General features: G+C 42.3%; 2 protein-coding genes across 2 annotated transcripts in view; both read left to right on the plus strand.

Annotated features, from left to right (window-relative positions):
• TAF2 (TATA-box binding protein associated factor 2) overlaps positions 1–4,468 on the plus strand; it is a gene marked incomplete at both ends in the record, with an annotated part of 62,120 nt that extends 57,652 nt beyond the window's left edge. Inside the window, one exon of the mRNA XM_082015065.1 lies at positions 4,203–4,468. Coding sequence (XP_081871191.1) covers positions 4,203–4,468 — 266 coding nt within the window. The remainder of the gene's footprint in view (positions 1–4,202) is intronic.
• Positions 4,469–44,839: 40,371 nt separating this feature from the next.
• On the plus strand, positions 44,840–101,944 carry ENPP2 (ectonucleotide pyrophosphatase/phosphodiesterase 2; the record flags this gene model as incomplete). The annotated part of the gene is made up of 25 exons (XM_082015083.1): positions 44,840–44,890; positions 45,339–45,441; positions 51,365–51,520; positions 53,670–53,795; positions 55,816–55,876; positions 56,804–56,901; positions 58,012–58,091; positions 59,272–59,391; positions 68,560–68,615; positions 70,803–70,868; positions 71,579–71,651; positions 80,149–80,260; positions 81,608–81,733; positions 85,117–85,148; positions 85,964–86,091; positions 88,064–88,151; positions 88,319–88,406; positions 88,834–89,006; positions 89,293–89,341; positions 91,858–91,994; positions 92,490–92,625; positions 93,852–93,929; positions 96,476–96,608; positions 97,224–97,380; positions 101,688–101,944. 25 exons carry the CDS (start codon positions 44,840–44,842, stop codon positions 101,856–101,858), a joined length of 2,598 nt encoding a protein of 865 aa, XP_081871209.1. The 3' UTR covers positions 101,859–101,944.
• Between the last annotated feature and the right edge of the window lie 42,235 nt (positions 101,945–144,179).

The raw sequence follows: 144,179 nt of genomic DNA on the forward strand, positions 1-144,179 counted from the left end.
GGTGTCAGGTTCTGGATCACCAGCCTGTCCTCAGCCCAAACACTGGACCCTAACAAAGGGCCTTACCCTTTGCTGTGATTTGTGAAGTTGGTTTCTCCCTCTCTGACATTTGAATAAATTGGGGTGCAAATGGGGTCATTTTTAACAAGTATCAATTTGGAAAAGTCCCACATAAGCCATGCAAAGAAACAGCGACAGTAAGTCTGTGGTGTCCCACCCTCTTCTCACAAAATCAGAAATACAAGAGAGACCATAGGGAAGATGTTATGAAAGCTTGCTGGCATGTTAAAGTCTCAAGTTACATGTTCCCAATTGTTCAACCTGTCCCAAGGTTCAGTACTAAATAAAAGCAAAATAGGTAAAACACTGTACTCATCAACATTGTTCACTGTTCATGCACCAATGATCTGTAAAAATAAAAAAACCCTTACCCTAGATAAATGATGAACAGAGTGCTACGTGATTTTATTATGACAGAAAATGTTACTTTAAAGTTTAGCAAGTTCTAAACCTCTTTCATTCTAAAACTAATCTATGAGATCTGTGTGTTCATATTTTATTCTCTCTCACAATATCTACAGCATTTTTATTGGTCCCTGTGACAAGGTGTGCACAAAGTTTCCAATCTTTCTCCCATGGGATAGCGGTCCTGCCTAATTTTAAACACCCACCTAGCTGGAACACCACAAAGCCAATAATTACATTGGAATCTCCACATCCCAAACAGAAGAAGATCCAAGTGGATAGACACATGTGTGTGCATTTTCTTCCAAGGAATGCTACTGACCACTTCAGAAGCGAGCTCTTGGGCTCACCCTCCACATATTGTGTGCTTCTGTGATTTGAGAAGCCCAGGTTCCAGCCCTGCTCCCTCTGCCAGCAGGAAGTGGGTTCCCTGCAGGGAGAAGGAGTGCTCCGCTCCTCCTTGCAGCAGTCCTGCAATCCCCCTTGATACGAGGACTATATTAATGCCCTGTAAAGCAGTTCCTATTTAGCCTTGCTTTCCTACTTTGGCAGGTTCCTGGCATGGGCTTTAAGTAGATATTAATTAAAAAGAAATTAATGAAGAAAAAGTCTTCTGCAAGTTTAGTGGTCCATTTTACAGATATAAATCTGTAAAATTTTTTATAGAGCTTTTACAGGTCTGTCCATTTTACAGACAACTGAGTTCAGTAGTCTGCGTACATCCTTTCTGAGCCATCGTCCAGAATCAATATATTTGATTTCTGATTTCAAAGCATTCTTTAACAGTAGGAGGAAATTTTCTGGATAGTTCTTATTTTTGCATTTAGAAGAACAACAGATTATAGCTATCATTGACCTCTGTGAAGAAAGTGTATGTGTACTCTTAGTACTGGCTCAATAAAAGTCGATTTTTTTGTAACGACATTTTCATTGACATTTGTGCCATATTTTTAATAACCCACCTGAACTAAGTGAAGAAATGATGATGCAGACTGTTGCCTTAGCAGAGCTGGTAGTTCAGTAAACAGCAGGAAGTTTGCACAAGTGGCAGGCAGGTAGCGCAACAGCGTCGAGAGGTTCTGTGTGATTGCATCCTTGGTCTTCACTGGCATCTGGCACTATGGCTACATCATCCCTGTGGACTTAAGCCCATGTCCTTATACCAGTTATACTGGGTTAAAATTTTTAAATCTCAGAGGCTTAGCTTTGGTTTGAGGTTGTTAAAAATGTAGCGTCTAGACTTACAGGTTCAGTTTCCATCTAAAAATTAACTTCACAGTTTGGAACTAATGGAGCTGTGAAGTTTTAAGGGTTTGTGCTGTGTGTGGGTTTTTGTTTTCTTTGAAGTTGACTTTAGTTTGCCTTGTATATTTTAATGCATCACGTGCCTGTAGCTTGAGAACATGTGAGAATATGTTCTGTACCTTTGATAATCTTTTATACATCTTTTATGGATGAACACTGATCAGTCTTCTTCAGGCTTTTTGCCATGACCTTTATTTCTGTGTTACTAGAAGCTGTGTTTGTGCCGCTGCTACAGTTCACCTTTACTGTAGCCTATTTTAATGGTGTCAAATACTGTGTGCTTCAGTTTTCTGAAGTACAGCCTTCAATTATTCCTTTTCTAATGGCCCAAGTCAGATATGCTCCTTTTTCCACCATTCTGTCTTCTGTTTAATGGATGGTTTTGCATCCTTGCAGCTGCTAAAGAAATTTTTTTTGCTTGTCTAAAAGCATAGAGGAATGAGCTCAGGTTACAGGGATAGGTTTAGTTACAGGTTGGAGTTTCTTAAGAGAAATATAATTAGAAATAGTTAAACTGTGAAGCAATCTTGTACCTTTTTGCATAAAATACAGTATACTTGCATGCTGTCTGCATTGTCGAGAACTGCTCCAGGTAACAATGTAAAAAAGTTGTAGTAACTGTGCATTGAAGTCAGCAAGTGGAACTTTGAGTTTGTGTGCATATCTTCAATCTGTTATAATGTACATAAAAAAGTAAAGTCATTGTGAGTCCTAACAATAAATCTTTGTGTTGATAACATGAGCTTACTAGTGCATAGTTCTGATGAAATAAAAATTACAGGTTTTTAAAATACTTGCATATTAGAGATTTTAAGTCTATAGGAAACTACTGTACTCTAGCCTCCTTCGTAACATCAGCAGAATTTTATATTGCATCACGTTCACATCTTGCGGTTGAGCCCAAACATATTTCTAGAAAGACGTCACTTCTTTGCTGTTTAAGACTAAGTAATAGAGGTTCCACCATGTCACATAGTAAGTCATTGATTATCCTCACTGTAAAAACGTTTTGTATTTCCATTCTGACTTCTAAACACTGCGTACAGATGTAGATTTTGGTTTTTCCTTTCGTATTTAAAAACAAACGAAAACCATAACAGCTGTACTGTCTAGAAACTTTCCTATGTATGTGCTTGATTGAATCAGGTCTTAATCTTTCGGCTAAGACTAGAAAGGTTGCATGGAAATCTTTCTCAGTGCTTCTTTGTCGTACTACAGGGAGCTGGCTCTTCAGACTTCTAGGAATCATTACCATAGACAAATCATTCTTGCCCTTAAAGATACAAAACCAAACAACCAAAAAGATGTACTGGAAAAAAAATCCATTTTCAAATATACAGAAAAAGATAATTACAAAGTATATAATACCTTGTTATTTAACAGGGATATTTTCACCAGAAACTGATAGGGGAAGTAAAAATCCCAAACATTGAAAGCACCTGTGAAGAAAATACATTTTAAACAAAACTTAAGGGAATAGTTGCCTACAAAAATCTGATGGTGCTTTTCTGTATTTCTCCAGTAGTTAAAGAGCGTTCTTGCAACTGGAGTGATTTAATTCAACTCTGCCTTGAGGAATTCGAGACTTCCTAGCTTCCAAGTGTTTCCCCCCATTAACAATGTTATTCTTAGATTACTGCCCTTTAATCGCTATGACTGAAGCTATTGCAGTTTGTGTGAAACAATTAAACACTAAAGGAGCCAAAGAGAGAATGAGAGGGTCCTTCGGGAATTGAGAGGTCATGGATCAAATTTTCCTGCTTCGAATTCAGATACCAGGCTTACTCAATATAGAAGTACTTCTAGTGTCTTTGTGAAATATAAACTAATAAAGATGGTGTAATTGTCTTTGCTGGAATTTTCTTTTTGTTTAAGAACAAAACTTATCTTTTAAATAGGCTGAATTGGTTGTAAAATGCAATTTTTTGGAAAAAGAAATGTAATTCTTCTGTATCAAAAGGTTTGTATGTTCTTGTGGGGAGCTTTAGCTCCTGACTAAAAGTTCACATCCGAAAATTGCACCTTAATGTATGCCAGTCCTGCACTTTATATCACAGTTTTCATAAGCAGTTATATTTTCATTGTTCATGGTATAGTGGCCTTCCTACTCTGTTTAAAAATTAATTTCTGGAAGCTAGTATAACTTGCAGTTTCTTAGTTCTTCACAATTCCTACTTGTCTGGGATATATTTATACTTTTGAGGGAGGAAGGAATACCGCTGTAAAGATAGTCGGTGGTATGGGAACATTAATGGCGTGTTCAGAGACTTTTCTGGAAAAAAGCAAAAAGCTAATGGTACAAGTATCATATCAGATTCTGTGTTTGCGTACTTAAATGATAATGTAGGTTCTATCCAATATTTCAGAATTTCTTATATTCAAAAACAATGCAAGTTAAACATTTACTAAGCCCACTATATCCATTCTTTCAGGTAAAGAACAATCTTCAGGAGAGATGAACATGCACCCTGTCTCAGCAGCTCCCCTCTCTGTGTTTAGTAAAGAATCAAACTCCTCAAAGCATAGTGATCACCATCACCATCACCACCATGAGCACAAGAAAAAGAAGAAGAAACACAAGCATAAGCATAAGCATAAACATAAACATGATAATAAAGAAAAGGAAAAGGATCCCTTTGCTTTCTCTAACAGTCCAGCCAGTGCACGATCAATCCGTTCCCCGTCACTTTCAGACTGATATCGACGGCTGATATCCAGAATTCAACTTGCAATATTCTCTGAATACGTAGAAGGATGTATATAACTATAGCTTCTATCTTTTTTTATGGAAATTTGTGAATTGCCGTAGCAATTCGGAAGCTCTGCCACCGTCCTCATTTGAAGCCTTCTATTTGCATATGCAGTTGTTGAAATAATCTGATTCAAAAAATATGTTTCATGATTCTGAGTCATTTTGTATTTCGCTGTTCTCTGCACCTCCCACTCTTTTTTCCATTTTAAACAAAGAAAACAGCCCTTTATGTAAGGGCCCCATGTCCACTGGCAACCCCCTGCACATCATGCTGACCATGTGTACTGCCAGAATCAATTATGTTTTAATCCTTTGAAGACTGTTATGAGGCAGAGTATGTTTTAAGCTGAAGCCAATTGCCAGACCTTTGGTGAAGTGCTGTTTCCAGAGCAGTATTGTATAACCAAGTGTAGACCTCCTGAGAAGACCGGGATTTTCTGTAGTGTCAGTTGAGCTGTTTCTTGCTTTAACCATTGCAATGTAATGTCAGAGTTTTAAGAACAGTATATAGAACATATGCCTTTTTCAGATACTAAAACTCTTAAAAAATTCCATGCTGCTTTTAAGCTGCAGGTATTTATGATGGACATGACCTTTGAATATAATGACATTCTGCAATTATGTTTTTGGAATTTTAGCAAAATGCTTAATGCATGTTTTGTCCTGTAATCAGGCTTTTAAAAATCCAATAAAGTTTGCAAATTATTTTGGCAGAGGCAGAATTTTTTCTTCAAGCTTGACATTGGAATATGCTTTTGAAATATGGCTTTGCTAAAATTAAATATTTTTGAAAACCCTAAAAATTAAAAGATGGAAAAATGTATGTTTCCTCCTGCTGAGGGGTGGTTTTTTTGCAAGTGTTCTATATGGTCAGCTCATGAATGCACAGGAGAAATACATTAGTAGATTAAGCTAGGTCTGGGACTTTAAATGATGGATACATTTAAATTTCTTTAGCTGTGTTTTATGCAGTGTACTATTTACACCCAGAAAATGTTTTATTTAAAACTTAAGTTTTTAGAAGTTTTGATAATAGAGATAAATCATCTCTGCCACTTTTTATGTGTTTTCTTTATTTGTGTGTAGAGGCAGGGGTTTTATTTCCACGCACTTGTTGACTTCTGTTGCCCAGAGTTCACTTCACATTTAGCTTTCTAGAAGATGGTTGTCTTGGGGTTAAATATTTTTTAAATTTTTTTTCCCAAATTCCTGTGAGAGACTGATTCTCCTTCTTAGGGCAAAGAGAGAAAGTTCAACAGGGACCCTAGAAGATTCTTTTTTAAGCCATATTCTGTTTCATGAAAGTTAATAAATACTTTTATATTATATACCTGCCATTGAATCCTGTAGTTTTTGTAAAAAAATTATCTGTAGTACGGAAAGGTACTTTATAATACACGTATTCTTACTTGGTTATTCAAATACCGTATCCCTTTAATACTGCGTGGACAGCGGTGGTAATCGTCGCGCTCGGAATGCGTGTTAAGGTCAGTCTGGGCTGGATTTGGATGTGATGGACCCGGGCAGCATCGCGGCCTCTCTCCGTGTGGGACGTGGCGCCCGTCTGCTGCCACACCAGCAGCTCTTCACATTGGGTGAAGCCCACCTTGGTGCAGTTTGTGTCCCCTCTAGCAACGACTGCAAGCTCTTACAGCTTAGGTGAGGTAAAGATGCAAGAGGAAAACACCGAAGCACGGGCAGAATGAGGTGCTGAGCATGACTAGCCCTGTGTGCAGCTCAGCTCACCGCTTCCCGAGCCAGCGAGCTGTTACGTTAGCATCACCGCCTGCGAATAGCAGGGAGAGCCTGAGGGGCTGTAGCAACAGCTCGATGGGAATATTTTTAGGTGTTTTTCCCTTGGCTAAGGAGTGAGGTAACAGTGCCAAAGGTGTTTGTGGGAGACCCATGCTAATGAGCAATGAAAGCTGGCATTGTTTGGGAGAGCGAAGGCAGATGCGTTTATGTTTTAAAAATGAGGTCATGGATAATTTATGCTGGTGCAGTTTCTACTTTTGGAGACGTGGATTTACATTCTTAGACACTGAGGGGAAACATATTGTTCAGTGATACGGGCGCAGAACTGAGGCAGAGCTGTAACGCGGTAATTCTACTGTTGTACGTTTGTTGGTATGACTTTACATGAACTATAGAATATACGCTAAGCAAACACGGCGAAGGCACTGTTAATAGAAAATTGGGGGGGGGGGGCAGGGAGAGACTTGTCCAGTACAGTTTCTGAAGTTACGTCATGGTCCTGGTTCAGAATATCCATTAATGTGTTTGCTGGAGTACGGAGTGAGTCTGAGGTCTGCGGGGGTGCTGCGTGGACGGGCGGCACTCACAAAGGGGGGATGTGCTCAGAAGTCAGGATAACGAGGCAGATTGTAGGTATCCGGTAGAAATAAATGTGAAATACCAAACCTGAGGGCAAATGAAGTGCAGGAGAAGTAAGCCCCATCTTGCAAGGTGCAGAGAGGGGAGAAAAAAAAAACATATGGTTGCACAGAGATGAGCAACTTGATACTATTGCAAAAAGTAAAACTCACTTAAGGCTTAGCAGGAATTTGTTATATTAGACATGAAAGTAATTATTCTATAAAATGCCAGTGAATTTGGACAACACATTTTAAAGAAATAGGTAAATTCCCCTAAATGGGAACAATAGGTAACATTGTATATTAAAAAAAAAAAAAAGGGAGGAACTGAGTGTTCCTGGTCTAAAATAAAAGAAATCTGAGGAAGGAACTCTCCCTTCTAATACCTAAACAATTGCTACAACAAAAAATGTCTATCAGTTTTTCTGGATATTTCCTGTGGGAAGGAAAGGATTAGCTTTATTTGTGAGAAGAAATATTTTTGTTGAATGTTAAGATGAAAAAGACTGTGCAGATATGAAAGCTCTTTCCTTGTAGGTATTTAAGCAGCGGATTGGCAAACGTCTGCAGGGGATGCTTCGCCCGGCCGCAGCGCGGGGCCTCGCCGCTACGGTTCGTTTTCATGGTTCCTTAGATTTTCCATTTTGTTGGTGAAATCGCTGCGGCGGCTCCCTGGATGTGACGGGCGCTTGCGGAGGCTCAGGAGCCAGAGCGCTCTGCCTGCCGAGGATCTTCTCGGCTGCGGGTCAGCTTGGGCTTTTCTGCTACTGGCAAATCGATGGCAGTTTCAAAGTTATAACCTGACATCAATTCAAGTTAAAACTTTGTATTTGGACGGTGGATTAAGATCTTTACCCTCACCCCCTTCAAACCTCGGAGGTTGGCTGTAACCTGTGCAGTTGAATTTGGTTTGGGTTGTGATTTTTGGTTAAAATGTCGGGTTTATGGTGCGCTCTCCTTGAAAGAAAAGAAGAAATACTTCATTTAGATGGGGTAGTATCCAAATACTGGAAGAATACGTGTTACGCATATAAAGTATAAATGCATATGTTGTTGAAAATACAGTTTAGCTTTTTAGGATATAAAAGCTGTTTAGTTTTCGTTGATTTCATATTCACAGAAATTGTATAATTTCTGTAAATTTTGATACAAGGAATTTTTAGTCGTGTTAATATTTTTGGTTTCTTGAGACAGTTAAGTCACAGAAAATTAGGAACCTGATTTTTAATGCAGCATGAGTATTGCATAGAGGCCCTTAAAATACGGTAAATATAAAAATATATAAGTTTAAAGTTTAGTATTAGTTTAGTTAAGTTTTATAAAAAGATTAAAAGTTTTATGTGAGATTTAATTAATTTTATATATTTATATTTTATATATGTATAAAATATGTATTATTCATATTTGTTTCCCGCTTTTATAATTTAAATGGCAATAATAACGTAGGAGTGTTTGCATAGTCATTAAGCCGTGGCAGCTAATGTAGAACATCCGTGTTATTCCATAGTCGCTTGATACCCTAAATGCAGTTTTGCTAAACACATTTCCAAGGTTCTCTTTTTATATTATTTTTCTCCGGATAAATCTACAATGTGAGTAACCTTTGTTGATGCAGATGAGTCAGGATTTCATTTGAAAGACTTTGTATTTTATTGAAAAATACTTCTCCTAGTACGGTGCTTAGGATGTGGTAAACGTCGTAAAGTGACTGCAGAAATTTAAAGCATATTTAGCTAGATTTTTTTTTTTCATTTCTGAGGAGAAGTGGGACCGCGTGGGTATGCGTTGGGCCACCGCTGCGGCAAGGAGCCATTTCTGCCCCCAGCTCCTGAACCCGCAGTCCCAGGTGGGACTTCCTGGGTGCTAACCGGGCTCTCCCGGGGCCCGATGAGGCCACTCTCTAACCGGCGACTGAGATCGGGCCAATTGTTGCCGCGTTCGTTAGCGAGATGAAGCTGCTGGGCCGAGGCTGAGTAGGCAGCGCGGCCAACGCGCGGCGTGCGGAGGCCGGGTGGAGCAGGGAGAGGCGCGAGCCGGCGCCGACCCTCTTCGCTTGGCTCCGCGGCGCCTTGCGACCTCACTCGCAGAAAACAATCCGATGGGGTGAATTCAAGTTTTTTACATCTGCGCCTCTGTGGGAGGCTTAACTTTGTTGTGAATTTGTTGAGTCGGACTCATTTTGGAAATTTTGGAAGGCTGGAGTGAGATGAGCTTACGTGACTGGCAGTTATGTTTTTTCTTTGCTGTGTTAAAAATAAAAAAGAAATGGTGTTGACAATAAAGGGCAAAAGAAACGCTTTTCAAAAGTTACCCCAAAGGTCATTTCAGGTCAAATAGTGTTTTTTAAATTATTTTTATTCCTTTTTTATTTTTTATTATTCTGCTTCATTCTATTTTACTTTTATTCACAAAATGGAATTTCAGAAGAGTGTTAATATAAAGCATTTCATCCTGAAAATGCACTTTTCATGTTCTAAATGTTCCTATATTTTAAAAATAAATCATACTGTAAAGTATAAGTAACTGATAAAACTTCTAAATGAAAATATGCCCTAAAAAGAAAGAAAAAGTTTGAAAGCACTTTAGGAACGAAAGCACATTTCAAGACCTGATTCCCCTTGGCAAAAACTTATTTCAGGAAGAAAAGCCTCTTCTGGAAGTTCTCTGGTCCTCAGCTTTCCAGGAAGAGGAAGGATGACTCAAACTCGCTCACGACTTAAATGCTGTTCGAACTTGCGTGAGTAACCCTCTGTTTCTCGTGGGTGCTGGAGCGGCTCGTGGAGCCTCGCTGTGTCTCCCTGGGGGTGGGTTTCAGCACGGGACCCAAGGGGACACCATGAGAGCAACGGGAAGGTGGCCACGGCTGTCCCACAGCGTACATAGCAGCAGTCCCTGACCTGTTCTACCTTACGCTACTGGCTCTCCTGAGCTTCTAGTCACTTATTTTGCTAAATCTTTTGGGTTTTAATGCTTTAAATTTTGTCACTATAGAAAAAACTTTGGTCTTTTCATAGCTCATCTCCCACCCAGGAGTCAAATTGAAGCATATGGGGGAAGAAGTCTTTTTAGCAGTTTTGGAAATATTTGAGTTCAGCTTTTCAAGTTGATATGGTGGTCACGAAAGTTATTGAGAATGTGTTACTGTTTTGCTGGTTTTAGTCGCTTAATTCCTAGTTTTACTGTACAGTGAAAAACTGGAGGTAGGGAGGAAGGAAGAGGAGGGACTGAGATGGTCTGTCACCACCATGAAGAGAGACTTGGAGAGATTAAAGGTCTCGCATCAGTTCTATCACTCACCTTCCTAAGGCAGTCTCCACTGCTTTTAGGTATTAAGGACTCACCCACGGAGCTGCTGCCGTTTTCACTTGTTTTCCCCTACTATTTCTTTACCTTCAAGTCTTCTTCCAGTTTATTGATGTAATAGTCATCTGAGAGATGTCCAAGCTTCAAGAAAGGTAGATCACTCAAAGACATCCACCACAGCAGAGGGTTTAACCCCCCCTGCACTTGGGGGTTTGAGTCTTTTCTTGTGGTTTTTCACGGTCTGTTCCCAACTCCGTGGCCAGCAGGCTGCTACAGCTTATTTCTCCTCTCTGAGGACTAGGCATAGGTGTTCCTTGTCCCTTATGGACATCTTACAGTTCCAGAGTCCGTGCAAGCGTCTTCCTTGTGTTTGGAGCAGTATGTGTAAAAAAAAATGTTTTTCTATCTCAAATGCTTTTATCAAAGGCTACAGTCTTTTTCAAATGTTTGAATTCATATGTTTGTTATTGAGTACTTCGCTAATTTCAAAATACTGAACACTTTCGGTCGCTTTAGGACTCAGATTTTTAAAAAATAAAAGTTTGTTTTTACAGGAGTGAAAATCTTCCAAGTGTGTAATAAAACACTCAGCACTTACAAGCTAGGATAAGATAAAGAAGGAGGAGAGAGAAGAAAGCTCTTTTGTACATTTCTTCATGGAAGAGAGAAATGCAATTTCTCTGTAGGAGAATTGATAAAGGACTGCAAAGGAATCGGTTGTTGACTACTGCTATGATAGAGGAGATATGAAAACCTCTAAATAAAATAGTGTGGAGAGGGCAATTGAAAACAGTACTCTTTTTGTTCAGCAATTTAATTGTAGACAAATGCATTTATAAAGTGAATACAAGACACTGGTAATGTGTATCACATATAACAGCTGCTTAATTTTTAACAGTTTTCCTTGAGTGTTGTATTCCTTAGTGTTAACTGAGAATGTAGCAAGAGCTCTATTTCTTTTCCAGAGTCAGCTATGTATCGTGACTTAACTGAAACTAATAGCTTGCATTTTCTCTCTTAATTTTCCTTTAATGATTTATGCTGCCAAGAATAGAGAAATCTTCTAAATAAGTGTTTTCCAGTTATTTTAGAAAAATCAGGTATACTTTGAACCTGATTTGCCTGTTCTATAATTACGTATATAATGTCTACTTGGGCTGCACAGAAATGCAATGGGGAATTGGCCTTTGTGCACAGAAGACCTATATTTTTTTCAATATGTGTTTCTGGTTGAGGTTCTGAGCTGAGCCAATGACTTGTACCTGACCCTAGAGTCTGAGCACTGATTTTAGGCAATCAGTGTCACCGTTTGGAGCCGATATTACAAGGCCATTGAGAACAACTTCCACCTTCCCCAGCTTCAGTGCCAGTTTTTCTCATTCATCTACATTTCTTGTACTTAAATGTGATGGAGGCTTCACCCGAGGATGGGAAGATTCAGTCTGGGAAGACTTTCAGGCTGGGATGATCCTGCTCCACATGCTGGGCTCCTGAAGCAACTCCTGACAATTACCTGTCTGCTACAGAAAAACTGGGAAGCTGTAAATCTTAGGGCATTTTTTTGAAACTTATTTATAAAAGTAAAGATAAATTAGTATAAGGCATATACATACTGTACAGATGTACGTATTCATAATGCTATTACTGTTAAAAGAAACTCCAGGTGCTGATTTGTTGCATGTCTAATACTTAATATTCTTGGGGCTTTGACATTCATTGCAGGGATATGACTATCCCAGCTTTTTGGATCCTATTATCATTTAGGCTTTTCTGTGGGTTTTTATGGCACCTGCAGAGTGAAGGCAACATGTCTTCCTTCAAATTACTGCTCAAGTCCTCTATCTGCATGAAAATTACTTCTCTGCTCTTTCAGGGGAGCAGGGTAAAATAGAATCATAGAAACATCTAGGTTGGAAAAGACCTTTAGGGTCATCGAGTCCAACCGTAAACCTAACACTGCCAAGTCCATCACAAAGCCATGTCCCTAAGCACCACGTCTGCACAATACCTCCAGGGACGGTGACTCAACCACGTCCCCGGGCAGCCTGTTCCAGTGCTTGACAACCCTTTCGGTGAAGAAATTTTTCCTGATATCCAATCTAAACCTCTCCTGGTGCAACTTGAGGCCGTTTCCTCTTGTCCTACCACTCACCTGAGCTGCAGTCATAACTGCCAGGACTTTTTCTCCAACCCTCCTTTCTGCATTGTGATTGATATGTTCATCGGCCACATCTGCTGTTTAAGTGAGCGAGCTGTTCCAGACATTTCATGCGCCTGCTGATGCTGTACCAGCACCTTGCCAGGCTGGGGAAGGGGGAGAGACTGGAAGGTGAACCGTTGTGTAGCTCTCACACAAGCTGAATACACTGCATGGAGAAGGGTCACCTCACACCTCATCAGCGCTCAGACTCCTTCTCTTCTCCCCGGCCTCCCCCCCTTGCCCTTGTGTCTCCCATCTTCCTTCTCTCCATTTTCTTTTCCTCTACTATTTTTTTTTTCCTTTTCAACATCCTCAGACATGAACTGTTCAGGGTGTCGAGGTTTCAAAGCCCATTGGGATGAGGAGCAGAACCAGGAGATGGAACATTTTTATGCAGAAGGCATCAGTACACGCCACCAAATAGTCTTTCAATGCCCTCGAGACAATTATAGAGATGGTTGAAACTGTGCGTCCGTGAGGGTGGTTTGCTAATTAGCCGCTGTCTACTCCCATAGCTGCTTGTTTTACTTTTTCAGAGGTTTTGACTCTCTCCAGTGTGTTCTCTACTGCCCGGGTGGACGGCGTTCTGCCCTTGGCTGCCCGGCACGGCTCCGGCGCGGCCGATCGGGAAGAGGGAGCGCTGCCTGGCACGGCCCTGCTTGCGGGGCTGAGGTCACGCTGGCGCTGCAGCGGCAATAACCGACTTGAGCGAAACGTAAGCGGTGATGCACCTCCACACGCAGCTCGTGGCCAGCGCCGTGCCCGTAAACAGGCAGCTGAGCAGCATTTCAGCCTAGATGAAAATAGGTAGTTTTGTTTAGGATTAGCCTTCTGTTAAAGATATTAAGCATGTGAAGGTGAGCTAATGATGTACTATGTCCTTTCCATTCAGAGACTGTAGATTGTTTAATATAAAATTTCTTCTGAATTATTGCAGGATTTCTATATACGTTTAGTTTATATGGCACCAATCATGTCCTTCTGAGTTAATAATGCTCATACTAAGGTTTGATTCTAAAATATAGCAAAACCTCAGTAAGGCATATGGAAATGAGAGGCCCCGTTGTGAGCTAATGACCTCTCTGAATGAACAAGCATGTCAGCACCGTAAAATGAGATACACTTAATAGCTTTTTACAATGGATGCTTGTATATGTTACACATCAGCATACTGTGAAGTGGCTTGTTATGATAAGACCATAATATAGAACTTTTCTGTTGAAATGGTTCTCTCTCCCTACTTCTTGGGAAATATTTGTTCAAATAAATATGTGGGTTAGTGAGGCAACAGATAGTTATTTGTCTCTCAAGTGTGAGTAATGTAATATGAACAAGCATTAATGACCTAACTCCTTAATTCAACAGGAGATCCTTATTTTTCTTACACGCTAGCTTATTTCTTAATATTTTGGAATCCATTGCTCAGTGTGTGTTTTTTGTTCCCAGGGGTGCTGAGCGCAAGCTACAAGCTTTGGATAAGTCTCAGCTCTGCTCAACTTTATCATCTCTTGGACTTCTTCAGCTCAGTGGCTGGCAACTATGTGTATCTGCTCCCTGAATCATCCACTAACATCTGCCCAAAATAATTAAAAGACTCGCAGTTTTCAGTGGACATGAGAGGTAGAATTGGCCAAACGTGATTCAGAAGTCTTTGCCTGGTTTCTAGAAGAGACTCCAGCGTGGCAAAATCGAAGCCCTGTGGCTTTCTCTGAGACTTACCGCTTTGCTACATGGCTGACGCAGTTCACACAATCGCTGCTCCCAGGGCAGGGGCAGCAGAAGGGAACAGGCACTTCGGGCTCAGCCGTTCCAGAGTGAAGTCCAGTGGTTAGACTGACCCCTGATGAAGGTGAGTCAAACGTGAAATAGAAAGTTAAGCTAGCCCAGGGAGTGAGGGAACTAAGTGAATGGATCAAGAACTAGAACAAGGAACTGGTGACAGAGAATAAAGTCTGAGAGGGAACAGCAGCAAGGAGGAGAAGCTGGGCATCAAGGGACAATGAGAAAAGACTAGACAAAATCATTTAAAGCCTCAATCCACTCCAGAAGTTGCATTGTAACCAGAGGTTCAGTAGTCTCAGTGCTCCTGGGCAACTGGTTTCCTAGCCATTTGCTTACAATACATGCTTTATTCCTCTGTAGGTATCTGTTACTAAGAGGATGGCAATCTACAACAGCTGTTAGTTGCCCATCTTTTATCTCGTGCAAGCCTTATGTATTTCAGTGCTGCTGTTGAACCATGAGAGAGTCAGCATGTGTCACATCATCAACACGCTAGAAATTGCTCTTCTTCAGATTCAATCTTTTAAAAAAACACAAAGTACTCTCTTTGGAGAATATGATTAAGGTTGCAATTCAAGTGGACATAAGACCATCTGCGTAACTTTACTGAGGCCCTTGGCATCAAAGTATGATGAGACGATCTCAAAGTAGTGTCTTGAGTGGGGAATGAGGCTGCAGGAGAAACCAGGTCATGCTCAGATCAGTTCAATCTTGTTCTGGAGGGCTGAATCCTGTTTCTGTGTCTCTAGAGACAGAATTCTTATGGGATGCTGCCAGGTCATTTCAACTATAATTTTCAGAAAAGGTCACTTTTAATTTCTCTGTTCAGCGCTCAGCTTGATGCACACAGCTCTGATTAGGAGAACTGCTGAGTCTTGATGTCTTCATCTGGAGATAACAGGGGTCTGTGCTGCACACATCCAGTACAGCAAGTCTCTGGAAGTGCCTATTACAGATGGTAGTTGTGGTGCTATACAATGCTACGAATTCTAGAAACTGGGATTCTTGAAGTCTCTTCAAATTAGTGGAAATAATTTGTTAATGTCTCCGTGTGTCATCTGAAAATGGTGATAATGCTGCCTTTACCTCAATGTTGTGTTGTCACAATATTTTGGAAACTGTTTGGATGCTACTGCAAGGGCACCTCTTGATCATCTTGTTCAGAGAACAGTTTTGAATGGTGCTCCATAAATAAAGAAATCAGGAATCTGTATGCAGTGACCGTGCTGGGCTGCTCTGTTGGTATAATTGGCAACACCTGGATGATTCAGTTGGTCCTGCAGCCCCAGTGCGCAGCTACGCAGCGTACCAACAACAAGGGTGTGGTACTGTGCCTCTTTCTTCTTGGCAGCATCTAGCATTGCAAAATGGATCTGACTGAGAGCAAGCTGGCTCAAAGTTTCTGATCTGGAACAGCTCCTCGACTTGGTTTGTGGTGTAGTGTTGGTGTTGGGAAGCAGATGGAGCAAGGGTGCTATAAGATCATCTGCTTGTTGCTGTGGATGATGTAGGGTCTACAACACCAGGACCTGTGCAGAAAGCACCCGAATAAACAGGACACACTGGAGTCAGAGCAGTAGAGCCATGAATCAGTGTCTTGCCAGAGGACATGCTCCAGTGCAAGTGGGAATCTACCCTAGTTTGAGTGACTTGGAGTATATTTTGGGTGATGCATTTTGCGTTTAGGTGACCATGATGATACCTCTAAGAGCATGCTAAAGCTGTTTGTTGCAGAGCTATGAATATGCTAAAATACGTGCAGGAGAAACGTTGGCCTACCTTGCTGTCTTCTGCAGCACGGAGTTGGTCACTGTCTTGATCAGGTCCTCAGTAGCAGAGAAACATACAACCAGCTGGGAGCTCCTTCTGTAGAAGGCAGGAGGCTGTCCCGCAGCCGTACTGCAAGCTCTCTTCAGCATTGTGCTGCATGTTGAACACCACGTGTCTTCTCAGTATTTGATCACATTTGTATTTGACAAGCAGCCTTGGAGTTGGGATGAAATACAATTCTTGTCAGTGGCTACTTGCCATCCCTTGTTATATCTGCCTGCTTTAAGGTCATTGCAAAATATTAGATGGACTTCTGGTGAAAATAATTGGTTTTCTCTTTGGACAACATTCCAAATTTAGCACATCCTCTCTGAAGCTGAGCAAAGCACTTCCCTGGAGCTGCATCAAACCCCAGTGTTCAGTATTTAAAGCTTAGTGTTAATGCCGGTTGGAGATGATGTTGTAATAGTTAGAAGCCCCGGTCACACTTTGAGTGATGGTCTTGTTTTCTGGAAAGCTCTCTAGCATCTTGGAGATGTCAAATTTTGGAATCAAATGCTGACTTGAATACAGGAATGTTCCCCATGGGCCCTGATGTTTTATCCAGAGATCCAAACCTTTGTATACAATTGTTGCTGTTGATTTCCACTCCAGGGGATTGTCTCAAATTCCCTCCAAGTTTGGTATCACCAAAAAGGCTCACATCTCTTTGCAGCTAATAAGAATTGGGCATTAGGAGATCATCTGAGTCTGAAGATATGGAGGGAACCCTGAATTAGTAGCTCTGGAGCTGAAGATTTATAAAGTGATTTTATGTATTATATTCCTTTTCCTGGAGGGACCGAATCCCTCTCGTGACAAAATGAGACATGCCTTTTCTGCTTCTCTCCATTCTGCACAGTTCACACTCCCCAGGGGTGGGAGGAGTTCCTTCAATGAAATATAAACAAAAAAAAAAAGATTCAGTTGCTACATGGAGAATAGCAATTAGCTTTTTCACTGTGAATGTTTAAAATCCTTTACATGTTTTAACACTCCTATTCTTGTTTTCCAGGTGAGGAAATCGATTTGGCTTAAAACTTCCAAGAAAGGCCTGGGTAATCCTGTCACTGAAACACAGAATTTCTTTGTGAAATGGATCGAGCGTGAGATTAGGAGCCAGAAAGTGCCAGCTCCCGGGTCGTTTCCTCAGACATTCATAATGGGTAGGGATTTGTTCAGGGAACCTGTCGGTTTTGTCATGAAGTATGAACTTAGCCATCGCATTGTTGCACCTCCAGCTCAAAAGTATTTTGACGGAAGTGAATTTTTGATATGAAGTTCATATCCAAGTTGCTTTGTGGCACCAGGCGGAGGGTAAGATTTAGTATCAGGTAAAGGAAGGAATCCCTTTTCTGAATGAACGGCCCAGCTGTGCGTTACTGCTGTGCCTGTTGCTAATGTTATTTCTGATGAAGCGTGTTTACTTACTTTCACCATGACTGTCCGGAAATCCCATGGCAAGGAGCGTCAGAACATTTGCCAAATCACTACTTCACCCATCAAGCTGATTGTTTCATCTTATTCGGTCTGGTTCGCATTAAGGGTTTGCTCCATCGCTGCCTTTGCTCTTTTGGGGTATATTGGTTACTCGTGGTGGGTTTTATAACAAACAGCCCTTTTTGAGGGATTGCTCCCCCCTTCTCTCACTGAGCCTGTGGCATGTTAGTAAGTATAGTACTAATCTCGTCTACTTCAGACACAGTCTCTCTAAGGCAATTCATCCAAAGGAATCAAAAGCAAACTCTTTGCACTGGTTAATTATTATTATAATGTCTTTTGCAAAGCAAACGAGAAAGAAACAGCCTACCTATAAAATGGAAGGAATGTAATAAAGGGCCTTAATTTGTTCTCCTGACAGGTATCTTATTTTTCCATACATTCAAACTGGTGTAAGAAAGAGAAGTCCTGCAAGCAGAGGGAGGCAGGTGTTGTTGAAAGCCAACTGGCTGCACGAAGGGAAAGTCTGGCAGCCTGGAGGTCCGGCTGGCCTGGGGCGCACACCAGCGAGCCTCCTCGTGCCAGCACAACCGGGGGGCTGACGCCTCTCCTCCAGAGCGCAAGAGGAGATTTGACTGATAAAGACAGGCCTGAAAGGCTGTCTCAGATCTGCTGTCTGCAGTGCCCGTAAAACCCTGCAATGGCAATGGACAGAGGGGCCCTTTCACAGCCTGGGCTTGGAAGCCTGGCGTACTCCCCCGCCTCCGATTTAACAATTTCGTCTTACTTCCAACCTTACATGAATGGCAAAAGCATAAGGGATCAGAGAGAGGACTGTTGCTTTGCAAGATAGAGGCAACACCTTCTTGGAACCCTTTGCAAGTTATATTATTGCTCTTATTTATTTGCACAGTTCCACATTGACCCTGCTGTTTTTACCGATTGGTAAAGAATGAGCTGAATTAAGAGGGATGGAACTCTGCTGGGGAGTACGTGCTCTAATAACTAGTTTTAAAAATGGATTACTTGTTTCATTTCTGCTGTGCATGTGTTGTGTTTATATCTAAGTTGCCTTCGCGTTATGCTTCAAGAATTTCTGAGTGTCTTGCAGGTCACTTGAGAAGGAAACAAGATTGTGCTCTGTAAATCCTTTAAAATGCAGGAAGGCACCTTGAAATGTTGTCTGTTAAAGTCTATTTTGTGCTTAATTTTACTTTGAAATTCGTATTGGTCCCGTGGAAGATGTGTGAGGACTGATAGTTCAAACAGCAAGATTCTATTCCAGTAGTAATTACATGTTTTCTGAAGGTGCTATGAGCACTTTGTAAAAGGTAGAATGTTGGTTTTGCACCAAGGTGTTTATATGATAAACATTATATGGGAATGACTGTCAGTGAGGCAAGAAGAGAAAACAGAAGAATGATGGGTGCTGTTACCTGTTGATTTGGGTCAGGCTTCCCTAGGCTTGTTCTGTGAAATGTTTCTCTCTCTCCAAAGTAAAGAATTTGTGGTTGGGATGATAATAAGAGGCATAGCAGGCCAAGCCTGGAGATGTTTTCACCTTTTGAGCCAAAAAGGGTGGTAAGAATATCAACACTGGTACTAAGAATAATGGACCTCGAGGAATGGAGTTACTGAACCTTAGAGATGAACCAAAGAAATATAACCTGAAATTTGGCTGTGATATGAGCTTTTTGGAGTTTTCTGATTCAGATCAACAGCTCTTAATTAATGAAGTCTGACGTATGCTTATTTCAATAGTGTGATCCATAACAGTAAACTCCAAATGGAAGCAAGAAACTCAGCTGAACACAACTTGGCAAGCTGCTGTGGTGTCTGAGTTTTATATGTTCTTTTGGCTACATGGATATATTGCAGAAGAGGTTACAACAACTTAAACTGGGAATGCTCAAAGCCCTAATGAAAGGTTTGATATTTGAAACATGGAGGAAGATTATGCTCTGGGCACATGCCAGAAAATGGGAGGGAGGAGCTGACACCACCTTAGCTGGATTTGAGCTTTCGTTGGCTGAGAAGTAATAAGCTGGGAGAAGACCTGAAAAAAAAGTGCATCTCTGCCAACAGGAAATTGTATTGCTTAGACCTTCTACACAGACTCCTTGCCGTGCTGTCCCGTTCCCTGGCATGCATGTCACAAAAGAGGCTGAGAGCTGTCAAGAAACACAGGGCCAAGAGACAAGAGATGGCACGTAAAGAAAATGCTGCGTTCAGCTCTCGCCTGCCCCAGGCCTCTTCCTTGGCATCCCCTCACAAGCCCATTGCCTCTCGCTGTTCCAGCCTCACAGAGACCTGTCCCTGTGCATGTGGACTGGAAAAAAAAAACACCCAAACAAAAAATGCCTGGAGAAATGACTTTCAAATCCTTTGTTAGTAAAAGGTGGCTAAACAAGTCAACGTGATCACCAGCTTAAAGTCACTGTATAGGTCCTTGTCTCTGCTGGGAAGTTTGGGAGTCTGGTTGAAAACGAATTGACAGAAGGTAGTATTGATGGTAAGAGATCGTGGAGGAACTAAAGCAAAACCTCAGGACATGCAAATAAACATGCATTTCTTGGTATTCCTATACACTTACTTGCTGCTGCGTGTGAGCGGCATGGTGCAGCTAAGCTATCTGATCTTTTTCCTCAGGTCCTGCTTTCTCTTCACCCTCCTAGGAAGGGATGCAGTGCCATGGACCTGCCTCCTTCATTTAGGCCACCGTTCTGTAGTATTTCATCTCATCATACAGCTAATTAAATATGCAAGCACTTATTACAAATTATGGCCTATCCGTGGGAAAATTCTGTTGCAGATAAGTCTCTAAATTTGCTGCTGTAAATCTCGAATGGCTCATTGACGCGTGGTTAAAACACAGCCGTAAATCTCTTTATGAGACGTGCAGCGAGGAAGGAAACACACGGGAGTTTTTCATGACAGCAGTTACAAGGAAAAGGCTCAGAGCTCCTCGTTGCTGCCAGTCTGACCACATCGCTGTCCGAAGTAATTAACAGATTCCTGGTTTTGTGCCAGGGCTGGAAAGTGATAAAAAGAAACAATCAAGATGCTTTTACCTTGATTCCTGTCACTGAGAAATACAAACACCCATAAAAATCCTTCAGGTGTTTTCACTTGAGTTCAAGTCAAACATTGCAAAGTTTATGGTTCCCACCCCCCACTTTTTGACCTGGAGTATGATGTAATCAAACTTCGCATCTTTAACTTAAAAGTAGATGTATAGCTAACACATAACATCTTTGAAATATGTTTAGATGCTGCTAAAAATCTGTCCAGGTGCAAAAATTGACATCATTTTTGGGAAATCTACACTAAAATATTTTCTTATATTTTTGTATTGTAAAATGCAGACAAAAAGGAGAAGGTGCATGCAGATAGACTGCAGGAAGGATACACGGAGCTGCCGCTGTCTCTTTCCTCATTAGGGTATGACTCCACAATTAGTTAATCCAGTGCTGCTGAACATGGTGGTCTTGTCCTCTTCCCACTGGGGATTCCTGTGCATCAGCCTGGAGGCTCACCTTGATGGGGTGAGTCAGCTTGCTAAATATCCAGAAACCAAATCCAGCCAAAATCAAGAGGAAAAAAGTGTCTTGTGCTTTCTGGGGACTAAAGTTAAATCCCCTGGGGGCCAAGTGAAGGCCAGAGGCGGTACAAGGAGGGTGCAGTGGTGCCCACTGGGCTTTGGGTGAGACCCTGCTCTGGCCACCAGTTGGGACCGAGCCTCGTGGGAGTCTAAGCACTTGGTGGTGTCGAGCACTCAATGGTGCTTAGCAAAAAGCTCCTCCATCATGTGAGGGACAACGGTGCAAAGCTGCGAGCTGGAGGCAGCTGGGACGCAGTGGATTTTGCGAGCGGGTTTGAAAGAGAAAGCCAGCGTGTTTGGGAACTACAAGTGGGAGGCTGTTCCCTGCGTGTAGCACGGGGACGCAACTATATGAAAGGAGGCATTAATCTTGAGCGTGGCTTGCAGCACCGGTTTAGGAAAGCTGCTCGGTGCTCGCTTACATCCCTTCCATTCCATCAAAGCTTGAGCGCTTCGCTGAACAAAGGCATATGGGACCAATAAAGCAGATTTAAGGAGATGGAGTCCAGGTTGCAAAAGGGCATAATGGGAAGTGACTTACAGGAAAATGTTGCATTCAAAACTCTTCTGTTGGTTTAGGTGACCCTGTAAATCCAGGCTCTGCTTTTAGTCAATGGGACTACTCATGAGAGCTAAATTGCTTACGTTGCAGGATTGAGCCTACTGAAAGGAAGACTTTCCGAGGAGGTCCAAATAAATGTTGTAACTCATGCTTATAGTCCTCTTGTTTTTTAGCACTAACTCAGTTATGAACACAGACAACCAACTTGCCATAATTTGTATATTTTGTTGGCATATGTTTACAGTGGGGAGATCTGGATTTATTTTAAAGAGCTACTTTGCTCCTGGTTTCCGTATCCTTACCTTAATCCATCTCCACAAAAGAAGCTCAAACAAAACCCCGAAAACCTCCCTCCCCCCACTTAACTGAAAACTTGAAAGCAAACCCCGCACAGTGCACCTTTCATATGCACGTAGCTACCTTGCAGTGAAATGAGAAACAGCAGAAGAACTTCGCAATAACCGTGACAGAGTGGGCAAGGAAAAAAACAAAAAGCCTTCAGTAAAATACTGCTTTGTTAGATCTTAATAACAGAAAAAGTCCCCCTAGAAATAAATCCTCAACATGATTCTCATATGAAAGAGAATCCTTCCACGTTGAAACCAAATGTTCAAAAGCTCTGTGCTTTGTTTTATTAGTGCCCATAATTTATTCTTCTTAGAAAACACCCCTCACAGCCTGCCAGAGCACTCAGTGTGGAGTACATCATAATAAAAACAACTTAGAAGGCAAAAACATTAGAACAAAAACAAAATTCTGAAAGCTTTAGTGAATAAAACCATGCAGGGGGGTCTGGAAAAAGGACACAGATGTTGTGAGGAATCAAAAACAGAAGATAAATTATAAGCAGGAGTATAAACTGAGCTTCACGAACAAACTGGAGTCATTTTAGAAGTCTCAAATAGTTATATGTAAAATTCAATTCAGAGATCATTTGTGTAGCCCCAAAACCTTTTCTGTTCAACGGCTCCTCTCTGCAGTGCCCAAAAACCAAACAGGCCAGTTTGCTCTCGGTTTTTTCCCCAGAACTGAGTGCATTTCGATGCAGTAACAGCTGTCACCGTGATTGATACCTGCTCAGCTGAGCACTGAAAAGGCCCTAATCCACGCTGCAGTTGGACTCGTAGCTTCCTTTCGCAGTGGATTTTCTATTTTCTATATTTCTTCAGTCAAAATGCTTGGAAATGCAAGGTTGAGTTGTTCATTCACTTGAATTACCCCAACTGTAGATGATGAGAATTAAGAAAAAAAATGTTTTTTCTTCAAAAAAAACCAGCCAATTTCCACAGCCCCCAAAAAATGGAAAAGTTTATGTTCTCTCCAGGTTATAACTTTCTTTTCAGGAAGATAAAAATTCAGAGCTTTATGAAAGTCAGATGCTATAGTAATGGTGGCCAACCTGCTGGTCTTGAATTAAAAATGCTGCATGAACAACCCAAGTAATGCCACAGCTGTTGGACCAACAGCTGCCTGCTGGTGGGTGGTCGCCAAGCTTCAAAGGCTGGTATTGTCGTGTGACCTGCAAGTCCAGCTGTGCACCCCAACCCTGTCCTGCAGCAGGACCCCTTGGAACTCATCATCACCCTGTCCCCTGTGAGTCTTTTCTGGAGTTTTATGACTTCTCTGTTCTCCAGGGTATTTGGTGGCTGTGTTTGTTGGCTACTCTCACCTATGGATTGGCGCTATCTGGTGCATTGCTCTTTAGTGAAAAGGCTACGGTCTGTGGTGAGTTTTGTAGCTATCATATTGGTTCATCAGGTTTAATAAATTTTATCTACATATTCCTTATTCCTGGTAATACATCTCTTCAAACCTTTAGAGGTAGCTTTCAACACTGGATTTTCCGTAGCAGGTATGAGCAGGCTTGAAATTTGTGGTGTTCCCTTTTGGGGCTTATGTATGTCAAATTTCTTGAGGGATTTTATTAACTTGCTCCCTAGTTACAATTTGTGATTTACTGTTTCAGTTAAGAAATTTGTACATTTTGTTTAGAACGTGGAATCTGACACACTGCACAAGACCAGGAGCTTCAAAACGAGGTAGAGCTGTATCTGTGCTAAATTACAGAGGTGTTGTTTGGGACAGGGCATAGGGATTGGCTTAGGGCAAGAAAACCAGTAGAAGGTGTAGAAAGCGATGTTTTAGTGATATGGAAAGTAGATAAAGGAGTCATGGTCTCAGCCCTCAAGTCAAAGGAGCAGGATCTTGTCTGATGCTGGCAGCAGGCTGCTCTCCCCTATGGCCCTTTTCTGGCCTTATCCAGGATCTGGAGTGCCCTACGTGATGGCAGGGGTGATAAAGCTTTAAGCTATCTCATCAAGTTCATGCTCTCAGAGGAAACCTTCAGCCCATGAAGAGACTTTTCATGCTGATCAGGGAGAATTGAACTTTACAATCTTTGCAATTCTTCACGTATCCATGCTTTGTCTCCCCGCACACGTTTACCCACAACTCCAGTTTATGGACATTTCTGTTCCACCCCAAGCTCCCTGTGGCAATACCCTCAAGGATTGGATCCTGTTGGAGCAGCTTTCTAAAGCTGTGCTAGCTGCTCATAGCCCAGCATACTGCAGTTAATAGAGATCAAGAACTGAGAATTAATCTTTTCACAGAGGATCTTTAGAAGCTCTGGGTCTGATGGCTTTTCAAAGTGAAGATACATTTTTGCATAAACTGAGGATAAAGAATATCATAACATCCCGGCAGGTGGGCAAAGTCTAGTGGAAATAAAACAATATTTCATGGCAGGAGAAATGTTGTTGAACAGAACTGGTAAACCTTTGGAGTTTGAGCAAAACTGTTATCCAGCCCAAGTACTGTAAACTAAGGGTTAAGAAAAGAAAAACATGTCAAAGCAAAACCAGAGATACAAGACCACATCATCTCTTCAGATTGCAGAAGGGGTAACTCCATGCCTAGAAGGTAGCCGGACAAAGTATGTTTTTTCCATTAGCTCAGCTCGTGCAATTATGCTTCTACAGAATTACGTATTTCTGCACAGTTCTGGCCACAGAAGCCATTTCTTCTTGCTCAGACCTGTTTGCAGGAGGTGAAACTGAGCCGGGACATTGGAGCTGTGGAGAAACTCCTAATGAAGCAAAACCGCATGAGGTTGTACTTTGCAGGGGGTGGATGGTTGGATTAGGCGGTATATTAAGTAATCCCCCGGGATATTTTTCAACTGTAATTCACACTCAATCATCAAATATGGAACAGATTAACAGGAGTAGGGGTTGTATAATTCTTGTAAGTCACAATCTCCTTTTATTCGTGACTATCTACAGCACGATTTTTTTTAAAGCGCTGTTTTTTATGGTTGATTTTAGTGCTGTGGTACCTGTGGCATCTTTAACTGCCAGTACAATATTCTGATGCATGTATTTGCAACAATACTGTTTAAAATGAATGCAGGAAATACAGGGATTTATTTCTAGCAGGCTGGGGCATCTGTAAACACAGCTTTTAAAATAGGATCCTAATGTTAGCTCTGGAAATGCATATATAGGTGCTCAATGTGTGGCCTGATTTAAGTATACAGCTACTCCCTCTGATTGCACAAGATCAAGAGATGTTCAGATTTCTGATTCTGATGAGGACAATAGCTGCTTTAAAGCTGAGCCTGTATAATCTCTACTCCTATGTGGCTGCAGAGGTTCAGTCTCACCCACTATCATCTCCTTACATTCTGAATATTGAAAAAGAAAAAAGATTTTTTTATTGTTTTCATTAACCTTCCAGGACAGCCTAGCCTGGACTACATATGAAAGCATGAAACTATGCCCCACAGTAAGTTTTCTCCTCGGTGCATTTGTTATAATATCAAATTCCTGAATATTAATTTCAGAACCTAGTGTATCTGGAAACTTGTTGTTTTGGTTTTCATTAGGCTGATGTTTTGCATGATCAAAATAGGACTTTGGTGGATTTTTAATTCCTTATCCAAGACTTGCAGTCCACTGTCTGTCCAGCTGAGTTGCTCCTTCAAATGGGAAGTAGCTGCCTGCCACACCTGGAAATTTCCTAAGTGCAGGAGCTATATTCCTGTGCCTGTCCACCCCTGCCCTGATCTGAGCAGCTTGTGCCGCGCCGCTGCCTAAAATCAAGTCCAGAAAGCAGATCCAACAGCTCTGGTCATAACTCACTGGAGATACGCCGCAGGGAGAGGATGTTTGATAAAATGCAGTGATGGCCACAGTCTGGAAAAAAGTGGTGGTGGCACTGCACAAAGACCCTCTTAGGGGTCTACTGCTTCAGATGTGTATGTAGAAAAAGGTAGAAATCCTTTCCTAAATCCCTTCCTGTGCCTTTTCACAGAATCACAGAATGGTAGGGGTTGGAAGGGACCTCTGAAGATCATCTGGTCCAACCCCCCTGCCAAGGCAGGATCACCTAGGGCAGGTTGCACAGGTTATGAAGGACTCCAGAGAAGGAGACTCCACAACCTCTCTGGGCAGCCTGTTCCAGTGCTCCGTCACCCTCACAGTAAAGAAGTTTTTCCTCATGTTGAGGTGGAACTTCCTGTGCTGGAGTTTGTGCCCGTTGCTCCTCGTCCTATCACTGGGCACTACTGAAAAGAGACTGGCTCCATCCTCCTGACAGCCATCCTTCAGATATTTATAGACATTGATAAGGTCCCTTCTCAGCCTTCTCTTCTCCAGACTAAACAGCCCCAGGTCTCTCAGTCTTTCCTCATACGAGAGATGTTCCAGTCCCTTAACCATCCTCATAGCCCTCCATTGGACTCTCTCCAAAAGTTCCCTGTCTCTCTTGAATTGGGGAGCCCAGAACTGGACACAATACTCCAGATGAGGCCTCACCAGCGCAGAGTAGAGGGAGAGGATAGCCTCTCTCAACCTGCTGGTCACACTCTTCTTAATGCACCCCAGGATACCGTTGGCCCTCTTGGCCAACAGGGCACATTGCTGTCCCATGGAGAACTTCTTGTCTACCAGGACTCCAAGGTCCTTCTCCGTGGAGCTGCTTTCCAGCAGGTCAATGCCTAACGTGTACTGGTGCATGGGGTTGTTCCTCCCCAGGTGCAGAACTTTACACTTATCCTTGTTGAATTTCATGAGGTTCCCCTCTGCCCAACTCTCCAGTCTGTCTAGATCTTTCGGGCCCTTAAGGATGGGCACTGGTTTCCCCCCGCAGTGTTGTGTGCTCCCCTGACCGTGCCCTGCCCTGGGCCACTGCCCTGGCCTGAACTGTGCTAGCTGGTGTGCGTTAATTCGGACAAAGCATTGTCTAAAGCAAGACCCACCGTTCCACGTGACATCTAGAGACAGCAGCATCTGTTTTGCTAAATAGCCTGAGTTTGTCTATAGAGAATGAGACTTGACTAAGATGTATTTTAACTGAGTATGGCTCAAAGTGTTAAACAGGGGTAAAGAGCTACCAAAATGTTTTTAGATTGCAATGGATAGCTTGGGAAATACTAAATCATGCTAGTTCCTGCTAACCGTGCTGAAAGGAGACTAAATGGGGAAGCTTGTGCCTGTCTCCAAATTACAGGTAATATGTAAACTCTGTAAATGTAGAGAAATCATTTAGTTTGTTATGTAAACATGTCTTTATTCAGAAGAGCACTTGTAACAACGAGTTTAGGCCCCTCTGCTGTTTTTTCCTGGGGCAACAAATAATTAGAAGTGATAAGCTGAATTTAAAAAAAAGTGAAAAATTATATTGAAGTCAGATGGGGATCAAAGGATAAAGAGTTGTCAACAGCACGGCAGGCTGCACATTAGCTTCTAAGGGAAGTGAGAAGCATCTTCTTTTAAATGGAATTCAAACAAGTATCAGGGAGCACAATGTTGGGAACAGCCTGCTGTCAGGTGGGGAGATCTTCTATGAGTTTGCTAATTTGTTTCTCCTTTTTTTGCTCCCTTGTGTTAAGATGCTCAGATATTTTGCTTCTAGATGTTGCAGAATATTTATGTTTTAAAAATCTTACTTGCACTTAGTACTAATAGAACTCTAACTGGATTTTTATCTAAAATTATTTGATCTGACATGCAAAAATACTGACATTGTGTTTTAAGATTTCTAAATCAAACACTTGAAATCCATCTGCTTCTGTGGTCGCTGTGCATTATCACATAGTCCGTGCTATCTTTCCAACAGCAGCCCTGTTTCATTCACAACATGGGACCCACCACCTATTCAGCAGCTCCTCAAAGTTTTGATTTTAACCTCCATTTCAGTGTTCCTTCTCCCGAAGGACTGATGGTGAGGGAAGGGGCTGTAGGGAGCGGGGAGGATGGATGGGCAGTCTGTGGGGAGATTTCACAGTGGGGTTTGATTTTTGTCTGGGGGATGGGGCAGGATTTATTTCAGGACAAGGAATCCCCTTCCCCAGCATGCATGAGCACACACTTTTTACGGGAGAGCTGTGGGCTCTGCGTGCAGCTGTGCTGGTTGAGAGGGGCGTGTGTATGATGGACGGACAGACACAACCCCACTCCTGGATACCATTGTGACTGTGAACACCTTTTAAAACTCCTTCCCCTTGGAATAGCCCACAGTGTGACCCATGGTCTGTAAGGGGCTCAAAGACATCCAGAGATGATCTTCAGAGAGCTCAGCCATTAAGTGTGAGCAAGTTGCACGCAGTGCTGAGCATGCACAAAGATCTCTTAAAGATTTATAACTTGACCAAATCTGGCTAGAATTTGATAGGGATGGATGAACATATTCACTTAACAAAGGCCATTCTTCCCTGGTCCCCAAAATCCACTCCGTTGTTCTAGGGTACATAAGCCCGAGATCTGTTTATGAAGACAGAGAAAATTGTTTAACATCCATAGTACAGCAAAATATTTATCTTTTATTTTGTTCTCAAAAATGGCTGGCATATTTTGCCTTGCATTTAAAATAAATTAACCCCCCACTCTCTCCAGCACAAAAATGGTCAGTGCAAATATTCGTTTGTTAGAGTAATAAACAGCAAAAATCAAGAACTTATGAAGGAAAATGTTTAATCTTAAAGAAGCACATTGATATTAACCTTCCCTGTAACCTCACAGAGGATCACTCTGAAGGACCTTCCTTTGACCTGCCACAGCTGCAGCGTTTGCTACGGTATCCCAATGTAAGAGCAATAAACTCCATCTTCACCGCCCCCCCCTCCAGCCTAGCTATAGCGATATTTGGATTTCATATATGCTACATATTGGCAGCTCCTATTTTATACCCTGTCAAATAGGAAGCATTCAAAATACTTAAAAATCATAGTTGCAATAAAAGAATTGATAACAGATAGTCCTACAAATCCATTAAAAATTGGGACGCTCTGTTGTTCTTATTAGGATGCATAAATTGAAACCTATATGCACTCTAGCAAAGGTGGCCTGAGCTTGGAAGCACCTTGTAGCTCAGGACATGGGACTGAAAGTTAGGGTACTCTGGTGTTGTAGTTAAATTCCTAAAAGCAGATAAAAGCACTCCAGTTAGTAGATTCTGGTGAAGAACTTTGAAAGCGAAGAAAATAATCCTATCCGTTACAGAATAGCTCTATTAAATGATGAGAAAGAGCTCGCCACCACCTTGTTATCTGCACATGACCTCTCCTGAGGCATCTGTGGCCAAAAAAAAAAAAAAAAAAAAAGAAAAAAACCCCACAGAATAAGCAAGTGTCTCAGACCGCTGCATTTGAAAGCAGATCTTCAGGACAGGGACGCTTTCCATAGAGTCATTTCAGGCAAAGGTCACATGTGTGCATATAAAATCATTCCTGAAAGCAGCGCCTTTGTCCCCCAGCTATCTCCCAATGGAGCCATTGTCCTGCCGGGGCAGCTGGCACCCTGACTTCAGCCGCGCGGCATCGGGATCCCAGGCCCAGGGCGGCCAGGCAGCCCCCCGGGAGCCGGCCCGGGGCCAAGGGAGCCTGAGACCTCCCCGGGCAAACGCATCTGCTGGGAGCCGCTGCCGTGGCCAGGGCGAAGCGGAGTTTCCACGTCAAACTTCAGTCATGGAGAAAAAAGACCCGCTGGTACGGTAGGAGTATCTTCCCTCCCCTTCCACCCCGTGTGTTTTTCTGGCTTGTTAAAGTAGTCTTAAATAAATATAATTACAAGCAAAGTCAGGTGGTGAAGTAGCGTGAATGTGTTTTTGCCAAGTGCAATTTGGATTGGGATTTGGCAAGTTGGAAGCCCTTTCAATGTACGTTTAGGGGTGGTGATGGAAGTGCTCTGATTCATAAGTAGAAAGTATTATTTAATGCACAGAGAAAAAAAAGTATATTTTAAAACTTGTAGTAGATCTTTTATAGCTTATTTTGCCTTCTGAAGATGCCTTCTCTCTTAACCTTTTTAATATAAACTGCCTTTCATATATATTGTTACCTTATAGCAATGTTAAAATTGGCATCCAGCACAGACACAAGCAAAGTATCTTGTGTTTTGTTTGTTTTTACCTCCTACAATATTAATATTATGCAAAAACTTAATTATGAGTTTAAAACTCCCACATCACTTGGCTTTTGATTTATATTAAAATTGCCAATGTCTGGAGCTTCACTGGCCAAGTCCTGGGCTTAAAGGCAATCTGTTTAAGTAAGGTTCCTACTACAGGCACCTCTACCTAAGCCTTTTTCTCCAGAGGAAATACATGGATTTCTTTAATCAGGACAGTATTACCTCAAGCAAAAAAAGTAATTTTTTTTCATAACTCCTTATGCCACAAATGTAAAGTGCTGATTAGAGAGGCAAGTTGATAAGGAGTTAAATAAAACAGCGCAGGCCTTGTAGTTCCCCTCCGTATGGTTGGACTCATAATGGTTTTGATTAGTCTGGTTTTGAAGTAGTAATCATTGGGTCCCTCTTCTGAGTCTCTTTTGCTTCTGATTTGTTTAGATTTTAATTGTGATTTGCTTCTAATTACTACTGATCTGTGCAAGCTTCCTGTCAGCATGTGTCAGTGCTGTGCAGGCTGCTCCTTGTTGCCACCCCATCTGTGAGGGTAACGCTGAGCTCTGCAAGTCAAAGCCAGGCAGTGACTTCTCGGAACCAAAATTTCTCTTGCAAAGCAAGTATTGCTCCCTTTGTTGGCAAGGCTGCATTACCGGAGCGGTGTCGAGGCTCTGTCTGCAGCTTACACGAGTGCCCCAGCCCTCCCCGCTGGACGTGCTGTGGGGAGGTGGGCTGGGGGCTGGCAAGTAGGACCTGGTGGGTAGGGAGAGGTACCTGGGAGGTGCCTGTACCTGGGAGGAAGAAGTGGCTGACCCTGCCCCTAACATTAGCTGCTCACAGGTGACCTGCTGAACTGTTCAGGGCTGGCCACGGACATTTTTAGATTAAGAAAGAGCTTCTCATGAAGTCTAAGGCTGTAGAAATGTTTCCTCCTAGCAGGCTGGCCTGTATAGGATGTTAAGAAAACAAAACGGTGCTCCTTTCGTGTAGCAATACTTGTTCTACAAAATCTTGCCTTATTTCAGAAGATGTAATACGATGGTTGAACTATGAGTTTGAAGTCACTGCAGCAGGGAGGTTTCCAATTATTCATCAAGGATGCCAGCTGAGTTTGAATGCCAGATAGCTAAAGATATGTTAACATCATTCTTGAAAGCTGTAGCTTTTAATTACAGTGCTTGCACAGCAGCCTTTACCCAAGGACAACAAACGTACTCCTTTGACAATTGTTGAACTGGAAGTGGAGGTAATGAATATTTCTGAAGAGATGAATGAGAGGTGGTTCCTGGCAGCGCTGGGGCTAGCACCACCTTGTCCGAATTCCCATGCGCTATTGTAAGTGCTCATTTGTGGCGCTTCACCAAATTAATGGGTCACTTATGGAAACCGAGAAAAACCTGTTATTGCTGACACACCAGTAACACAAACTGGTTTTCATGTGCTTGCAGAGCTGGAGGCATCTTTAACCTTTGCCGCACCTTTGATGGACGGGGTCTTTTGAACCTCCCAGCGCTGCTCTACCCATCCCAGCTGGGCTCATCACAGGGTGAAATGATGGCTGTGTTAGACCAAATGATCTCACAGGCTTTCTTTGTCTCACACCTCATGAAACTGTGTGCGGTCCACACATTTAGAGTAAGGGAGAACAGGGTCACTGTCACTTTGGTACACAAAGAAATGTAAATATAGAAATACATACATATGGGCCCTATTGGCATTAAAGAAATATTTTGCTGTTGTGTACTGTTTAAATTCCATGAGAAAGATTCATGGTAAACAGTCTTTTGTCCTAGCAAGCTTCATATTTCAAAGTATTGAAGTGAGGAATTGCTTAGAAGTTCCAGTTGCTAGTGCTGTACATGAAAAATTGGATTAAAAGAGATTAAAAATACAAAATAGTAGCAGGTATGCTGAGCTCCTGTCTCCTCACCTTGTTTGGGCCAAAGAGAGCTTTTCTCCTATTGCAGATGGATCTTCCTTATGTCCATGACTGGGAGAGAAATTGTGGCCCCAGATGCCTCCACTTCTAATTCCTGTCCAGCCACTCTCTTTTGATTTCTGTGGGACATTTCATGCCCTCCTTCCACTCTTTTTATTGGGAAGTACCTCAAAAGTTTCATCTATAAGCCTTCTCCTTTGTTTACCTAATTTCATAATATCTTGTAGAGATTTTTAATAGGAATCTGTGGTGGGTTGACCTTGGCTGGCTGCCAGATGCCCACCCAGCCCCTCCTCAACAGGACGGGGGGAGAACATAAGATAGGAAGTCTCATGGGTTGAGATAAAGACAGGGAGATCACTTACCAGTTACTGTCATGGGCAAAATAGACTTGACTTTGGGAAAATTAATTTAATTTATTGCCAGTTAAAATAGATTTAGACAGTGAGAAGCAAAAACAAAAATTAAACCAGCAGCTTTCCCCTCCCCTTTTCCCAGGATCAACTTCACTCCTCAATTCTTGACGACTCCACCTCCTCCCCAAACACCCCAGGCAGAGTGGAGGCTGTTGATCAGTCCATAACAGCCCCTCTCCGCTGCTCCTTCCTCCTCACGCGTCTCCCTGCCCCACTGTTGGCCCTTTCCATGAGCCGCAGTCCTTCAGGACAAACCGACTCCACTGAGGTTTCTTCCACAGACTGCTGGGGAACCTCTGCTCCGGCACCTGGAACACCTCCTCCCCTCCTTCTTCATGACCATGCTGTTTGCAGGGCTGTTCTCACAATTTTTCCCTCACTCCTCACTACCTGCACAGCGGTTTTTACTCGTTCTTCATTATGTTTTACCAGAGGCGCCACCATCTTGGCTGAGGGGCTCAGCTCGACCCTGCGGTGGGTCCGTTGGAGCTGGATGGAACCGGCTGTGTCCGGTGCGGGGCAGCCCCGCCCTCCCCTCACAGCGGCTGCCCCTGCGGCCCCGCTGCCAGCGCCTGGGCACAGACACCCAAGACAGAAGCCTTAAATCCTGACCCATATCTCCAGAAATAATGCACAATTTTACATGTTTCTGGACTCTCACCCTCTGACCTTCTGTTTCTGTGTGTTTTTTGGCTATTAAAAATGTTAACCTGAAAGCCTTCTCATTTGGAAGTGATCTCTGGCTTTGCTATCACTTGCCCCTTCATTGGCTTTTTTTTTTTTTTTGAGGAATTCTTGGGAACTCATCCTTAAACATAAAAATTTTTAAATATACCATTAAACATAACCATGTTTTTAAACATAAACATTTTTTCTCCCATGTCATCTGCTGTAGAAACCTGCACATCATTTGTGGAACGTTGCCAAAGTTGTTCCTGCCGTTCTTCGCCTGAAACCCTCCCTCCACGGCAGCAACCTTCCATCCCCATTACTGCAATTTCCCCTTTTATTATCTTCACAGCTCTTTATTTCTTGCTGCTTGTTGTTGAATAGCACGTTCAGCGGAGATCCTTCCTCTCATCCCTGTGGTGCTCAAAGAACTTGGGATATATGAACTGTCCCAGCTATTAACTTTGTTCATACAGGCTTTTTGATCCAATGCCAAATTTCAAGCTTCTGGCTTTGTATTGGCATGTGTCGAAAACGCGGGTAGCTGTAGGGCCGAGGCAGGGCGTGCTTCCCAGGCTGCGCGCCACACGTGCGCTTAGCCAGGACTAACCCATGAGGAAATGTCTCCCGACAGGTCCATACGCTTGTTTTTGCACACAAACCAACCCACCAGGTCCTCTTTTCCCCAGACACGGAGAATTTGCGAGGGGGAAACGACCCGGAGAAGGGGTGATCTTACTGCTGTGTCCATGCCGCTGTCAAGAGTCAGCGCAGGCAGGACGTCTCCAACTGGGCTCCACAGGGAATCACTCCAGGTTTTACGGAGAGCCCTGTGCAAACCTGGGACAGGATTTGAACACTTCCCTCAGCACTTTGCAAACAGCATAACAAAGCGGAGGGGAGGAATACAGCCTAGGAATACAGCCTAGGGACACTCCATCCCACACCCTCTGTTTTCAATGACTTTAGTGGCTCAGCTCCGCAGAATTGCTCCAAACTGCCCTATTTAAGTGCAAGTTCTTGAGGCAGGATGAGATTTTGGTGCAGCAAGAAGCACCAGCACTCAACAAACAGCTGTAAAAAGGGCAGAGAATAAATTTAATTTAAAGATAGAAGTTACTACAGAATATCTGCACATACAGATAGCCGTAGATGTCATTTACAGAATATTTACTCGCTTATTGCTGTCTATTTCCCCTTGCAGAAAAACCTTTTCAGTCATATTAGCTGTATGTGTCCGGTGACGCTGATGAATGTGACAGCTTAAAAAAGTTCTCTGGCCATGGCAGGAGAACAGGGAATGGGCCAAGGGCTGGTGGGGGTTACTGGAGCTGGGACAGGATGGTGGTGAGAAACAAGTGTTGTGGCAGCAGCAGAGGGACTGGGGGATCAGCACTGTGCCAAATTCAGTGTCAGGGCTACCAAAGCTGGGACAGAGAAACTCTGATTGCAACTGCAGGGGCTGTAACAAATTACCACCCCTCTGGTTGCTCCAGTCTGCGGTTTGGTAGGTCAGCATGGCCTCAGACATGAGTGGGATGGTGGGAAGAAGGCAGCCTGGTTCTCGTCTATATCTGCATTAGTGAAGAATGTTGGGTGCAACAGTGTCATTTCAAAGATTTCATAGGTTGTATGAAGAGAAAATATGGCTTGTTTCAGCCATCTTCGGAGAAAGACGAGTATGAGCTTGTGGCTGGGGTCTGGTACCTGCAGCAGGTGACCATGGTGGATTCTGGAAGATGAGGATGATGGCTGCTCCATGCAGCCCGAGTGCATGGCTCGGGCCAGGAGAGTCATTCCTCAAAGGTTCTCTTTGCACTCCAAAATGGAATTTTGGCTGAAACAATCAAAGACATCCCATGGATGAAAATATGGCCACTACGAGGGGTGAGGAGAAAACGTCCTGAGGAAACAACACTTTTAAATAATTAAGTTGCTATCACCTGTAAATTCTTGCTTTCCTTTCTGTCTGCTCAGCTAAGGTAGCAGTGAAGATAACAGGCAAACACAAGACAAGGTCACCCCTTGGGATGGGACAGAGGGAAGGGATCACTGCTATAAAATTGGGTGAAATTCCATTGGAGCTGATGGCCCTTCATGCAGGATAAATGTAAGAAGTCCTTAAATGCCTCTTGGACACCCAAAACAATAGGATTCCTTTCCCTGCTCAGGGAAACAGCATTTCTTTGTACACTCTTTGTAAACGACAGGATTGTACTAAAGAATTGCTTCATGCCACAATCTAAGTCCTCTCTTAATGGGAACAACCTGAAGGGTCTCAATCTCAGCTGGCTGCTAAGTCCAAAAGGATTCATTACTTAGGTCATTTGTGCTTGACCACATAAAATCAATGCATCTAAATAGGCTCTAGTTTTTTAATGTCCGTTAACGAATATCAGACTTGTGCAGTACAAATGAAACAGAACATTGACAATAGACTAGAGACCACAAGGACTGTTTCCTCCCCCAAAGCCCCTCAACAGGGAGAACAAGAAGGAAAGATTCCCTTTTGGAGTCTCCAAAGCTCTAGTCTCCTAATAGATTTTGTCTCTTTTTTCACGCCAACACGAAGATGTCTTTTTCTGCCCTTCCGTTGCTTTGCCCAGCCAGCCCAGCATTCCCCATGGATGGTAGGAGATGGCTCTGACAGTCGTGGGATGTTGGATGCCTTTCACCTACTGTGCTGTCCTGGCAGTTACTGCTGGCAGCATCAGGCCTGGTTTATTTGCTGAAGCTGCCACTTCTCCAAAAGCCTCCCGTGCCTCTACCCTGTGCCCTCTGTCCTGCAGTCTGACTGCACTTCCACCTGCTCTTATACAATGAGGCTTTGGGGTTAGCTTGTTTGTTTGATTTACAATGCATGAGAGTAGGAAGCAATGGAAGCAGAAGCTTTCCTCATGTCATTTTTTTAATCCAATACCTTCCAAAATCATGCTGAATTATCTGCAGAATCAAGCAGATGTTTCAGCAGGCTTAGGCTGCCTACAAGCAGGGGTATGAACATGAGGTTATAGCCCGACTCATTTTCAAAGCAGCTGTCGTGGCTTAAGCTGCCACAAAGGAAGCTTGTACATGCTCCTGCTCAGTGCAAAGTGAGCCCGGGTCACCCCAGGGGTAGGGGTGCTCCTCCTCTGCTGATTTCAGCTGTGTCACCTGAAGACACTGCTGCTCCCTGCCTGTTTCCATCTCCCATCTTGGCTTCTTTACTCAAAGTCTGTTGGGTTTTTTTGTTGGTGTTTTTTGTTGTTTTTTTTTTTTTTAATGTGACTTAATCATAATACTCCTCAACACCAGGCTGGAGGAAGATCACCCAAGCAGTGAAACTGCCGTGGTTGGTGTCATGCAGTGCAGAGGAGGAGGAGGAGAGGAAGCTAGGCTGGGCAATTCCTCACCTGAAAGGAAGAAATGTTCAATTCACAGACTTAAGTGGGGACACCAGGCACCAGAGGCCTTTCCTTCGGCTGGCAAAGCTATTGCTGGAAAAGGAGATGTCTCTACCCTCTTCACCAGAACGGTAGTGTTTACTCAAGTCCTTTTTACTTGGGTTGGATCAGATGTTGCCTTCAAAGGTGTTTGGTTGCAGCGTCTTGGAGAAGGGACAGCAGTGGGCAGTGAAAGGACACTAAATTAAATAGCCCCAGCTGTTTTGCAGGCTCTCTGTGGATGCTCACAAACATCTGTCCCTTCCCTGAGAAACTTCAACAAATATAATTTCAAGCTGACTTTAGTCTTGTCTGCTGCGAAAAAGAGATTTACTGGGGTGGGGAGCCTTCTGTGAAGGCTGAGCAAAGCAGAGCTTCTTTGTTTTACAGCACTCAACAATCATTAAACCGAGGAACCTATTCTTTCTGAAAATCTTGAATTGCTAGATGAAAAAAAAAGATGAGATAAACAAAACTTAAGATTATTTGCTTTGAAATATTGAAGAAATCTATCGACATTTAAGTGGCCAGAGTTTCCCTACAGTCTTAATGCTTAATTTGCTTAATTAATATTAATGCTTAATGCTTAAATTAATACAGTCTTTTAATGCTTAATGCATTTAAAAAAAGATTCTTTATTCCCTTCCAAAGTTTATGCTGAAAAGGTGAAAAAGATACTTGCTTCAGAAAACACCCTGATAATCCTTATGCAAACCCATGCTAGCACAGAGTTGCATATTTTTGATTTCTAGCAGTTTCCTTCATTTTTTTTGTATTGCATTCCTGCAGATCTTGAAATTTACAGTTACACGTTATGGTATGGGTTTAAAAAAAAAATTTAGCGATGGATCACATTGTTTTGTTGTTGAAATTTCGCTTATACTTTTCTCACCCGGAGAAAAGAGGGAGTACTGTTCCAACAGGATGTTTTTCCCTTTGTACTTACATTTGTCATCTTTGCACTTGGCTGTAACCAGAAAAAAAAAAGCTGGCATTTGACTAAAGTGGTGGTGACATGGCTCAACTTACAAAAACTTGTGATGCTTGGAAAGTAGCCCATCTGTCCGAAATGACCTAAAAAGTAATATGCAATTGTTTTACGCTGTTGTGCTTTGCCGTTAAAACAGGCAGCAGCAGATGCATGTTAAGAAACGCAGAGAGCCGAGCGTATGCTGCGGTGACGCCGCTGCCCTGGGAGCAGCAGCGAGCCCGGGGGCAGAGATGAGCTTGTCTGTGCTCTGCCCTGCGCTCCTCTGGCCATGGGATGCTGCTTATTTACAGTACCTGGCTTGGGGCTCAGAAGCAGTAGCAGTTTGCAGCTCACTGTATCTCACAGACACGCTGCTTCCAGGGCTGAGGACCAGGGAACTCATCCAACAGCAAAACCTGTGAAAGGAAGGGAATTTTGTAACCTGTTTTGACTTGTAGTGTGGCCCTGGGAATGGTTGGTTAGGGTGAGAGGGATGGAAGTGATGGCAAGGGCTGCTGGTAGACCTGTGGTATCTGGACTCTACCTGCTGGTTTTATTTCTGTTCTGAAGGAAAATGGCAGAAAATCCAGTTATTTCCAAGTTAGTCAAATACCTAACCCCTCTCGACAGCTGGGGATAGCTTAAGCTTGTGTACATTACAAAGATGTGTCTTTAAACTGTGAGGTAAACCAGTACCCCCCAAAAGGGGTTGCAGATAGGGCTAAGTCTGTGACAGTGTTAGCTGTGTCCTCACTTTATTAATTTTTCTTTGGGCAGAAGCCTGTGCAGTTCCTATTGTCCCCTTTTCCACACAAGTGTTCATGGGGCTGCTCAGTGACTCAGATCAGGGAGTTTTTTTTTTTTTTCAGAGGTCCTCTCTTCTTCTTCAGCTCTCCTAATTTCTTCAGGATTTTTTTTTTTTTAATAGAGGATTTCCTTCTCTTTATGCTGGACTGATTGCATTTAGTGGTGCAGTCTTGCAGTCCCTATGCAAATAAATAGTTCTGAACCTGAGTTGGACTTGTGTTCATATGAAGTAGGTTTAAGCCCCAGAAGGACCACAGCCTTTTTTTGTCTTAACTACAACACTGCTGCAGCCTGTCCTATGTTCACGCATTCCTTTACTGTGCCAAAAAAGCTTTCATAGGTATAGACACTTATAGGCCACCATAACAGCAGCCAGTTCTTCAGTCTTGAGATGACTCCTTGTGTACAGAAACAGGAGGAAAATGTGCCCACGTGAGGGCATGTCCCTGTTTGTTGTGGGGAAATCCTCTGTTTCCAGCCTGGTCCCACTTTGCTTTTTGCCCAGAAGAAGTATCAGTGCTGCAGAGCATGGATGACCAGAGCTTTGACTGCAGACAAATTGAGAACAATATTCCTAGTGACATATCTCTTTAAACTCAAATCAAATAGGGTTTTGCAATTTAGAAAACACCAGTGGTTTTTTTAGATTAATGAGGAGAAAAATATTAATTAAAATACTTTTTTGATCCAAGTGCCAAAAACATTTAAAAAGAAGAGATTTAAAATAAACAAACAGAAACTCTTGTTTGGCAAAGAAAACAAACTCAAAGTAAACAAAACAGTATTAATTATATCCACATTTTACTTGTAGGGAAGAGATTAGCACTTGGAAATTTTTTAATCATAACCAAGCCTTGAGCTTGAAAAGTGTGCCAAAATAGAGTTTGGGCTGAGGGTAAATATGATTAAGTAGGAGAGATATGTTACAGGGTTAGTGTAGAAGTCCCCACAAGAAGTTTTATATACCCAGGAAATTCAAAGCTAATATTGTACTGAGAAAGGTTTGAAGATGGTAAAGGATGTACATACAAGTTACACAAAGAAGCTAGGAACATGATTTGAAGTCTAGAAAACTTGCTTTATTGCACCTTTAAGTAGCTTTCCCATCTTTGTTCTGTGTCTTTGGGTTTTTTTTTCTTTTTTCTGTTTTTTTCTTTCTTATCTTTTAGCTTTACCTTGTTGTTCCTAAAGGACTATGGTTTTTGTGGGACAGAACAGATTGTACCACTCGTAAAATTCAAATGAATTAACAGTGATTAAGTGTGGCACATACAAGGTACCATGCAAGGCCCTTGAGACCTCCAGACTACTGTCAAAGGGTAAGTGGGTGATTTGCACACCTCTGAAGCCTACAGCTCTTTCAAAAAGGTGGATGTAAAGCCATTAATGGGCACCTGTGATACCCATCACCATCTCAAGCATTGGGAAGCAAGGATGAAGACCTGAAGACATACATAGTCTTGCGTGTGCTGCATTAAAAACACATATGGGCTCTTTGGCTTCATGTTTCACTCATTCATCCCCTCCATGAAGAAGTGGTTTTTCATCATGGAACAGTTTTCATTCTGCATCATGCTAGATTTTTTATATATGATTATCTTAAGAAATACAGTTCTGAACTCAGTGGATTTTAGTGAAGTACTTGTGCTGTTTCATAATAATAATAATAATAATAATATTGCCCAGAAACCAAATTGTGAAAATGTTAGTTGCTTTGAAGATGATGAAGGTATATATGTTGGACCAGTGTTAGTGCTGTTGCTGTCGTGCAGTTCACAGGGAGAGGTGTAATACCCTGTATTGGAGCGATTGATCTGTTAGCTGTAGTACTGCTGGGAGGAGGGAGACAGGCATTCAGGCATGGAAAACTTTCTTCAGATCACTGAAAACTTGTCTTTTTTTTTCAACTAACCTAGACACTCTGATAAAAGATGTGACCGCACTTATAAACCTTGCTTTGCAGGTGTGTGGGCACAAATGGTCATTGGGTGTGTAAGGATGCACTTGGGCTAAGGCCCCTCTACAGGCATCATAGGCAGCTTCAGGAGCTGCAGTGCTCTTGCCAAATCCACAGCCCTCGTCTAGCCACCAAAGCTGCTATATCTGATGTGGGGTGTCAGAGAATTTATTCCTGTACTGCATTATGCCCTCCTTTTTTCACCAGGTTACCCGTCGGGGTTTCAATACTTGTCCCAGCGAGGATATAAGTGTTTTAGATGAGTAAAACAGAGAGACTGGGACGCAGGTCCTCCCTTGGCTGGTGGTTCCTCTTCTCTCTCTGGGTAGGAAGAACATGTAGGCTCAGTTTCAGACAGGTGTGCACCTGACACACCTGTGTTTTGTGAAGGACGTGGTTTGGTAGCTGTCCTGGGAGGGCACTTACGGGAGGGCAAGACGAGGAGGAATGCGACGTGCTTTGTTGGTCGTCCTCAGTGAGATTCAGGCCAGGTTCAGACACTCAGCTCCCAGCCCTGTGAACCCTGCAGGCATTAGGTAGGGTTCTCAGAAATGTTGATGGGCCTATAGGTGCCTCAGGGGTTGGGCTACAGCAAACTGCAATTTAAAAAACTTTAATTTGTCCATAATCATCCCTGAGAGTCTGGCACCCCTTTATGGATCTTTCTCGTTGAGAAAGTTGTCCTCAGTACGCTCCTCTGGTGCACTAGGCAGTATGGTTTGCATACTATTCCCCTCAGGGTGGTGATGAGCAGATAATTGGTGACTGTTCCTCAAGCTGCAAGGTGCTGTCAGGTGAGGTATGGCGGTGAGGAGGGCGTACTTTCACGAGCACAGCCTGGTCTGTGGGTCTTCCCAGTCTCATGGGGTAGCAGTGGGCATGGTCGTGCAGCTCCTCAGCAGTCAGTCTTGTGCCTTCTGCCAGGGAAATTTTTGTAAGAAAAAAAGATACTTCCAGAAGCTTCTGCAACTCTCATGTGTCCTTAAGCCCAAGGAAGGGATGGTCTGGCCCTTGTCTTTGCTAATAGCTTCTTTTCCTCTGTACCCTGCCTGCCCTTTAATGCATCCATGCGAATATCTGTGTCCTCTCCTACCCTTTATGATCAGATTGTAATCTTTTGCTTCCAAGCCAGCCCGCCAGCCATTTGGAATCTATCACTTGCTGGAGTGTTTTGCCTCCATCATGCACAGAGGACTTCTCAGCGACCCTGATCTTGGGGTTTCAGTGGTACTCTTGCAAGCTGAGCAGATACAGGTCCCTCGTCCTTCAACAGCTCTTGTGTATTTTTCCTGCATACCCAGGCTCTATAATCATGTTTCTGGGCTCTTGTATGTGGCTGTAGCCTGGATCCTGGGCTGATCTCAGCTGAGGGACTGCCCATCACAGGTCATCGTTCTCCTGCACTGAGTCTTACTCTCTTTTTGTCATCAGACTGCTGACCCTGGATGGCTTTGCTATCCTTTTGCTGTCCTTGCCCTCACACACTCGCCTTCCCTTCCTTCTCTGTCTTGTTTATCAGTCACTCTGCTGGCAGGGTGCTAAAGATATTTGGCTTTTATCTATAAAGTCCTAGAAAAATATGATTTAAAGCCCTTTATACACAGGAATCATCTCTTCTTGTTATGTTGTTCCTCTTTGGTTTTGCTGAAAAGCCTCAGGGTGTTTTCAGTGAGGTACCCACATGTTATTTGGTTTCACAGTGCTTATATCTGAGGAAACTCAATGTGGACACGGCTTGAATTCCTACAATTTATAAAAAAGTTTTATTCTTTGAAATTGCTATTTCATGCACCCAACGAACTGTTTTTCTTGACCACAACTATATGTGGAAGATGTGTTTGAAGGGGTGAGAGCTCTGGGACAATTTGGAGAAGTCCTTCACCTTTCTGCCTTTCATGCTGCTGTCAGGCACACTGGAAGCTTTCACTCTGGCCCCCAGTCACCCGATGTGGCTGCACCCTGCAGTGCAAAGTGGAGATGAGTAGCTAAAAAGGCTCATTTCTCTAGAGCCTACTCCATCCCTGACCTCTTACTCAGCCAACCGACTTGATTTCTCTTCATTTTCCTTTCTTGTTAAAAAAAACAGCTCAAGAAAAATCAGTTTTATGTAAGTCTGTAAATATTGCCTTTCTTATATTAAGTCTGTGCAATAGCACAATGGGAACGCTTGTAACTGTGCAAATGTTACGCTATGAACTTCTCATTTCAAGTGTCACCTAGTGGCTGATTGGAAGTTTTGCATCCCGAGTTAAATAATAATCAGCCTGATCATATAAGCCACAAAAGCCAAAGGCCAATTCTTATGCACAATAATTGATGGATTTCATATTCTGTTGATCTTGTTAGAATTCCTTTTTAATGTGTTTCATTTAAGCCCTAAAATTTGCACTGAACCACTGCATTCTTGGACCAGGAATACATTATTTCAGCTTTAGTGTTCCCTATGAGTAAAATGACAATTAATTGCTAAAAAAGTTAATTGCCAGTGATCTCAGCAGTAAAATTTTGCCTGAACAAAATCATTAGACCTTGTTCAAGCTAAGAAGTTCCTTGTGCATATGTGGGGTGGCTTCAGGCAGAATCCTTGTGACAAAAAGATGATTGTGCATGTGAATATGCGGTCAGTTCAGAGCTACTGGAAAATGTGTCTTACATAACACATATGAAAAAGATTAGCAGTTTCAGAGTCATCATCATCTATAATTCTAAAGGATATTACAAAGGAGGTTAATTAATAATATACTTGTAGCACGGACCAAGGAACATAAAATGAGCTCCTCCATTTATGTGAAATGGTGCAGTTTACAAACTCCAGAGAGGTTACATGAATGGAAAAATGAAATATGTGTTTTCAAATCAGTCATCCATGATGCTGTATTTTTTGGTTTTCTTCCTTGCTTTATTTAACTGGGTGTCCATTTTTAACTTATGGAGGAACTTTCTTTCAAAAGAACTGAGCACCTATGTGTTAGGAAGACACACAGGTACAGCAAAGACTCAACATGCCCAAAAATGAGGCTGGACATATTGGCTTGGGTACTCAAAATTGGCCACCAGATTTGAAAATTCAGTTGTGTTTTGATGGCGTCACTCGGTGACCTGAGAGTCCCAAACTGGAGGAGAGCTTGGGGCTACTGATTCCTACGTTTTGCCCATGAAATCATGAATGTCATTAGCTGAGACAGGTCACACAGTTGAATGATTTTTTTGTGACACCTTTGGTTTCCCTTCTGCTGCTGTCACACCCTGCTGTAGTTGCCTAGTGCTTGGGGGTGAAGTTGTTTAAGCACAAGATATACCAGAGGCTAAGGGTGAAGGATTTTATAGGAACAGCTAGTAAAAATTTCAGTGATTACTTTACTCTAGACCTGTGGCCACAGCTTTTTTGCTAGAAGAATATTGCCTATTGCAACCTCTTTCATTTTCAACCCAGCTAGTGATGAAGTGAACATTAGAAGATGACTCTTGACTTCACAGTCCCGGTCTGTGCAAGGGAGAGGAATATAATGTCCTGGTGTAGCTAAGATGTAGGTCTTTTTTCAGGCTGGTTACATTTCCCTGAGGCTTGCAGCGCAAAGATGCACAATGGAGCCACTTTTGATTAAGAAACTGCGTAAAAAAGGACCATCTCCTAGCAAAGGCTGGCAGGCTGATAAGATGCGGGTAGCAGAGAGGAGGGTTTTTAGCCACTACCCTGTAAAGGTACGTGGTGGGGAAGGACAGATGCTGCAGCAGGTAAAAGGTACCTCTAGAGAAAGCTCAAAATCGTACGCGTTTAATGTTGCAAGATAGTTTAAAGAAAACAGTACTATCTTTTGTAATGCCAATAGAGAATATGGGACCAGTCCCAAGGGAAGCTCAGTCCATCCGAGGGCTTACGGACCTTGACTCTGTCCCTTTAAATGTAATTGTTAGTAAACACTTTAATGAAGCTTTCATCAGAGAAAAAAGTGGCAAACTACACTGGTAAATAATTTGCCTCTGCAAATAATATTTGAGCCGCCGATTTGAACCGTAATTCTGTTCAGCATTATCATTTGCTTTGTAAATAGAAGTGCTTATCCAAACAGCCGAGCTTTCTGTTGTTGTTGAAGAAAACGGGAAAATGTGGGGCAGAGGGAACGTCTCGCTTCCCCTCGGCGCTGGAAGCCTGCGGTTCCCAGCCGTTCAGATCAAACTCCTCGCCTTTCCGTCCACCCGAGCCTCGCACCGCCACACCAGCGCGGGAGGGCAGCGTCGAAAAGTAACCCCCCCAGCCCTGAAGGCATCCCCGGTTTGGGGGACACACACCACACCCCCACGCCCCAGCTCGAAACTCCAGCAGCCCCCCCGCTCCCCACCACCGCCCGGCCGGCAGCCGCGGGATGGTTTCAGTTCGCAGCCCGCTCCCCCCCCACCCGCCCTTCTTCTCCCAGCCAGATGGAGACGCATTTGGTTTCTTTTTTAACCATGTTACTTTTGCGAGGAGAATAAAACGAGCAGGAACAGCTATTGGCGGCAGCGGCATAAGAAAAAGCCCTGCTTTGCCAGAGGGAACCACATAAAAGCGTGTGTGTGTGTGTGTGTGTGTGTGTGTGTGTGTGTGTGTTGGGGGGGAGGGCGCAGCGAGGGATGATGCCTGGAGCTTCTCGCACTCGGAGCTGCGATTTGTGAGCGAAACATGATGAAATCACCCCCTGGACAAATCACACGAGGCTGTCAACCTCACCAGGTGGGATTACTTGTAGCGAACAGCCCGGGCTCCCGGAGCAGAGGGAGCTCCGCGCTCACCACCGAGGAGCGGCGGCGGGGCGGCGCGGGCTCTGCGAGCTCTCTAGCATGGCTAAGGGCGGCTGCCTCCCCTCGCAGCAGGTAGGGGCGGAGAGGAGCCTGTTTGCTTTTAGAGGAGGAGCAGCCCGTCTCTCCTGAATAAGTCCCCACAGAAAGGGAGCGTTTCAGCTTCAGAAAGAGGCGTTTTATTCGTAAAGCCCTTCTTGGGTCGCGGTGCGCTCCAGCGGTGCCGCTGCCAGCTGCTGCCCCGGTGATGGGAACCGCGGCGCTGGGGAGCTCGGATGTACAAAGGACCATCTCTGCCCCTTTAATCCCATCTCTGCCCCTTTAATAGCTCCAAAGTCCTGCTTTTTGCACAGTTTGCTCACTTTGCTGTTTTACTTTTGCAGGTTATATCTTTATTTGCTTTTGCCTTTGGAGTAAATGTCTGCATGGGATTTACAACAAATCGCTTTAGGAGATCTGAAGAATGGGATGAGGGCCCGGTCTCAGGTACAGTAACGGACATAAATTGTACATCGCAATACCCTTATGTTCTATACTGTGGTTAGAAACCACTCCTACCCCGAAACAGTAGTTTGCTTGTTCCTTTTCCCTCTAGGATATAGAGAAGAATAAATAACTCGCCGAGCCCGAGTCAGTTGACCTTTGGGACTCACCTATAGGTCTCCTATTTACTTAAACTTTTGCTCTGTGTGCATGTGACTATGGATAAATCTAGCTTATTTTAGGTCTGAGCACTGTCAGTCTCACAGAGCCCGGTCTCATCAGCTCCTACACAGCATTTGCTATGTTTTGTGCTCTGCACCGTTTCCTTCTAGAGCTAAGAGAAACTCCCCGATGGGTTTAAGGTTTTATTTCGGTATCTATTGAAGCGGTTTCTAGAAACTTGGTTAATGCTTTCAAGAGACGCTGGTGAGAAAAGCTGTGGGGATTTCTGTGACTCCTGAGGTCATGCTGGTTTGCGAACAGTAGACGGCAGCCATCTGAGGGCGGAGGGGAGAAGGAGAGGGGAGGAGAAGGGAGAGGGCAGGGGAGGAGAAGGGAGGAGAGGGGAGGAGAGGGGAGCAGGGCAGGTGTTCGCGCAGATGTGCTGTCACCGAGGCATCTGGTTCTCCTTCGCCTCTTCCTTTTTTCTTTGGAGGAAAGCAAGAACACGCCACAGAAGAGACTGTTGTTTGTATTTTGGGGCAGTATAGGGTTTTGTGAGCTCAGGCATAGTCCAAGTGGAAAAATATATAAAATGGAAAACTAGTCTTTTTTTTTTTTTCTTTAAAAAAACCCAACACACCAAGTAGTCTTGACTTGTGTCTTTGTTCCTTACTTTGGCAGGAGAAAGGAAACCTGTGGTCATTGACTTAGAGCTGGTTAATCTAACTGAAGTGAAAGGGTTTCATTTGCAATACCTGTCTGTAATGATAGCTTGAGAATTTTAATTATAAAATTGTTTACTGTGGCCTGAGTTTGTTGTGTTCCTGGTAGTGAACTTGTGTCCCTCTCTCTCCCGTTCTTCAGGAGTTGGTGTCTAATCACAGCCAAAATCAGGGCTGCTGATCACTGAGCAGAGGCATTTTAGGTAACCAAAAAGGTAGTGGCTGTTGCTTTTGATCTTTATATAACAGTAAAAAAAAAAAATTGCCTGAAAACCGAATTTATTTCTGTTTTTATCTCCTAGTGCGTTACCTGTAGAGCACTTGTGTAGTGTCTGTAAGAGGGACGTGAAGGGTTTGAATTTCATGTCTTCGGCACCTGCTTGCCAGTTGCTTTGCTTTCACTGGTGACCCTCTTTAGGGCAGGCTTTAGGGCAGGGCTGTTCAGTTGATTTTTACTGAAGTCCCAAAGGTCTGAATTTGGGTGCCCATTGCAGCTCATCAGTGCCAGCTCTGCTGAGCCAACCAGGCCTGGAATCAGTAGCTGCGTGCTGTTCCAATAGCAAGAGGTTTAGCTCAGCATTCCAGGAAAGTAGGAAGTAATACAGGATCCCTTGCAAGAGGGCAGGACGTGGGGTACTTCTGGAAGCCTGCTGAGAATTTGCTTACAGGTGGGATTGGACCAGCACCTGGCATTGCAGTAATCCAGTCCATGGTGCAACAAGAGACAGAAAAGTAATGGAGGGTTTTGTGCCTTCTGTGTTTAGGCAGCTTGGTTACTTTTATTGCAGTAAAAAAAAAGGATGTGATAACAAATAATAAAGTATTATAGTCACATCTATCTAAAGGAGAAAGTAAAATGTTACACTGGAGAGCTGCTTTTCTTGATGAAATTAAAACACTATGATGAAACAACCTATTAGGCTCTCGTAGTTGCATGACTTCCAGTTGTACTTCTTCAGAATCCCAGTGCAATAAAATATCCAGAATAAAAGATTGATATAAATTCTTTTTCAACTCCACTCTACTTTGGCTTCTGTATTTCCAAGTTTCTTGGTGTTTAGAGTTAATTATTTTAGACTGAAAAAACACTGTCTCTTTACCAACCATTACTGTATATGACCAATCTGTTATTTCTCCAGGGGTATGCCATTATCGTAAGCAAATTTCAGTTTTCATCTAGCACAGAACTCATCTGTGAGTCAAAAACAACATTTTTTTTTCCTGGTTCCTTATCAATGTGTGTCAAAGAAGTACCATAATGCCTAAAAGCCCCTTCTTGTTCTCTTTTTACAGTATACGGGTATATATGCCCTTATACATTTAAGATGTTTAATATTTGTACCCAACAAACTATTTCATTGAAATAATTTTTTTATTTAAAATTTCTGAAAGACATTAGAGAACCAAGGCTCCCATTTTTTTCATAACTTTGCCTTTAGTAAGTTATTTGTTTTATGAGCTTTCTAGGCATCTTTGTAAGCACTTTCAGGGAAAATGGTCTTAGTAGTCTCTTGAAGCATGTTCCATGGTCATGATAGGATGATATCTTAAATTTTGGAAGAAGAAACACCGAAGTTTTTCTGTCCCTTCTCCCTGGATTTTTGCATATTATTAAAAATGGAGACATATCTTTCTTGTATTGGTACAGGTAGGATGTATTTTTTACTTTATGTGACTTTTCATTGAAATTTTACTCATTGCAATGGCATTCTGCAAAATGAAATGCAAGTTCATAATATGAATATTATCTGGGAAAACTGGTGTTCGATGTTTTCTATAGGTAATTTGTTGATCTGTATAGGTTCCTTATAGGAACCATATGGGATCCAAATGGCAGATTCTTACCATGTAGTCTCCTTCCTGTAATGACTGTGTAAGCATGTCTATGTTCTGTAGTCCTATGATTGAAATGCTACTGGAAGTAAATGGATTTGATTTTTTTAAAAATATTGTGATCAGGTAGAGTCAGAGCAGGTAGTTTGATATGGCACATTCCAGGGTAAATATAACACATTTACACTGGAAATGTAATAACCTCCATGGATTGAATCAGGAAGGCACTATTGCCCTATGTAGCTTCTCTCTTTAACCTATGACGTAAGAGGCAATCCTTAAACACTTGTTTTGAGCTTAGTTGGACAAAAAATAAATCCATGGAAAAAGATGTGAAAAACTTTATGTATTAAATAAGCAGGGAAAGATCTTCATGTTGAGGTCCCTCTGCCTGCTGCATGGTCTGATTGCAGAAGGTGTGGAGGGATGCAGGAATTTTGAAAAGGATTTTGAAATTGTGCAAGTTTGTTCTGTACAGGGGCTTCTGTTTATTTGAAAATGCTCACCTGGGATGGAGCTCCTGATGATATATTTTCAAACTATTCTGCATGCACCAGTACCCATGCCATAGCATTGTGCACGACCTGAAAATCATGGTCTGGCTGCAAAGGCAAGGTCAAACATGATAAACAAAGGAACGATCTTAATGTATTCAGAGACCAGAGGAATTAAACCAAGTCCTCTTTTGTGTTGCTATATGGAAAGTGTCCTACATTGACTCAGAAGGTGTGACTTGAATTTGCTAAGTAATTTGGGATAATTTATCACATCAGTAATAAAGTGGTTATCAAAAGATGTGAAAAAATAACAGACAAGGTAGCTGGACTAAGACTTTCTTACGTGAAATGGAAACTCTACTTGCAGTTATAGAAGATGGAGCTAGAGGGGACCTTGAACAGCTATGTAGACCTTCTGTATATCCCAAGACATGGTCAGTTATTACTGAAGTGCTCCTGACAGATCTTGGTCTAACCTGTTCTTCAAAATCTCCAAGACCAGAGATTGCACAGCCTCCGTGGGCAATTTGTTGCAGTAGTTTGCTGATAATTGAGCTGCTCTTTACAACAGCCAGACATTCCTTGAGTTGCAGTTGAGTCTGTCCCTTATGTAATCTGCAGTCAGGTTTACACCTTCTCTTTCCTAAACGCATGTTGACATGTGTTTTTTGACCTTCTGAAATGATCTCCCTCTCATCCCTTTGAAATGAAGAGGGCAGTGCCGGTGTAAGGGATATATAGTGTATGCTAGGATGTAATAATTTTAAGTCCATAATACCTTTGATTTGCAACTTACTGGATCTGTGATTATATATTACCTAGCTTCCAAAAAATAAAGTAGTAGAAGAGGTTAAATAGCATGGAAATACTATTTAGTAACAGATTTTCAGAAACATTTGGCAGGAAGCAGCTGTCATTAAGAATAAGTAACAAGACTTCATAGCACTGAAAATCTGAGTGTTAGCACGCTTTGAAACAATTCTCATGTGATTAATTTCTAACATAGCTTTGTGACCTATTTATGTGATCAAAGAAAATACTGATTTGTGTGTTGCCAGCATAGATACACAACATTTAGCTTCTTGGAACTCCAGCTGGCCGAAATATTGATGGCTCATTAAGAGCATGCTTGCAGGGTACATACCTATAGAGTGATGTGTGTATGATGTTACTTTCTCTCGGCATTACTGACCTGACCGAAAAAGACACAAAAGCAGAGAGAGACACAGTTGTCTACTACTACTTTTTCCAGCAGTCATATGAATGTGCCTTGCCAGTGCCATGATCCATGAGTGCAACTATGGTTATTTTGGTTTTCTTGCCCATTATCTTGCTGTAAGGTTGATCTGCAGCCACATTCGCTTCCTGAAGTGGTTTATGCTGGTGTCCAACCCATGCCACTCCAAGGGAAGTGGTGGAGCAGTAGTGCTAGGGATGGGAGCTGGTGGGATATCAGCTGCTACAGTGTCACCCCCAAACTTCCCCTTCATATTCTTTTCCATCCATTCCACCCCTATGATATTGGGATAATGCCGTCTTGTTTGGGAGATTTCCTCTCTGTTTATGTGGAGACTAAACTTTCAGCTATGTAAAAGAGTAGGGGGAAAATATATAAGAAAAGATCAGAGCAACTGTTTCCCAAAAGTGCCATTGCATCAACCCTCTTAAAATCATACTGCTAATCATGGTGAGGTTTGCCAAAACCAAACCGTGGTCTAAAAGAAAAAAATCCCAAGACAATTTCAAAGACTTAATTTTAATAGGTCTCAAGGAACAAAAGCATTGCGAAATTTTCCTTGGAACACCTCTGTTTTTAAAGAATAACATACATTTGTTATTTTATTTCATAAAATATAAGTAACTCTAGAGAGTAGCACACAATTTTCCTGCTTCATATAAGCTGCTATGTAGGATTCTCTTATAGGAAAAATACATAAAGTGTATAAAATACTGTTTTGAGAAAAGAGTCTGCTCTTTTCTGAAAAGTACCTATCAGCTTTGACAGTAAGGGCCCTTACTAATAAATAGATTATTGAAGTCTAATACCTTATTCATGGTTTTCAGACTGGCAGTCCTCCATTTAGTTATACACATCAAATATATTGATTTCTTACATACTTCTGTCTTTTGTTAAGGTTTTATAATATAATGCTCTGCAGAAGCCCACCAAAAATCTTTGCTTTACTTCTCCATTAATTTATAGAGCATCTTACAGTTTCCTTTCACGCTTGACATTGATTTGGCACCTTCCAGTATAGCAAACCAAGTCCTGTTGACTGCATGTAGATTAACTGCAGTCCTTTTCCTATGCAAACTGCCCAGCCAGCCATGAAAATGTCACTTGGTTTCTGAAAACAAAGGCCTGCTTCTGAGGAATACTTGCAGCTCCTGGAATGGGGCCTTGGAGACTTCAATGCATTTCTGCTAATGATCTCTTGATTGTTACAGAGGTAAAGCCAGGGCTGTTTCTTTGCAGGACGGTATCACAGCACGCTGCTTCCTCCTTTTTTCTCCCCCAAAAGAGCAACCTTCTTGGAATTTGTTCTTTTTTGTTGTTGTTTGTTTCTTCAAGCAACCCTTCTCCTCTCCCTGCTCCCTTCTCTTCTCCATAGAGGCAGCCGAGGTTTTGCTCAGCCGAGTGGCTCAGGGCTGAGCTGCCCATCCCGCGGCTGCTGGCCTGACAGATGTTGCCCTGTTTCTTGTTCCACACAGTCCTGTCAGATTCCCCCTGGATCAGTACCTCTGGCTCCTGCAAAAACAGATGCTTTGAACTTCAAGAGGCAGAGCCTCCTGGCTGCCGCTGTGACAACCTGTGCAAGAGCTACAACAGCTGCTGCTTCGACTTTGATGAGCTGTGCTTAAAGACAGGTACGATGGGTCTCCTGTCCCGCACCGCCGGGCGCTGCTGATGCCTGGCTCATGCCAGCAGTCGGAACCTGCCACGGTAAACCAGCGCTCCCTGCCATAACCTGCACCTCCTCTGCACCTCATCTTGCCAGGCAGGCTCGGCTCAGCCCAAAATGCAGCCCATGTTTCCTTGCAAGGAGCGCTAGGGATGCGCACCTATCGCTCCTCACTGCTGGGCTTCAGCCATGGTTCCAGGGCAGAAAAAAAGAGGGTACCGCTCATACTACATGAAAAGGAGATGCGATTATTGCTCTCAGTTGATTATCAGTGTTCAGGCACCAGTTTGACCTGCAGGTTACAATGAAAAGAGCCATGGTAAAGGCTGGAGTTTGGTCGTTCCATGTCAGCCATCCTTTTTTCTCCCAAGTGATAACTTAATATTGGAGCAATTCATGCGTGCCCGTGGGCTGTGCGTTGCGGTTACTCGTGAAGGTTACTTCAGACCCTCTGAAGCTTGGGAGCATTGAATCGGCACGGGTCCTCTCCGAGCGAGCTGCAGATGACAGACTGGGCTTGTTACCCTTGCCCCAGACTCCGATTTCCAGATGTCAGGATGCATATAACACACCGGTAAAAACGTTTGACTTCAATTCATTGAACCCTGGGGGATGGAAATACAACACTGGGTTCATTTTCTTTTTGTTTTTTTCGTGAGTCACAGGCAAGGAAAACTTCAAAGCAAGCCATGAGTTATGTTTTACTTCTTAGCATAGTGCATTTAAATTATTAGTTGTACTCATCTCCTTGAGTGTTTGCATAGTGGTCAAGAGTTGACACAGGTGCCTTCTACTTTTGCCATTAAACATTTTCTTGCTTTATCAAAGAATTACACCTACTAAGCAGCCAGAAGACAAGTCTGATCATTAAAAATATCATTGTCCATGGATGTGCTATGCTTGAGAGTCCTGACCTTCTCAGTTCTTTTTATAATGATGTCATTTTAATAGCTTGGTACCAAAAAATGATGAGCTAATCCGGTATGAAAAACTGCTTTGGTTCCAGGCCCAAAACTTCTGAACTTTAGGCTGATGCTGTTTTTCTCCTGGTGTAAAAGACTGCAGAATGAGAGGCTATTTTTGAAGACTTTCAGCTCAATAATGAGATGTTTGCTAACAAAGGGCAGCTTTGCAGTTCCTCAGCCTCCTGTTCGCAGTGCACCATGTCCACATATGTGTATGGATACTTGTATAGTCCACGGGACTGTGGTGTGAATTGTCATATAATCCCATAGGCTTTTGTTAAAGCACTTATTACAGGTACAATCTGTAAATATTACATATTTATAGAAAAAGGCCCCAAATGAAGGCAAAACGGGGGTAAAAAACATTGCTTTGATGTGGTGTGGTTTTTACTGGGTGCATGTTGTCTAAAGTGATTTTTAAAGTTTCTTGTTGGTTGGGCCAGGATGGAGAAAACCATATGCTTACATCCTTAGGCCCTATTCTAAAGTGTAACAATGTACTGCCCTTGAGAGAGCACCCTAATTTAGACAGATCCTTAGATCCTAACTTCATTTGCAGGATGAGAAGAGCTGGTGTGTTTTACAGCAGCTGTGCCATGTTTTTCCTTTGACGAGCAGCTCTGGGTCTCATAACTTTGCGGTTGGTGCTGAATCTCACCCTGTGGGTGAGGAACTGATGGGAGTAAAGCTTTAACTGGTATCTACACGGTCTCTTTTCAATGTTCTCTTATTTCCTGTGGGTCGAACTGGGTACTCAAATAGTTGGGAGAAAAATAATGAATTACACAAGAAACACCAGAATTCTTAGCTTATGCTCCAGGCCCCACCATTTATCTTTCAAGATCCTTTCTTGTGTTCTCCTTTCCACACTTTTTCTGGCATTCAGGTTGTACAAAGCCTGGAGTACAACACCTGAGGGTAGCAGAAGCACTTGTGTGTGGGTGGAGGAGCCCTTCTGCACCTGCAGGACACAAGGGTCCTTTCGGTTTCTGGTTGACATGCCTACTTCAGAGGTCTTGAAATCAGGAAAATGGGGCCATAAACTTTACATCCAACTTTAACGACTAGAGTGTTGTCATTATGGCTTGAGTGAGTACTTTTTGTTTTGATTATAATCTCTCATTCTTGCTTACCTTGTGAATATTTTAGCTCGGGGCTGGGAATGTACCAAAGATCGCTGTGGAGAAACCAGGAATGATGACAATGCTTGCCACTGCTCTGAAGACTGCTTAAGTAGAGGAGATTGTTGTACTAATTACCAAGTCGTTTGCAAAGGTAAGTCTTTGGTCTTTCTACCTCTTATCTTTCCAAACCTGAGAGAAAGCAGCCCCGTGGGTACAGAGTTTTCTTCTCAAGGAGGAACCCTCTCCTTGTTTTGTTCTGATTTTTTCGGAGGAGGGAGGAAGAATGGAGAATTTAATTTGTAATTTTTTGGGCACTAGAGGTAAACTAATTTGTTGATGGTAGAAGTATGTTGTCTTTGCCTGGGGAGATACTGACAGAAAGAGAAGAAGCGAAGGTGGATGAACAAGAGTTTAAAGCAAAGCACAAAAGTGTTCAAATGCATTTGTCTGCATCACAGGGAAAGCAGGGATATCTGATGGTCTCAGAGGGAATGGAGCATTCCTAGATATGTTATCTCTGTCTCAAAGACCTCTCCTTACCCCCACCAAAAAAGCTTCTGCTCAGACTACTTGGCCTAACACCTGTAGGCTTTGTTTCTTGTGGAGAGGAGTTGCAAGGGCTGTAATTTGCAGATGGATGGCATGGGCTTCAGGTGACCATGCCACCTTCTAGACACACTGTGGCTGCAGTACAGCCTGCACTGGTTGGTGGGTGGATGGGCTGTGAAGGCTTGATTTTTATCCTCTACCCTGATCTTTGGGACCATGTTCTGCCTTGTGTAATGTGTCTCCCATTTGGAGCAGGTCTTCTGATCCTTCTGAACCTCTATAGGTTCTCACTTTTGTATCTCAGCTAGTTCTCAGGTTTTTAGTTCATTAACTTTACTGGTGGAAGGGCTGCAGTTTGAATTTTTTTTCTTCCACACCATTTTGGCCAGCTGCATATGTTCAGAATATTATAACCATCCAGATCCATACATTGAAAATGGGCTTATCTTCTTTACTTGAGTTTTACTGTTGGGAATCCAAATGAAATACGTATCTTCCAGCAAGTCCCCATAGATTACTTTCTTCCCCTTCCCAAAGAAACCCCAGGCTGAGGATGACTTAAATACTGGTATGGTTTTCTGTTCCTGCCTTTTTTTGTGAGCTCCCTCTCACAAGGGTCAAGACAGAGGAATTTACATGTCTCCACCTTTAATGTACATAATCTGCATTTGATTGTCTAATAACAAATGATCTCAGTGACCCCAGCACTCTTGATAGGAGTAAGCCTTACGTGACAACAGTGTTTCCTCTTTATTCATGCCTTTGCCTATCTGAAGATAGTGTGTCGTGTTTTTTTTTTTTCCTTGAAAATTGTCCTTCCACCTTCTGTTATGGTCAGTTGGAATTGCTGCAGGACACATTTCCTGCAGGTCTTTTCTATAGTGCTTTTTGTTTTGTTCTTTTAATTGAACTGCAGTTCCTTTAATAGTACCAGGTTCAGGAAGTGAGCCTCATTAGCTAATAATTTGTTTTTCAATTGACCTGTGAAAGTGCAAGTCATAAGCCACTCTATAGTCAGCATTCAGCAGTGAAAACCTTAAAAAAATAGTTGATTACATAAAGTAATTTTAACTAATCTAGCTCTGAGAGACTATTAATGTTTTTTTTTAGCTGTGTCTGAGTCTCACCTGATCCATGAGCTGATCAGGTCTCTAAACCAGCTGGAAACTATTTAGGGTTGTTTTTCTTCCCTGGAATGAATATTGTTTTGTGTCTTTAGCCAGCTGAATCAGCTCATGGACACATCAGAGCTGGTGGGGAGGAGGGTGGGAATTCACAACCAGAAGCAGCACTACCTGGTTTTGACAGATTGAAAATAAAGAAATTAAAATAGATGACCACTGTGCCTAAAGCATTACCACTGTCTCCTGTTGTCAAAAGGACACTTCTAACTCCAATTTTAACAGCTACTTCTAGGAGCATTAGTTTGGATATTCTTGTTGAATGGTATATAACCAGATCACTTGTTCAGATTTGTGAAAAGACTTGCTCATTATTCATGAGAAGTATGAAACACGGTCCATTAACTGGAGCTAGACTTTATTTTTTTGACATTTTCTGTGAAGCTGTGTCCACAGATTTTTTTTTTTTTTTTTGAAACTCCAATGTGACTTTTCTGGTAGGAGAAACGCACTGGGTGGATGATGACTGTGAAGAGATAAGGGCTCCTGAATGTCCAGCGGGGTAAGTGTTTTGCACGCAACTACAAAGTCAAATGCAGCAAGGCCAATGGTCCCCAGCTCTGTCCTGGACCTCTGAACACCACATTTCTGGCCTTGTCACGCAGCTGAATGGCTGTGGGTTGGATGCTTTCCTGTGCTTTACCATTTGTACAGTTAGGCTGATAATATTGTAAGACGTTTGCTGTTGAGCTGCTGGATGAGTAGTGATATATGATTTGTGGGCTTGAGCTCTTGGTCTTTGATCACCTGCTGATAGGTTTGCCTGCTTCACTTACCCACATAGGGAAGGTAACCAAACTCCATTAAGTCAGTGGAAAGGTCCAGGTTTTTCTGATTTCCGTAAAATTCAGGTTGAGCCATATGAGGCCACTTTTTTTAAAATTTAATTTTGTGCTTTTACTGTTACCTTCCTAAATGAAAGGGTTCCTAAATTGCAATGGGATACAGGCTTGACTTAGTGAGGTGTTTGAGCACATGAATAACGTTGAGAAAGTAAGCACTTTTGAACCCTGTTGGTTCACTATTATCCTTAAAGGTAAGTGAAGAGAGAAAACCAGCTGTCATGAGATGTGTTTTTTAACTACAGATTGTATGCTAGGGTGGATATGCATGCATACTACTTTTTTCTTTCTCCATCTCCTTCTATAAGCACTTACCTTTTTGGGTTATATGCTTTTAGCTGCTCAGGAAACATGTCTTCTATGTTGGAGCTCAGCCCTTTCACTGACTGTGAGCAAACACTGGATGTTACTAAGCGTGAAGATTATCAGTTTGTGCTGATCTGTTAAGTAAGAGAAAAAAATTATAGACATATGGCATATGCAGTAACTGTACTTTAGATTCTATGGAGTCTCAGTGAGCAAATGGAAATTAAAAAACCCCATTATTTTGAAATGCTGCCTTACACTCCCACTGCTTTTGCTTTTAGCTTTGTTCGTCCTCCTTTGATCATCTTCTCTGTTGATGGTTTCCGTGCATCATATATGAAGAAAGGGAACAAGGTCATGCCCAATATTGAAAAACTGAGTGAGTACATCTGTTTTCTTACAATAAACAAAAGACAGTCTCTTGCAGCCCAGTTGTTTTCATTGTTCATTGAGCAACAGAAGTCAGTGTGGAGCTCCCAAGTGGAAGGGCTGTGCTAAAGGCAGGGCTCCTCTGACTGAAAGGTCTAACAAAGATTAAATCTTTTTTTCCATGAAAGCAAAATGGCAGAAGTCCCCTTTGGTTTTGATGGTATCAGCTGGTGGCTTGAAAGCACCATGGCTAAAACAGCACATAGCAATCAGAGTGGGGAGAGGGATGCTGATTTGGGGAATGCTGCTCTGAATTGATGACCCTCATAGGGTTTTGTCAGCAAAGAAATGCGTCTTCAGTACATGATATGCATCGTGCACAGGTATAGGCTATCTGGGAGGTGCCCACAAGATTTTCCACTTGATTCCTGAATGTTGAAGCTATGGGTAAGTGGGCGCAGGAGCTGTGGTGAATGTGTGATAACTGGCTGGGGACATGCCCTGGTGATGAGCAGCCCTGCAATTCACCTCCGGGAGAGCGGGCACCCACCTGGGTTTGTGCAGTACTGAACACAATGCATAGTTGAGCTTCTCAGTATAGCATGGTAGTTTGTGTGTGTGTCCACACCCTTGAAAGGTGGGGTTTTTTGGTTTTTGTTTTTCCACCTGCGTGTGTGCTGGCCCTCATATTTGTATAGCCATCTGGCGAGCTGTGGCCAAAGCCCATTGTGAAACTGCAGCTTTAGTATATTTGTCACTTGAAATTAGTCTGCGTTTTCTCATGTTGTTTTACTTTGCAAGATACTTCCAATGATTCTGGACTCTGGAAGGAGGCTAGCTCAGAAAGGAAAACAGTCTGTGGAAATGTAGCGGGTTCTGTAGTTCTGTGGCTGCATTATTTCAGTTGTTTGTTGTGAAGTACAAAGAGTGCGTGAGTGGATTTACTACTATCTCACAGGAAGACCTGCCAAAGTTAAGCAGCAAAATGTTCATTTAAATTGGTTAAATTTTAACCAATTTCTGCAGCATGTTGAGTCACAGCAAATGACTTCCTCTGTTTTTGTTTTCAATGTCTGAGAGCTTCACTTCCTAATATTTGCATTCCTTATTGATTTTTCAGGATCTTGTGGAACACATTCTCCTTACATGAGACCTGTCTACCCTACAAAAACCTTCCCCAACTTGTACACTCTTGCTACTGTAAGTCCCTGGGAAGGACTTCTTGATGATAAAATGTTGCATTGCAGGAGAAATATGGGTTGTGGGAAGTGAGATTTTTTTTTTAAAAAGCTGCTTTGCTGTCCATCTTCTTTCAGCCTTCAGCTAAATATTTAAGTATTTTCAAGTTCTGAGATAAAGTGTATCTCACCGTTATACACTGTGTTACAGCTTTCCCCAGCTTTCCCGTGCTTTCTTCTGCCTGCTTTTGCAGTTATTCGTACTTGTTGTGTAATTGCAGGTCACAGTTTTTCTAGGGGGAAAAAACCACCCCTGAAATCCTACCCAGAAGACAACCAGTAGCTCTTCCTTCGTTGAAGCAGCTGAAGCCAGTGGGGCTGACTTAGCAGCCCACCCACAATTTACGGTTGCTGAGTGTGCCTGGGCGCTGCGTTGGCCCTGCAGTAAAATGCACCATAGCTTCGGCACCCCGGTGGCACGGCTGGCGGCCAGGCTGTCCCCACCCTGGGATGCAAACGCTCCTGTGTGACAGTGCTCCCAAAGCTGGGCTGTGGGGCTTCCTACCTGCAGTTGCATTTTTTTCCCTTCTTTTTTTCCTGCAGCCTATGCACAAATGTTAAATGGAAAGAGAAAGAAGGGGGTGGAGAAATGAATAGCTGGGAATGGGAGAGGGCCAAGAAAAAGGGAGAAGAGCAGAAACCTCTTACATTGCCTTTACTGCTGGACAAATTGTGATATAAGGCCATGGCTTTGGGTGACTTACCTGTTTTTTTTTTTCTTGGAAATAAGTCTATCTCACAGAGGCTCTAGTAAAGATAAAACATTATAAAATGGAAATGCTAAGTGTTACTCTTGCAACCAGAGAATGAATTGCTTTTCCCAGAAAGGGAATTCATGAAGAGAAACTAAAAGTTCAAATCAATTTTCTTTTCATAAATTTTTGCTTACTTTAGATGGCAAAAATACTTTAAAGTATCAAGTAGCAGGAGTTTTTGTGCTTTTTAGCACAATTCAATCATCTCCTACAGCTTTCATTACTACAGCCAGTTTTAAATGTGCTTATCTTAAAGTTACAACCTTTTCTGGTACGCAGTTACAAAGATACCTATTTTAAAATAATTTAGTGGTATTTGCAGATAGCTATGAAGAACCGGATTTGTGTGCATTAGGGTTTTGCTAATTAATCTACTTCTGCACAAAGGGACTCTATCCTGAATCGCATGGAATCGTTGGCAATTCGATGTATGACCCAGTGTTTGATGCCAGCTTCAGTCTTCGAGGGCGAGAGAAATTCAATCACAGATGGTGGGGAGGTCAACCAGTAAGTTTCAGATTCCCTCCTCCTCCCTCCTCCCTCCCTCTCCTCCCCGCCCTCTGTGCTGTGGAACATAGCCAATAATAATAATTAAAAAAATACATCTGTGAACAATTTGTACCTAATCTCCCCCCGGGCTGGCCCTGTGTCTATCAATTTAATGTAACATTTTGAGTTGGCTTTTGCTTTTCAGAATAATAAAGCCATTGATTACGGAAAGGTGCTTGCGTTGATAAGTATAAATTAGATGTGGCTAGGAAAAAAACCTCACTTAAGCAGCAGTTTAACACGAATTACTATATTTTCGTCACTGTGGCATAATGTTTCCTTTTCATTATGGGTTTCTCAGGTTTTCGTCCTAGTAATGTTCTTGTGGCAGTTTTAGTATTAATGTTCTGTCAGAGTAGCATGGCACAGCTTCATAATTATTATTTGTTAGGTCCACAAGCGATCGCTGTTACCTGACTTGCTGCAGAGGCTGTAGAAGTTTGTGAATTAATTTCTGCCTTGAGCACAGCAGCAGTGGCTGAACTAGGTCCTCTCTCTTAGGTTATGTTGGATTTGGTGGCTTCTCCAGTTCTGAATCCTTATTCCGGGCAAGAAAAAGACCTCTTCCAAAGTGTTCTGCATTACTACAGCTAAGAAGGTCCCCTTGCTTCTGCTGCACTTTTCCCTATTAGTGCACGCTGTGGTGGCTTGCTTTGCCAATAAAAATGGGTTTAAATTAAACTAATAAGTTTTACTTGTAAGCGGCCAAGGTACATGCACATTTCATTGCACTGGTTGCTTAGGGAACTGTAGTTTAAAAGCTCCCTGACCAGTTAACCCCACAAAGTGTTCGTGAGGCGATAGAGGTGGGGAAGTCAGAAGGGGTTTGGGAACACCATAATCTGTCATTGCTGTTTGCTAAAGTGATCAGTGTCATCCCCCAAACCTCTTAAGACAGAAACGTCCCAAAACACTAAAGGAAGTTATTCAGATGGTTTTAGGCTTAGCAAGCGTGTGCATTATTTGTCTGTGTGTGGTTTTAGTCTGCAACAAATGTGAGACAAGACAATTTGGAGCTGCAGGCAAGATGTGTGACAGGCAGATGTGTCTGGCTAGAGCTGAGCCAGAGTGAGGTATTTGCGCTCTTGTAAAATTTGTCAGCATAACAGTGAGTGTAGTCCCTCTCTCACCCAGCTATGACCTGGCTTAGCTTTTAGCATGGGTTGTTTGGAGAGGAGAGGGTGAGGAATGTGCCTAGCTATTATCCTAGATGTGAGCGAAGAAGCAGGATCAAAACTAGGAGCAGTGAAAGGGCAGCAGCAGGTAACCTCTTCCTCCAACTCGGCTTCAGCCAGAGCCATGCAGCTAACAAACCGTGCCTGCTGCAGTCAGGCATCGAGCTCACAGACAACATTGTGGCTCAACTGCTGTGTGACAACTTGTTAAGCAGCTGTAATTTAATTATGCATTGCCACTTTAATTGTGCATCTTACCTTAATCACAATTAGGTAGGAGTTAGTGGGGAACTAACCATTGGGGACTGCACAAATGTATCTATTTTCAAACTATGATATTTTAAAAGTACAATAGAAGTCCATAAATACTTCATCACCTGTTGTATTGAGTGGAGAATATTGGTAATTCCGACACGCATCCGTTAGAAACACCTATGCTGCTCCAGAGAATAAACGTTTTTCTGGATTGTAAACAAGGACCATGAGAAATGTCAGCTGAGAAGAGTTCAAGAAAGTTACACAACAGTGGATGACCATACGCTGGACGAAATCCTCGGAGGACAGGGGGGAGTTTTGCATACACAAGTAAGGACGATAAAATAAACCATCTGATCTGAAGAAGTGTTAAAAAGGAAAAATACACAAATAATGTAAGAAACTGGAAAAGTCTTTGGAGAACTGGAAACAAATGCATAGAGGAAGGGCTGTAATTTAATCCCCACACACTTTAATATGAGGGAAACTTGTAAGTTTGGGAAACCTGATAAAGTGGCCATAGTGGCTGGGTAACGATGTGGTAGATCTCTTGCAGAAATACAGTATAAATGATACTCTCTGCACATTGAAGAATTACATATTTGATAAGAGAATTGCAGACTTTGATAAGAGAAAAAATTATCTCCACCTATATGTGGATTAGATACAGTCCCTTTCTAACTCCTTTTTATAATATCTAAATATCTCATTGACACAGACTGCCAAAAATAGCTTGGTATTCAAAGACAGTAGAATTAAGGAGGGAGGAAGGGAAATCTGGTCTGCGTATCACAGAAATCTTGTCTGTCATGTAACATATTCACCCAGTTCTTAGGTCTTGGGTCTTAAACTGGAGTACTCAACTTCAGAGTAGTACTTGGTTTTCACAAAACTGGGAATTATGTTTCTTCTGAGGAGGCAGAAAAAGTGTCTTGGACCCCCAGTCTCGTATTATGGCTAAAACTGCCTAGAAGAGAATGTAATTTAATGTTGATAATTTCTGAAATACTTTCTTGCTCCTGGAAACTGGCCTATTGTATATGGCTTTGTTTAAATGCGGGTGGTGGTGGTTTTTCTTTCTTTCTTTTTTTTTTTTTTAATTACTTATTCTAATACTCAGCATCTTGCTGGGAAACAGCCAGATTACCCTGGACATCAGCAGGATTTGGCAGATGAGTAGCTAAATGTTTCTACACCAGGAATTATGAGAAATTAATTTTAAGCGCATTAGGAAAAGGAGAAGCAGGAAGAAGGTAGCTTGGCAGTGTTTTGAGGTGCTCTAGCTGGTTGTGGGCCTCCTGAAACCCTGTCTTCTGATTTAGTATACAACCTTGATTTATTACATAAGCTTAAAACCACCTTGTTTTCAAAACAAAAGCATTTGATAAGAAACAGCCGCAAAACCACTCCTAGTATTGCTACAGCATCTCACAGAAATGGTGAGCATCAGGGCTCATGCTCCCAAGGGGGATACTAAGTTTACTGCTCATTTTTCATGACTCTGTTTACATCCCAAGTAACTTTTAGCACTGAATTAGGCCCCAGCTGCCTTTGGCTTCTGTTAAGTAGTGGTTTTCCCTGTCTTGATTTGATGTAGTGATCTTAAGTTTAAGCTTACACTAGAGACAGTACATCAAATTTTTTTTTTAATGATCTTTATGATCCTTAGAAATAATCCACTGGCGTCGCCAAGGCCAGAAGATGACAGGTCTAAAACTGCTGGTCTGTGGTTAATGGGGCCAGAGAGGCTCCTTCACAAGGTAACCCAGCTTGGATCTGAGTTTGACTCTAAAGGTGCCTCTCTCTTCAGAAATAGCTTAATTATAAAAGTATTGAAGATTGTTTGGGGAACCTTGTATGAAGCTTTATTTTCACTATTAACCTTTTAAAGGGAATACAACCCTCAAAAAGGGCCCAGCTTGAGATGCTGAGATAATCCTTAAAAAGGGCTGTGATGTGCCTAGACAAGTGGCAGCGTGTCGTGAAGCTGTCTTTCCAGTCTGCAAGGTATGCCTGTAGACACTAGGCATCATCACTACACATCTTAACTGGATATTCCTGATTTTTATCTAAATTTCACATTTTGTATTAGTCTTTGGGATTTTGCGCTCCTGTTTATCGGAGTTTTGTTGGTTTTGACAATCTAACAATTACAGAAAGAACAACTTATTTTCATTTTCTTGCCTAGTCAGCCTGAGTGAGCATTGGCAGGGTAGTTACATCTGAGGAGCCCAGGCTCTGCAGAAAGCTGTCATCTGCCTTTTTGTCCTGGACACATTTTACAATCACTTTGATTGGCAGGGGAAGCAGAAGGAGGCATGTCTATAACTGTCTTTCTAAAAGTATTTTATTTTTGTCTAGCTTGAGCCATGAACAAGCAACAGGGTTTTTTGAGTCTGTCTAATTTTTTAATAAGCTTCTTGTACCAAAACCTCCTGTCTGGGCAAGAAGGCAATGCTTAGTTGTCAAGGCTGTGAGATCATTTTTGTCCTGTTAAAGAGTACGGAGTGCAGAAGGGGCTATTCCACGTTTTACCTTGTTGGCAGGACAAATTGCAAATTCGCAGGAGTGTAACATTTGGCACCACCCTGGTATTAATTCTGCATGCTTGCACCAGTGTGGTACTATTTCTTTACCTGGGAAATGCTGTGATTTCCCCTTTGCCACCTTTGCCTAGGCGTGGAAGGGATTTCCCGTTCATGCATTACCAACTCTGCCGCAGCGGCTCTATGTGCTTCCTCTGCTCCTGACACGAATCTCCTTCCCTGGTTGGCGAGCGGGAGCACGTCTGCGCAGCTTGGCCCAAGGGCTGGACTTCAGAGACATCCCCCCGACCAGCCCTGACCTGCGATGTGCTGCAGCCCGTCCTTTCGTAGTGCAAAAAATATGGCGCAACCTTCGCAAAGTTATGGGCTCTTATTTATTTATGGCAGATTAAAAGTAGGAAGGCGCCCCACTTTCTGTGCAGGTTTTTAAAGACAATTCAACAGGTATCTTGAATAACTCTGTATGTAGTATCTGTGCGCATATGTGTCTAGCAGTCAGGAAAAGGGAGAACTTGGGATGTCCAAGTTCCATATGACTTTGCCACCTGTCTATCCATAAATAAAGGAGAAGAATTGTAGTCATTCAACACAACATGTAAAAATTACAGTAATTCAATTTACAGGGTATGTTTCATATACATCTAGAAAATAATGTGTATTATTTCTTGGGACATTCGCCAGTGTACTAGGGTTGAATCTATAGGTCCATAATTTAACAGGTCTTTCTGCACTGGAAAAGTTAGATATTCTCTAATTCCTGTGGCATGATATGAAGACAGACTGGTTAATCTTTGATTTTTTAAATTTATTTTTAATTTATTAAAAATGATTTTTTAAAAAATATTTATACCCCTCCTCTCTGCTTAAACAAATTAATTCAGAAATATGGCCTTTATATTGCTTGCAATACAATAAGGCTTGTCCCATATACAAACCAGGGGTGCACATCTGACATAGTTAAACAGCTGACTATAAAATTCTAACATATTAACAGTTAAAACCAACATATTTACATATGGCAAATAAATTACATAAGCTCACAAATGGTACTGACCTTGCCATACCTAACACAGCAAACTTTATGATAAGTGACCTGAACAGATGTGAGCAGCCATGGAGTGTATATAATGCATTGCATTTACATGCTCAGTACGGGAACATCTAGAATTAATTAACTTTAGGACTGTAACTAACCAACAGAGAGGAAATGGAACAGTAACCCTTATTCCCTTCTTAATTTCAGTTGTTTTGGATAGACAAGGTTAAGAGGGCATCAGCTAATTTTTTTTTTTTCTGTCCTACATTGACTGACAGTGTAGACTCAGGTTAGCCTGCAAGAGGCATGACTTGTAGTCTGCCTTGAAAGACAATGAATTTAATTTAAAGACAGTGAGAGATGTTCACTGGTGATTAGGCTGTAACAGTTTGCCATGCTCTTCTGCTGGAGTGACTATCCTATAACTTAGTTATAGGATAGTAAGGGAACTTACGTGCTCCTATCAGCTGCTCTGGTCTGTTGTCTAGTTTTGCCTAGCCAGTAAAGGGTCTGGCTCACCAAGGGCACTTCTGGTAGAGATTGCTACCACTAGATTCATCAGCAATAACTGTCACAACTCTAAAACACACTGGAAATTTGATTTAAATCTTGTTTAATGCAGATAGATAGAAATTCTTCCATCTAGATGACTGCCGCTTCTCTGCATGCTTGAAGACATCTCTGCAAATATGTTGTTGTGAGTAGCAGATTTAGGTATGATCTTGAATATCTTGGTTTTGAATAAACCAAAGGTTTCCCCCCCCCAAAAAAAAAAAAAAAAAAAAAAAAAAAAAAGGGGGGAGGTCCAGTAGTATTTTGTTGTAACCTTGAGTTGAACCAGGCTCTGCCTGGCAGAATCAGGATGGAGTCATTCAGGCTCACTTCTCAGATGCTGTGGTCAGGTACGGGCCTTTTGATTTGCTGGTCTTTGACTTCAACAGATCATTGTCTTAGTTGATGAGTTTATTTCAAGTGCAGCAGACACACATCCTCATCCAAACAGTTAATGCCAATGTAAAAGGCCACATTCCCAACAGGAGACACTTGGGAGCAGGGAGGGTGCAGTTTTTCCCTGACTGAAGCCAGTCTGGGTGCCTTTGGACTGCTGTCCCCTTGCTGCTCTCTTAGGAGTGTGCAGCTGGGAGTGATCTCCTCTTACTTGCATTACTCCTGGTTCAGAAAGGTGTTCATGCTCTTTTCTCGTGGCACTCAAGGCACACTCTATGCTTGACAGGAATGAAAAGTAGCTACCACCTTCTTGCAGGCATGCCGGGTACCTTGGCAATGTACCTGGGGCCTAATTATTCAGCTGTCAAGATGACCACTGTTTTACTTTCTTGGCCAGAAGGGAGGGTTTCTTTTGGCACATGTTTAAAATCGTTGCCTAAAATAAACAGGGTCATGGCCTGAAATCACAGGTGATGTGCAGTGCTAACAGTCAGGATCTGCTTCAGCTCCCGAGGGTGGAATTTGGCTGGTCTGATTTGGCAAACCAGGAAGGCTGGACCACTTAGACCTGTGCAGGCAAAAGCACTAGAAAGTCAAATTAGAGTTAACAGATGGTAAAAGCCAAATACTGAATTCCCTGGACTTAGTTTGTTGGTACCTTCCCAAAGATATCTGCAGAATTATTTAATCTTTGCCGGAACACAAACGCTTTCAAAGAAAAGTAAATCTGCTGCAGCTCTGCAGGGGCAACGGGTTTCCAACTACAGCAAGACCAAAGACCATAACAGCAGTGGAGCTGACACTCATACTGAATTTGTACTTGATCTCTTTTCTCTGCCATGATGTGGTTCTGCTCTAGGAATAAATCTGCAATGCAAAGAAAAATGTGATTGCTTTAAGTGTGGGCCCTTTTTCACCTAGGAAGCCCATGAACCACTAAAGAATATGGGAGAGTGCCTGCTTTAGTTAGATACAGGGTCCAGGCTGAAGTTATAGACCTTTGCTGATTTATATGATGCAAACGAGCTTGTGGATGTATCTTTGCATTGTAGTCAACACCTCTGACTGCAGCAAATGGGTTCAGTGACATGATCAGTGGGTTGTAGGCTCACTTTGTCATCTCTCCTGTTCACTTGTGTTCTTCTGTCCCATCTTGTCAGGGCTCGTATTCTGCGAGCATTTGAAAACAATATTCCTGTTATTCAATAGTTCAAAACTAAATTCCAGTATAAATTCAAAGCCATTTTTTCTTTTTTGGGTGAGTTATTCTGCAGCCACATCATCGTGTGGTCGTTGTCACTATGCAAACACCAGTGCTGGTGGAAGGCTGGGGCTGCAGAGGCTGGGGGAGATGCCTGGGGGGCTCCTCATTTGGTGGCAGTTTGACCGTGGATTAATATGAACCAACCCTGAAATCAGACTTTTGAGGAGAAGCACCTGAAAACAGAAAAGGGTGGGCTGCAAATCTGTGGCCATTCCGCACCTGCTCTTGCTGCATTTATTTGGTAAGCCACCATTTCTATACCATGGATGTATTCTTCCCTGGAAAAGAGGATACATTACCAAAAAGTTAGAATACAATGAAAGCAAATGATCTTTTACAGCAGTGATTTTAATTTAAATGGATTGAGTCCAGTAAAATTTGGAAGAGTAGAAGATGAGAGATAAGTTAAAGGGCATGTCCAGGGCACTGGAGAGGCAAAGATGACCAACTTTCCAATAAATAATATAACAATGTCTAAATTTAATTGCTGTTAGCTATAGCCTCAGTGTGCAAATGATCTGATTATCAGACTGTGCCAAATTTATTTCAATTAAAGGTGATGCATGAGTAATTCAGGCATGACACTTGAATAATGAGAGTTTATAAGTGTCTGTTTGAGCAAGGTAGAGGGGTCTTGAATGCATTTTCAAAAAGTTGATTTAAAGTAAAACACAGATTTTGCAATTATTAAGTGAGAGAACTATGTTTTGGTTTAACTGCTCGTGAAATGGATAAATTGCAGTATTCATAAAAAATGGGAAGAAATAACCTAGTTGTATACATAATGTTGGCCTTTAAGCCATTACCACTTTTGAAATAAGTTTTGAAATAATTTGGATAGTTCCTTGCAAGGCAAATTTATTTCTGTAGGGTTACAAACTCATATTGTCTGCTTTCTTTGACTGGGGACCTTTCTGATGTTTGGTCATTCTCATTCCCCTGCGTTATATAGATATTCATAGAGTAGAAAAGAAAGAGAGTGAAGGAGGGGAAGAGAGAGAGAGAAGGGTAATGAGGATAACCAGGAGTATGGTATGGCTTTCATTAGCAAAAGATCAAACAAACCAATACTACTCTTGCTCAAAAAGGAATAAATAGAGGGCAAAATCACAAATGTTGTATAGAAATAGGAAGAGAAAGGATTAATAAGCTGTTTTCAGAGCATGAGAACAGTACCCTAACCCCAGTCAAACTGGCAGGTTTAAATCAAATAAACAAAAACCCCCACGCTCAGGCAGTGTGTGACAAACTGATTTGTAGCCAGAAAAATATATGGAATTTGGAGGATTGAAAAAAGGATTTGAAAAATTCATGGAGATTGTTTCTGTCATTTCCACCTATCACCACTTTGGGTGAGCTCAAAAAGTTCTTAAACATCTATGGAGGAGGGTGTCTCTCCCTGCTTTCTTTATACCCCTGCTCACTCGTCTGTGCCCTTTTTTGTGTACTCTTTTCTAACACGATTTCTGTTGATGGCTACTGGAGGTAGAATATGGGCAGAAAGGGGCGTTTATGCAGATGCTGATTAGTGTTAAGCCGTGTTCTTTCCTAAACGAGTATCCTCCAAATCTTGAACATGAAAAGGCTCAGGTGAGTAATGTCTGGCTTTTGAAAATTAAGTGGAATACTGGAGAAGTTCTGGCCATGAATCTTAATGCTTTGCATTAAAAGCAACACAGAGATTGAGGGATGAAAGTCTACAGCACAGTGGCTGATCCACCACTACAGAATTTGCAATGGTTTGTCACTCCACATGTTCAAATTAGGGATGCAGACTGAAAAGTGCAGTTTTCACTTCTAGGCTCAGGGTAGAAGAATGTGTCTTGAAAACATTTTCTTTTGATTTCTGAAAGTCATTAAAGATCTGAGCACATTCTAATCCTCTTACATTTTCCTCATTAGATTTGGATTACTGCAGCCAAGCAAGGGGTGAAAGCTGGCACGTTCTTCTGGTCTGTGTAAGTGCCCTCTCTTTTCTGGACATTTGTAACTAATAATTCAGAATTAATTTGATGCAAGTATTTATGAAGTCATTTTCCTTACTCTAAGCATTCGGTAGCTTGGAGACCATACCTATAACTCTCCCTTGTTTCATTTGTGCAATGTTTCTGATAACTAAAGCTGATGCTACAGTTTGCTTCTTCAAGTTCATACATTGATTTTTAACAGTTATCTGAAGAAAAGATGTGTGACAATATAAAAAATTACTTACTGTCATTTCACAGTGTGTTGTTTTGCTTCCTTAATATTACTAGCTATGTCTCCTAGTCCTCTGAGTGTTTGTGGAAGACACTTTTATTGTCCTCTTATGTCCTCTGACATCAACAGCCTGATTGACTGAAAAGCCTGACTCATTCATTTTACAATTCAGTGTGACCTTTGAGTAAGAGATCAAATTTCCCTTTCCTAAAAGGCAGCCTTGAGGATCTTTGCTGTTTATTCTTTTGTTTAATGGTTCCAAATAATTTTCCTTGTCCCAACTAAGATGTATGAATGAATTTTGATAATTTCTGAGTTCTGAGGAATTCATGTGGATCAATCTCTCTATTTCATTTTAGTGGCAGGATTGCAGGAGCAAAGAAAATGGGCAAACTGTCAAGATTGAAGTACTAAGGGGGTTTGCCTATCTTTTTGTGATTCCGTTAGGAATAATACTCTTTCCTACTCTAAATATCATAACATATGGAAGGAATAATAAAACATACCAGTACAAAGCTGATGATAGGCTTAGGCTTGCAAGGTGATTATCTGACAGAGATCCAGTCTGGTGCTCTACAAATCAAAGAAATTAATGTGATTCCTAAGCTCTACAACTACGTAGTCACCATAAATGTTTTTGGTCATTGTATGTTTGGGGATATAAAAAGTTATGGAAGGTAACCAAAGATATGTCTTGTGAATGACAATAGTAAGGGATTGAGTCAGCCCCTTTATGTATGAATGAAATACATATGCCTTAAAACTTTATTATTTAATTTGGGACACAGAATATTTTTTTGGGAGAATTTTCAGGCAAACTTTTGGGAAAACAGAAGTGTTAAAAACATCTTAGTCACAAATGACTTAATTGAAATAATATCTTTTTAAATATTGCACAATTAATAAAAATTTCAAAACTGAGGAATATCCAAGAATATTATTCTGCTTTATGATATTGACTTGTTTGTAAATTTTCGCAAAAATTCTCATTTTTATAGTTGTTTTACAACTGAGAGTTCTCCGTATAGTTGGAGACTGAGGACCGCTATTATTCTACAAGGCACTAAAAGCGAACTTATTTCAAAATGGCTGTTGGCATCTATATTACTATGTCAGATGTTTCCGAAGAGTGCTGAATTCAATTCAGCATGGTGAATCCAAGACAGTTGTATTTGATTCCTGCCTTGGGACTCTGCTATTGATCTAGTGGAATCTGGACTCGCTATGCTGTTGTATTAAAATAACTGTGTGATCACTGACCTGCAGAGCTTTCCTGAGATGAGATATCTGGAACTTTGACATCTGTTTATAAGGTTATAAGCAGCCAAGTGAGAAGTCTCAGGATACAGTGAAATAGGATGAGTCTGTTCTGCAGAGTGAGAAGCTGTCAAAGTTGTGTAAGGCACCGTGCTGATGGGCTGGTGTTTCAGATGGCTCTCTTCTGCTTTACACCAGCCTAACCCTCAGTTTGGTTACTATTAATTCAATGGAAACTTTTCCAGTGTCTTCAAGACTACCAGAGCAGGACGGTTGTTTAAACCCGTAATGGTGTGAGCAATTTAATGGTTTTTACTCATGCCAGCTATCCAATGGCAGCACCATTGTGCATAAAAAAGGTTCATCTGGGTTAAAGCTACCAAAATGGATCTTTATCCACTCCTATTTAGAACAGTTAGATTTACTGCCTTGAGTTCTGACTTCACTTACAAACTTTTAATCACCTTTATTTTGGAGTATGTATCTCCTGGAGTATCCAGGAGATCTGAAGTGATTCTGTTTGCAAAATAAGAATCAGTATCAAGCAAGAAAGAAGATACAGCTTACTAAAAGCAAATGATGTAATTATGATTGATATTAATCGTGTTAGAATCAGTTCATAGCAAGGCTTTGTTGATGTCTTTTGTATTCTATGATAACAAGGTATATTTTTGCATTTTGTGGCCCAGTGTCATCCCCCATGAGCGCAGAATATTAACAATACTGCAGTGGCTAACCCTTCCAGACAATGAAAGGTAATTCACTTGTTGTCATCTGCTGTTGGATAACTGTTAGTTTGTTTTCTCCTTAAAAGTAGCTGGAAGAGTGAGGGGAAATTTAATTACAAAAATAATTCTTGTTTGTTACACGCTATCACTGATTTAAGGATTTGTTTGGGGTTTCTGTTTAGGTTTTATTTTGGTTTTTTGATCTTAGCTTTTAACCATCAGCATTTTGATTCTTCTCAATAAATGTATGGTATGAATTTATTTCTTACCAAGAAGCATTTAGTTACGTGGATTAACCTGGATTGTTCTTATCCTACTGAGTCTAATATGGATTAACAACCTTAGAGGCAACAGCAGTTACGGACTGGACCCTGAGGACTGGGAAAATGTTAAGATTTTAATTATGAGTATTTTTTAGTACACAAGTTCCCACATGCTGCTGGCTGCAAAGCTCAGGCAAGCTGCTGTTGTGATCTTTCCTCCAAGACTTAGAAAGAGCATGTGTCCTCAGATGGTACCCCATGTGCCTCCCTGCATGTGTTCTTTGATTTAATAAAACTGTAGAACAACTAATTGCTTAATCGTACCATGGAAACATATGACTGAGCAACAGTTCTTTTTCCATAAAGCCAACTCTCATTGGAAGGTTGACTTCATTTGACTTGACCTAACAGGTCTGGGGTTTTTTGCTGTTGTCGAAGGAAAGCTATCCTGAACAAGACCTTTCTTTCTTTCAGACCTTATGTTTATGCTTTCTACTCTGAGCAACCAGATGCTGCTGGCCACAGATATGGTCCTTTCAATTCAGAGGTTAGTAGAGATTTTCTTCTGCAGAAAAAGCACATGTCTCAAATACATTTTTGGAATAATTGCCACTGCTCAGGAGTAACATTTTTAGCAACTTTTTTTCACCCGTTTCTGCAATATGTTTCCCCTCTGTCAGAGAAAGCGAAGTTATTGTCTCAAAGATTTATCATGTGAGATTCACTTCTGAGAGAAGGAACTGCCCGTGCTTTTCAGGAGGCTATTTCTCTGTGTGATATGATAATGGAAATGGAAAGATGTATTCGGCAAAGGCAGGAGGGTGCAACATTTGGGTGCAATGGCATAATTAAACTTTCCTCTAACAATTTATCCTTCTTCAAAATAATAAAAATATAATGCAGAAAGTATTGAGGAAAAATGCAGAGAAGAAAAAGCTTTCTTTAAAGCTGACAGTCTGCAGTAACCAAAGTAATAATTCCAGTCTGTCATGAACTGTAAAAAGCTGCTATTTCCAGTTTCATATAGGCTCTAAAGCGGTTCAGAAAGCTTTGCCAGTACTGTTCCCTCAGGGCTGGACTGTTGAGTTTGGGAAAAGGTTTTGAAGCACCGTAAGGTATTTTAATGAAAAATTATGTGCAAAACACTACAGTAGTTTAAGCCCTTGTTTGAGCTTTGGGTAGCTGGCTGGGACTGATGAGTGCTTCTTTCCTGCCAACACTGTCCAGGTGACAGGAACTTAAAGACTATGCGTTTCTCTGGGATTTGTGGGGAGGGAAAATAAATTCTGCACCCGAATATCCTACTGCTTTCGGTGACTGGGATCTGGCATCTCCGATCATCTCTGACATCTGGCAAAGGTCCCCTACTTTAGTACAAATGTGTGCCTGAAGATCGCCACCGCAAGACTTTAGGAGTTTCTATATCTTTGAAAGCTGAGGAGTGTATCAGATACCTACTCTTTGGAAGGTAATATGAATCTCCCCAAGCAGTGAGGTACCCAGCAGTAATTTCTTACTTGCTTGGTATACATCTGATAGCTGTTCTCTATTGGAGAAGAGAGCAAAGAGAAGCAGCATTAATCTTTTTTGATATGTTTGAGTTATTTGGGCTGTTTAAATAAGTTTGAAGTGGTTATGAACTTGCGGTGGGTAGCATCCCTATCGGAGCAGTTTGAGCCATGGTCCCAGAGCAGCAGGTGTGAGGAATTATTCCAAACCAGCACTGAAACACCATACTGGATAGGAAGAAGCAGTCCTTTTCCTGGATAAGCAGTGGTTAAAATCTGCCAACACTCTTGCTAAATTGACAGGCATTGATATGTCTTCATATTGTCATTTGGCTCAGAACAGGAGAAATCTGGCTTGTCAAGCAAGGTGTCGGTAACAAGAGTTCTCTGATTCAAGGATGTGTTGCTCGGTGATGCTTTATAGTTCCTCTTACTGAAGTGTTACAAATATTATGTGTGGCTTATGACTGACAACTCCAATTTTATTTATCTGTAGACAACCACTTCCTTCTGAACAGAGTTGTGGGGCTCTTTCCATGGACTTAAAGGAGAATATGAAGATGATGACATTGAATTTGTTCTTTAAATTGTAGTCTTTAACAAACCAGTTTAGCATCCAATGTGGTGATCTGGTTGTAAGTGTCTAAAAAGTGAAGTGTAATTGTATCATCCTACGAAAAGTAATTATAAAAGCAAAAAGCCCCCAGAGGCTCTTATTGTTAGGGGGTTCTTCTGGATGGTTATCTGAAGGTTGACCTCTAATTGCAAGGCAAAGCTTAGGCTCTTAAAAAGTGTGAATTAATAGCTTATGAAAGTTTTACAAATAAATTGATTTATGCCATTTGTGTTAAACACAAGAAGAGCACGAAATTGATTTTTAGCAAATTGAGAACAGATGAGTTAGCAGATGAGCATGTATGGGTTTGCAGCTCAAACAGTGGCCATAACTTTGTGAATGGAAATTTAAATAAATGAATACAGCTGTGTAAGTATACAGATGCTGAGATTTGCTAGGGCATGGTTTCAGGATAGAAAAGCTAGGAAGTATTTTATGTTGTTTCTCTTGACACTGTTTTCAATATAATTTTTAGGAGCTATGAAATTTACATAAATCAACTGGGAAGAAAAGCCCTCAAAGGGATCCCTTTCAGCTGCTTCCTTGATACTGAGAGCACGACCTCCCTGTGAAATCATTCTTTTCTTGTATACAGCTGGCAGCAGTTAGACAGTTGGAGTAGTACTGACCACTTCATTTTTCTTCATGCAAAGACAGATCAGCCAAACAACAGTGCTTGAAAACAAGCTCTTAACAATTCTGTGTTATATTTCAGATGGGCTTCTTATTTCCTCTTTTGAAGAGTGAAGATTTTATGCTGAGTTTTTTTCTTGATGCATTTAGTAGCTTGAGGAATAGTTTTATACCTTGAAAACCTCCAAATCTTACAAATGTCCATTAAAGTGACTGTTTTCTGGACCTTATTATACCAAATAATGTTCTAAATGTATTTTAAATGTATACTCTTAAAGGTCTAATGGCATCCATTACTGATAATTTTCAGCTTCCAGACTTCAGTAAATGACACTTAAAGCTTCATAGGATGTGCACAACAGTCCATGTGCAGACTGTTTTAAAAGCTAGAAATAAAGGGACTTAGATGCACTTAAACTTTATTGGTGAATTACCAGTGTTGTTGATATGAATGGAATACAAATTATGGCCAGTGTCCACTAGTGTAACTTTGCATGTCCTCTAACATTATGAATTTAAGTGTAAATTAGTTGGTTGTCTAGGTTTTGGGATTTTTGGCTTTGGGTTTGGTTTTTTTTGTGGGACATGAATAAACTTCAGTTTATTCAGTATGTCAGTGGGTTCCATTACGTTTCCAGGAGTAGTTATGGGAGTTATCAAATATGTGCTTGCTCTTGATTTACCTCTGCATTTTTTTTTTCTTTCCTTCTGTGCTTCTGCAGTTGAACTCTGGTAGGTTGGTCCGTCCGGGTCAAGAAGCAGAGCTTTGGCTGGCTTAGTTACCCTTGTGATGTTATGGTTCTCTTCTGTAAGCGGGGAGGGATTTGTTTCCCTCCCCCATAACTCTGTTCTGACTCTTCTCAAGCAAGACTAAGATTTGGCTGGTTAATAAGAACTTGGCTTTTTTTTTTTTTTTTTAATTCTAGCTAACTTATTTTTTTGAAAATAAAATAATGTAGAAGTATACTACCATAAGAGCTCTAAAACACATCAAAATCTGGCATTGCTAAGCCGTTCCTGCTGCTCCTCTAACATGCTGTCTTGAGACGGCTATTTTCTGTGTTCAGATCTGAGTCTCCTGCGCTCACGTGTTTCTGGCATTGTGGAGCTCTGTCTGAGCCAATTCAGAGACAGTAAAATGAGAATCCTTCCTTTCCCTGCCGCTCCTCTCGTCAGGACTGCACAAAGCTTGAAGCGTGTTTAAAAACAGAAAACTCTGGTGCTGCTTTATTAAAATGCCTTTCTGGAGAGAGACGAATGAGACTGGACTAGAATCTTCTTTCCAGCTGCTTGCCTTGGAAGCAATGAAACAGCATGGCAGATGGTAACATCCCCTCCCTTCCCTTCCCTGTTTACATAGCTCTGTAACCGAACAACTGTGAGAAGCTGCCTAAGTACATAGAAGTAAAATATCATCATAAATCTCCGACTCTTCTCAAGCCCACTCAGCGTGCTCCGTTACACACAGCATAGCGTAGTTACTATCTCCGAAATCTATCGCCGCTTCACACGCAATCCCAAGCAGTGCCAAGAGCCTGCGACTTGTGTTAAAGTCAGTGAGAGTGGTACAGTTTAAAATTATAAGCAAGTTGATTAATAGGATAGCAGATTTTTACAGTTATATCTTAATTTCTTTCCCCCCCTTCTAGAAGTCTATCCCAGGTATTGGTGCATTTATAAATAACAACATTACCCAGTAAGATGCCACACTGAAAGTGCTAAGAAATTAATTTCTCAAATTGCCCATAAAGCTGGTAATAAGGCAGGTAGCAGTGCCTCTTCCGGATGCACTGCCACTAATATGCCCTGCCTAGCTGATTTGAAGGATACAAGCTCCATGCTAACTACATCTCACCTTCGTAGCTTTGTCCTGCAGTCCCCAAACACTGGCTAGTGGGGTTCTGGTGATTTCAGTGGGATGCGTGACCAATGGTCACACAATGGTGGTACCTGCTAATGATACTGATGAGGGTACCTGGTGTCACTGATCCTCAGCCAAAAAATGTGTGTGGGAAACCTTGCAGAAAGCCATTTGGGCTGGACAGGCTCTAGTACTCATACCTGAACCATCATCCACATGAGATGTTGCATTTCCACCAGCACTCTACCCCAGACACTCATTAAATTTTATGCAATGAATTCTACTTAAATTGAAATTAAATTTACTTAAATTTTGATAATTTTAATGGATTTATATTTGATCAATTAAAAAGCCCACATAATGATTTCTTTTCAAAACCAGAAGCCCCACCTATCTTCTGAAACACCAATTTCATTTGCTTTTATGCTGTCCGCTCTTGTAACTGCTGTTCTGCTTTCAGTACAATTTGGTGGATTCCTCCTTAAAGAAAGATCCTAAATTGTCCAAATGCCTAAATTTTTGAAAAAGCCACAGTATTTATGCTTCAGAATTAGCTGGCACAGGTAGCTTTACTATCTGATGTGAGTCGAGACAGGCTTTTTTTCTGAGTCCAGACATCTCTCCCCGCCAGTACAGGAGAGTAGTTATGGCTCCCCTCTTACTCCGCCTAAGAGACCTAAGAGAAAGCTTCCTCCTAAGAGGAGACAGGAAAGACCAGTTGCAGCTCCAAAGACAAGAAGAAGAAAAGTACATAGAGTGGATCAATATGCTGCGGAAGCTCGTCGGAAGAAAGTAAGTTTACATATGTTCCAAAATTTTATGATGGAAGTGCCACTTTTTAGGCACTACTCTAGCGTTATTTTTTTCAACTTGGGAGTTCACTCCCTGCTTCAGCTTGGGATTTTGCAGACAAAACTTCTAGAAATGTACTGAAGGACCCAAAGGGAAGCAGCCAAACCAGACCAAGTCTTCTGGGAGCTATGTTTTTCTTGTTTCAGACTCTGTTAGGGAAAGTCATCTTTATAATATCTTTATTATTTCTAAATCCAGCCATCAGCTGGAGGCAATGTCAGATAAATCCCTGGGTAGACACTACCATTGTTGCTAACCCTTCTGAGCTATTATAAATTCTGCAATATGTTGTAGCCTCCTTAACTGCCCAGCTCTTGGGAGCCTGGTGATTATTTGAAATCCTGTGTCTAGTCATCCTGGTTGTGGAAAAGTCCTGAAAATGTGACTCATAAAATCTAAAAGGGAGAGACCTTTAAAAAGTTATTTTAAAAAATATATTTTAAAGCCAGTTTGTGACTTTGGAGGGTAGAGCATTCTTCATTACATGACTTCTGAATGCTGTATTTGCAATAGAAGTGGTTCATAAGTAAGTCTGTTGTCACAAGAAAAAGGTCAAATAGAAATTGCTTTATTAAGAAAAGGTGCAAATGGAGGTAAAGGGTATTCCTTAGAGTGCTGTCTTTCTCCGCCTGGCATTAACACACACACTGGAGGGGTTACAGACCATTTTAGTATTATTTTTGTTTCAGAAATGTAACTAAGTAATTCAATAGTTCTTCAAATAAACAACGTAAATATTTCTCCTTTAGGCTTTAAAAAAAAGCCTTGACACTCCACTGTATACTACAAGAGGCTATAAACACTCTTCTCAATAGCTTTTTTTGTGGGAGGTTTTTTTGACTTATTGCATGATTCAACTTCAAACAGTTATTTTGAGGCCAGTTCTTCAAGTGTAAAGACATGGCAGACAGGGACATGGAAAAAATTATCGGGTATAAGAAAACAGGATTTTTCCAGAGAACTTTTAACACAGATTTACCTGAGAGGAGAACTGATAACTGCTACGGATGACATTGCTATTACTCATTAATTTGCCATTCCAAATCATACCTTCCTGGCATGAAGTATAGTAGATAGCTTATAACGTTGCTACTGATGTGAGCATATGTGACTCTTCTTTTTTCCCGTTTCCTTCTCTGGATGAAAAGGTCATCCAAATTTATTCCTAAAGAACTTTTCCTGATAAGTCAACTGTGAAAATTTATCACTATTATTTCAGAAAAAAAATCCTAATATTACACAATAGCTTCCATCATATCTGCAAGTTAATCTTTTGGTGGTGTTTGGGAGCAATGGAATATAGTACAAGCTGGATCCTACCAATTTAAAAAAAAAGGGAAGGGTAAATTGAAATAATTCTTTCTAATCAAGCTTCTTCTGAGGGAAAACTCATGAGAGAATCCAGGTGTGGTCTGTATGTCTCAGATCCCATACCCAATGTTTTCACAATTCACAATACCAACTCTTTATTGTAGCACCATCTTAGGGATCCACATATCTTGAAAGAGAAAATGTTTCTGTACAGCATTCCAAAGTCTTGATATCAACATATTAGGTGAAGCAAGGTATGTGCAAGCATTTTATTTGTTTACCTATAACTCTTTGGAAGTTGTATCTGGGAAAGAACATGAGCTGTAAGAGCAGCATGTCCACACAAAAAATCCTTGCCTGAATATGTCGCCTACAGCCAGCCGTCTCAGGCTGCAAAGACCATTTGGGGAAAAACTTGAGCGTTGTATAGAACAATAAAGGATACTTGAATTTAAAAATTGAAGAGAGACAGAATACAATGAAATGAAGAAATAGTGGTGAGGACCTTTTTAAAAGCTGCTTTGAACAGAGTCAAGTAGTGAAACGTGCAAAGTTGAAGGGTTTTTTTTTCATGGTTTTCTGTGCAAGTTTTTTGTTTCTTTTAAAAACATGATTTTTCATTTATATTTATTTTCATACGTTTTCAGAAATGTCTTTGCAGATTTATGGATTAAATTGGTGAAGAGGGTAGCTAAATAAAATTACCATCACTTGAAATCCTTGAAATCTCTGGAAGTATTGTTGCTTCTTTTTTTTTTTTTTTTTTTAATTATTACTGTTTAAAAGACACCTCAGGCCTGCTGACAAAAATAAACATTAATGGGAAATCCAGCTGGATTTCCATCTGCCTTGAATAAGATTTGGATTTTGAGTAAAAGTTGTGTGTCCTAATATGATTGATGCTATACAAATAGAGTTTTATAAAAATGGAATTCCCATTTGTTGAAGAAATTCTTTGTATTTAAGAGTGGACAACATTCTTTTTATCTAAACTTGAAATGTTTGAAAGTTTTAACTAAACTGACCACCTAAGCTTTCCTGAATTAAAATATTTCAAAATTTCACCTTTTGCCTGAACAACTTCCATATGTTGCAGAAACTGTTCCTCCTGTTCCTCACCGTGATTCCATCTCTCATGAGCCACTTCTCTGTGTGTTTATAGTGCCACATGGGAGATGACATTTCCTGTCTCATAACCTATCAGACTCATTTAACATGCATCCCTTAATGACTTGGGCAGAGGGAAAATTTCTGAACCGCCTCTTTCTGGGTCACACTAACGTGGTGTTTATTTTTTCTTCTCAGAAAATTCTGCCAAAATCTAGTTTTTTCTCATCCAAAATTTGGTAGCATTCTATTTGTCACTGGGAGGATGTTTTGTTGTGGATACTTGGACCTGCCAAATCAAACAGACAAGCAAGGAGGAAGTTGGCATATCGTGACAAGAAATGTTTTCTTCTCAAAAACAAAGCAAAATCAGAGTCCTCTGCCTAAAATCTTACTTTAAAATGTTTCCCTTCTCTGTGCCATCTGGTAAAGAAGTTTCATTTTCTTATAGCTGAAAACATAATCCTGTGAACATGTCTTGGTATTTTCTGTTTTTGTTTCTCAATGAAAAGAAAACTTAAATGAAGAAATCACAGTACTGTATCCATGTCTTCTGGGGCCTGCTGACAATTTTGCCAGAACTTTGATTTGAGATGTTGGGAACTCTTGGCTTTGAAGCTGAAGAACACTCCCTCTGAGCCCCATGTGCTACTCAAGTGACTTGCATGTTTTCATCCTAGTATCAGATGTCCTTTGAAGTGAATTTCATTAAGCGACTTGGCATATGAGTCCCAAGTCCAAAGCTTCGTTTCATGTTCGTGTCTTGACTAAATCATTCACATAAAATAGCCTTTTAAAAGTACTGCTATGTATCTATAAGAAACAAACTGAACCCCAAAGTCATATGCATTTTTCTAATATATATACTTCATTTTACCAAATGTACACGTGTCCATGGGAGGCCTAGGATCAGCCATAAAGATCTTTTGCTGTCTTGTGTCAGCATCTCAGCAGGGCTTTCTCATGATGAAATCACAATGTGGATGTAGGAAAGGAAATAGTAGGATAATTGTAGGTGTAACAGCTCAGCCAAGGCTTTGCCTCTTGACCTGGATGGTTACCCTATCAGAGTTTTGTCAAAGGACCTCCATTGTAGAAGAAAGGAGAACATTGCAATGACAGAATTAACTTTTTTCCTTTCTGCATATTTATACAGATGATGGTGAATCCCCTGAGAGAGATTGATAAGACAGTAGGACAACTAATGGATGGTCTGAAACAGTTGAAACTACATCGATGTGTCAATGTCATCTTTGTTGGCGATCATGGTAAAATAAAATATTCTTTATCAGTATATAAATGCTTGAGCAACTTATCTGTACTTATAATAAGTGGCTTAAATGAAAGTTCCTTTTAAGATATTTTTGTGGTGATTTTTTCTGCTAGTTTAAATCCCCAAACACAGCCAGTCAGTGTAGACTGGTCACTCAACTTGCCTGCTAATTGTCATTGGAGAACATTTCTCTTTCATAACAGTGATCTAGGTATTTACATCTCCAATTAAGAGTTTTTCAAAGCTTAGTATTTTTGATATCTCCTCCAAGTGCAGCTCTCCTTCCATGTATTGGAAGGCTATAATACGCCTAGAGTAATCTTTTTGGCAGTTTTTATGGAAGCAAGCAATTTAGTAGTACTGTTCTCCTTTTCATGAGGAGAGGAGTAGGACTTTAGAGCGAGACATTTCCATGGCAATTAGTGGGTCAAGTTATCCTCCTAAGAGAAAGATTGGACTATCTGTAAGGGACTGTGTCCAGCTTGGGTGGATAATGTCATCAAAATAACTGAGGAAGAAGGAAAATGGTAAAAAGTTAGTTCAGGGACAGATGGAGAGTCACCCAAAAGCAGAGATATTATTTGGAAGGTTTCATTCTTTTGGACATCAGAAGAAATTTTACAATAGAAGAAATAGTACATACTAGCAAAGAGAAAAAGACAAAGAAAGTTTTATTAAAGAAAAATGTGACCGTGTTTGAGATAAACCTGTTTCAGCATAACTTTTTAGCGATGCTACCTAAGGTCCTGTTCCATTTAGATCTTTGTTTATAAAAGTCTCACAAGAACTGCTACATTAGCAATAAAATGGAATATGCCTCATTTCTGGCTGTGGGGAGGGAAGGATAAGGGGCAGGAAGGATTTCCAGGGGAGGCAGTTTGGTGCTGAGAACCACCTGTGGCTGGCAATACATTCCTCCCCACCACAAACAGCTGTAGGAGAGACTTGTTTATCTGTGGTTGCCTTAGAGCAGACCACCAACAGACAATACCTTTTGTGTGCAACTTCTCTTAAAATCCTTTGTTTAAAAAAAAAAAATCCCAAAGTAGCACACTAAACTAGAAACAGACTTTTACTTTTCCATGTGCTTGGTTTGGAGATGTGTCAGTGTGCACATGGTATATGTGGTGACTGTTTCTATGACGTTGAGACTGGTATTTCTCTTGTGTAGGCAAGTGCTAAAATCACCCCTAGTTTGGCTCCTACCAGTGTCTGATGTTGGAATTAGATAACTGGAAAGAACAAGAATAAGATTAGTCATCCAACAGAAAAGAATATATAGGCTGTTTTGGAAAACATATTTATTTTCAAGCTGGATTAATTTTGCACTTTCCTTCTGCAGGGATGGAAGACACTACCTGTGAACGAACTGAATTTTTAAGCAACTATCTGACTAATGTGGAAGATATCATTTTGCTGCCTGGATCTTTAGGACGAATTCGCCCTAGGTCTAGCAATAACCTAAAATGTAAGTTAATTTAATTGTAACCCTTATGTCCTGAGAACTAGACTCCATCCCTTGCTTGGGCTGATGTTGTGTGAAAGGGTGTAAGCTCACAGTGTTGGCGGGACATTCAGAGGGAAGCCCCCTGAAGACCAGATGCTCGCTTGCCTCCCAGTCTATAGTTCACAGACCCCACAGTCACATAGCTGTGTCAAGTCTATGGCTGAAATGTTCTGGGTTAAAACACACCCTTTTATAGCAAGGGAGAATGGGAACTCTTGAAGCCAGTTTCACACACCAGCTTACATGTCATGGTGAGTTTATGCGTGCACTTCTCCCCTCTGTCAACAAAAATGAGACTTGAGAGATCTCAGCACCACATGGATTTGTGGTGAATAGAGGTAAATCCAGTTGGTGGCCAGTTACAAACGGTGTTCCCCAGGGCTCAGTTTTGGGGCCAGTCTTGTTTAATATCTTTATCGATGATCTGGATGAGGGGATTGGGTGCTCCCTCAGTAAGTTTGCAGATGACACCAAGTTGGGTGGGAGTGTTGATCTGCTGGAGGGCAGGAGGGCTCTGCAGAGGGATCTGGACAGGCTGGATCGATGGGCTGAGGCCAACTGTATGAAGTTCAACAAGGCCAAGTGCCAGGTCCTGCACTTGGGTCACAACAACCCCATGAAATGCTACAGGCTTGGGGAGGAGTGGCTGGAGAGCTGCCTAGTAGAAAAGGACCTGGGGGTGCTGGTTGACAGCCGGCTGAATATGAGCTGGCAGTGTGGCCAGGTGGCCAAGAAGGCCAACAGCGTCCTGGCCTGTATCAGGAATAGTGTGGCCAGCAGAAGTAAGGAAGTGATTGTACCCCTGTACTCAGCACTGGTGAGGCTGCACCTTGAATACTGTGTCCAGTTTTGGGCCCCCTCACTACAAGAAGGATACTGAGGTGCTGGAGCGTGTCCAGAGAAGGGCAACGAAGATGGTGAGGGGGCTGGAGCACAAGTCTTATGAGGAGCGGCTGAGGGAACTGTGCTTGTTTAGTCTGGAGAAGAGGAGGCTGAGGGGAGACCTCATCGCTCTCTACAACTACCTGAAAGGAGGTTGTGGTGAGGTGGGTGTTGGTCTCTGCTCCCAAGTAAGTAGTGATAGGATGAGAGGAAATGGCTTCAAGTTGCACCAGGGGAGGTTTAGACTGGATATTAGGAAAAATTTCTTTACTGAGAGAGTGGTCAAGCATTGGAACAGGCTGCCCAGGGAGGTGGTGGAGTCACCATCACTGGAAACATTCAAAAAACGTGTAGAAATGGCACTTCAGGACATGGTTCAATGGGCCTGGTGGTGTTGGGTTGACAGTTGGACTTGATGACCTTAGAGATTTTTTCCAACCTTAATGATTCTGTGATTCTGTGATTGGATGTAAAAAATCTGTCTGGTACCTTTTCTGAGCTAAGGGGAAAAAATGAATTATTCATTTTGAATTTGCTATCTTCTTCATACTTTTGGCACAGATGAGAAGCAGTGTGGATTGCTGAATGGCAACAGGCTGAGGATGTTGAAAGATATAAGGGAGCTGTAGATAGTGCATACAGGGCCAATGTTGACAATAAAACTTGCTGCTTTTTTGTACCATGCTGTTAGAAATTCATCCTGACTAGGTGTTTGAGATTAACTGATCTTTGATGAGTGCACTCAGGGCTCAGGCAGGAGTCCTGGTGAAGCTAACTCTGTGATTTAAAGCGTTACAGACCCAGCTGTGCCCCTACTGCTCTGCCTTCAGGGCAGCAGTACCAGCATGGGGCTTGTGGCTGCTCTGGTTCAGTGTACCAGGACAAACCTGGCTTTGCCAGCAGTGTAAGCTACCATGCAAACTGTGAAACTCAAGCTAGCTAACCATAAGTACCTATGCTTTTTGCAAAGCATCCTACAAGGACGGTAACTTTTTGTGAAAGGGAAGATCAGATAACTGTGACAGCCAACTGACCTCTCATAACACTTGGGATATACTTGGCTGAGGACAGATTTCACAAAAAAAAAATTAGTCTTGGAAGATAGAAGACTTCTAGAATAGTAGAAGTCATAAGAATGTCGTAAAACTTTCTTAGATACTGATTTATGTATGTATTTTTTCCTATAAACTAATTTACCTGTGTATTTATGCTGTAGGAATAGGGGATGAGTGTGTAAAGTTCTGTTGAAAATAGTGCATACATTGATAGAACTTATTAGACTACCATAAAGACTGAATTCCTGCACTTCACAGTCTACTGAAAACTTACATTTTTCTTCTTTTGAGAAGATTTTTTTCTTAAGATCTTTCAATCCTTCAATTCCCAAATTGCTGAGAAAAAATCGTTTTCTTTGGAGGATGAATGGCAATATCTTCCAAAAAGACCAGCTAGTCTGACTGACCTCTGAGTCAGATTACTGCTGTTCCCGCAATACCATTTTCCTCTTTTGGCCTCTGTTCACAGCTTCCTAGTTTGAATATTTGCAATTGCTTACAAAACAACAGTTTGAAATTAGAAAAAAAGATTATTCCCTAGTTTTAAAAATGGGGTTTGCACCCTTAAGTGACAAATTACCAGCTTTTTTACACCTCCTCCATTTTCCTATTGAAAACATTGCCTCAAGGCCTGCAGATGCACCTTTGCAATGGATAAGCTTGTAGCTTGTGTTTTGAGATTCAGTAGAGCTCATTTCAAGCTCAGCAAGATCACGCCTTAAGCAACTAAAACAATAATAGTTAATCAAGAGATTTTCACTTCCTAAGATGTTCTCTTAGCCTGTTTCTTCTCTCAGGATTGAAAAATGCTTCCCCTGCTCCACTCTAGAAGATGACAAGAATTAGTGTGGACTGTTGCTGGTTTGGGGCTTTCTACTTCTTACATGTCCCTTTAACAGCCCGAAGATGTATCTAGAATAATTTACTGTGGCTTTTCACTTACTGTGTGGTATCCTATGAAATATGTGAAATGTAAAGAGACAAAAAATGTTACGTATTTATCTTACAGATTCTAAGGAAGTGCATTGTTGCATTCAAATGTGTTTTCAAAACTTTTCAAAGCAAGTGTTTGTGTTTGGGGATGATTTTTTATTTTAAAGGAAAGTAGTAAAAAAACTTGAAATTATGTGTTTTCAGAAAATAGAATAAATATTAAGCTAAGACCCAAATCATAAAACAGTGAGCAATATTACCTAAGCAACTAAAATATCACTAAGTGAAGGGTATACAGTTAAACTTCAGTTCATATTCAAGACATCTTATCTGGTATACACACTGTCTTCTTAGTAAAGATCAGCCAACTTTTAGGAAGAACGCTTCTGTAAAACGACATTATTACCTTGTGTTTTCTTCTGCAAATTGTTCATCTTTTATAGTTTTGTTTTTTCTTTTTCCTTTGCTTAACAGATGACCCTAAAGTGATTGTTGCCAACCTTACAGTAAGTATTTAGGACTGGGAGGTATCTCTGTCAACACTGCACTGCGCACTTCGCCTCTTAATTTGGCGTGTTATTCAGCATTCTCTCCTCGCACTTGAGGCAGGAAAACCAGCCATTAATATGAATAAAAAGCGTTAAATGGTGCCCTTCATGAGTACAGATTAATGTTTGTCATAAATTCCACTGTTTGCTGCTGTAGTAGCTTTCATAACCTTTTTGGAAAGTGCAGAGCCAGAATCTCCCTGACTGTCTTGACTCCCTGAATTGAGGCTATTTATTCATTCCTTCAGAAATGGAAAGTAATCTTTCAGGGTAAATATTTTACTAGGACTTTGAAGACACTGAGAAAGTTAATTTGATAGCCTTCAGCTATAACCTTATATTTAATGGAAAAAAAAGTCTTTAAGATAAAAGGTGATTAAAAAAAAAGATCAAATTTTGTAACCAGGTGGCTTTAAATATATCTGCAGACAAGATGTATTTTGAGCCTTCAGCTTTCCTCTGAAACTAAAGCTTTGGTCCAATTGGAATAAAATTCTTCATCCGTGAGCTAAATTAGTGTGATATTTTGCATGATGCTTTCACCAAGACTGTCATGAGACTGAAGCTTTCCAAATACATCTTTGAGTGACTCCCTGGGCCATGGTCTTATGTAAATATTGTACAGAAAAGTCTGGACCATGTACTCTAGATGTACACTTTATTTTCAAGACGTCATCAATAATGACTATAACAGCTTGATTTCTGTAGTTCAAGGTTTTATGTGTGTCTAAGCTAACTGATAGCAGTGTCGTTTGTAACCATTTATTTTTCAGTGTAGAAAGCCAGACCAGCACTTCAAGCCTTATTTGAAACAGCACCTGCCTAAACGCTTGCACTACGCTTACAACCGAAGAATTGAGGATGTCCATTTACTGGTTGATCGCAAATGGCATGTGGCAAGGTAAACTCTTGCTTTTGCTTCTATCCTGATTTTCAGTCTTTTTTTTCTGAGGACACAAGACACCTGGGATTCCACTCTCTATCAGCATCCCACTCCTGACCCCTGGGGGCAAGAGAAGTTTTGAACTCCTGGTGAGGTTCAGGAGCTTTGGTGCAGGGGTATATGGCTCAGAACACAAAATTGTTTTAAAGTGTGGGAAAATCAGTAGCCGGATAGGGTAGAAACCCAGATTAGTTTCCCCAAGCAGCTGTGTGGTTTTTAACTGATTACCTCATATATAGGAGCTGGTAAGCTTTTTTAATAAGGTGCAAGCTTACTCCAACCAGGAAGCAGGGGATATAGGAGGAAGGGCAGGACGTGTGTGATCAGGGGACACTAAGGAACAAGGGGCTGAGTGGGTGCAATGAGTAAATGGAAAGAAGATGGAGATATTGGCAGAGTGGATGAAAGCCTGAGAACATGTGGAAGCACATGACAGGGTGGCTGTCAAAATTCTGGCAGTGTATTGTGTTGCAAAACAAATCTGCAGAAAACCGGCACTTATGTATAGAGTGAACAGGAGAGGAATAGCCTTTCTTTATGTATTGTGTGCTCCTTTCTGCTTTAATAGATATTCTTTTTCTTGCTTTGATCTTTATACACATGTTGTATATTACAGCATGAGAATGGCTGAGTCTTTATGCATAAAGCTGACTCAGTGGTTCTTGGAAGATGACGCAGCTTTTGGCTCATGGAAATCTGTTATAAGCTTTAAATTGTGGTATGTTTTTTTTGCCTGTATAGCTGCCGGGCAAACACACGGTGTGTTGTAAGTGCCTTTTGACATCTGTGCTTATCTTTCTGTGAATTATGCAAGGATCACTCTGCTGAAGCAGTGAATGAGAAACCCCAACTGCATTCTTGCATAACTCCACTAGCTGGCTGGCCGGCTGCCCTGTGCAGTTTCTGTGGCTAGGGTTCATGTCCATTTCAAAGAATCAATGAGTTTTAGGCCTGTAAAAGTTTTAAGAATTTTACTGGGACTGATGGGCTGACCCAAGTTGATTTACATTTAGCATTTTCTTATTAATTACATCAGACATTCTTTGGCTTATTTATTCATTAGGTTTTTTGAAATCTCATTGACCAATAATTTATTTGTTAATGTAACTGTAATTCATTGTATATCTACAGTCAGAAAAATGGTCATTAGAGGCCTTATTGCTGTAACTCTAGTAATTTACAAGGCCAAAATCAAACTTTGGCTGAGCATCATTTTATTGCAGATGAAGAAATTAACTTGTAGGATCATCTGGTCCGCTGCATGTACTGCCTGCAAATGGCCCTCATAAAACTGTAAAAAAAGTACTCTGGAACAAGCTGGTAATTATAATTGCTATGACACAATACTTATTTTTCCACATATTTTTTAAAAAAAAGCTCAGGAAGAAGCTCATAATTAGTGTTTCTATGATACAGCACTTATTTGTCAGCTATTTATCTTCATTACAATCTCTCTCTTTTTCTCTCCAGCTTTGTTTCTGCTCCCCATTTTTGCTTATTGGGTGGAAGACAAACAGGTGAAAGCACTTTACAGCATTGTGTGACATTTGCAGCATTGTAATGTCACAAAAGTGCTTGCTTAGAAACCTCTATTGGCCTTTTGAGTACTGGGAGAGTATGATCCAAAATACCTCCAGTCTGTAGGAGATTATGTGATATGAGAAGTATGAGAAAACAAGTAAATAGATGCTCAGGTTGTTATCAATGAGTAAGAGTTGTCTCTTAGGATTGCACCCAAGCAGGAGCAGTGAGAGCACAGGGAGAAACCCCGGGGTCATTGGATGAGCTTGCAGTCCCCACTTCTGCTATTCAAGAAAGATGAGCAATGCACTGCCTTGTAACCTTATCCCTCTTACGCCCAAAGTATGTTGTCAGGTCAACCACCATACCCACACATTTCTGGAAATTTTCTAATACTTTTTAAATTTAGGAAAGCTGTGGATGTTTACAAGAAACCAACGGGAAAGTGTTTCTTCCATGGAGACCATGGCTATGACAACAAGATAAACAGCATGCAGGTATGAGCAAGGCAGTAACATTTAGGGGAAGGTCACAGAGGGCAGAAGAAATTGAGGTCTCTAAAATGTAAATATTAACTGAAAAAAAAACCCGATCTTTTAATGCTGTTCTTTTGTATTCCTCCCTCTCTCTCTCTCTTTTTTTTTTTTCTTTTTTTTTTTTTTAGACTGTCTTTATAGGTTACGGCCCTACATTCAAATACAAGACCAAAGTACCTCCTTTTGAAAATATTGAACTTTACAATCTCATGTGTGGTAAGCTACCTGCTTGAGAAATTTCAAGAGAAACATGCTGTTTTAGCTGTTAGGGCTTTGTTTAGGCACCCATGAGCTCATGCCACAGCAAGTGACTAATGACACTGCATTCCAGGTGGTTGGTGTAAGGTCAGCATATTGACTGTACATTTGCACTGGAAAATGCAGGAGTAGTTATAGTAAAACTGTTTTCCAGTGTCTTGATGCAAATTAACCTTCTTGTCAATAAGGCCACCATACTATTCAGACAGCATTTGCAATTTTATGATTTGGACAAAAGATTAGTATTTTTATTACATTAAAAGCATTCATTAACATCTCATGGGTGTAAACAGTATTGCACACAAATGTCTTGGCTTAGTAGAGATGCTGCTGCATACACGGCTGCAATCTAACCATCATTGACTTATCTTTGGTGTTCTCATAGATCTGCTTGGATTAAAGCCTGCTCCCAATAATGGCACCCATGGAAGTTTAAATCACCTGCTGAGAGCCAATGTCTATAAACCAACTGTGCCAGATGAAGTTGCTAAGCCACTCTATCCTGTTGCCCTACCTTCTGCATCAGATTTTGATATAGGATGTACATGTGACGATAAGGTAGGTGTTTAGGATCTGCTGATGCTTCCCCTATTAGCAGTAATTGCCTATTAAAGTTGTAGCCATTTTACTTATTTTGAGAGAGTTTGATCTGTAAGAATTTCCTAGATCCTCCCTGTGAAGGAAGCGTTTGTGTCTTTTTGGAACAATTATGGCTTTTTGTAAAACAAGAAACAAAAAAATCAGTGTTTTTTAACACTAGTTTTGTTTTGCTAGATGCCTAGTAAAATGAGATGTCAGAATGCTACAGTGATCTAATCTTGTTCTTTTTTCTATTCTTGAGAAGAACAAGTTGGACGAACTCAACAAGCGCTTTCATGTCAAGGGAACAGAAGGTAAGAACCCGGTGCCTCAGTTAATAAAAGCTGTTTTCGGGTTTTTTTGCAAGTTAGTTTGCATCATTGGTACCAGAAGAACTCCTGCTTTGGTTTAGTTAATGTGTAGTAAACTGTCTTTTCAAATAACTGTTAAAATAGCACATAGACATACATGAGATATGTGGGCAAGACTAAGTGCTACTCATATGAGGAAGTGCACACTTTCTTTTGCTGTAAGCAAGACTAAAGTATCACTCAAAGTGATAGGTGTTTTAGCTCTTCCTTTCCATCACTGTTAGGAGGTTTTATCTCTGCTGTGGAGGTGGAGAGCTGAGGAAAGGACAAGGAGCATGAGGCTCCACTCAACCACAAGTGATCAATGGGGTAAAAAACGTAGACCACATCTGCACACTATATTTTACCAGTATTGTTCAGGCTTAGGTTTCACCAGGTCGGTGTTAGAAAGGATGGCACAGCTGCTTTGACAATCCCTGCCTGGGTCTTTAATGCTTGGTTTTTAGGGTGCAGATTATCCACTGAAACAAGTGCAGAAATGCTCTGCTGGTTCAGGGATGCTCAGTGCAATTCTGTCCCTCATCAGTGTTCAAGTCAGTGTTACTCTCAGGAGAAAGCATCCCTTGCTCTCCTGGACGCTGGTTCCTGCACCCTCCCTGCTGTAGGCCAGCACTGACTTTTGTGTGTGTGCACTCTCAGCCGCATCAGGGTTGTGGTCTAGGTTAAAACATAGCGATAGGACCAGAGGGGAGGGGAAGGGAACTGCTTTTCTGAGCATCAATACTGACTGAAAGACACACCAAAGCACAGCTTGCTTTCTCACAGCTGTGATCTGGTTCAGCATAACAATTCGCAGCATCCCCTTCACCATAACTATTGTCCAAATTAGAAAATTATAAAGCTTTGAGTTTAGACATGGGCTTTCAACATACTTCAAGTTGTATTGCTCAGATGACTAAGGAGATTTTTTTTTTTTTAATCCCCTTATGAAGCTACTTCTTCAGTTTCTATGTTGTGAAAGGGCAATGCAGCCTATCCTTTAGTTTATAGAGGTGAAATTATTCCTTTTCTTTGTGAGTTAAATTGCCTTTCTGTAACTTGCACTGATTTTTCCCATTAGTGAAGAGCTACTCTGGCAATTTCTGGCACCAGGAAAACACTCCCTCACCATTGTACTCCTAGATATCTCAACATCTCTACTTTGGTTTAAGGTTTTGATGCTTCTTCACTTCAGTAGTACTAAAATAGTATTTTTGATTTATTTAAAGATCTAAGCATTTTAAACTAATTTCACTTGCTGATTTTTAAGTTGTCTGTTAAGCGGAATGAAGTGTCCCTTATTTAAACAACAAGCAGTTCTGCTACCTGCAAGTTATTTTGTATTTTATGACAGGCTGTTGCACCTTCTTAGAGATCTTCCTGTGCTTAGCTGGTAATTCCCTTCTCCTGCATGGTGCACCATGCATATTTAGTTGATGTTGTTATTCACATGCAAAAAAAAAATTCCTTCAGCTTTACTTGAAAAAAGCAAGTTTGTCATTTTTGTCCTTAGACAACGCTTTTCCTACTTTCTTTCTTGTGTCCTATAAAAATATCCTCTCTTTGGACTCAAATACTAATAGAACATGCCCTTTTCTTTCAGGGTAAAAGCCTATCTGTGGACGGTGTTAGGCTGCTTTCCTTGTTTCTGTGTTTTGATTTCCAAAAGTGAGCCAAGCTTGTTTGGCAAATGGTTATCAAAATCAATAAACTGTGCAACACAATGCAAGATCAGCCAGGAAATTTATATTTCTTCTCTCTCAATACTGTTTTTCTTTTTTATAAGCAAGCTTGTCAGAAGTATCTACTGATATTTAATGATAACATATCACAAAGACAGAAGAAAAGCAAGTTTTGCAGAGTTGGAGCCAAAGTTTTTTTAGCCAAAGTTAGGAAAAGGTTTTTTTTGTTTGTTTGTTTTCTTTGATATTACTGACAGAAAATAGCACATCAGTTTTCAGAACATCATCTGTATCAGCCAAGTGGAAAAAAATTCTATCTTAGTGAGTGAGCACTTTTGCCTCCCTTTTGCCAGGGACTTTACAAAAAGCATAGGAAGGAGAGAAAGTCTGGAGAAGAGTGGCAGGAGTGACAGGATAAGGGCTGATTTAAAGCTATGAAAAAAGTGCTTATCACCTCATGTGTGACTGAAATGTGGACACAAAGCTCCTTGTGTAATCTCCTGCATTTGGAGAAACACCTTCTCTCCATGCTATGACCCCAACAAGCTTTCGGGTGCAGAAGGGACTCAACCTCAAAGTGGGTTGTGAGCCTGGAAGGGGGATCACAACCAAAACTATTGAAGGAACTGCTGCTCTCCCAGTTACACAATTTCCTTAGCAGTTATTCAGGGTCAGTATCCCATTAAGGATCCCTGTAAAATCAGCATGTGTTGGAAAGTCTACCCCCCCCCCCTTCTCTTCCCCCCATCTTTAAGGTTTTAAGTCATAAATGTAGATATAATTTCTTCTGATCCGTAGAGAAGCATCTTCTATACGGGCGCCCTGCAGTACTGTACCGCACAAAATACAATATCTTGCATCACAATGACTTTGAAAGTGGCTACAGTGAAACATTCCTGATGCCTCTCTGGACATCCTACACTATTTCCAAACAGGTTAGTGCTGTCTTTGCTCTTGAAAAAGTGCTTAAAATATCCTGGGGAAATCTGTTCGGTACCTGCATTCTTGAAGTCTTAAAGTTCCTTTTCCTCAAGTAGACTTTCCCACCAGAAATTATGTCAAATACCACTGAAAACAATGCCAAAATCCTTTTTTTTCCCTTCAGGAGGAAACAGTTTTAAGGCAGAAGGGCTGTATATTTCTTTTCCTCTTTTCATTTTCTTTCTAAGTTTTGCTCGATGGGGGTTTGTTTTATTATGATAGCATAAGCAGCGACTTCATTTGAATTATTTCCCATAGTGACTTTTGCTACCTGAAGGAGGGGCTCTGCGGCAGGCACAGGAGCAGGACTTGGTTGTACAGCTGGGTGGTTTATTTTACTCCCCACAAGGCCTTCCGTCTAATCTGTTGACTATATGAAATTGTTTTCTTTTGGCTATAAATGCTGAAATTACCTTTCTTGTCATTTCTGTGTATGTTCCTCAATGCAGGCAGAGGTTTCGGGTGTCCCAGAGCACCTGGCCAGCTGTGTGAGACCCGATCTCCGCATTTCTCCAGGAAACAGCCAGAGCTGCGCTGCCTACAGAGGCGACAAACAGCTCTCCTACGGCTTCCTTTTCCCTCCTCGTAAGTTCAGATAGCTTTTTAATACCTAGAAGTTTTGTAATTTTCTTTTTTGTTAGCGAAAACCTTGGGTATGAAAAAACCTCCCACCAGATAAAAACAGACTAAGGGATTTTTGAGACTGTTGGGAAAGAATATAGGTAGGAATGGTTTAATTTCCTGCTGCTCCAGGGTGATTTCTTCCCCCATGATGTCTGGTCCTCAGAGGAGCTGTTTCTGCACTGCTGTCACATATGGGCCTAAATGGGATGGATACATTATTCTTACTGCGCTTCCTGAGGACCAGAGCCCGGTGCCACAAGCTGCCATCACGGCTGTGGTCCCTCAACTCTACGAGAGACGCTCCTAAATGGTGCCCAGCTTCATGTATCAAAAGAGTCAACTGTCCCAGTTTAGTTAATAAAAAGAATTACACAGAGTAGGGGTACAAGCTAGAAGACGATCTTCAAAAGCTGGTCCTTTAAAGTCAGGGATAGATATCAGTTTATATCAACTGGGAATCTGGTCAGATTTTTTAATTTTGAATTCAAACAGCAGAAAGATAAACATAGAGTCATAGAATCATAGAATAGTACATTGGAAGGGACCTCAAGGGTCATCTGTTCCAACCTTTCTTGGCAAAGTAACATGTTTAATTTATAAATCCGTATTAGACTTTCACATACTGTAAAAATTTCTACCATCCTATAGAAAGAATGCTAGTAGAAAACCTGTGTAAATGAATGTCCTGGATTCTCCTGTTGCGGTTACATTGGTTCAGTCTTGATCTTCTGGGATTAGTAAATGTTCAAGGGACACAACCGTCTCACAATTGTGAACATCATTGTTCTGCCTTTCTCACTCAGTGGCTGAAATATTTCACGTTGGATTTCTGATACGGAATTACTGGTACAGAGGCTTGCTCAGAACTAGGATCCTGCACTCCTCTCCCTGGAAATTGCCTCTTTTGTAAAAGCCTGCAGAGCAGCTTTCTGACTTTTAAGACTGTAAAAATAGATGAGCTATAAAAATATTTTGAACTGGTTGACAGTTGAGGCAAAAATAAAATCTTTACTTCCCATGTTCAGCTGTCACACTAAAGGTACATAGTGTGCACTTTTGAATATAGCATTCAGATTGCTGTTTAGATGACAGTATTTATCTCTGAAACCATTTTCCAAAACATTTTTATGTTCCTTGAATTTCTGATATTTCATCTTATTAATGTTTTTCTCTTTTATTATTTTCAGAATTAAGTTCCTCTGCAGAAGCAAAATATGATGCTTTTCTAATAACAAATATAATTCCGATGTATCCTGCCTTCAAAAGTAAGTGTCCTTTCCATGGCTTTTCTTCTCTTTCCCAATGTTTTTTGAGTTATGATAGATGTGTTGGACTGTGGAATGAATTGATGGGAGAAGTTTAGAACATAAAGTTCAGTTACCTGCAGCCAGCAGATAATACATGTGGGCACCTGTATAGTTCTAGGTATGGGGAGGGAAGATACCACAAGAAAGGTTTAAGCTTTAAGAAAAGTTTATTTGCCTTGGTGCTGGGCTAAGATAGGAGCACAGGCGTGCTGTAGTTCAGTAATTTTGCTTTATGCCACAATAATTCAGTTTGTGCAAGACCATCCAGATTTTCTTGTCTGTAGCCCATGTTAATGCAGAATGTACTTAGGCAACATATTTTTACTTCTCAGCTGGAGCCACCTGGGAGTGTGCACTTAGCATGTTCTTGTAGTTCAGGGACAAGTGATTATTTTTGGTTTTTCTATCCATGTCCTTAGAGGGAGACCAAACATATTTATTACCTATAAAGAAAAAGGAAGAGGAAACCAATTTAAGGAAAATGAGGAATGACTTAAACCTGGCTGAAGCTTTCAGCGCTGCAGGGATATAGCATTAACTTTTCTTTTGTCTGCACATCCCTTTTCTCTCTAGTTTTGCCAAGAGGTAGGAAAACCATCAGACTATTCTGGTGGCATTTTTGGCTTGGCAGGAATTGAGAAGCCTTGGAAGACTCTCAAGAGCCTGTTCTTGTGAGATTTCCAATTCAGATGTTAGGCCAGAGAGGTTTGGATAAACATCAAAGCCTATGGGAGGCTTTTTCTTTTTAACCAGAAAAGAGTGTTTTTAACTGAAAAACCTCTGAGTAGGAACAAGTGGTGGTGTTTGCTGGAAATTTGAGAAAATGCACTTAACTGATTACAGAGTGCAAAATTATTGGGGATTTCCCACTCTGAAATCACTTCACAAAAATGCTCTTTATGTTAATGTTAGTCTAAGCAAATTAGCTGAGATGCTAATCACAGGAGAACAACCCACCACTAGCAGCTCATTTTTTCTAGTGGCCTTCCTCTTCAACACAAGTGGGTGAAGGATTCCCTGAGAACAAATGCTGGAACTAATATAATTCCTGGGGAGTTACGAACCACTATGTGCCTGCAGGTTGCAATGTAGAGAGCCGATTAGAAGCTCATTATACGGATCTTTTTCCGCAACAGAGAAAATACGAGGTGGCAGTTTGATGCTATGCTGGCTTTGGTGGCAGTGCTGACTGCAGGGGCCCCCTCCTCTGCTTTGTTTTTTTTTAATTCACTGTCCCATCCTCCCAGACAATAATTCTGTATCCATCTCTTCTGTAGTGAGTCTGGCTTAAGCAGGTCCTGCTTTGCTGGAGCTGCAAGACGAGGCCCCTGGGCTGGCCCTCCGTTGCGCTGGCGTAGCTGACTTTGTGGCTGCAGTGGGAAACCAAGTGGGGAACTGGTTGCAGCTGGAAAACTCAGGGGGGAGCTTTCCTTTTTGGGCTATTTTTATTGTTAAGGCTGATGGACTGGAGGAGCGAGCAGCTGGAGGAGTGGTACTGCCAAGTGGTTTACCGCAGCTGAGGTTCCATTGCTTGTGGGGCTCTCTGCATCAGCCCCAGCAGGGACTTCATGTGGCACTGAGCAGCCTAAGGACAAGGCTCAGTTGTCCCGGGGAACTTGTTGAGGCTGGCATTGCTATCAGCGCTGGGGAACCATAGACTTAATGGTCTGAGCTGGCAAGACAAAGGTTAAAATTTTACAAGTCTGAGACATTTTGTTTACACACACTTCTGTTAGTGTTGAAATAAAAAGGAAAAAATAAGGAAAAGAATGATGTAACTGGAGATTCCAAAGTGTTCCCCGTCTCTGCAAGCATCTTAACTTGTTAAGGTTGAGGAGGGCGTGGTGGGAGAAAGAGTGTCACACTCTTCCCAAAAGTTGCTGTAATGAGATGCCGTGCCACAATTTGGTCATCCTTGACGGCATCTAATTTAAGTGTTAGACATTTTGTATCCAAAGGGAATTTAATTGGAAGAATATGATCTTTGTATTTCCCTTTCTTTTAAAATGTTTGGGTTTTGCTTTTAATCACGGTGCTGTTTCCTTTCTAGAATTAAAAGAACACAGCACCATTCCCTGTAACTAGATAAGAAAGACAAAGGAAATGTTTTCAGGGACATTCACATCAGAATTGCGTGAATAGCTGTTTCTACTGCCTGGTGAAGGAACAGCAAGCTCTCTATGCAATGCCTATGGCAATGCCAGCCTGGGAGTGGTACCGTGCATTTCCTTCATCGCTGGTTGGGGAACAAAAAATCAACAGAGAATAAAGAAGTCTGAATAGGCTTTACTGACCAAACTGAATGAAGCTGCAGTAAATCTGTAATGTTTAGTCTTTCATTTCCCATACCATTGTGTGAATGATATCCAAAGGATTTTTATTTTCAGGAAATTAGTTGTTTATAATCTTGACATGTTTTGACTTATCCAAATTTTGGTGTATTCTATTTTTTGTTGTCCCCCTCCTCTCCCTCCCCCCCCCCCCTCCATCCTTGCCCTTCCCAGAGGTATGGAACTATTTCCAAAAGGTTTTGGTGAAGAGATATGCCACTGAACGAAATGGAGTCAATGTTATAAGTGGACCAATCTTTGACTATGACTATGATGGTTTACATGACACACCTGACAAAATAAAACAGTAAGAGTTATAAAATTGGTTTGTTGTTGCTTCTCTTAATGATGGCTTTATCTTAAACAATTCATTATCTGCACATTATTTCATTTTTGGGAGGAGATATAATTTTCTAGCTCTTTCTGAAATTATTGTTCATCAAGACTGAATCTTGTAGGTAGGACCATGGTAAGAATAAGGAAATGGCAATTCAAAGTAACTGTTCAGCCTTACTTTGAAATTAAGTGTTCATTCATCCTTGAGATGAAGTTAAATTATGTTCCAAATAATCCATTTTCTCTAAAATTCTCCAGAACTTAAGAGTTGACAACTGGATACCAGAGCAAACCATAGCAGTGCTATTGAGTTAGATACTCAAGTCTTTCATTAATTCAGTAATGCTTTCTCTCTATGTCCCTGAACTGAAGAAGCCTTTCAGCACTGGTGTGTGGTATTTCTATAGCACAGTATTAAAACATGAGCTAATTGAATGCTCGTTTTCAGATAATGTTTAGGAATCAAACACATCTCAACAACATACATAAGTCCTCACACGTAGGGCAGGAAAGACCATGCTGTTTGTGTAACCTTCTTCCAGAGAGGTTTATCCTTTGTGGATAAATGTTTGCTTTATTCCTTCAGGTTTGTGGAAGGCAGCGCCATCCCTGTTCCTACTCATTACTATACCATCATAACCAGCTGCTTAGATTTTACTCAGCCGGCCGACAAGTGTGATGGACCACTCTCCGTTCTCTCATACATCCTTCCCCACCGGCCTGACAATGATGAAAGCTGCAATGTAAGTGGACTTGATGATCTTAAAGGTCTTTTCTAACCTTAATGATTCTGTGATTCTGTGTGTGGTTCTGCTGTACTACTGTAGCCTCATGGTAAATATATCCCTGGGACATGTGAAACCTCATTACTGTTAGATGCTAGTCCTCACTGATGTCTTGAATGAAAGCACAGGGTAGTGACTCTATTGAGTGTCAGGTTTGACTCATTAGGCAAAAGCACTCCTCTGTGACATGAGAGAAAATACAGAACTATTACTGCACCTAAAATTGTCTGGAAGAACTGACATATACTAAGTTGGCAGTAAACAACCTATAGGCTTCTATGTTTTGGCAGACACTGTCAGTGTAACCGCAGAACAGATTGGGGAGAGGTTGTGTGCATAGACGTATTGTGCTGGCAGTCAGCCTGATGTTTTTATTGAGGCCTGTTTCCATATGCAGGTACAATATAGTCTGTCTGCTATGGCAATCTGGGTGCATCAGACAGCATGATTACATCCAAGCCACACAGTATTAAAACTATATGCTAAAACCTGCCAAGGGTAGCGTGCCAGCTCTTGCTGTTTCCAGAACATGTCTTCATTCAAGGGAAAAGTTTGGATTCTTATTAAGAGAGATGACCAGACACCCTCCTGGTTCTTCTCCTGTCTTCCTTTAGGATGCAAAATCCTATAGTGTAAGAATCTTGGTGAAGTACAAAGGCTTTGGTCTGGTCAGCACTGCAGAAAGTAACGCACACAGTTGGCAACTGATTGTGCGGCAGGAGAGCGGTCGGGTCCCCACGGGCTCCGGCGCTCTGCAAGGACAGCAGTCCTCCCAGGCAGCTGTATTTAGACTTGTCCTTCCGCCTGAACTTGTTCTCCCATTACACAGCTGTGTGGATTCCTGCACACAGACGCTTCACTATAGGCTGCCAGGAGACCGTTTCCTGAATGAACACATTAATGTTATGAATTTTGTATTGGCACAAAAAGTTAAGACTCCTGGTCCAGCTACAGGCAGAAATAGTCATTCCAACTCTGTACACAATTTACCTGGAACACTGTCTCTTTCTCATTCATCAAACATCGTCTGCTTTCAGGTCGCTCTTTTTGAAATCATGCTTTTGGAGCAGTATCCCTCTCTCTTGAGCAGATCTGGCTTCCCCCTGTTTAGACTCTTAACTGCTTTGGGCAGAGTTGTCTTCCACCCGAAGTCTCAGAAAGTCCTACATATATTTCATTGTGGTTTTTCTCCGGGCTGCCTTCCTCTGAATCAAGATCCAGTTGGTGATCTGGAAGTTACTAATCTGGCAGTTATTAGGGCCTCTGTCCTTGTATTTCTGCCTATATGTAATCTCATGACAAAGTCAATTTTTTTTCCTCCCTGAAGTGTGTGTCATGGTCCTCTTAAACTGCTGAAATTTTTTTATGAACTATTTGGTATAATGGCCTCTTTTAGCTTTGATTTTTTTATATTCCAGCTCAGGCTTCTTTTCTCAGTACGTCATGCTACTTACACTGTACAAATTTACAGTTCTAGGAGGAACTTAAGTGCTACTACAAGGTCATTAGCAGATATTGGTCTATGCTTTTTACATAGCAAAGAACCACTCCAAAAATATTGAAATACAGTTTTTGAATCAAAATACTGTCAGGCAAAATTTTGCCATTCAAATACAATGTCAGTCTTACTTTTGCACATGGTGTTCCATCTGATTTGTTCAAAGAAGTGATTGTGTAAAACCTCACATACTTCATGGATGAAATACATGGGATAATGTAAAAGTTTTTCCTTAACCTCTCCACAGCTTGCTTTTAACATCTGAAGAAATATTAGCTTTCCCCCGACTCTGCTCTTGTTGCACACACTTTCTCTCTCTTCACATGGCCGTTGGAGAACACCACTACTCTTCTCATTTGAATTTGTTCCATTTCCAAACTGTGTTTATTCATGGTGAGGTTATACCCGTTTATTCTTGTGTCAACATTTTCCTATGGCTTAAATAGCCCTTCACTGGACTTCTTTGGGATTTACCCTCGTGATGATTTATGATGATTCTCAAGGCACATACTTCTTTCTATTCATGGGAGACCCAGGATTTTTTTTTGCTCTTCTTGTAAGAGAGGATGAGCATCTTAGTAGCCTTCCTATGCATCTGTTCCAGTCTGATTCTTTTTGTTGTTGTTGCTCTGGAACATGAATGAGACAAAGTACTTCAGCTGAGGTCTCAAAATGAAAATAGTTTTCTTTCCACTGGACACAAGTCCTCTGATACTACCTAGGATTTGTGTTTTCCATAAGTAGCTGTGTTATAATGGTGGCTCATAATCATGCACAGCAATACACCCAGGACTCCCCCATCTGCATCCTCCAGTACGCTATTCCAGTCTTCCTCTGCATTGACTGGAGCTCCCAATTGTTTTGTTTTTTTCACTGGCACACTAATGACCTTTGCACAAAAACCATGTATGAAAACATGACACAAAATCCTTTCCAAGACCAAAGCTGGAGGAATCCTATTAGAAACTTCTTCCCAGACACTGTTTTCCCTTCCAGAAAAACATTTAAATTTCTCTTTTAATAAGCCAGTTCCTCACCCACCTGTCTACATGCTGATCACGTTCAGATTTCCAGCTAATAATTTGATATCCAGAGAGATTGTCTTTGAGCTCTGTAGAATGAAGATTTCCTGCTGAGACGGAAGGCTTGAAGACAACAAAAATGTCACAGTGATTGCATTTGCAGTAATAACCCTGCTGAGGTCCATTTGCAGACTAGCCACCCGATCGCCAGGCTGAAGGCTGGGCAGTGGCTTCCTGCGTCCGCGTGCTGCCGCGTGGCCTCCTGGAGCGTGGCACTGCCGGCGAAGGGGAGTGAGCAGGGCATGCGCCGTTCTCTTCCCTCTTAACTCGCATCTTTCTTTTCATGCTCCAGACCTGGTTTTGGGCCTCAGGGTGCTAGTGACATGGAGAGGGAAAGTGGTTTCCCTCAAAAAAGGTTTGGAGCTCAAAGGCTTCAAAACAGACGAGTGCTGACTGGGTCACGGGCGTTTGCTTTAGATCAGCCAGCTGTGACTTAGCTGGTACTTTGTGTTCTCTCTGTGCAAATGATGACACTCACCCTCCTGGCCTTTGTGGGGTGACACACAGCCCGATCTGTGCCACATCTACTGTGTTGGGTAGGCTCTGGCATTGCTGAAGCTTAGTCTCGATTGATGAGAGTATGACTTCATACAAGGATCTGACTGAGACAAAAAGGGTCTTATTTTCAAGAGTAAGCACAGAAATAAAGTTTTATCAGCAAGATTTCCAAGACACATGAGGTCCAAATGTCCAGAGACAGAACCTTCCTTTCCTAACTTGCCTCCCCAGCAGCAGTGTAGACGTACCAGCCTGAGAGGTCAAAGGGGGAAAAGTCCTGTTTGCTCTGTCCTTTTTGCACGTCTGCTGCCTGCCATGCAGTTCGTGGGGCTGGCTGCAATGCTTGTGGGACACGTCGCTGGGCTGGTTAACGCACTCAAACAGCCAGTAACTGCAGTGTTTTGCAGGGCTGATCTTCTGATGTGTTAGTGAGCTACATTAGTTTGTGGATGGCTCCAACAAGCACTGGAGCTGGTACAAGCCATGCAGCAGGAGCAATCCCCTAAGAGAGGGTACATGCATGCAACCCAACCCTGATCACTCTGGCAGCATCACCTTCCTGAATTTTTTTTTTCCCCATATTGGGAAATGCTTAGTGAAAGTCTTTTTTCTAGCTGTGAATACTATGTATGTTCTAATAACTGGATTTTTCAGGTACCAACATAACGCATAGTCCCAACTGTGTAATGAATCATAAGGGTCTCCTAACAGTAAAGTGGAAAGATTAACATAATACTGTGTTAGATGAGGTGCTGATCAGATGAGAATAATGTGTAAGGGTAGGGTTCAAAGCTAAACAACCTTGAGATTAGACTTTGGTAATAAACACTTGATTAATATGGAGCTCTTTCTGTGAGACAAAAAAAATATGTAGTGACCAATGGATCTTCTGAAGCATATGACTGTTCTTCTGAAACACCTGCAACATGGGGCCAGCTTTCCCCAGGTGACTATGATCATTGTCTCAAGCCCATCTTAAAATGTGTCCTGAAATAAAACTGTGGGAATCATCTTGCATCTGAAGATTCAAATCTGTTTTCTTGGAACTTGTTTACCTTAGTCATTCTTGAATAGGGCACAGAGATTGTTCAAATGGACCCAACCTTCAGAAAAGTTGCATTTGGTTTTGGAGGTGACTCTTTATGTGGCACGTTATGAAACTTCTTTCTTTTTTTTTTACATTTCAGAGCTTGGAAGATGAATCAAAGTGGGTTGAAGATCTTCTTAAGATGCACACTGCACGCGTGCGTGACATCGAACAGCTCACAAGCTTGGACTTCTTCCGAAAGACCAGTCGCAGCTACACAGAAATCCTCTCCCTAAAGACATACCTGCATACGTTTGAAAGTGAAATTTAACTTTCTAACCGTATTCAGTGCATCCTTTTATCAACTGGTGTATATTTTTATATTGTTTTTATATTTATTAATTTGAAACCAGGACATTAAAAATATTAGTATTTTAATCCTGTATCAAATCTTAAATATTAAACCCTTGTGTCATTTGTTTTGTTTCTCTAAAGTTTAATATAGCTATGTCTCTCGGTTTATTTAGTAGCGCTTGTAATACTGCAGCTTGAGTCCTTACTCCAAGCTTTTAAGTGATGCTGCAGGATTTGATACTAATTTCCCATGCTCCTTTACCACACTTGTAGTCCTGTACTGTGTATGAAAATACTGAACATGTAAAATTACATTCATTTACTGTTAACTATGTGACAGACATATTTAAACCCTATAGACAAATAGCATCTTAAATATAATAAACCACACATTCAGTTTTTTTAATGTGTTTTGATTTCCTTTCACAGGCTCATTCAGAGGGACTTGCGGGCAGCTGAGTGCTGCCAGCTTTTATTCACCAGGCAGAGCCCTTCTTAAGAGCTTAGGTTTGCTGGTAAGAGGACTACCAGGAGCCCAGGTGCCCGGCCCTGGTACTCAGCAATGAGACCGTAAAACAGACAAGCACCGTAGTCATTACCGGTTAGGTTTTGCCATAGAGGCAGAGCTGGGAGAGGAGGTTTATTGGTGTCATAAGCTACCAGGGGTATGCCACGCTTGAGGCCACTTGGCCCTGCTCTAGAGCTGTGGGGAGGATGCGAGGTGACAACATCTGCTGTCACCGGTCAGGCTGTGTTGCGTCCCTTCTCCACTGCTGCTGCTCCGGGCTGGTTCCTGGGAATACCAGTTCCATCGACTTTTGCTTTGACTTTGAGGGAAGTTGAGATAAGGTGGGTGTTGACAGAGGTGACATTGCTAACACTTAGCAGTGGGTTTTTACCTGGGAGGAGAAAACCTGATTTTTGTCATCTTGTTCTAATGGCCAGAATTTGCAGAGTTTTCCCCTAATCTGAGGCTGAGTCTGAGGCTTAATGCCAGCCCTCATTCTCAAAGGAAGCCCCTTGGCCTCATTGCGCATATGTAACTTCTGGTACTGTGAACCCCATGCAGTGCATGTGATTTACAACCATCACCTACCTGGTCAAGTGGGTCAAGTCTCTGTTGGCTACGTCTGTGCAATCACAGTCTCAATCGTGGCAAGCCTGTAAGAGTGACAATGATGGCACCGTCCTAAGCTGATGGAAGAGGCATTATTGTACACCGGTGTCTAGATAATGGCCTGATTTGGCTTGGACAGCTTTTATAGAAGGCATAAGGTATGGGGCATTAGCGTTAGTGTAGTTAGATGATGTGAAAGATCAATTATTGTTTAGAATGCCTCTTGAAGCTGAACCCCCAAGTGGCACTTTTACAAAGCCGTCGTTTGAGGTTACAGATTTCCCTCTGTACCAAAGTGGTTTGTGTCTGTTTTCTCCTCAAGGGGTTGCAAATGCTGGAGGGAAGTGAGAAGGGCTGGAAAACATCTCAGCCATGTACACAGATGAATAGCCAGGTCTCCTAAGTAAAATGAATGTGGCAAAATTTTAGCAATTTGCATCCATCTAAGAGAAAGCAGTAAACTGGGATTAATCATGTTAACAGTGATGATTAAGTTCTTGTGACCAGTAGACAAAATTGCATTATTTTAGGTGCCAAATTCTGTTTCAATTAGAAGAGCACAAAACTTGAATGCTTTAAGATCCCCCCAACATGTTAGGACAGAAATTCTAATAACTGCACAAAGCTCTGGGAAACATCCTATTCTTGCAACTTAAAAATTGTCTCTTGTGGTTGTCTGGTAGCACAGAAATATTTTTCTGTAAGCTTTTTGGCAGAGCTTCCTGCCATGGTAAACTTTATGTTCTTGCATGTGCTACAAAGAGTATTTCCTCTGGATTGAAAACAGTTTCCAGTTCAGACTTAATTTCTCTGACACGGACTTTAGCAATGATATAATGTGGTTGTTCATAAACTAAACCGAAGACCACGACTACTGTGTTGCTTTGACGTTCATCTGTTGCTTTGTTTGTTTGTTTCTTTTAATTAAATCTAAGAAATTATGTGATTTTTTTTTTTTCTCTGAAAATAAGATGACATTTATACCGAAGTAACACTTAGGCCCTGAAAGATACTCTTCTTGTGTTCAGAGAAATTTGCTTTTGAAATACAGTAAGTGATGATTGTTGGGAGAGACGTTTTAATTCTATCTCAATTTCACTAAAGAATGACAATTAGTGTGTAGGGAAATGCGATTTTTTTTACTTGGTTGCTCACTGTGAGAATAAATACCGGTAATTTTACTTCTCTTCTACTTATTTCTCTTCAGCCCTTGGACCCATGCTTTTGTATGGTATTGCTGTTTTATTTTACCATGCTGGCAGAAGTAGCTGTGCTGGGGAATGTTTGTGGTGACTCCTGTGAGTTGCATGGGTTTTTTTTCCTGTTGGAAGATGCCTTATCAACACACAAGCTCCAGTGCAAAACTAAAGCCTTGTAAATCCCTCTAAGCAACATGAGCGCTGCAGGAACAACAGACATTTTTAAGGAAACTTGTAATTTCCCTTTGGTATTCATCAGGGTGAATGTTAGCTTAGGGCAGCATGTAGGAAGGAATCCTTCTGCTTTCCATTCCTGTTAGACCATTTTGAAAATATGAAATACCACTTGCTTCTGTTACATGTTTTCTCGATACTACTCTGGCTTCTGCAAGAGGTCCATTGAGGAGAACAAGTGCTGAATTTTTCTGTTGAGCAAAGACCAGTTTTGAAGGTTTGGGTAATTACTGTTTGCAACTGGTAATGTAAATTTGAGGCATGTTTAATGAATTAGGGTCAGTTCAGCTGAGCAATTGTCAAGACAACAAAAGCCATAGGTGTCCTGCATACCTAACAAAGTCCCTTTCCTCTCGGAAAAATCCTCCAGAGGTAGTTACGCAAATGGAATATCCTTGTTCTAGGAAGCTGTTAATTTTTTAAACCCCTTTTTCACAGTCACATATCAAAATCCTTCATAGATAAGCACTATAAGGCAGGTCGAGTAACCTGACCAACAGCATGGTTATGATGGCAAAATTATAGCAAGAGTTACCATCCTATACTGTCAGTAATGGCATACTTAATTACCACTGATTATATTCTGTCCTGGCCAGCTAACTACAGCTTGATTAGTTTGATTGGATACTGCCAGTGTTTTGGTAATAGCAGATCTGATTGTGTAAGTTATAAAGATCTTTCAGGAAGGAAATGGACCCGTGAGAACCTCATGAGGTTCAACAAGGCCAAGTGCAGGGTCCTGCACCTGGGGTGGGGCAACAGTACAGGCTGGGGGACAAAGGGATTGAGAGTAGCCCTGCCAAAAAGGACTTGGGGGTCCTGGTGGATGAAAACCTGGACATGAGCTGACAATGTGCGCTCAACAACAGAAGGCCAACTGCCTCCTGGGCTGCATCCAAAGCAGCGTGGCCAGCAGGTCGAGGGATGGGATTCTGCCCCTCTACTGTGGTCTGGTGAGACCCCACCTGGAGTCCTGCATCCAGCTCTGGAGCCCTCAGCACAGGAAAGACATGGACCTGTTGGAGCGGGTCCAGAGGAGGCCACAGAAATGATCAGAGGGATGGAACAGCTCTGCTGTGAGGACAGGCTGAGAGAGTTGGGGTTGTTCAGCCTGGAGAAGGCTCCGGGGAGACCTCATTGCAGCCTTCCAGTACTTAGAGGGGGCCTATAGGAAAGATGGGCACAGACTTTTTAGCAGGGCCTGTAGTGGTAGGACAAGGTAATGGTTTTAAACTAAAATAAGGCAGATTCAGACTAGACCTAAGGAAGAAATTTTTTTATGATGAGGCTGGTGAAACACTGGCCCAGGTTTCCCAGAGAGGTGATAGATGCCCCATCCCTGGCAACATTCCAGGTCAGGTTGGACGGGGCTCTGAGCAACCTGGTCGAGTTGAAGATGTCCCTTCTCATTGCAGTGGGGTTGGACTAGATGATGTTTAAAGGTCCCTTCCAACCCAAGCTATTCTATGATTCTGTGATTCAGCTCCAGATATCCAACAAGAAAATTAAAAAGATAATCATCAGGTGTGTGCCATCTTGTAAAGGTTTTCCAGGATTTGCAGTGATGTTGTGTAAGTAAATTTAAACACACATGGGTTAATTAGGCCCATCTTGCTGTGTCCCTGGAGGCTGCTCCAAAACAATCCTGCTGTAGTTCCCAGCTTCTCAGTGCTTTATATGCAACCAGCTGGTCAACTGTTTGTGAAAACACAGATATTTTGTAGGAGACGCCAGAAAACAAAAGCAGTGATAAAGAGGTAAGAGAGGAAGTTTCCCACTTCAGGACACAGAAGAGGCTGAACAGGTTGAAGGTCCAGGAGATGCTGCCAGAAAGGAACCGGAGCTGGAGAAGATTTGTTTGGCAGGTTTATGAAGTCCCTGTTCCCCCTGCATCCGGCTTCTTCCAATAGATCAGTCCTTCACGTACAACAGATGAAATAGCTCCCGACTTTCTGCACACAGCCAGGAAACCCACAACTTCTCCAGAACATTGAAGCAGTTCCCCTCTGAAGGTGTTGCTGGTTGCAGGAGAACTCCACGAAGTGTCGGGGCCTGTACAGTAAGGACAGAGTGCATGATCTGACCTGAAAGAAACAAATTTGTAGCCACTGGAGCTGACATTCCAGTAATCTTTCCCTTCAGTCTCATGTCCACCCCAAGCATCTTTAATTAACTTTAAATTTGCATTACAGAGCTGTGCAGCTTACCTCAGCTGCTCTCTGCAGGAGACGGAGGAAATATTGCTCGTGCTGTTAAGCAACACAGTAAAATTCCTTTTTTAAAAAAAAAAAAAACAAAAAACTGCAAACCCCTACCCACAGGAGGACAAATGCACTTTTCTGCCCTGCGAGAGAGATGGGAGAAATCCAGGCTTTCCTGGCGCGGGGGAGCGTGTGGGTGCTGCAGAGCTGACACCTCCGCTCCGGTATCGCGCTTCTCAAACAGGTTTTGCACTTATGGCAGTGGGGCTTATTCTGCTGTTTTGGCACTGAGGACAAACGAGGCTTCACAGCCTTCCTGAGAGGCAGCTGTTAGCACAGGCGTGGATGAAACTGTGGTACGGAGAGGTTGAATAATACATTTTAGTACATGCATACAGTGAGCCCAGTAAAGCTGGTCACAGCACTCCTGCATGGGGTTTGGGATGTGGCATTTTTAAATCACTTCTGGTAGTGCTACCACTGGTGGGAGGGCACAGGGTAAGTTTTGTAAAACAAGGGCCTCAGAATTATATGACTGAAATAAAATTTGAATACAGGGCTATAGAAAAAAAAAAACCCCGTCCCTTGTGGACAGTAGATCATGCTGGATTAGTTTTCCATCAACCCTGTCCATAAAAATACTTGTGATAGGCCTAGTTCTTCACCAGCGTCCTCCCCTGTCTCCAGAGGGATGCCACACTGCATGTCTGTCCATCTTGTCTGTAGTCCTAGTCCAGCGCGGTTTTGTGACTCTAGTTTCCATTTCCCTTGCTGCAGCCCCACACAACCGCTGTCCTTGACCTGAGATACACGGTATAGTCATGGTAATGCAAGTATACTCTGATCAGGATAGACCTGCCAGCAAATGACTAGTACTGCATTAACTGCACATTTTACAAGTGGGGCCATATGTGTGTGAGATTTTTAAAGTTCAGCCCTTGTTCAAGACAGGAGGAAAAAAAAAAGCATTTTAAACATTGCGGAAAAATACCTAGTCTCCTTTCTTTGCACTTGTTGTGTAAATATAAGATAAGAGCAGTATTCCCAAGGTTACTGCAAACAGCCCATCACTACAGAGTACAAGCTAACATTTACTAAAATGTATGTTGACATAAAAAGCAGCATTGCTGCAGTCAACCGTGGTAAACAAAACCACAGGTTTCTTTGCCTTTACAAGTCAAAAGCTTGGGATGTAATCTACTCAGTCCTGGCTTGACAAAGAAAAACCCCTGCCCTGCTATAGCATCCACAGTATGTGCACAGTTGTCTGGAGCCCTACCTTACTCCTTGTTTTAAAAATATGGTAGGGAAAGGCAGATGGAGGTCACCCTGGTTTCACCTGCAGGTTTCACCATGGAGAGATCAGCAGGCAAAGTTAGTAATTGTGGGTTAGCACAGCTGTAACTGATTGACCCTAAAACTGGAATTTACTAGAAAAGAGGTGGGATTATTTGTCATCATAAACCCTCAACGGAAAAGGATTAGATCCTTTTCAGGGGATACTTTCCTGAGAAGTTTTCTGTTTCCTGGCTGTGTGCAGAAAGTTGGGAGCTATGTCATCTGTTGTACATGAAGGACTGATCTATCAGAAGAGGCTGGATGCAGGGGAAACAGGGACTTCATAAACCTGCCAAATAAATCTTTTCCAGCCCTGGTTCCTTTCTGGCAGCATCTCCTGGACCTTGAACCTGTTCAGCCTCTTCTGTCTACTGAAGTGGGAAACGTCTTCTCTTATCTCCTTATCACAGCTTTTCTTTTTTTTTTTTTTCTGGACTCCCTGTTTTATTCCAGCTTTGATCTGTTCATCATCTGCAAATAGCTTTAGTGTTAGCCCAGCCAGTGCAGTTCCTGTGCACATGCATATCCCTACAGTGTGCACTGCCACAGCTCTCCCAGCTCTTAGCTTACACACTTCTGCAGAAAAGAGTACATGGAAGATCCCGGTTAATTCTTTAGTTAAACCCCCCGGGACAGCTTTTGCAGGTAAAAACCCTCTTCAGAATATTTAAGGTGGTGACCTTTACCTGTGTGCGTGGCTTTGTGTGGAAGCAGTTAATGTCACTGGGGGTAGGATGTCAAAGATCTGATCAATCAACCAGAAATTCTCCACACAGGCCGTGACTGACTAGATCATTACTAACAACTGAGAAAATTAACTATGAACGTCAGTATTTTCTCCTCTGGGATTGGAAAGCTCAGACCCAATCCAGACACATGAGAGGTCAGGATCTGTCTCAGCATTGACTTCGGTGGGAATTGTGGCAGATCATCTCCTCCACTCATCTGCTCATTTTCATCTAACAAAGTCTCTAGGACATTGGTCATGGCTGTAGTTTCACCTGCACTCTTCTTGATGCACTTTGTCATTTGTACTTCTAGTCTTTTCCATGTTTCTAGCTGGCTGTTGGGATGTGTTTTGGGGTGCATGGGCATGGTGTTCTGGGTCAACAGCAGCTGCACTTTCTTCTTCCTCCTCCATTGTACAACCACATGAACAGTCATCCCTACCCACCTCACTTAATCAGATTCTCATCTCCTTGACCTTCATCGCTACCCCATGCCCAGGGGCCCCTGGTTGAACTCAGGGTCTGTAGTCCAATTACGGGCTGCATCTGCAGAGTCTAGTGAAAAAAGACAGTAGGAAGCAGGTCGCAAAGCTGTGTTATCTTCTGGTGGGCTGTATCTAATCTGTGCGGGCTGCAGCCTGGTCAGATGTTGACAGTTTTTTCCTGTGTGAGAAACACTGAATCTCCAAACATTATTCACTAGCAAAAACCCCTTTAATTTCCAAGGTTCTCCTTACTAGTAACATCAGAAGAAACACTGCTGCTTCAGGGATCTAACACCTGACATCTTTATAATCATTCTTCTATGGCAATAGAGAAAAAGAAGTTTGCAGAAAAAAAATCCTTTTGTTTCTCTATTTTGTTGAAGATGAAAGCCATTTTAGGTAGCATGCTCAGCCAGCCTAACAGGTGTCCAGTCTGAACTAAGGATGTAACTGCATGGCTTTCATGTTCCATGCTTCATGAACCTATTTCTAGCCTTTCTCAAAAGGTTTCCATATGCATTCATGAAACCTGGGAGCCCTCCTGTGGTCAAAATCATGATCTATTCTGGTTGTCACCCCAAATCTGACATAGTCAATCCAGTTTTAAACTTTATCCTTGGAGTGTTCATTGAGAAAACTTTCAACTAATTGAGAAAAAAAATAGTTTAGATCGTTTCCTGGGTCTTTGAGGGGAGGTGACTTCATTACGCCTCACTCCCCTTGGCCATTATTTGATGCCATCCACATTTCTTTTCCAAGGCTGGGGCATTGCCTGACAATCTGCCCATTACTTCATCTTTCTTCCCTCCATACTCCTCCTCCTTGTTTGCTGTCCTTCGTAGGCTTCTCCTGTTCTGCTCTGATCTACCAAGTTCTCACCATCAGTCTAAGGATGTTGTGCAGTTGTGCATTAAATAATGTAATTAACATAAATTCCATGTTTATTGTCTCATTGTCTTCCAAATTGGAGAAGTGGGTGATTCAGAGGGCTTTGGTGTGCTTAATTTTTAATGTTGCGCTGAACTTGGAGAAAAGCTTTTATGTTTCCTCAGGGAGTTAATTTTGTGGTCTTTGTCCAGCTCCCCAGGAAAATTCTGTTTCCATATGGGCAATTGCTTGCTTTTTAACAGTGTTTCATTGTACACGAGAAGCAAAACCGTCAGTTACCTGGAGCAGGTTTATGAGGGAGTAGGAAAGGGTGAGGTGAAAATGAAGAAAGGCTTTGCTTTTGCCTTTAACGGGGCTGATGCTGTATGTTCTTCCCTGCTGTGTAACTAAAGAAGGGAACAGCCACACAGCGGTGCTAACACTGACATCATGGCTGTTCGCGGTCTACATGGCAGAGCCCAGGATGGTCCATTGGAGGTGTTGGGTTCACTACACAGAGTGACTAGCAGAGAAGGCCTGAGATCTTCAGCTCTTCCCAGTACCCTCTCTGCCCTGGGATGTGTAAAGGCAGATGGGTGTTCATGAGGGTAAGTGCGTGCTTCAAGGCTTGTCATTTTCAACATAATACAGCACGTACCACAAGGGCTTGAAAAAGGTTTGAAGCTCCTAGCCTATATGACTGTTAACAACGTTTGAAGATATGCAGGAGCATGGAAAATCCCCCACAAAATTTCAGCATCAATTATGAATTGGGTAGGTCTCACAAGGCTAGCCTAGGATGGGGCAGAGTTTGGAGCTTTGCTTGTATCGTAAGCATTACCTGACAGAGAAAGAAGTACCCAAAACTCCACAGTCTGAGAGGCTGCACTTCTGAATTTCACCCAAACGAGCGCAGAAGTACTTTCAGTAGTGAGACTGTTTCAGATCACTGCATCCCAACTTGACACTGAGGGCAACTGGTCTAGGAAACCACTAGTAAGAACTGCAACAAGCCGTAGCTCTGGTGGAGTTAAGCTGTTGGCCTCACTGCTCTAACTGGAAGCTAGGTCCAGAACTGTAATGATGAAAAATGACAAGCCTAAATGTGTTCATGCTCAGATTATATCTTCTCATCCCTTTTGTGTCAACATCATTCTTATCTTAACAAGCTTGCCTTCCTCTTTGGTATTTAAATAATCCACCCACTCCTTCCAAAAATTTTTTTGTTATGTTTTTTCATTTTTTTTTAAACTGCAAGCACTTCTCTTCTGAAGAAAAGAAACTGTTGCAACTGATTCCTGGAAAAGAGGCTCATTTACTTTTTCTATTTATTTTATGGATTTAGATTTGTGGGAGTACATGCCTACAATTTATGCTCTGGGTACCTTTGCCTAATCCTACTTTTACAATATGGGTGTCAGAGAGAGGATTGTATCTCCCATTCTCATAATTAAATGTACACCAGCAAATAAAGTTTGAACAAAGATAATAATTCTCCAGCAGCCACTTTGTCCATCCCCACCTAATTTAGTGTTGGTTTTTGCCTAAGGATATATTCTTGTGGGACTTTCTTGAACGGTTTAACAAGTCACCACCTCTGGCAGAAGGTTAAATTTCTTGGCGTTGCAGAAGCAGACCGTGTGATGTTCCTGGGCTCTGAACATGGACTCTTCCAGCTGCACTGAGTTGGCTGAAGAAATTACTGCCTCCTCTCCCTGCAAGGGTTATACTTTCCTCAGTGCCTGCAGAATTGCTCCGCACTAACCCACTCCGGTTAGAGTAACAGATTATTTCTCTGAAAAGTTTAAAAGCTAGACTCATGTGGCTCATTTTACCTGGAAATGGGTTGGGAATCAACACAGGATACATCTAGTTAGAAAACCAAAAAGAGTGGTAATTAGTGATGAAGGGACTGAGTTAACCTAATGGGGACTATAGGTATTTGCATCTGGGACAGCTGGAATTAGGAGAGATGAGCCTTCAAAGCTCCTGTTTGCCTCAGACACAAAGCAGCCTGGTTATTTTAAATCACCTTTACTAACGGTTCCAACTAATCCATGTTGGTGCAGGCCTGTCCCGTAGCGCTAAGAGGCAGCTGAGCCTGTTAAAGAGTGCATTGCTCCCCAAAGGCATGGCCTTACCGACCTCAGGCTCCTGCGTGCTCTCAGCTCAGCACATCTCCTGGCACTTCCACCTGGGGCTGCTCTCAAAGGCAGTAACTGGGGGCTCAGCTGAGGGGCTGTCAGGTGCCAGCACAGTAAACCTCTACTGCTGTTCATGAAAAGTAAAAATGAGTATGTCTCTACGTATATCCGTGTATCAAAGAGTATGTCCTTAGCTGCAGTGGGGCAGAGTTAAGCAACTTTTTTTTGCTATGCTTTCTTTCAGCTAGCTATGTCCCTGCTCATTGCAGGGGGGTTGGACTAGGTGACCTTTAAAGGTCCTTTCCAACCCAAACCATTCCATGACTCTATGATTCTAACTATCTCTTGCTTAAAACAACTTCAGTCCAAAGCATTGGGACTTTGCATGTGCTGAGGTCGTTATTTTAGTGTTTTAAGGCAGTTGCCTGACTACCTATTTGCTCAATTAGCCACATGACTTGACTTTTAATGGTGCTGGCAGTTTCCACTGACTCCAGTAGGATTCCTTACTTGCTCATAAGCCCTGAAAATAAGGCCCTGACTTTGCTGACCCCCCGGTTCAGCAAAGCATTTCAGGAGCTGCCTAAGCCCAGGTATGTGTCTCCTGGGAATGCTCAGTTTGTGAAAAATATACTCCTCTCCAGAGTGCCAAGTATTTCTGGCCTGGTAATATGATCATGTTGTTTGTATAATCTCCTCCCTTCAACAATCTTCATCTCCATGGACCTATTTCAACCCATATAACCTCCAGGAAAGGTCTGAAAAATCTGGGTTCAAGAGGTGTCATAAATATGGGTGATGGTCCACCCAGTGCTATCCTTGGGAGAGAACCTTTGCGAGTTAACATGCATAAACTGGCGGATCACAGACCCGCTAGTCAGGAGGAAGCAGAAGGTGCAAACACTGGGTGTATGTTTTTGCATCTATACTTTTTTGCATGTCCTGTATGTGCCACTTTTCTGAAAGGAAACAACCAGTCGTGAGGAGAAATGGGTCCAATAGGATGGAGTTTCAGCTGTTCCACTGTACCAGACACTATTACTGGAAAGTCCCTGTTAGATGATCTTATTCTTTCACTTCAAATGACCCAAGGTCTGGGGTTTAACCATTCCACTGGCAGTTTGTACCCCTTCCCCACAGGCTTCCTTGTTGGGAATTTTTTCCTGCACCCAACATTTTCTTCACTGTTTCACACCTTGCTTCCAGCTGAAGTTCCTCTCACTGAACCCTCCCAAGCCCCTTTTAGGCAATGTCATTTTTTCTGCTCACTTTTTTAACTTTTCAGTGGGTATATTTGCAAGGCTGAAGGAACAGGAGAAACCATTTCTGCAGCATTTCACTGCAAGCATGAGTGTATGCAGGATCTCTTCTTCAAAATGTGCTTAATATTTGAATGAAAAAACTCTTATTATTATCCGAGTCATCTGTGTTTTCTTTGATGTCCTCTATTAGCAATAGAGCAGTATTTCCCTCTGAAAGGTGCTTAATCTCTTTCTGCCTTTCATCCTGGTCTTATCCTGAATTATCTTTAGATCATGACTCTCCGCTGTGAATTATTTTTTGTCCTCCCTGCCCAGGTAGAGCATTGCCAAGCCATTTACTAACCACATTTATTAAGGGAACAAGGAGATTAGTTTTACGTTGGGTTCTACATGTGGTTAAAACTTGGGATTCTCCTGGTTACACAAGCTCTACAAATTAGCAAATCTGTAAGTGTAAAATTGTTCCAAGACGTTCCTTTCCAACCAAAAGAAATTTCAGTGCTCCAGACCTTTCTAGGAAAGATGAATATTTCATCCCTCAAGACATCATTTTTTTGTGAGGATAGGTGAACACTGACTGTTACAGCAAAATAGATCGAATCGTGTTAAATAACAGTTACTTCTTTCTGTCCTGGCCAGTTATTCAAAACTCTGGAGTCTCGAAGGCTGGTTAAGTTAAGAGGAAGGACCAGTAACATCGTTCCTCTGATACTGTTTATCTCCAGGGAATTCTCCTGTAATTAAGCCTGGGAATTGAGAAGATGGGTGCAGTGAGTGTCTATGGCAGACCCAGACCCCGCCCGGGACTCCCGGATGCTATGAACAGGTGGAACCACCAACGCAGCACCCCAGTACCTCCCAGCACCCCAGATCAGACGCCGGGACAAAGCATGGTACATTACCATTAGCTGGGACCAGAGCTGCATCAGAGCCTCTGAAAACAAACTTCCCCTCTGGAAAAAGAAGAGGTGCTGCAGGGAACATGGCCTTAAGGTAGCTCAAATTAAACTGAAATTAAAATGTTGTGTTTTTCTAGATAAAGCAGGATGCTAGCAAAGGAGAAAACTCTTCTCAGTGTCTCTACTCTTTCCTAACTCTCTTGTTTAGACACCTACAGCTTCGCAGAACAACTCCTGGGCGAAATACTGGATATTGTACCTGGGTACAATGGATATGTTGTACCATGCGACCGCCTTGGCCTTAAACATATGCCTGTAATTAGAGTGTGGATTCAGTCAGTCATAGCAAATCTGTGTCAGTGTGTAATCCAGCAGGATACTTGCTTAGCTCACATCTGTATACTTAAATCCCTTTGATTTTGAGGGCACATGATCATGTGTTTAAAGCTGTAAAGCATTTTTCTACACTGGATTTTACTTTGAGGGAGAAGTACATTGAGGTGTTGGAAAAAAATATTTATAAACTGTAAATCCCTTCATATCTTTTGGCTTGCCTGCTATGTGTGCCTTCCCCTCTGCAAAGCAGAGTAGTAATCTTGTGTACTTTTGCTAGAGTATTGTGAGGATTAGGCAGTGCTACACCGCACTTTCTAAGTGTAAAACACGATGTCCAACTGCAGAACCAGTGTAGTTCCCAGACCTGACTAAAGTCTGCTCAAGGGTAATTCCTGTTACTGTAGTAATCGGAGGCTTTGTATTAAAATATGTTTGGTCTCTTACACCATGAATTATAGGACTGAACTCTTCTACATAATGATACCAGCTGTGACTATGATACATGTTCCCTTTGGAAAGAAATCACAGTTTCCAGTTTTCCAAGTCTGTCTAACCATGTCCTTGGCAAATCACTCAATCATTACTCCAGTTCCTAACCTGTACTAAAAATAATGTAGATTGATTTTCCAGAAATGGTAATGTATGGTTGAAAACAACCTTGATCTTTATAAGTAAGTATTATGTCTGTCATCTACAAATTATATGTATAAATTTACTTGCCCATTGCACTTCTGTATAACTTCTGCATGCTGAAATAGTAATTGTTTGCTCCATTAGCCTGAGTTTATTCCAAAATGCATGGGTTTAGAGGACTTCTTGTTTGTTTATTTTGTTGTTCTTTAAGTATGCTGAATGAGAGTAAACTCGTAATTCATTGATTATACAAAATAGCATATATAAAAGGAAATGAGAATATAATTACGAATCTCTACGAGTGTCTGCAAAACAGCAGTGGTTAAAAGGCTGATTAGTGTGCAGTGAGCTTAGAGTTTCATGGCCTATGGAGTAGTGAGCTTTCAGTAAAAACAAACAAAGCAAGCAATCTTTGTCTGTTGATGAGACGTTTGCTATTATAAATTATTGAACAATGTAAAAATTGCCTTTCGGTTTGGTTAGATACTGTGCCTCAGCCTGAGGTTGTCTGGCAAGTTGAGAAAAGTGTTTCTGCAGAGTTTGGAGGGAGGGATGAGAAGAGAAAATAGATTTAGGCATTTTGACTACTACCTTGATATGGGACGTTGACTACCCTGCAGTGTTTGGTGCCAGTTTAGCTCACAAGTTTCAAAGCTTAATAAAGAACCTGTTCAACTCCTCTAAAAACACACACTTAACTTGCAAATGCCTTTCAAAATCTGTTCTATCCTGGTATTTTTAAGTGGTATTTTCAACTGATTTCTTCTCAGTGTAGATGAAACTTGAAATGTTGAACCATGGAAGATTTGTAAGCACTTAACACTCAAAATAGTTCTTAAACAATCTTTAAATGCTGAATTAAAATCTCTTTTTACAATGAAGCAAAAGATAAAATACCTGTGTAACAAGTAGTAAAGTTGCAAAATGCTAAGTAGCATCTAGGCCAAAGATATACATATCAAGCTAGCATCTTTTCAAATACCAATTAACCTGTTGTGCTTATACAGCTCAGTCTATTTTTGACCTGTTGTGTCAAAACTGTTCAAATGTATCAGTAAAGCTAATGTGTTAAGAAAACAAAATGACCTCAAAACATGAAAAATCAAGCAGGAGCTCAAGGGTTATTTTCTTAGTGGGGAGGCTCAAATCAAGTCCAATTTTTTTCTCAGGTTAAAAGATGAATTCAAAATCCTGAGTTTTTTCTAAACTTTTTAGTAGAGCAAGTCTCCCAGCTAAAATTGTCTTAAGCAATGCAGGCCATAATTTAAGTTATTAAATTTTCATTGGGCAACATTTCTTGAAATAACTGCTAGAGTCATTGTACAATGAATTGTATGCCAAAATAGGACTTAAATCTGGGAGCATGTCTGAACAGTTTCCAAAGAGATGCCCAACTACTTTGTTTCCCCATCTTGTTGTCTTTCTCTGGGAAATGCTGTTGCAGCCATCTTGGCAAGGTAACAGGGAGATCAGAGAGCTCACAGAAGAGACCGGTCATCAAGTAATCTAAGAAGGGAAGAAAATCCCAAGAGGTGAGGGCAGCCCCTGCAGTGGACCCCACCAGCGACACAGTGGTTGCAAATACAAGCTCAGTGAGCTTTTTCTCCAGTCTCTGTATCTGTGTAGAAATACATAGAAATAGGGCTGTTTCCAGTCCTCCGTGTTTCCAGGGCTTGTGTGCCCCTCTGAGCAGCTTGCCCCACTACCTCCCAAGGGTCCCCATGGGAGCTGGTCATGAGCAGCCCCAGCTCCCGGACCAGCTCGGCACCGAGGCAGGGAGGAGGCAGATCAAGCCATGCTTGCGTACATGTTTGCAATTTACTTCTACAGGTACCTGGACGACAGTTTGGGAATCCCATCTCATATACAAAAGAAAAAAGGGACCTCACCTCCAAGCTGTAGGAAACCCACAGCCCCCGGCCAGGATTGCCTGAGGGCATTTCTGCGGTGGAGAGCCAGGGCAGGGGCTCCAGCTGGATGCAGCCTCAGCCTCCACTTGGCATTGCGGGGTCATAGAATCATGGAAATATTTAGGTTGGAAGACACCTTTAAGATCATCAACATACTGTTCCTTTCCCAGTAGCTCTTTCCTCTCTGGGCTGTGCCTTAAATGTGGCAGAAACAGGCAGCAAAGCCCTGTTTTGCAGAGACCTGTCTCTGGTTGCATTTCTTCCTTTTCTAGCCAGCACCTATCTTAATACTCCTTTGGTTGTTCATCTCTTTTTCTTTGTTCCTGAGGAGCATGGGCCATGAAAATATTATATTAAGGCTTCTCATAGAACTACGCAATACTTTTTTTTTTTTTCTTTTGAGTAATATTTAATGCAAAAAACTTGTCTGGAGAGGGTGGAATTGCAGCAATGGGCTAAAAGCCCTCAGTCTGGGCTCGAGCCTTGGCTCCGGGTGGCGTTGGCTGGGAGAAGAGTGGGCGATACCCAGCCCTCTCCGGAGGGTCTGTGCCTTTTCCTGAAAGCGAGCACGCCCGGACACCAGAGGAGCTTGTGAACTTCACGGCCAGGCTTTACTGGAAAAGGAAGCATGACAAGAAAGCTTTAAGGAAATCTGGGATTAAATTAAGGAGGTTTATAAACAAACCTCTCTCCTGCTTATTGTGTCCTTACAGACAGGTCCTTTTCCCTCAAGCCTGGGCTTAGTCCTGCCATCTCGTACCGGCTTCTCCAGCCGCATCCAGCCCTCCTGATCCCCTCCGGACATCTGGGAGAAGCACCTCGCTGCATGTCCCACTTTCTGCTCCACCAAAGGGCTCCCCCTTTGCCAAAGGAAGGACGTTCCCTCTGCTCACTGCACCCTACGCCTGACAGTTTTCTCTCCTCCCCGGGATTTTCAGGGAAGACGCCGTCTCCCTTCCCCACGGACAGCTCTGCCTGGCCCGCAGCGCAGCAGCCAGGGCGAGGCAAACTGGTAGCGTTTCTCTCTGTTGCTCAGCCAAATCCTTTCAAAAGTACGTAACGTATTCACATACAACCAGCTGTGAGCAAAACACATACCATCTGTCACAGCAATTTAAAACCACTGTTCTCATGGCCTGACTTCTTGGAAGTCATCACAAATGCCATGGATCAAGTTAGCATAGGAGTCTGGACTTTGCAGTCCCTGTAAGGATGCCTCTTGTAGGGCAGATGAGCGTATTTCCAGCGAGCACTAGCACTGACGTCAATAATCTTTCAAGGGTGGGGTGTGAGGCTGCATTAGAGGCTGAATGAACTGGCAGGAAGCCTACAAAACCCAAGAGATCATGGGCCTGTGTAAGGTCCCAGGCCCTGCCAAGTCGGAGACTGTGAGAGCCGGAGATGGAGGGTGAAGGACGCTTTGTGCTGGCCACAGTCATGCTTGTCCGCCCCTGCCCCATCTGCTGCCACTGGCTGTGGGGACCAGACATTGGCATGCAATTCAGAGGCCTGGGTTCAGTGTTTAGCAGATATGGCCTTGGGTAGGTCATACTTAGATTGCTTTTTGGGCTCCCAAGGTGCTCAGAGACCCGTTTTGTAACTCAGCACACAGTCTGTGCTGCTGTGGGTATGGTGCATAAGGGTGGACAAGTCTGCAGCATGGGAGAGTGATGTCCTGCAGAACATCTCCATCAGGCTGCACAAGCTGAGAGATGCAGCTTTTTCCTCCTAACATGCATCCTCCGAGACCCCAAGGGCACTGTATGCCTGCGTTGGGATCTGTGGTGGGACAGGGGTGTGCACGCAGCCAGAAAAGGTCCATCTTCACACCTTCCCTGCCCCACACACTGTTCCCTGGAACCTGCTGCTTGTCTCAGAGGCAGTGAAGAATGCTCTCTTTGCTAGGCATCTTTGAACATATTTAAGGCACACCAAACTGAATTTCTACTGTTGCATTATTTTTTCCCCATTCTTCAGTTCTAAACCAAAATCTCCTTATGAAGCTTTAAGTACGCGGTGACAACATTATGACCTTTATCAACAACATTTGTAAACTCAACAGAAGGAAGGTGTGTGTGTTTGACAAGGTCTATTTCTCATGTATCTATGGCCACTAACTGTGTTTACTGTTTCCCTTTCACTCCCAGTTCTTTACTAACAACCCCTTTGCAGCTATTCTGTTATTTTGCCTGTCCTCAATGCCAGGCAGATAAATCTGTAATTCCTTCAGTTGCTTTGGTCACCTCCTCTGAAAATTGGTCAACCTTAAGCCTTCTTACTGTCCTGTGTGTTTCTTGATACTCTAGAAAACTGAAAATCACTATTAAAAAATTTAACTCCTGGGTGAGACACTTGATTGAAAGTGATGTGGACGTGCCACTTTATTTAGGTCCATTTTTCATACTTTTTTTCATCATTGCATTTCACCAGCACCCCAGTCAGCACAGTACAGAACTAAGAATTTTTGTTCCTCTAAATGAAAAAAAAAGAAAAAGAAAAAGAAAAAAAAAATCTTAGAACTATAATTCATAGTTCTTCCACTTTTACCACCTAACAGTGAATAATTACTACTCTTAGGAGGCCCTTTTCCTCTGATAGACTTAGGAGAAAAAGTCCCTTCCCACTGTCATTTTGATGGCCATACACCCTGCCTTGTATTCCGTTGCTTCCCGTTCCTATCATCTACCTTTGCTGGTGTCTGATACACAGCAGTTCCTTCCTAATTCATTATGATATATGTTTTTTGGTTTGTTCAATATTTTGTTGCTGGGAGAATGGTAGAGGGGGATTGTTTGTGGAGGTTTTTACAAAAGCTGATTTAATTTCCTCTCTAAGCCAGCTTGTGCTTTTGTTTTGTTTTGTTTTGCTTTGTTTTTGTTTTTCTTTTTAACTCCACTTGACCTCTTTTGTGCAATGTGAGAATGTGCCTTTTGGGGCACTTAGTAAATTGTGTTTAAATAGTTCCCAATTATCACTCACATTTTTCCTGTTTAAATTCTTTCTCTGAAATAATTTGGCTCGTAATTGTTTTCAGCTTTGTGTAATTTGGCATCTTGAAAGCACTAAGTATATAGAATTGCTGGTTTGGAATTCATTCTGGTTGCATGCAATTAATGTGAACCAGCCTCTCTGATTCCTTCCTTTGTAACTGTCAAGACAAGTCTAATACTAGTAGTACCTCGAGTTGGGTGCCACGTTTCTTATGTAAGAATTTCTGTAGGTGTTGTTACATGTCCATTCCTGCAAGAACTGTGTGCTCTCTAGTCCTTAACATTGTATTTTCCTATTTGTCCTTGGGGATTCCCCTTCTTCCATCTCAAGCTGAAGGTGCTTCTTCACACTCTACCATGATCAAGTGGGTAAGAAATACCCTTCCTCCTGCTGTTTTTCCACTGCTGGTTAGGAGCACTGCGAGAAGAATGGATAATCTGTGATAAAAGCCAAATTAATGTTTCTCATTACCTTACTGCGGTCCAAGTAGAAGAAGAATTGTGAATTTGTGACTCTCTGCCTTTCACGAGAGCTCCAGTTTTGCACAGCCCTTTGCTGCAGGAGAGCAGGAGGTGCCATGAGACTCACTAAAGTGATTGTTATCATTATTCTTTAATCCACTAACCTGGTTTGATTTTGGGGCTGAACCTTCCCCCCGCCCCAATTTTGAGCATCTATCACAAAGAGGAACCACAGAAAGTGCGGTCTGGAAGTACACACCCCACATGAGGCAGGAAAGGGGTCAGTATGGGAGTCCATCCCCATGGATTGGCAGTGGGGACACGTGTAGAGGTTGTGGGAACGCACAGTCAGTTCACTCTTTATCTTGAGGAGGTCTGTACCTCCTCTGTATAGGTGCCTCTTTCCAGGCACAGACACCGCCCTTGTGGTATGGGCAGACCACTCTGGGATGTCCCCTGCGCTCCTGCTGATGCTGGTTCCCACCAGCAATCCTGTAGGATTACCTGCAGTGAGAGGAAGCGGTACTCATTCCCCAGCTTAGTAGTTGTGGTTACTTGGGTTCCAGACCTAGTGAATATTTCAGTAAAATAAATTGACATGTTTTTAAAGAAAAGATGAGACCCCGTTCTAGAGCTCTGAGTGGTTGTGTGTTGCCTCTGAGTTAGAAGGGAATTTAAATTGGCTCTCCTATGCCCATCTTGGGTTTATGTCCCTGGATGTTCCTGAAGGCTAACACAACATAACATTTATCCAGCCACAAAGTATTTATTTGCTTATTCTGTTTGCCAAGTGATTTGATTGTTTCTTGTGTGTTTTTAAACTTCTCTCCTCAGCCATATTTCATTGCCAAGCATCCAGGATTTTAATTTAATATTCCCAATTTGGTCCATAAAAATCTGCATGTTTCATGTGAGAAAAATTTTATGCCAAAAGGGTCACTAATGAAAGATGATAACAGCCTTGCACAATGAATGGAGGTATGGTACAGGGTGAACAAAAAGCCCTTTTACAACCTTATAAGGTTGTTCCCTTCTGTTTTGCTTAAGGCTCTATTCATTTTAAGCTGAATGGTGTCTCTAATTCCACCCTCTCTAATTTTTCCTCCTCTGGGAAGGCATTGATCAGTATCATTGCCTGGGTCACCACGTTGGATCTCAAGTACTGCTACTGTTTGCTCCTTCCCCAGAAGGCTAACTTTGGTTTATTTACCCATCATTAATAATCCCTGAGGTTTGGCTATTTTTTCCAAATTGTATGATGAAAGTAATTTTCAGTCTCCTTGGAGTAAGAAGTCCACAATGTCTTTAAAAGCACAGCTGCTGAAGCAATCTATCCTACATTTGCAAAGGCGAATTTGTGTGGTTTAAACACCATTACACAGCGAGGGCAATTGTCGTAATAGTCGCAAGCTGATCTGTCCCGTTTCTAGTTTCTGGACATAGCTGCCTATGACAAGTAAAAATATAGAAATAATCATTCGAGCACATGCTAGGGAAACTTTCGGTGTTTGTTAAACACAAATATCTGTGGCAGTATCTTCTTAGAGAGTGGGTTAAATAAGCAACAGCTAAGACAAACCATGATAAAGGAAACTACGAATAAAAATCTGTGTGGTTTAAGAAACATCTCAGTTATGACCGTCTTTTGTTTCAGAAGAAGCCTTTCGTTCCCAAGTCACCAAACATCCCCGCGTTCTGATCATACTGGTGCAGGTAGGCAAGTTCTGCTATGAGCTGTGATTTCCTCTTGCCCAGTTTACTCTGCTTTCAGGCAGGGGTGAGCTGAACCAGTGTAAATTGTGGATTCAAGCACATTTCCCTGTGTAATTAAGAAGACGGTTTAATGACGACAGCCGCAAAGGCTGAATCTTGGCTTTTGAGTTGCTGACCGGCCACCAAGCCAGCCTGGCAGTAGCACGGGCCGCTAAACTCTTCTGCCCAGTCTGGAGAGGCAGGCCACTGCTGCTATTACTGGAGAAGGCATGGAAGGATGGGTCCTCGGTGGTGCCCAAGGTCCTCCCCTGCTGCCTGGGGCTGTCACAGGCCCGAGGTGAGATGTAAGGTGAGGACAAAAGCAAGACAAGGTGGACAACCCACCCTGGGGCTGCTCCCCGCGGCTTTGCTCGGTGGGCCCAGTCTGGGGGCTGTCGACTCCTTGAGGTGGTCATTCAGCTGCAGCATCTCCCCTGGACACATGGGTTGAAGACTATTTGTGCAGTTTGCTACACAGGAGGAGGTAAGTGTGAGCAAGGCCTCAGCAGCACATGCAGCGAGGCGTTTTAACCTCAGTAGGTTTTCTTGGCTGTTTCGCACGGGTGGTGTGCCTCAGTCTGCCTTAAATAAATCAGGAGAATGGGTTGAAACCTTTCCAGTGAATGACTTTCATCATTTTTGCAAATTTCAAAATAAAAAATGTTCCCCAAGAACATTACCATCTTGAAAAAGTTTTCCTTTGGGAAAATATAAATTAAGCCATTTAGATAAAGCTTGAAATGTATTGCTTGACATTTTTGAAAGGGAATGTTTCACATTTTATTTTAAAAAAGACTGCTTTAACATTGATACTATGTTTTTAAAATGTGGTATGCCATTATCAGTCAAACGAAGCAAGGTGATTTTTTGGAAAAGTCGTTACTATTCTTATGGTTCCAGAATGACTTTTTTAAATTTTTTTTTTCATGTAAATGTTGACTATTTTTATAATAATATAGCAAGAAAACTGATTTCCAGATGTCAAAACATTCCTTGGATTGGGCACTTCTTGACTTTACATGGCCGTACATTACAGTTTACAACAATTCTCTTTAATTATTGTAACATCAGACTGTTTTTTCATATTTACCGTAACTTGTTTTCACAAAAGAAATGGCAAGACAGTAGAGTGTTGTTTTGATTCCATCCTCCCTGGGATCCTCTCATTTTTTATTAGAAAAAATTCAGCTGAAGCTTACTGCTATTTCTCAGCAATTAATTGTTTTGGGCTTTTATTTTTTAGTACATTTAACTAAAACCTTCCTCTCTAAACCTCAAATTAGTCAAACAAAATATTGGTTGTTTTAAGCAGCAGTTATTTTGAAGCCAATATGAAAACTCATGGATGGGAAAAAATAGTAATTTTTGCATGGGGAAAAGAGCCTTTCACTTTTAGGTCACTGGTTCAAAACCTGCAAAGAACAGGCTGCTGTCAGCTCCAAGTCAATTAAATGAAGACTTGATGCTTCACTTATCTGAGCCAGGTGCCTGGCGCGTATAGGATGCCATAGCCTGCCGTACCATAACGTATGATTAACGTTCTGGTCTGGTCTCTAGTCACAGACATCACTGCATGCCACTGCACTTCGCAGGACTGTGAGTGAGTATGGCTCAGGGGAATGAGGACAGCTGGTTGATGAAGAAGACCACATTGCACCCCATCTTCAGCCTCCTGCTCTTCCACAGACCTCATGTGTGACCCTCAGCACATCTGCTGAGGTTACAGCAAGCTGTGGCAAGGCCCAGCCTGACAAGGAAAACCCAGATGGATGTTCAAGCTTCCTCATCAGTGGAAAGAGAGAGCAAATCACCTCAGGAGATCAGTCCAAACAGTGTGTGGAGTGGGGAGTGGCCTTGAGCCAGCCCTTGAAGAGTGAGCACCATTCTGGATCTGACACTGGATAAGGCCTGTCTCCTGAACTGAGACTTGCAAGGTTGGTCTTTCTGTCCATTCAAACCTAGCATGCTGATGGTGAACAGAGGTGACCTCAGGAAGTTGCCTTAGCTTTTAGGCTGATGGCAGGGGGACTGCTTTTTAATAGGAGCTCTGGGTTTGTGTCATCTCACGTTGAGGAAGGTGTTCAACCTCATTTACCACTTCCTGGACATATGCCTTGTCCTCTAGACAGAGAAGGTGGGTTGTGATTGCACTCCATGCTCCAGGTGCTTCTTCATAAAAAGTGGCTGAAGCTGTATTTTGTGAAAGGCATGACCCTGCTGGTGTGTGTCAGAGCTCAGATGTCTCTGCTGAAGGGATGCAGGAAGAGCTGTCCCATCCAGCTGATTGTGATTTTTGGTTCCCAGTAGGATTTACGTAGGAGCTTGGTGACTTGGTGTTGAGCAAGCAGAGCCTGGGCAGCTCCCTCACCAAACAGGAAAGCTGCTGACTCAGGGAGTTATTCAAATTCACAGCTGTGCTGTGACTGAACAATGCCACTGCTATCTTATAGGCATATGATTTTCTACTGCACTAGTAATGCAGTTTCATTAAATGTACTGGAACATGAGGAGTTAACTGGTAACAATGGATGAGGAGAAGGCTGAGGTACTCAACAGCTGCTTTGCTTCAGTCTTCACTGGCAGCATCTCTTCCCACACCTCTTGCAGGGATGGACTGCAAGACAGGGACTGGAGGAGCGAAGTCCCTCCCACTGTAAGAGAAGAGCAGATTCGAGACCACCTGAGGAACCTGAACAAACACAAGTCTATGGGACCTGATGAGATGCACCCCAGAGTCCTAAGAGAATTGTCTGATGTAGTTGCCAAGCCACTCTCCATGATATTTGAAAAGTCATGGCAGTCAAGTCCTTGGAGACTGGAAAAAGGGAAACATTGCACCCATTTTTAAAAAGGGTAGAAAGGAGGACCCTGGGAACTACTGATCTGTCCGCCTCATCTCTGTGCCTGGGATGATCATGGAACAGATCCTCCTAGAAGCTCTGCTAAGGCACATACAGGGCAGGGAGGTGATTTGAGACAGCCAGCACGGCTTCACCAAGGGCAAGTCGTGCCTGACCAACCTAGTGGCCTTCTAGGATGGAGGGACCACATTGGTGGACAAGGGAAGAGCTACCCATGTCCATATGGACTTCTGTAAGACCTTTGACAAGGTCCCTCACAACATCCTTCTCTCTAAATTGGAGAGATATGGATTTGATGGGTAGACTGTTGGGTGGATGAGGAATTGGTTGGATGGTTGCATCCAGAGGGTAGTGGTCAACGGCTCAATGCGCATATGGAGATGAGTGACAAGTGGTGTCCCTCAGGGGTCTGTACTGGGACCAGTACTGTGCAATATCTTCATCAATGACACAGACAGTGGGATAGAGTGCACCCTTAGCAAGTTTGCAGATAGCACCAAGCTGAGTGCTGCGGTTGACACACCTGAGGGATGGGATGCCATCCAGAGGGACCCGGACAAGCTCGAGGAATGGGCCTGCGTGAACCTCATGAGTTCAACAAGGCCAAGTGCAGGGTCCTGCACCTGGGTCAGAGCAACCCCTGGTATCAGTACAGGCTGGGGGATGAAGGGATTGAGAGTAGCCCTGCCAAAAAGGACTTGGGGGTCCTGGTGGATGAAAAACTGGACATGAGCTGACAATGTGCGCTCAAAAACCCAGAAGGCCAACTGCCTCCTGGGCTGCATCCAAAGCACCGTGGCCAGCAGGGTGAGGGAGGGGATTCTGCCGCTCTGCTGTGCTCTGGTGAGACCCCACCTGGAGTCCTGCATCCAGCTCTGGAGCCCTCAGCACAGGAAAGACATGGACTTGTTGGAGTGGGTCCAGAGGAAGTTTCCAGGGATGGAACACCTCTGCTGTGAGGACAGGCTGAGAGAGTTGGGGTGGTTCAGCCTGGAGAAGAGAAGGCTCCAGGGAGACCTTATTGCAGCCTTCCAGTACTTAGAGGGGGCCTATAGGAAAGATGAGGACAGACTTTTTAGCAGACCAGGAAGAAATTTTTTTATGATGAGGGTGGTGAAACACTGGCCCAGGTTGCCCGGAGCATTTGTAGATGCCCCATCCCTGGCAACAGTCAAGGTCAGGTTGGACAGGGCTCTGAGCAACCTGGTCAAGTTGAAGATGTCCCTCATTGCAGGGGGGTTGGACTAGATGACCTTGAACGGTCCCTTCCAACCCAAACTATTCTATGGTTCTACAATTCTGTGATTCTAAGTTTGCATTAGAAAGTGGGTAGTGGTAACAGGCTTAGTGGAAGGCTGAAAACAACAATGCTTTCCGCTGTCCAAAACAGTATCAGTACCTTTTACTTGGCCTTGGTAATCTGAAATATAAGGGAACGGAAACTTATAGTTTCTTTTGGAAAATAGAGCAAACACTTGCATCCAAAAAGTGCCCTGAAACAAGGAGATAAAGTCACAGACAAAAAAATAGTTTGTAAGTCTCCTTATCCCAAAAGGTCACAATGGGCATAGTCAGAGATGGAAGGAATTCCTGGTCAGGCAGTTGGGAAAAGTAAATAAGGAGAAGAATGCAAAGGGATGGAGATGAACTAATACGCACCACTTAGTGCCCTAACAAATGGCAAACATAGTTTATATAGCTCTGTGAGTCATAAGACATCTGAGGAAATATCTCAGTGAGCAGTGCTATGCAGTTGAGAAACATGTGTTTAGGGGAAGCCCAAATAAAGCTGGATTTCTTTGTTTGTGGGTTTCTTCTCTTTTCTTTCTCTGTTTGTTTTTGGTTTTTCACAGGCTTTTCAAATTCCTCAAGGAGCTTCCAGGATGAAATAAAATGAGATTAGGTCTGGTCCTCTTGCCATACTTCCTCCAAGCAAGGTCTGAGGTATCATGAGAAAAACAGACCTTGGCTTATTTCAGACCCATAAGCTCCCAGATTCCAGAAACAATCTGTGAAAAACATGAAAAGAACATATGTATAAATGCTAGTCCACATGTATACCCCCGTCAGGAAGCCTTGCCTTTGGCGGGGCTGGGCCAGCCCAGCGTGCGGAGCGGGCGCGCGGTGAGGCACGCGCTCCTGCGCTCTGCCGCGTGCTAAGGCAGCTCCGCGTCCGCACGAGCAGCTTGCCGCGTGCCGGCTGCCAGCGCGGGAAGCGGCGCCTGTGCCTGCCTCTCAGCAGCGTAGGTTCACATGTCCTTGCGCTGGAAGCAAAAGAAGAGAATTTCCACACACCCCCCCCCCCCCGCCGAGGGACTTGGGACGGTTTCGTTAGATGGCCCATTCATTTCTCAGTCACGGAGGCTGAGCAGCTCTGGAACAGCACATCATGGTGGGGTGCCATGGGCAATGGACAAGCATTGACATCAGCATAGTGTTTGTATAAACCGAGTGATCTTCCTTGTATAAAAACCCAAATCTCCATAGCCCTTCCATCTCATGATGCTGATACATTTTTTTCCCAGAGTACATCTTTACGCAGCTCTACTTTCATTTTTTTCCCAGTAAAAGGTCAGGGATGAAGAAGAATACGGCAAGTTTCTGTTACAAACAAAAATGAGCTGGTTTACTGGCTCAAGTCCATTCTTGAAGTAACTTTGTCTCTTTCCCTCACTAATGTTGCACAAGAGATAAATTTGTCTCCACAGGCTTGGCCTGGGAGAACTGCTGCTGTTTCCCTGGGACAAACAGCATTTTAGGGGTGGTATGCAATGTCTTCCTCTCTGCAATCTTTTTTCCAGATTTTTTTAAATCTTACTCTTCTCTTGCTCCCTCCCCCTTCCATGTTTGCTTAAGTGAAAGACGCCTCTTGCAGCACTGGGGTGCAGGCGTAGGGTCAAGAGAACAGAACATGTAATCAGTGCTCCTCGCCTCGGTTTTTGGCCCTGCCACTGATTTGCTGTGCAATTTAGAGCAACTGACCCAGCCTTTCTGTGTCCAAATGATAATGTGCCATTTGCTTCCCAAACAGCCATAAATACTGTCTGAAGAGCCTTACCAAGTCCAAATCAGAAAGTGCCAAAGATGTATTTTGCATAAAAATGTCTTCTGAGCCTTTAAATGCATTTGCAAGGGTTCACCTTAGGAATGGTCAAGGAGCTCCAAAGAGGCTCCTTCCTCCCTTCCCAGCTTGAAATCCTCCCTTCACACTTTCTTGGACTTTTCATCTTGTAACAAGCCTGTTGCTACCTGGGGACTTCGCAGCTTCATGGTCCTTATTTACCTCTTCATGAGAGAGTGAGGACTGAATGTGGATTTTCCTTTCCAAAAGCACCGCGGAAGCCTGTAAGCCTGTGAGTAGTAAATACGTCACTTACAATACACCTTCACTGCTCCGTGGGGTCGAGGCTACACTATTTGTAGTACCCGAGCAAGCTTGTTAGAGGCGACTTGAGCTTTTCTACCTTGTGGTATCCACTGACACCAGGAACGAAAAGGCTGGTCTTTAAGGTCCGCTGGATTTCTGAGCACGGCTCTGTGCAGTGCTGTGCAGTCCTCAGCGAGGTCATTTAGAGATAGTTAAGGCATTTCTGCACAGCACCTCACTGTCTCCTGCAGATAAACCCTCTGTGTGTGCATTTGTGTACATGTATATTAGAGCAGATTAAACAAGTATCTGCTATTCAAAGATCAATGTGTATTTAGAGTTTGGATGGACCTAAAAACATAAGCCAAGAATTCAAGAATGCCCAAAACATATAAGAAAACTGTATTTGGGCAAGAGTCGAAGTAGTCATTTGTGGCTAGAGATCTCTGGTTTTCTCTGTTCCACCTCCGCTATATGAGGAGGAGAACCAGGCCTTAAAATACAGACCCACAAGACTCGGGGACTTTGAAAAAGCAGTTCAGGCCCATAACTAGTTAAAGAATGAGGCAAACAAGAAGGAGCCCAATTAAACTATTTTATTAGATGTAGGAGAACCACCAGTTGTGAAATTTACTGGTAGCCAAGTTTTCCTCCCTGCCCTACCACATATAATTACGCCTTAATTGTAGCTACTGGCTGTGGCACAAAGCTCATGCATATAAACAAGTCCCAGGATGTGCTGCAAAAAATACACTGCATGGGAGGCATTAGGAAGAAGACAATCAGGAGCTGGAGTTGTGTTCCCACATGGAAAGCTGCGGGTGGTATAAAGAGCCTCGTATCCATATGGTTAGTTATGTGTAATATCTTTGTAAGGACATTAGTACTCCACCGTTGCTTTTTCTGGCACATTTCTAGCCTTGAGTCACTTGGACCCATAGTTACCACTGGTGGTCCACGAGCATATGGTAAGTGGTCCACAGCTGGGCTGCAGAACCAAGCTGAAGAGCTTTCAGTCGTATTTTCAATTAAAAGTTTGATGGTATAGGACACATGGTGGTCCACAACAGCGTCTTAGCATTAATGGTGGTCCCATTACCCTAAAAGTTTGGAAACACTGGCTTAAACAATCATGAATATCAACCAGCCTACTTGTGTTATGTTGTTTGAAGTTAAATGTTACAGCATGCCCTCTCCTTTCATGTGTTAGGAGCTGCACACCCTGCTCTGCTTGTCAGATTTAAAAATAAAAATATCATGCGGTAGTGACAAATAATTCTCAGTGGTCTGGTCCTCCCAGTTTATGATTTATTTAGCTCATCATTTCATACGTCTTACTGTAGTGATGTATCAGAAGTATTTGTCCCCAAACCTGCAGTATTTCAGGAGGAAAACAAGGGGGGTGTTTTCCATGTTTCATTCACTGAAGTGGGAGTTGGGCAGTTGTGGGGGTAGAGCTGAGTAGCAGAGAGACTTCAGAGACACAGTCATTGCAATCTCTTCCCAGAGGTTAAGCTGAGATGAGTAAATACAGAGATGACCTTTATTTTCTCTGGGAAGTTCTGTTGGTCCTTTTATTGTTTCCTTAGGTTAAAAACTGAGAGATTCTCTAAAAAGGAAAGCGCCTCAGTTTAGGCTGGATATTTAGGATTAGGCAAAGGAAAGAGTCTGTTCATCAGGTTTGTTTGATCTTTATAAGCTCTGGCTAGCGGCGTACAGCTTTTAAAGAAAGCAGTTTACAGATTTGTCAGCTAGCAAGCAGGAGCAGCCCAAGGCTAAATAAAGGCTGGTTCCCCTCCCATGCCTGGACGCAAGCTCCAGGAGCACCATGGGAACATTGTGGAGAAGGCACCTGTGGCCATGCTTTAGCCAGCAGAGCTGGATTTAGGTGGGACAGGCTGCCCCATTGCTTGGGCCTTCCACATTGGGTTTCTGAAGGCTATTGCAGCAAAAGGTCCTGTTGAGTTCCCTGCGTACTCCAGGGGATGGTGACATTCAGCCTTGTGGAGCAATGTCCCTTCAGGTGAGTACACATCATCATCCACGGCAATCACTAGGATGTGCTGAGGACAGGGGCATGTCAGAAATCCTACTCCTCCCTAAGGGTTATCCTAGAAAACTTTCCAGCTCATTTGTGATCCTCAGCCTAGAAACCCTCGCAAAGACTATTTTCTCTGAGACCTGAGCATGGCTCGCCTCCACCCAGGTGGAGACGGCCATGATATGACTGCAGGGACGCTGCAGGACACGGCCCGGCTGCAACACATGTCCCACGGCATACATCTGCTGATAGAGAAAGCAGGGGACGGAGCATATCCATGCCTGCTTTGGATAGTTGCAACAGTTGTTCATCATTCAAAACCATGGCTCCCCTGAAACAGCAGCCTCTTAGTCACCAGCCGTAGACTATTCTGGACTGGGCAAGCTGCATTACTCTTGGGGAAACTGCAGGGAAGAATTCAGGATGCACTGGAAGACAGGAAGAGCACAAACATGACCTTTTAGTTCAGGGCACAGGGCATTTAGCTGGGAAGGAAGTGGCCTGGTTTCTCCTCTCTGCTCCCAGAACTGTTTTCATATCTTATCCAAAGTCTGGTAACATCACAGAGAGACTCCTGGGAGCAGGGACAGGACCTACGGTTCCTTCTGCCCACAGACTTCTGACCTCCTCTTGCCTTCTCTGTCTTGCTGAGACATGTGGTCCTTATCCCCTGCTGAATGCGGGTCAGGGTAAGTTCCCACCAGGTCCATGTATCCCTTTTCCCAGACAAATGTTTTCCCTGCTAAGATATAACTCACGGGAGAGCAGCACCCCTGCCCCTGTCACCTGAGGGAAAGAAGAATTGCAATTCTGCGTGTATAGGTGGCTGATACCGCCAGCTGGTGGTCCCAGAGCAAAGCTGTATCTGAGCCTGAACCTCTGAGCTGGTTTAGGAGGAGTAAAAGACCAGTTTGGGCATTGCAGTTAAGTTCAGGTGTCGGTGAAGTGTCCAGCTGCTTCTTCTGGTAAGACTGTGCATAGTCTGGACTGTGTGATGTCTCTTGTCTGTAAAGTAATCCAACCTTAAACTCACGCCCTTTGCCACTGCAATAAAACAGATGGTTCAAATGAATTTAACAAGCACTGTCCTAGAAATAAGTTGTTTTCTGTGCTTTTTCTCTTCCTACTGGAAAATGCTGCTCACTTGCTTAGTTGGGAGCCCTTTTAAAATTTCCAGCCTGAACTTCTTCATTGCCACTCTGCCCGTGTGTTCTTGGATGAGCTTTTCTAGTTTACTTTATTAGCTATTTCCCTTCTCTGTTTTTGGTCTGCTTTTCTATGTTTATAGAGAGTAATCACAGCTTTTCTCCATGAATGCTTGCTTCAGGCTAACCCAGAGTCTTCTCAGAATCACAGAATCATTAAAGTTGGAAAACACCTTTAGGATCATCAAGTCCAACCATCAACCCAACACCACCATGCTCACTAAACCATATCCTGAAGTGCCACGTCCACACGTTTTTTGAATACTTCCAGTGATGGTGACTCCACCACCTCCCTGGGCAGCCTGTTCCGATGCTTGACCACTCTCTCAGTAAAGACATTTTTCCTAATATCGAGTCTAAACCTCCCCTTCTAATAGTCTCCTTCAAGGCGGGCTTTCCCATCCCATTTTCTCCCTAGGTATTCTAGCTTAAATTCACCTTTACTGAAAATGGGTATTTAAGGAAAAAAAAAAAAAGTATATCAAATACTGCTCCTCACAAAAAATCCTTTACCTATTCCAGATAAATCCTGGGATATCAGTTATATTCTGTACTCACAGAAATATGTCTTCTTGTATATGCCATGACACATCCCCAGCTGCCTCACTGTGGCAACTAGGACACATATCAGTCATCCTCCTTCTCTGATGTTCCCAAATCTCAATCCTTTCTTCTCTATCAAATATTATTCCTAGTTAGCTTCCCAAAATGCACAGCTCTACATTATGTACCATAAAGTGTCATCCTGTTTCTGCTCCTCCAGTCCCCAGGTTCATCCAAGTCTCCCTTGGTACTGCTTTGCCGTTCCTGTAGGCTGACCAGGGCTGTCACCTCCGAGCCATCAGCCAGGCTCACTGGCAGGCTCCCCACGCCGGTGTGAGCCAGGGCCAGATGCACTGAGCATCTGCACCTTACTGCGATAACAAGAGCTGACATGTCCTAACATCCTACCGTTTGGGCATGGTAAAGCAAGGCAGTGTGAAACCACTTTATATGGACTCCCCATGCAAACCAACATCCTGTTTTAATTTGGCTCAAACCAGAATGCTCTTTGGCTAGCCAAGAAGATGAAGGGTTGGCCAAAGCACAGTGGTTTTTCTGCTGGATCTGAATAGCTTTACAGCTTTCAAAGTCCCAGAGGTTGGACGGTGTCAGTTTTTGGTTAGGCACAAGTTCTATCCCAGTTACAAGAGCTCCAGGTGTTTATGTGGATGTTAATTCCATATTTGATCTATTATTATTATAATCTATCATATTGCATCAGAGCTATAAGTACAAGCACCATCATGCTAGGCACAGATAATTAGGTTTGTTTCCAAGAGGTGATATAAATATTTGAAAAATACCTGGAGAAAGTTTATGCTGAGATTTTAATCTCTCCCTTATTCACAAAATGTTTTCCATAGGTCTTACAATTCCTGTTTTAGGTAAGCACCTGTTTTGTGTGTTCTGCCTTGACAGAAGGGGCTGAAACTGTAAAACTCAGGATGGAAACAGTAAAACTGGCAACTGAAACAGCAAAACTCAGAGCCAAAATGATTCAAAGTTTAGGAGTGTCTACGACATGGTCATGTTAGGGGCAATTTTTTTCTGGTGGTAACTTCATTGCAGTCTCTGAGATGATACAGACCCTTACTTTGACTAAATCTTGCACGTATATTTTAAAATAACACAAAATTTTGGGTGTTGGGGTGTTTTTTTTCATACTGTTATCTTTATCACAATTAAAATACTGACTTATTCTATGAAGAAACAAATATTTCTCTTGAAATTAAAGGTAGCAGACCAAAACAGTACTGATCTGCGGAGAGATCATAAGATGCAGTGACAGGCTTGTGCTCAGGCTGGCTCGCTACCCACAGCACTGTGTAGGCATTGCAAATCAAGTTTTGCGTTGCCTTTTGATGCAGGTCAGACTGAACAACACAGTCTTTAGAGGCTGGGCCTGAGCTACATCATGTCGGAGGTGATTTCACAACCCTGCTCCTTTTTCATGTATGCAGTGTGATTCTGGGACTTTGGAGGTGGATACAAGGACTGCCTGGAAAAATAAAGTGTATTAAACACATCTTGATCCAATTCTTTTGTAATGATTTTCTGGGTGCAAATAACAACCAACTTCAAAAACATGAAATCAAACAGTGGAAAACAGACCTGCAAATGTCACACAACAGAGAGAGACCTGAAAGCTGGAGGGCTGGTCCTCACTACTTGTATCTCAGCTGCCAAAGTTGTCTATGGGAAGTGTCCCCTGTGCAGAGCTCCTCTGTGCATACAGAACAATTTGTGAAGATCCCTTGGGATCCTTGGGATCCTTTCTGCTGGGTGATGACCCAGATACCTTATTAATACATATATATCACTTCTAGCTTCCCAGCCTCCTATTCTTGTCTTATGCTGTCCTATTGTATCTCTAGAAGTGAAATGTAAATGACATCTTCATCTGAAACTTAGAAACATCTAAAAATGACCTTGTGAAAGCAAAGGCCCCAGGCAGGCCCTATGAAGAACTCATGTCAAAAAAACCAAGAGGGTAAAAAGAGGCTATGAGAGTTCATAGGAGCTGAGATGTGACTGACGTTACAAGTAATGGAAAGTGCTTCCTATGACACAAGCCGTCGGATTACAATCCGTATAACCACTGCCTATTTTAATGATTGTCAACCATTGCAAGTAATTTTGGCTATTTAAATGCAATAAAACTGTCTGAAGTTACTTAATTAATTCATTTTTCCAAAGGGACAATTTCAAGCCTTAATTCCTACTTCCATGAGAGAACATATGTCTCAAAGCTGCAGAAACTAGACGTACTTTGAACCAGGTAAAGTCCAGGTATGAGTCCCCATGTTGAGGATGATGAGGAGAACATTGTAAATGAGTTCCTTGCTTCCTTTAACCTTTCCTTTAAGGGTTAGTGGGAAGTGAAGACCTTGGAGATACAAAACGTGGATCTGGCAGAGAGAAAATGCCCAGAGGAATCAGGATGGTGTTCCTATGACCATTCAAAGTGGCTGTGGTGTCCACTGACCTTTCCCATATTTGGTTTATAGTCAAAAAGGACATCTCTACTACAACCTTTCCATCTCCTGCCTGGCTGATTTCACCTTATTTCAGAGATAGCATGGATTCTTTGGCTCATACAGCTTCTGTATCTGCAAGGGAAAACCAGCTCCTACTGTCTTGGCTGCTGTCATCTTGGTTTGTCATCATGGAGCCTCCTCCAGCTGCTATTTTGGATCCACTTCTGTTATACCCAGTATACCCAGTATCTTCTGAGGGTGTTTCTTGAGGTTCACAGTAGTTGCTTTGGCCCAGATAAGACGCAAGTTCCTGGCTGATTTCTCCTGTGGGGATTATAACACCAGGATTCAGCTCTTAAAGCAACTAAGTGGTGAGACTGATGAGGGAACCTGTTTGAACCACACCTCACACAAGCAGCTTTATCGGCGGCGTTCCTAGATTGGGAGGGCTTGAATTTACAATGTTAACTGTCCTCTTTTTAAATGGATATAATTTTTAATATAGCCATTTCCTTCTCCAGCAATCATTTTTGCAGGCTGATTCCCTGATCTCCTGTGCATTGTCGGCTCTCTTCTGTCGACTTCCCTCCATGTGATTTGAAGTAAAGTTCAATCAGGGTAAGTCCTAGTGTTGTGCCAGGATCTAGGTCACTCTTGTCCCATGTTCCTACATGCCATCTGCATGCCCTTTGCCCTTGGCTGCAGCCTGCTCTTCCCTACAGGCTTCCTACAAATTCTTCTCTGTGTGGCTATGTATACCTCCATCAGAAATTGGGCTGGATATGGGATTTCCATTTCATGGTAATATGGGAAACGACTGCACCTAATGGGATGAGACCTTGCCAAGTGACATTACAGATCTGCACTAGGGCGTAAGAATTTCTTCCAAGATTTCTTTTCTATGAAGTTGGGTTTACCCCAGGCTGTGAGACACCATCTGTAAACTGCACAGAACACAGGGAGCGTAAAATGCGCCTTTTCTGGGGTTGGCTTTGCTGCGGAGGGTGTCATGGGAGTGAAGATACCTTTTCAGTGGTGACATATTACAAAGGTTAAACAGTTGTTCCCCTTGGTAGCTGCCATATGATACGGTCCCAGTTCTCTACGGCTCAGCAGGCTGCTCCTACATCTGTGGTTTGAGCAACTCGTGGTCACTAATAGGTGGAAAACACAGTCAGACAGCTCAGCAAGATACTGAGGGAGCACAGCCCGCCTTGTCTGACCCTGTTAGTGCTGTGCAAGGTAGCCTCAGGCTCCTGGGACAGGGTGCCACTTGCATTCTCCCCTTGCCATGCCACTCGGCATGCAGGCACCCCAACCTCCGGGAATTATGAAGTGCCACATCTTCCAGCAATCACTTAATCCACCATCCACAGAGCGAGACTGGTCTGAAAGCCGCCCTTCCCTGCCAGGAATCCCAGGAACTCAAAAATATGTGATGGTGAACATCTAGAAAATACCATATTGCACAGTGGTTACCCTCCTTGACCTGGCGGGCGTGTGAGCAGCCCTGCTCTGGGCTTTGCAGCATTGTCCTGCTCTGCAGCGCTGTTGCAATCCCTGGATTATTTAAACCCTGGAAACTGAGGCAAACAAAGGCAGAGTAAGTAGACCAGTGCTGCACAGCAAGCTTGTGGCAGAGCTGGGAACCGAACGCAGACTTTCTGACTCCCAGTCCTGGGCTTTAGTTACCCACTGAGCTCTGACGTGGGACGAAGTGAATCTCACCAGAGACAGCAGATAACCACAGTTTAATTTGGTTTCTCTGTGCTCCGTACCCTGGGGAGATAGCAGACCTCTGGCCACGAAAGGCAAGTTATTGAGAGATTTACTGTTAATTCCTCCTTATGAGGTCCATCTTGTTATGTTTGGAGTTGCCATAGGTTTCTGTTTGTTTTGTCTGTTTTTTTGCGTGTGGGGCTTGTGTATTTTATTAAGCCCTTGGCTAGTATCTTGTGCATGTTTAGGATTTTATAAGGGTTTCTTTTGACGTTATTCGTTATAGCTTTCAAAGGTGGCCTATTCTGCAGGCTTGCTATTGAATGCCAATCTTTGATAGACTGGTGTCTCACACAGGCAGAAGACCGTTTCTCATACGCTCATAATTAGTGTTCTCAAAGGGTTCCCCAGCTGCTTTTCATAGCTCTACACTCACGTTGACCTTGGACTTTGAATGCTCCATGGCTTGTTGAAGTACAGTCATCAGAGAGAGACTGAGAGAGAAATCTCCTTTTATTTTCATCACTTAAAAAAAGAAAAGCCATCCAAGAGATACCTTGCTAGTACCTCATACTTTTGCCTCTGCTGCTGATCTGCTGGAGGCCATGGGGAAGGAAGTTGGCTTCTTTCTACCTCATCTGGCTTTTTTCTCTGCCTTGTCTGCTGGTGCTGTGCAATGGTTTTGGTGACCTTACTTATCGCTCTAAGACCTTTCATGTTCTTAGTTTTTGTTAGTTACGTCCTTAAAAATTCTATTTCAGACGTGCAGTAAATTAATTAGGTTGGGTAACAGATTTGGATTGTGTAGAATATTCTACTAGAAAGAGAACACAGCTGCTTTTTTTTGGTACAAGTATGTATTTTTTGATTCAATGTATGGTATAACACACCTGAAATTTAGAAAGATTTTTTCTTTCATCTACTTCATACTAAACATGCAGCATGCATTTGCTAGTTGATTTAAATTCTGAGGAAATTATTTCTATTATGGAAGCAAAAACATAATTTCCATTAGCAGATTTAATTTGTCTGAGAAATACTGAATTTTATTCTAACTGCAATTAATAAGATTAAAAAAACCCCAACTTACTTAAAAGGATATGAATCGAAAAAAGACATGAAAAGGCTAATATTTTCGCTAAGCCGGAAGACTTAGCCTGCTTGCATTCTTTTTGCTGATGCCCCTGTGTTCTTCACGAAAAAATGCATTCTAAGAATGGGCGTCTGATAATTTTTCAGCTGCCTCCCCCTCGTGGTAAATCTGAAAAAGGTCTTTTAATGGAAATACTGAAAAGCTGGGTAAAGCTCAGCACTTGCATTTCAACAGGGTTTTTTTGGGGAGGAGGGGGGCTTTAAAATGCTGAACAAATGTGAAGTAAGGCAAGAACATATCAGCTCTTTCCAGGAACCAAAACTGAAGACAGCTTAAAAAAAAGACCAGATACCTCAGAGGACTTGGTGTAGCAGCTACAACTCGCTTGAGGCTTTTTTTATCTCTCAAAACTGTTCTCCTGCTCTTCCCTCTCCCCTCCCACTTCAGGCAGGCCTGAAGGTTGCAGCAGAAACTTCTCCCCTTTTCTTTTTGGTGTGCCAAGTGCCCGGGGAGCAGGGCAAGGACTGACTCCACAGCCTCGGGGGTCCTGGTCTTCTTTGTCTCCCTCCAGAGCTGGGGTTCTGTCACCGTACATGGGCTGCAAATACTGATCACTAGGCTTTGTGGGTTTTTTCACACTGGATATGGAAACTAAAATGTTCGCTACAGCCTAGAAGAGGAAAGATTTGGCAACCTTGTTGGCTAACGGTCAGTGCAAGTGAGAGATGAGCATTTTCTCCACAAGCATCTCAGAAAAAGAGATGCAAAGCTATATTTCACTAGGCAATGTGTAACCCAAAACATGGTGGTTTGCAATCAACTGAAGTGAGACAGTCTTAAGTACATCTGTATCATAGAGAGCAGCCTCTTTGCCATGGAGTGAACAGTGGTCATTCCTGAGCCCGTCATTTTCCCTGAGCTCATTGTCCTTCAAACCTGTAAAAGTCTTTTGTGGTGTCTGAGACCTCTCTAAAAAGGAAGCATATTGCTTCATTTCCCCTGCAACATGATCCTCTGCAGTGCAGGATGGACTTGAAAGGATAAAGCTAAGAGGAGGAGGATGGCCTATGCGGTTAAGGTTATAGATGGTGACCTAAGAGAAATGGGCTCATTTCCTGGTTTTACCACAAATTGTGTGTGGTGGGGAGGAAGCTGCTCATATATTCTGAGCTTTTAGTGCCTTGTGTGCTAACCAGAGAAAAGGGCCTTCCCTTCCCTTCCCTTCATCTTCTGTGTCTTTCCCACTTAACTGGAAAGTCTCTGGGATGAGAAACTTCCCCGCTACATTGTGTAACTACATCAAGCAAACAAGGTACCCAGTTGGGCTGGTGTGTGCCATAATGCTAATAATAGTTTGAATACATTTAAAAATGGGACAACTATCCAGGCTTCTGCCCTCCCTCAGTGTTAATGTCCCCATAACTAGTGACAGTTGTCATAACTAACACCAGCTGGCCTCATCCTTCCGGATGTATCCCTACTTTCAGGAGCAGGCCCAGAGAAAGTGTAGCATTGACAAGACAAAATGGCCGGTAGCCACCAGGTGTCCCCCTTCTCCACGGTTTGGAGGAGAACTGGGCCATCCCATTGGAATCGTCGAATCATAGAATGGTTTCGGTTGGAAGAGACCTTTAAAGGTCATCTAGTCCAACCCCTCTGCAGTGAGCAGGGACATCTTCAACTCGATCAGGTTGCTCGGAACCTGCTCCAACCTGACCTTGAATGTTTCCAGGGATGGGGCATCTACCACCTCTCTGGGCAACCTGGGCCACTGTTTCACCACCCTCAATTGTAAATCCATATTTTATAGTAAATCTGAAATTAAATTCTGCTTGTAATTCTGGCCCCAAGTGATGAGCTCTTCCATCTTCCCTCTAAGCAATGCAGTGGTGGCAAAGGCTGCCCTCAACAGAGCCCTTAGTGTGGTCCTGCTGTGAGAACGAGAGTCTAATGCACAATCACAAACTCATATCCCACAGAGTGAGAACATTAGCTGCAGAGCACTAAAGGTGTACACTTTTGTTATAAATGATTTAGTCCCAAACAGGTTTCCAATTCAAATTTACAATTTATTAAGCGAATAGAGGCAAGCAAACAGCGCTGGGTGCGCCGGGAGTCTGCTCCACCAAGACGCACGCGGTACAGTTCCTGTTCCTAGTTTATATCCTGTCCATTAATACATATTCATGAATAGGCGTGTCTTCTTCGGCGCATGCCCTCTTCTCCTTCTAGAATCTTCTCGACTCTTCCTCAGCGTGATCCTGTTCGCTAATACATATTCATGAATAGGCGTGTCTTCTAATACATATTAATGAACAGGCGTGTCTTCTTCAGCGCATGCCCTCTTCTCCTGCTAGAATCTTCTCGAATCTTCCTCGGCGTGCCCCCAGGATGACCCCAAACCTTATGCATGCACTTTCTTTACACAATACTATGCGGTCAGTGGTCAAACTGGTTTGAGCTGATATACCAGCAAAGTAGTTTAACTTTCTCCTGTAAAATACCCCTTTTTATGGTGCAGGAGAAATCCATGAAAGTACAGAAGATTACACTTCATCACACGAATCAGATAAACATATTTCACACTTTCAAAACGTTGAAGGTCTGATCCTTTTCCCGAAAGAGGTGCATTTTGTTTCTGAAGCAGACAGCCTGAAGATACAGTTTTTGCAAAATGGTGAGGGTACAACTTTACAAGCATTTCAGTGATTGTAGTTGTTTACGAAGGCAGTTCAGGGGATTTCATTCTGCCTCAATCTACGCAAGGATTTCTGGAATTTACTTCTTTTTGCACAAACCCCAAGCTTTCTACTGAAGTGCAATTCTTTAATTAAAAACAGAGGGGGGGAAAGAGCAAAACAACCCAAACTAGCAATCCTCCCACAGGAGCGAACGTGCTTATTTTTCTGCCCTGATTGTCAGAATCCAGTCCTGGGTTGTGTGCAGGCTGAAGTTTCTGTTTGGCCTAATGGATAATTTCTCTCTGAATTTCTCAGAATCAGACAATGTGAGGTGCTGAGGCTGAGTTTCTGATGAGCCAGACCCAGTGGTGCAGGAGAGCAAATCCACATCCTTAACATGTCTTTTCCTCTTTAGCACATACCTTATTATATCATTTAAAACATCCTTTAGTCTTTACCTTCAGCAAAATTAAATTTAATATGCTTCAAAAAGCTCTGATTATCTCCAAGCAAATGTTTTTTTGCAATGACAATGGACATAACCTGTAACCTGAGGGCTGCAGGACTCATGGAGAGGGGGTGCATGGGGTGCGTGGGGAAGGCCTCCAGCAATGGGATATGCATGTTTAATTTACCACTTGAGGGCACTGTAGAAGTGAATAATAAGGAGCAGGCTTTGAGAACTGGGATAAAAAGAGACTTCTGCAGAAGGAAGTATGGAAAAATATGGAAGAGGGTGGGAAACAGACTCAGGACATGCTGATAGAATGAGAGGCTAAAAAAGAGGCAAGACAACCTAGGAGACCAGAGATACGGGTGTCCCTGTATGAACTGAAATGCAATATTTTGGAGGCAATATTTTATTCAAAATTGACAATAACAACAACCAGGTTAACATCCATGAACACTGAAGCATTTTATGTCAGTGGGGCACTTTTCTTCATTGCAAGGCAGATAAATCTACTTGGGATATAAATAAGTGTTTTTTCCTGTTTGCTAATCTACAGATAGTTCAATTAAATCAATTGATCCGCAATGGCTATTCCCTACTGTTTCTCTGAGTGTTAAGGTTTAGTGTGAGATTAATTTAATGTTGTTCCAGAAAGCTCGCGGGCACGCTATTGATCTTCTGGGCTCCCTCTACAGTCCATGGAGAGACCATGGGATTTTAAAGATGTGCTTAATCATAAAGAAACAGACTGTTAGCTCTGACTTTGCACATTTATAGGAATAACAGTGTTAACTGCAGGGATTTAAACCAATATAAAACATATTTACTAGACATGTGCAAGTAAACTGCTCCTCTCACGGCTGCATGGTAGGTCTCTTGGCTGTTATCAGTGTAGTATCTTCTGGTCATAGAACAGGTGTTCATACCTGTGTAACACATAAACTGGGATTGGGCATGGGAAAAGCAGAGCAGAATCTTCCCACAGGTCACACTAAATTGTGTGAAATCTCTAGCCTGTGCTAGAGAGCTCATGTTACAAAATTTACATGATGGACATAACTAGAATGGCTTTTTGGAACTTCTGTTAAAGCAGAGGGCTTTGGTACAAAAGATTATTTTATTAGTCCTTCAAAAATTAAGAACAGAAATAAATTCTAATGTAGTAAATTGTCAGGGGAGACAAATATAATCCTATTTCATGAAGTTCAGATTTGTTGTAAGATAGAAATATGGGGTCCATCTCCCCACACACGTATAAATTAATAAAAATAGAGCGAAGCGAGTTGTGGTGAACAGCATTAAATCCGGCTGGCGGCCAGTCACAAGCGATGTTCCCCAGGGCTCGGTTCTGGGGCCGGTCTTCTTCAGTATTTTTATTGATGATCTGGATGAGGGGATTGAGTGCTCCCTCAGTAAGTTTGCAGATGACACCAAGTTGGGTGGGAGTGTTGATCTGCTGGAGGGTAGGAGGGCTCTGCAGAGGGATCTGGACAGGCTGGATCGATGGGCAGAGGTCAATTGTATGAGGTTTAAGAAGGCCAAGTGCCGGGTCCTGCACTTTGGCCACAACAACCCCATGCAACGCTACAGGCTTGGGGAGGAGTGGCTGGAGAGCTGCCCGGCGGAAAGGGACCTGGGGGTGCTGGTTGACAGCCGGCTGAACATGAGCCGGCAGTGTGCCCAGGTGGCCAAGAAGGCCAACAGCGTCCTGGCCTCTATGAGAAATAGTGTGGTCAGCAGGAGTAGGGAAGTGATTGTGCCCCTGTACTCGGCACTGGTGAGGCTGCACCTTGAATACTGTGTTCAGTTTTGGGCCCCTCACTACAAGAAGGATGTTGAGGTGCTGGAGCGTGTCCAGAGAAGGGCAATGAAGTTGGTGAGGGGTCTGGAGCACAAGCCTTATGAAGAGCGGCTGAGGGAACTGGGGTTGTTTAGTCTGGAGAAGAGGAGGCTGAGGGGAGACCTTATCACTCTCTACAACTACCTGAAAGGGGGTTGTGGTGACAAGGGTGTTGGCCTCTTCTCCCAAGTAACTAGTGATAGGATAAGAGGAAATGGCCTCAAGTTGCACCAGGGGAGGTTTAGATTGGATATTAGGAAAAATTTCTTCACTGAGAGAGTGGTCAGGCATTGGAACAGGCTGCCCAGGGATGTGGTGGAGTCGCCATCTCTGGAAGTTTTCAAAAAACGTGTGGATGTGGCACTTCAGGACATGGTTTAGGAAACATGGTGGTGCTGGATTAATGGTTGGACTTGATGATCTTGAAGGTCCTTTCCAACCTAGTGATTCTGTGATTCTGTAATTATAGCTTGGACTAGAAAGAAAAAAATCGGGACATTCTACTTTTCCTGCATTTTTTTATTGTACTCCTCCTGGAATTATACTGGAAAATAATTTTACTCACTGTGAGATTTTCACTGTAGTGTCAGGCATCAGTTGAGGAGGCTAACAGCTGGTCTCCTTACATAGTCAGTGAAGGCATATTTGCAATATGTCTTTGACTGCTGCATTAGACAAGTTCAAAGCAGGTTAAATGCAAGACGCATGTTGCTGTTATGAGGTTCTAGAGATGAAACATCTACATCTCTACTGGCTATATGTGCTGTAGGGTGTAACATCGGCTACCATCAACACCACGTGCTGAAGGTGCACTTAGTCTACCAGTTGCTAACACCAAAAGCTGTTAAATTAAATACATAAATCAATAAATAAAAGGTTTCTAACCAGCTTATTTTTGGGACAGTCCTTGACTGGTACCAGCAAAGGAAAGGTAAATTTGTGCAGAGAGTATGGGATGAACAAGTCAACCAGCATATTTTGTGCTTGTTCCATCAACATATCATGCTCAGTACATATTGCTGTATGGGCCCATATGTTGAATGTCGAGTGATGTTCCCTGAAATGCTCAGATGTGAATCCTGGCAGGTATGAAAATGAATTGCTGACATTTGAATAATTTAACTTTGCTTGCTTGGGAAAATCACAGCCCTAGAAGAGAAAAGTTCAGGATTTTATCATTGGAGTTTACTTATACCAATGTCACAGGTTTGACACACCACTGTTATGTTTTAATTAAATTGGTGTCATGACGTTTTGCAGACACAGGCTGAAATTGGCCCAAAGACTAAGCTAGTAACTGTCGATATTAAAGTAAAACAAATTTAAATGAATACAAGAAAACCAGATGAAAAGCTGTATCAACTCAGTTGGGGTAAAAAAAGCCACTGAATTGGTATTATATATATAGTCTAAAAGACAGTGGAGAACTGGGTCAGATCTTTGGCTCCTTTTGTCCAGAGGAA

Source organism: Phaethon aethereus, assembly GCF_964289735.1.
Source record: "Phaethon aethereus genome assembly, chromosome: 2".
NCBI classification, from domain to species: Eukaryota; Metazoa; Chordata; class Aves; order Phaethontiformes; family Phaethontidae; genus Phaethon; species Phaethon aethereus.